General features: G+C 50.6%; 5 protein-coding genes across 6 annotated transcripts; 2 read left to right on the forward strand and 3 right to left on the reverse strand.

Moving 5' to 3' along the window:
- The first annotated feature begins 1661 nt into the window (after window positions 1–1661).
- Window positions 1662–33986, forward strand: ACSS2 (acyl-CoA synthetase short chain family member 2). Its single transcript, XM_080354812.1, has 18 exons — window positions 1662–1802; window positions 2039–2234; window positions 19284–19375; window positions 20032–20135; window positions 20416–20488; window positions 21260–21335; window positions 22795–22909; window positions 26253–26390; window positions 26698–26868; window positions 27676–27809; window positions 28238–28370; window positions 28850–28906; window positions 29209–29289; window positions 29716–29824; window positions 29969–30037; window positions 31167–31343; window positions 32076–32150; window positions 32358–33986. Exons 1-18 carry the CDS (start codon window positions 1679–1681, stop codon window positions 32483–32485), a joined length of 2052 nt encoding a protein of 683 aa, XP_080210938.1. The 5' UTR covers window positions 1662–1678; the 3' UTR covers window positions 32486–33986.
- A 326-nt stretch (window positions 33987–34312) lies between these two features.
- GSS (glutathione synthetase) lies at window positions 34313–45504 on the reverse strand. Of its 2 annotated transcripts, XR_013922924.1 has the most exons (14): window positions 45474–45504; window positions 45046–45176; window positions 43576–43721; window positions 42076–42151; window positions 41390–41529; window positions 41116–41232; window positions 40585–40665; window positions 39299–39376; window positions 37729–37795; window positions 36973–37167; window positions 36696–36777; window positions 36190–36379; window positions 35295–35508; window positions 34313–35194 (listed from the first exon to the last, which is right to left on the reverse strand). XR_013922924.1 is itself a non-coding variant. In XM_080354898.1 (13 exons), the coding sequence occupies exons 2-13, from the start codon at window positions 45172–45174 to the stop codon at window positions 35385–35387; spliced, it is 1425 nt and encodes a 474-aa protein (XP_080211024.1). In that variant the 5' UTR covers window positions 45175–45176; window positions 45474–45504; the 3' UTR covers window positions 34313–35384. The 2 variants fall into 2 exon arrangements, 1 of the variants encoding a protein (XP_080211024.1); XM_080354898.1 differs by having other exon boundaries at window positions 34313–35508.
- Window positions 45505–52746: 7242 nt separating this feature from the next.
- MYH7B (myosin heavy chain 7B) lies at window positions 52747–81382 on the forward strand (the record flags this gene model as incomplete). Its single annotated transcript, XM_080354716.1, has 42 exons — window positions 52747–52845; window positions 53613–53768; window positions 54632–54735; window positions 56462–56605; window positions 56699–56855; window positions 56958–56985; window positions 58084–58180; window positions 59038–59061; window positions 61027–61119; window positions 61896–61959; window positions 62081–62179; window positions 63235–63338; window positions 63849–63987; window positions 64540–64658; window positions 65457–65606; window positions 65925–66095; window positions 66824–67003; window positions 67091–67223; window positions 67672–67748; window positions 69071–69158; window positions 69613–69730; window positions 70340–70463; window positions 70945–71081; window positions 71516–71771; window positions 72331–72573; window positions 72963–73139; window positions 73462–73607; window positions 74200–74290; window positions 74884–75273; window positions 75968–76094; window positions 76562–76680; window positions 77108–77304; window positions 77708–78057; window positions 78607–78731; window positions 78995–79110; window positions 79214–79406; window positions 79489–79692; window positions 79800–79925; window positions 80054–80224; window positions 80407–80511; window positions 80866–80961; window positions 81110–81382. The coding sequence occupies exons 2-42, from the start codon at window positions 53672–53674 to the stop codon at window positions 81380–81382; spliced, it is 5952 nt and encodes a 1983-aa protein (XP_080210842.1). The 5' UTR covers window positions 52747–52845; window positions 53613–53671.
- A 618-nt stretch (window positions 81383–82000) lies between these two features.
- On the reverse strand, window positions 82001–113293 carry TRPC4AP (transient receptor potential cation channel subfamily C member 4 associated protein). Its single transcript, XM_080354660.1, has 19 exons — window positions 112936–113293; window positions 103750–103878; window positions 103386–103502; window positions 102105–102162; window positions 100955–101010; window positions 99076–99204; window positions 98107–98308; window positions 95969–96157; window positions 94150–94292; window positions 93675–93806; window positions 92934–92992; window positions 90413–90514; window positions 89146–89229; window positions 88712–88802; window positions 88000–88140; window positions 86399–86507; window positions 86125–86237; window positions 85689–85895; window positions 82001–84429 (listed from the first exon to the last, which is right to left on the reverse strand). Exons 1-19 carry the CDS (start codon window positions 113065–113067, stop codon window positions 84292–84294), a joined length of 2331 nt encoding a protein of 776 aa, XP_080210786.1. The 5' UTR covers window positions 113068–113293; the 3' UTR covers window positions 82001–84291.
- A 341-nt stretch (window positions 113294–113634) lies between these two features.
- LOC308046858 (ER degradation-enhancing alpha-mannosidase-like protein 2) lies at window positions 113635–121518 on the reverse strand. Its single transcript, XM_080354928.1, has 11 exons — window positions 121391–121518; window positions 120722–120832; window positions 120560–120599; window positions 120039–120144; window positions 118580–118705; window positions 117660–117871; window positions 116329–116470; window positions 115894–116018; window positions 115086–115230; window positions 114804–114925; window positions 113635–114341 (listed from the first exon to the last, which is right to left on the reverse strand). The coding sequence occupies exons 1-11, from the start codon at window positions 121501–121503 to the stop codon at window positions 113850–113852; spliced, it is 1734 nt and encodes a 577-aa protein (XP_080211054.1). The 5' UTR covers window positions 121504–121518; the 3' UTR covers window positions 113635–113849.
- Between the last annotated feature and the right edge of the window lie 18070 nt (window positions 121519–139588).

The raw sequence follows: 139588 nt of genomic DNA on the forward strand, positions 1-139588 counted from the left end.
TTGAGCACTCCTTGGCGCCAGCCCAAACCACCACAAAAACTGCCTATGGCTCCACAGCAAGTTGGCTCCCTGGGCACAGCAGAGTTTTGCTCAAAGGGGTGATATTCTCCATTGAAAAGGAGATGTTCAAGGTTTCAGCAGCCTGCCTAGGCAATGCCATCAGGGCAGCCCGGCTCGAGGCAGGAAACGTTAGGGGGTGAGCTGAGAATGGTTCTGCTGCAGGAGGCACCGCCGTAGGCAGATCCTGCCTCTAAGGCCAGACTCCCAGAATCATGTTGGTCCCTTGGGAGACCCCAGGTCCAACCTCCTGCTCCAACAGGGCTGGTTGCTCAGAGGCTTGTCTGGCTGAGTTTTGATTATCTCCAACGGTTGAGGTGCTGCTGTCACTTTGGGCTCCTGTTCCAGCATTTGTCTGTTGTGTTGTTGAAAAAAATGTTTCTCACTAACTAGACAAGATCTATAACATTTTTTGCAGAGGGAGTGGTGCTTGGGGAACTGACACAGCTCACTATACTCGCCCAGCCAGTCAGTGGTGGGGAAGTGGAGTGTTGTGAATCAAAATGAAGGTTGTTTTCTGCGTGGCCATGACCTCTGAGCCTGTTTGGAAGCTGGGGAAGGAGGATTTGATCAATGGTGCCCTGGCCTTGGCGGGGCAGCACGGACTGTCCCCGAGGGGACACACAGCAGTAATGGGAGGGTATGGCTGATTTGGGCGAAATGGCTGAAAGGGGGACACCAAAAATCTTCTACAAACCACTAGGCCTAATGTAACAAGAGTAGCCACAGTGTAACAGGAATTTACTAGAGAAACAATAGCTCTATAGAGACTGGACATGGGGCAAAGTGGGATGTCCTTGGTCTGCAAGCTGGACATGTGGATTGTTCCACTAAATGAAGAAAGAGCTACATGACTTTTGCTATATAGTAGCACAAAACAACAACACACATTGCTCAAGAGATCGGGGCAAGGAGCCAACGCTGTGGGGGCAGCAGGCTGTGAGGATATTGGGGGCACTAGAGACCCCAGTGAAGACCCTTGAATACCAAAGATGAACTTGTAGCAAAGGGCGTGATTGTGTAAATAATTATGTTTAATGCATGAGCTAAATGATACAAACAAATGAATGTGTAATAGGTGTTTGTGACAAACACCAAGAGGCGCGAGTCCTGTGCTCTCAATTAGGGGAACGATCCTTCAAACATCTGGCACGCTGCAGTAGAAGTGCTGCTTTTTAACACTTGCAAAACAGTGTGAAGGAGCCTTTTTGCCGACTTTTTGGTATCACCGCTGCCATAGGTGGCATGGCTGAAGGGAGGACACGGCTGACAGGAGGACACAGCACTGATAGAGGGAACAGGGCTGACAAGGTGACATGGCTGACGGGGTGGGGACACCAGTAATGGGGAGCACGCGGCTGACGGGGGACACAACTGGTGGGGAACATGTCGTGTGAGCGGGACATGGCTGACACGGTGACATGGCCGACAGCGACACGCCACCCACCGCCGGGTGCTGCCGACCCCGGCCTGCCGGGCGGGCTCTGCCAGAGCGGGGCGGCGCTTCCCCCGTCGCCAGGAGGGCGGACCCGCCGCCTGCGCCATCCCCGCCCCCGGCTCCGCGCCGCTTTGAAGCGGGCTCGGCGGCCGCCCGCCCGCCCAGAACCGCCGGCGCCCCGCCATGGTGCTGCCCGAGGAGCAGGCCCGGCTGTACCGGCCGCGGCCCGAGCTGCTGCCGGCGGCGCACGTCCCCTCGCTGCCCCACTACGAGCGGCTCTACCAGCGCTCCGTGGAGGAGCCGCACGGTGAGCGCCGGCGGCAGGAGCCGCGGGCCTGCCCGCTCCCCCCGGGGAAGGGCCGCGGCGGGGCGGGGAGGGCCGGGGAGCGGCTCCCGCAAGGCTCCGGGGGCTGGAGGGGGCGTTGGGGCCGCAGTGAACCCCTCAAAGTGGGGTGCAGGAGCCGCCCCTCCCGTTCCTGAGAGCGGCGTCTCCCCCCGCCGTGCCGGCTGCTGGGTCACGGGCTCCGCGCGTTGCCTTTGCAGAATTTTGGGGTGACATCGCTAAGGAGTTTTACTGGAAGAGTCAGCACACGGGACCCTTTCTGAAGTACAACTTCGATGTGACGAAGGGGAAGATCTTCGTGGAGTGGATGAAAGGGGCGACCACCAACATCTGCTACAACCTCCTGGACAGAAATGTCAATGAGAAGAAGCTCGGGGACAAAATTGCTTTTTACTGGTAAATTTCTGTTTGTTGTCGCGTAGAAGGTGTGTAAATATTATGATGAAATATACAAGCTGTGTTGATTTCTACTGAGGTGAATTAAAACGTGGCAACGCCTGAGAGGCTTTAATTTTTACATAGGTACAGCAGGTGTTTGCTTTCTGGACACTCGAGCTGTGCAGTGGAGCTTCTCTGCCTGCCTGGGATGCATTGGAGTGCATTGCCCAGCGCGGTACTTGTGACTTCCAGCCCTGCCCTTTGTGGTTTTGTACCTGCCAAAAGCTGTCAGATGGTATTGAGGCAGGTGCCGTAGTTCCCCTGTGAGGCAGGTAGATGTGGGTAGAGATATGGGATGAGGAACAGCCAAAAGGAAATTAAATTTACATCTGCTGTTTTCATGTTTTGTGGGTTTGGCGAGTTTCCACTCCTGTGGCGGAAAGGTTCTTCTAAAACCTGAGCTTATATATTGATTCCTTGCACTTGAGTGTGTATAATGCTGTGAGGTTCTCAGAAAGTCTGGCTTTGCTATGTTACCTTTGGGAAGAAAAGTTAGCTTCCATCCCTAATCTGCAGTGTGTTCGTTTTGAGTGTGGTGTTTATTTACTGAGTAGTTACTAGTTTGAAAAGCCATGTGAAACTTGAAATTTTGATGTTGATGCAAAACAGGTTTCCCCAGTGACCGCTGAGATCCAGAACTAATGTTCCATTGCAGAACGAGCTCAGCTGGTGCTGCAGCTGTGTCCCCAAACTGAGAACAGCACCTTGCCCACTTGTGCACACGTTTCTGTTGTGTCGGTATGACTGCATGTGGCAGCAGAGAAGCAAAATGAAATATGCAGCATGTAAGGATGCAGTGACTTGCTGGGTTTTGGTGAATCCCTTCAACAGAGCAGCTGGAGTCTTGCTGCCATTGCAGTAAACACACCAGATGCTCTAACAATTAATGACTGTGCTGCTCTAAGTGATTTTGTGCAGCCAAAGAGTCATAACTTGTGGCAGGCATAAAGGTGACTAGAAGCTACCCTGCTAGAGAAAGGAATTAGTTTACACTGGTGTAGTTCTGGCTGTGACTGCAAAATTGTGTTTACACTAGGGTTTCTATCCATACATGTAACGACTCAGTAAGAGAACTACATTCATTGCCTAGCAAATAAACATTGATAAGATGCAGATGAAATGGTGGAAAGTATTTACTTCCTTGCTAGTTAAATGCATTCTCTAGCTCACCCAGAGGTTAAATGATTGCATCTTCTGAATGAAATCTCCTTTGTAAACTCATTCAGGTAGAGGGGTGCTGGCAAACAAAGCCATTTGGCAGGCCAGGGCTGGCAGCTGTGCTGGTCGTTATGGAGGGAGTGGGTGCATCGTTCTTCTCGCACGTAAATCTTTGGGTGACAGCCAGGCAGCAGCCAACAGCTCTAATTTGGTCTTGGTGAAGGTTTTTCTTGTTAGCTATTCTGGCAGCTTTTGTAGGGATATTTGTGATGCTGAGCAAAGCTTGCAGCCAGTATTAAAATGGTGAGTGTCTGTCAGTCGTGGTGTTCACAGTGCTAAAAAATACAGTTTCTCTTCCTGCTTACAGGCAGTTTTCCCTGACTGTTTTGAGATAAACTCTCCAATGTGGTTCTGTCACAAGTGACCTGGCACTGGGGTGTCTGGAGCCACCAGCTGGGGATGTCGGAGGGATGGAACAGACACTGAATGCGATGTGTGCGGTGCTGACCTGTGAGCTTGTGGCACTGAGGTCTGGAGCAAGCAGAGCGAAGGGTTGCGAGTTGTAAACGTGTTCTTCAAGGAACATGTATGTACTTCTCAGGACACATGCTTTTCTTCCATAACCAAATGTAATTGCTGTCATCTTGTCCTTTTGCATTTTGTGTTTAACACTCTATTGAATGAGCCCACTTTGCTAAAATACTTGAGACTTGTCACACTGTATGAAAGGTCAAAAAAGAAATGAGAGCCTCTGGGAGCCAAAGGGGATTCCTGGGAAAAACTTGGATTTAAAAACAAAAAATACCTTGGCCACTAGCTTGCTTCTAAGAAAGTCTATAGCCTGTTAGATGGAAATAGGTGTTGAGATTATACCAAGGTATCAGTGACTGCCCGGTTATATGAGAGCTTTGAAAAGATGCAAGATCATGGTCTTTGCTTTCAGAGAGGAGAAATTTGTGAAAAAGTGAATAATGTTTCAAGGCATTGTTGAGTGTCCCTAAGAGATACGTCCTGAGGAACCTCAGAGCTGCCGTGCGCTGCCAGCTGTGGCCGTCTCGAGTTCTGCATGGGCTGGAAGGTGTGAGCAGTGTTCATCATCCCCATCTGTTCTGGCCAAGAAGCTGCTGTGGAGGTTCCTGCACCACCACCATCCTGAGGCTGCCCAATTGGCTCTGCTCGTAGCCTCTGATCCCAAACCACATGCAGCACAAAGGGCAGTACATGGGATTGCTTCATGCTGCAGAACTCGTACTTTACTGTCATGGTATCGTCCTCTTGGTGCTGTCAGGACTGTGTAGTTCAAAAGGACCATCCCGAGTCCATAGGAGACACTTGAATTTTTCCTGTTAGCTGTTTCATTATGTTTTCTCTTGCTGCTTGTGAATGTTACAAGTATTTCTCTTTCTGCTGCTTTTGATTCCTCTTTTCTCTGTTTGCTATTGCTGATGTGGCCTAAAAGAGGAACAGGAAGCTCCAGGAAATGCTTCTGATAAAAGTGCTGCTCTCAAAAGCGAAATCTCTTTCACAATCATGTGGAAAGGCTGAAGTCAACGCTGTGGTTGCCGTGCAGGTAGATACCTGCAGTGGCTTTTGCAGGCCTTGCAGGTGAAATGCACTGGGCAAACTAGCTGGGATGCTGAAGGCGCTTGCAGGGACTTAAAGCATCACTGAGGACCTCACCGGTGATGGAGGGAGTTAATTAGAGTGAGAGCACAGTGTGCCTTCTCTGTGCTGTAGCCAATACCCGTGTCGCATGGACAAACCCTTAGTTCTGTGCTGAAGTGCCGGTTAATCATCTCATATAAACATCAGCCTGGGCAGCTTGTGGAGGTAAAAATATGACCAGGTGGGGATTCAGAGAACAACACTGGTTACAAAACTCTTTTAATTAGGCTCTGGGATGTGAAGGTGCATGGATGAGCCTGTTCCCCATGTAACCTGTGTGTAGCTGAAGCACTACGTTCTTGCCTTTGTTTCTCAAACCAGTCACCCCAGTTGCGGTACTGGTGGTGCCTGTTGGGACGGGGATGGCAGGTGGAGCTTTGCATGCTGGTTTGAGCTTCCTGTAGCCTGGCTGTGTGGGCTTGGCAGAGTGTTACTGGGTTTTCCCATCTTTTGGATGTTGTACTCTGCGTTCTTAGGTTTGCATATGAAAAAAAGAGGGCTAGAAAGGGGAAACAAAGATAGTAAAAGCTGCCAGAGCTTACTGGAGCTTTGTTTAAACAAAAGAATAACTCTGTATGGTTCCCATTGTGGGTCTAGAACAAACAAAACATGCAAAGAAAAAGTGAAGATGTTTGTTTTTTTTTTTTTTTTTTTTAAAAAAAAGGTGTAATAAAAGATTTAGGAGCTTGTAGCTGTGAGATTTCTTCCAATAAATCTTTCTGTAAGGAAAACACAAAACCCAACAACAACTATAGGGCTTATTAAAACAAACAAAAACCGATGCAACAAACCCAAACAACCAATAGACAGCACACCACACAAACCCAGAGTCCAGAGCACTCTTAGACCTTTTAATTGGGGAACTGGCAACAGTTTTTGGACATCAGGTTTCCGGAGAGGATGCTGAGTGTCAAATGCTGTTTGGGTCATAATGTGCTGCTGGGGCCCCATGGGACAAGGCCACCCTGCTGGTTCCTGGATCCCTGGGGCTGCACCTTCATCTGGTGGCCATACCTCCCCATGGAGTTCTTCATGCTGGGATCTGCCATCCCGGAGTCTAAAACTGAAGTTGGATGAAGCTGTGTTTCAGTTGCATTTCTGCCGGAAGGGTCGAGGTGTCTTCTGTTTGCAGCAATAATATTACATTAAACTGTGAAGAACCGAGTGCTTGGGCTCCATAATCAGACTCTTTAGAAACCTTTGCAGATATCAGGCTTCCATTACTGTTGTGCACAGATGCTGTGACTGAGGATGCTGGCTGTTAACATCCAGACTTTCAGAAGTGCCTAATTGTGGGCAGCTTCTACGCGATGCACTCAGCCTCAGGGCTTCCTATGCCAAAGTGACTCCTCCTTTCTTTAGTAACTTCCTGGATGACTTGTCATACCGACAGTGATGTGGCCTCTTTCAACGCTGTTCTGGTAGTGGAAGCACATCCCTAAGTCACACAGTTTGTTTAAAGAACAAAAATTCACTGCTGGGAAGGTGGTTTTTACTGATTCCCATTTGCAGACATGTGCCTGTGGGCTGCTGAGAGCAAAGAGATGTTGCAGGTGCTACCAAAGGGTCCTACCCAAAGCTGCTGCTCAGCCATTACTACCAGGAGGGATTCCTGCCATGGGGAGCCTGAGTAAGCTCTAGGGCAGTGAGAAGCATCACGGAAAAGTTCCATGTGTTTGTTTTATGCTTGGTGGCACTACCCAGGCTCAGCACAGCTCCTTTCCCTGATGAGGACTGTCCATAGGAAATGGGGTGACCCCACTCAACCCAAGAATCAGAGAGGCTTTCTGGGGTGCATCCTCAATAATCTATGTCATCTCCCCATCAACTGTGCTAAGAGTGGAGTGATAGATTGGTGGTCCTGGCAGATATTAATTATTCTGGAAGCATTGCTGGACAGTACAATGCTCTGCTTCTGGAAATCAGTCAGATTAGGTGCACCTAAAGTAGGTAATAAAATACAGTGAATGTACTTGTGTTTTATTAAGCTACAGATATTGTACCCTCCTTCAAGGGCAGCTAAATGTGTAAGAGCAGCAAAATACCTTCTTCAGGCAGATGCTGTCCCATGGTCTTCCCGTGTGTGGAGTGTGCTGTGAGCCAGGGGACTGAGCGCCAACTTACTCAGGCAGCTGGCAGGCACCAACTCACTTGATAATCATTTTTCCCTTCTGAGGGCTGACTGGGAAGCAGAGCCCCTGACTCAGCCCTGTCAGGTACGCACACTGGTTTGCAGGGAAGTGCTGGGGAGGATGGTTGGTTTGATGTTTTGGCGGTGTAAAGCCCTGTTCTGGCTCTGCAGAGCCTTTTCTGCCATGGGATGCAGGGCAGGAGCGGAGAGCAGGCAAGTGCTCTCAGCCTTGTGCTGTTCTGCTCTGCAGTGCAATGAAGGAAGGGGACAAGTATTAAAGGTTGGTGACCACTTGATTACACAGTGCCTGTGGTCTCGTCTGGTTTTGCCTATTCAGATGCACCCCTGGACTTTGTCCCTCTGCAGGAGAGCGTTCAGCATTACTGAAGATTTTCTCTGGAAGTAGTTTTTACTGAGCTCAAATAACCCATAGTCCTGCTCCTGTAGGCTGAATAGGACTTCTGTACTCTGTTAAGTCAAGTCTGTAAAGAAAGCAAGCACTTGGGCAGCACTGGGGTGGTTGTCCCATGGCTGGGCAGTAAGGAGAGGGGTTGTGTAAACTCTCCGTCTTCGGAACATGCACTGGCAGCAGCTTCGAGCAGCTTTCATTTGGATTGTGTCAGAACTGTTGCTCCCAGCCTTTTGCTCTGAAACCCTTAGTAGCTGCTACTGGTAGGGGTACAGTACCATCTATATAAATGCAAGGGAATATCCAGGAAGTATTTGACCAGATAAACAAGTTGGATGTCAAGAAGCACCCAGGATTAGTTGGCATGTGCCCAGAGGACTGCGGGAACTTGGATGTGGAATTGCAGAGCTGCTGGCCAGGGTGTGCAGTGTGTTATTGCGAAGGGCTGCTGTGCCAAGGACGGGGAGGTTGCCAGCCCCTCTCCCGCTAGAGAGGACAACAGAGGGGTCCTGGGAACCAGTAAATCTGACTTGTATCCCTAGTGGGACAGTGAAATCGAGTCACTGTGCACAGACCCGTCAGCTGGGAAAGGTGATGGAGCCACTGTGAGGTGCTGGCAAACCTACCAGAGTGCAAGGCGAGTGGCACTGGGTGCACGGGTATGGCTGTTTCCAGATCGCCTTCGTGAAGTTTCCCACAAAAGGTTGTTCAAGAACATGATTTAACTGTGAATGAAAGAAAGGTCCTTCTGTGGAGCTGGTTTAACCTTACCCTTTGCTTCCTCGCTTTTAATGGTCACTTTTCAGGACCAGCAGCAGGCCCCCCAAGGATCAGTGTCGCAGCTGAACTGCTGATGGTGGACAGGCTCACATGCCCTCCATAAACAGCATCTCCTGGAGACAAAACACCAGACTTTGGATCTGACCCAGCGTGGTATTTTGTTTTAGTCCAAGAGGTTCTTGGCTGAGCTGCTGTGAACATCCCAGTGCAATACTGCTGTGTAAATGAGACCTGTGGTGGTGCTTGTGTTCTTCTTTAGTATCTTTTCCTTGTGCTGCTCGTTGCTCTGACAGAGGGTCTGTTGATTCAGCACAAAATATTTAATAATTCTTCATTAATTTCTTCTTAGACCCCTGTCTTAAAATGTTGGCTTATACCCTGTCCAGAACCGCCTTTCTGCACGGTTCTGGGTGTGTGGTTGCACAATAAATACCTCGGGAGTGGCGAGGGCTGTGCGTGCCAAGACAATAGCTCCTGGATTTTCCCATCTGTGAAACTTATATCTTGTAATGCTGGCAGATGTTGCAGGAACCTTGTTATAAGAGTAGTTTACTTACTGTTAGGAGGGGCAGCGCAATTATACAGTGATGGTGCGTGGTGATTATTGGCAGGAGAATTGAAACCTGGGGCGGATGAATAGAGTTCATGGCCAGAGAGGGTGGTGAACTCCCGTACAGACTCAGATCATGGAAGATCCAGCCTTCAGTTTGCTCATTGGACTAGAAAACCTGATTATTTCATTTTAGCAGTGTGAATGGCTTGTGCCTTCTCCCTGGCACCCTGGTGTGAATGGAGCAGAAGTGGACAAGGACTTGGGCTCGATATGCATGAGACTTGCTCCAAGTAGGGGCGTTTACAGGGGACAAAGTCATCACGCTTTGCCAAAAGAGGTGCAGCTGGGTGCTTGTTCCAAACCCGGCATCTTTCCTGTGGGTAGATGCATTTGTGCTGCTGACCTTTCTGTGCCCAGTGCTGTCAGGCTGTCGTACTGATGGACAATGCTTTGGCAAGACCTCCTGGCTCCCACCAGCGCCGTGAGCCTGTCTCTCCAATGCCCAGCCCCGCATCCGGAGCAGGGTTTCAGTTCTCTCTTTGCATTTCTGCACTTGTTGTAAATGTCGAAATGTTGTGTGATATGAAACCACGAGCACTGGCCAGTTCCCCGTAAATTCAAAGCCTATCGTTTTTGCAGATGTCACCTCCGTTTTTTGGCGGAATCCCTCAAGGAAGTCGGTGGCCTTCCTGGTTACTTTTTAACACCTGGGTTTCTACTAGTGAAGCATGTTCTGCATTTCTGTTGCCACTGGCCATCTTCTACAAGATGTTCCTTGTATAGAACGATACGATAGTCCAGCAGGTGACACTGGCCATCACCTATAGAGGTTTCTGAGACATGAAGTTGAAGTGTCCACCAGAAGTTTAATTTCTTATCATGGCCTTGATGAATGTTGCTTGAACCTCCATTGAAATCAGCTTGCCTGGCTTTCAGTGTCTGGAAAGGTCTTGAAAATTTGGCAGTGAGCTCCATCCAGAGATGCAGCATTTCCCAAACTGGGGTGTTTTCCAGCTGCAGGCAGCTTGTTGAATATTTGACTTCTAGGAGCTTCATCCAGGATATGTTTCATGGCCCAACTGCAAATTGTTTAAACAAGGAATTAGCTCTTTTCCCATTGATGTGGTAAAACTAGTCCACGCTCCTCTGAAAATATTACTTAGGGTAAACATCTCAAATGCTTCCTCTTGCGTCAAGCTCTCGCATTCTTCTGCAGCATTCTGTGCATTTGGCTCGCAGGGTTAGACGTGCTGGCCAAAATTGATGACCTCCTGAATGACTCTTGCATATGAGCTCCGTTGCAACACAATGTAATCGTTTTGTTAAAAAAAAACACTTTAATTTTTTTTTAATTTAAATATCCTAACCTTTCCTCTAAATAAAATAGGTAAAAAGCCATCATTTTTCCTCATTGGCTTTTCTGCTGTTTTGTAAAATACTTAAGAAAGTAAGAACATAATTAGCTAGTGCGTATCCTCTTGATTTGGTGGTTACTCAATATCAGGCAAGTAGGAAGAATGCGAAGCCCCAGAGGAGCAGAATTCCCCTCGCTGCCGAGCAAACACCCGTCAGCGCCGGGTGGGTATTTACGTGTGCTCTGTATTACTTGTACGCTGCCTTATTTTGTCATATGTCACAAAATCAGAGTAGATTTCCCTCAAAGAGGGGCTTGCTGACTGCTGTCTATCTTGTCTTCTCTAAAACTGTTACCCGTGAGTGTTCTGGCTCTCGGATGTGAGCTCAGGCTGTACAGATCCATCACGGTGACTTTATTCCCTTGCTGGTGTTGGCTGATGAACCAGCCGCAGTGTAACCTGGGGGGTGTCAGTTCCTTTAGAGATGTCAGAGCATCCCACAGTCCAAAGAAAGTGGATTTTAGGGTGTAGATTGGCAGGTGAGTGAGAAAATGAGTGGGAATTCTGCAGAGCCAAGAAATAAATGTTCTGGTTTGTTTTTTTGGAGCAGTGTCCACCTCCAGCTGGGCTCCGTGCTGTAGAGATTGCTCAGAGTATGGTGAACAGTGGCTGGACTGCACAAGATAAATATTCTTTCATTAGTTGCCTCTGGTACTTGTTTAGGTTCTGAAAGGCTGCAAATAGCAAGAGTAGCTGAGAATGTATTGAGTGAGCAGGAAGGGCTGAAAGATTGATGTGGTTTTTCCTATGGGACGTGAGCAGCCATGCAGGGTGTCGGGTGTTTTCTTTGTAGGCTGTGTTTCCATTTGGCTATTTTTAAAGGTGATCAGAAGACTGATTCCCTGATCACAGAGCAGATGGTGGCCCAGTGTCCCTTGAGAAATACGCTCCATTTTAGCTGTTTTGTAAAATAAAGGCACAGTAATGCCTGTGTTTGGGTTGGTTGGGCATCGGGGCTCCGCTTTGGCACGGCACAGTGCTGTTTCCCAGCCTGCTGGGGGTTTCTTTACAGCAATAGGAACCCATTCATCCCAGGTACATGATCAACTTTTAATTGAGATGGTTTGGCTCAGAGATGGAGTCGGCAGTGGAGCTTTGTTAGGCCCAACCTACATATATGGAGGACACTAGAGGGGAAAGTCATAGGGTGGTTTTAATACAGGTCTCAGAGTTAACTGTATGGGTTTAGAAAGTGATGCTGTTAAATTGATAAGTCTTTTCACTGGGATTCTGCCGTCAGGTTTGCTCAACACTGTGCTCTCAGTGCTGCCAAATACTTCTGCACCTTTTCAGCAGCCCCTCCCAGGCTGCGCTCCATCATTACACAACTTCTTCTTTCTTGATCCTTGTCATGATGCAACAGGATTTGAGCAGGACTGCAGAGACCGTAGCTTTCTGGTAAACCTTTTACTCATAAAACCTCTCAGCCTTCCCAGAACTCCTTTGAGTACTTGCTGCAATGCATTACTGTGGTGCGAGATCGGTGATGTTACGCACAGGCAGGGCTGGGCAGTCTGTCCTGTTATTATGTAATGTTCTCATGAAGGTTTTTTGCAAACCCAGTTCAACCTTCCCAGCTCCTTCCTGGAGCTGATGGTGCAGACCCTGCTGGAGACTGAGGGACCTGGGGGGTTCAGCTGGAGAACAGGAGCTGAGAGGAGACCTTCTGATCTCTGAACTGCCTGAAAGGAGCTTGGAGCCAGGGGGGTCGGGCTCTGCTCCCCAGGAACAAGCGCCAGGAGCAGAGGAAACGGCCTCAAGTTGCGCCAGGGGAGGTTGAGGTTGGATGTGGGAACAATTTCTTCCCCAAAGGGCTGTGGGGCATTGGAACAGGCTGCCCAGGGCAGTGCTGGAGTCACCAGCCCTGGAGGGGTTGAAAAGGTGTTTAGATGAGGTTCTTAGGGATGTGGTTTAGTGCTGGAGTTAGGTTAATTGTTGGACTTGATGACCTCGAGGGTCTCTTCGAACTGAAGTGATTCTATGACCCTTGTGCTTTGGGTGCTCTGCTTGAAAGTGTCTCCATATTGAACAATCCATGCAAATACAAGCACTTTTTTTCTGATGAAATGGTGACTTCTTCTGATTATCTTGCACAGCTGGTGTCTCTGAACTTCACATTTCAATGTAATCTGTTCTCTCAAGGACGTATTTTAGAGGGCTCTCTCCACTCAGATGTTGTTCCTGTGTCAGATGTGATACGTGAGGCTGGGGATGGAGTGAGAAACGGCATTTTTTGCGGTTTTGACAGCAGCCGTTCCCAAACTATGACGCTGTCTCCAGGCGGACCCTTCTTCAGGCTGCAGATTTGCTGGCTCTCCCGAGAGCAGCCGAGGCCAGATGGCAACGGGAGGCCCGGGAGCAGCTGACGGCCGCGGGAGCCGATCACGCAGCCCCCGGGTGCCAGCGCAGGTGTCGGAGGGGCTGGGGCTCTCGCTGTCCACGCGACACACACGTGAGCCCGTTCCCCGGGTGGCCGAGCTCCGCCTGGCATTTCAGCTGCTCTAATTCTGGACGCGGGGCAGATCGGGGGCCCGTGAGCCCGTCTGGCTGCCCCCAGTGACCTTGCACGTGCGGAGGAAAGGTCCTTCCTTCACCTCGTGCTGTGCTCTGGGAGAGCAGGAGCTGCAGAACCTGCTGCTCCCATCCCGTGCTCCTCATGCAGAAGTTTGGACCTGTGCTTAAGATTTTGGGCTCTGAGCGTGTTTTAGGTCAGATGGCGCCAAAGATGTTTCGGGGCAGACATTCCCACAGTCCCCATGTGTGCTTTGCTGGCTCGCTCTGATTCCCTGCTGCAAATTATTCCTGTGATGTTGCATCACATGAGAATGGGCCCTTTCCCTCTTCCAACACCTTTTTCAAACTGCGTTTTCTTGAGGCTGTTTTCCAGTAGCTACATTGCAGAGCCTTTTTCCTGCATTAAGCAAAACGGCTCTGTGGGCTTCCGTCACCTCTGCTGCTCAGGGAATGAAACCCGCTGGCTTTGGGATGCTTTGCTTTGCTCTGAAAACTTGCCTTCCAGGTGCCCCACAGCCCAGCTGTGCTTGGTAACTTTGGGTTAATGCTTTTATTTGAGGGTGACGTGTTACAGGAGCTTAGAGGAGAAACTTAAATGATCTTCAGCCCTGTTAGTCCTCAGTGGGAGCATGTACAGGGGTCAGATGGGCTTTGTGCCTTAGTTTGCTTTGGCCTGTGATTTTTCTGTTCCCAACTCTCTGCGGGTCTGCAAATGGTCTGGCAAGTCTTGAAAACTTGTAACCCTCCACTTGTTTGGCTTCATTTAATCATTTTCTGCTGTAAACCAGCTTCTCTTAGTGGTGTTATAACCCTTGTAAACTGTAATTATCATTGGCAATTACCTTGGAAGCCATAATTCCCATTGATGCAACCTGTGCTTCCTGCTGCTCCCTGCAAATGCTGCAGCAGTGTTGCACAGGGGAGCTGTATTAATCCATTACTCAGACAGGATATGCAAATTATTTTTATTTAGAAATCTGGTAAAAGAGAGAGACCAAACAGCATTGCTGATTTGGTTTTGGGTCAGCTTTTCTTTGTCCATTTGGGTGCCCTGTAGCAGGTTAAGAAGGTACCTCCCCTCCCTACTGCTTGTTATCTCACAGCTGAGATGGGCTCTGCTCACTTGGATGGGCAAGGTAAGGTGCTCTTGGTTACGTGATGAGTGGTTGAAGCCGTCCCCTGCTTTGAAGAGTCCTGTAGTCAGCCCTGATGCTTGGCAGAGCGCGGAAACTTCTTAACCTGCTTTGGCACAAACACCCAGACGTATATCTGCCTGCAAGTCCCCTCGCCTGCGCTGCTGCTCCGCACCCCGACCGCTGCGCAGCATCAATGCTTGAGTCAATGTGGCTCTAAAGAAATGTTCACCTGCTCATCTTTTGCTAGACCGTGCGATCACTCTCACACGGAAGCTTAACCTTGATTTAGCTACATGGGCACCGGGTGAAGTGTGTCTATGGCTCTGCGTCTGCCAGGTCTGACTCCCAGCTGAGCAGGCAGTCGGTCCATGAGTCTCCTGTAAGTGTGGTCGTGCCACAAGTGTTCAGGTTCCCACCAAGTTTTCTCCCTGCCTTGCCCAGGGTGAATTCTCCACGCGATCGTTTCTTGCTGAGGTGCTGGTGGGGCCACTGAAGGTTTGTGCTGTGTGGGTTGTGTGCATCACGGTGCCTCTTCAGAAGCAGAGAGAGCCCTTTATTTTAACTGCTGGCAGAATGGAGCAGTTTGAGAAGTGCTCTGTAGAGCCTCTGCTCCCTCTAAGATGTTGACAGGGACCTATTTTGTGTAGTCCTTGGCACCACCATCCTGCCCACCACTGTGGTGATGTCCCTGATGCCCTTGGGCTATGTAGTCCTTGCAAGGAATGGATGCAGGCAGCTACGAAGCTGTCTGCTCTGCATGAAACCTGACTTGTTCATCAAGGCACCGATGTGGAGGAGAAAGCCTGCCTCAAGAAGTCCCCAGTTGTGCATCTGTGTGTTTAGTTTAAAGGCCATGCATTTACTTAGTCAATGGGTGGTTTAGCTGAGACCATCTGGCCAAAAAATGCCTTTCTTCAGCTGGGCGAGCACACAACACGCAGTATGTAAAACATGAGCTTCCCAAGTGCTAAAAAACTCATATGCGTTCCTGCTGTGACCCAGATGATACTTTAAAATTTTGCATTACTACTTGCTAAATGCAGGACACAGTTTGAGGGAGATGAGGAGAACATCAGACTCAAACTGTGTTTCACCATCTATTTCATCTAATGATGTATCTGGAAAGTTTGGGGAGCTGAAAATTGGTTTTTCCTTTCAGAAGAAAGCTTGCTGTTAAATCAAAGATAGCATGCTAGCAAACACAGCAGTGCCGCTGCCAACTATTTTCATCCCCAGTTCTTAAAAAGAGATCTATTTGGAGGATGTCGAATTCTGCAGGGCTTGAGCTGCACGCTGTAGATATGGAGGTGAGTGCTGCAATCATGTTTTCAGAAACGTTGTTTTTATTTCCTTTACAATTTAAATTGAATTTCAATTTAATTGAGTCTGTGCAAGAGGCTCAGGACTGACAGCTCTTACTTATATCCCATGCCGATGGGAAGATGCTGCTCGCAGAACTTTGCTGCCAGGAGTTTACAGGCTGGCTTTTGACGCACAGAGTACTTGGTAGCGTGCGAGTGGGCATTCCTGTAAATGCCCCGTCTAAAAGACATAATTCTCTGGGCTTTTGTGCCAGAGAAGAAGACAAAGCAACCTCTGAGAGCTGCTGCAACCTGCTGAGTGTAGCTGTGGGCACTCCAAACTATTTTCAGACACTGGGAGACATAAAGTGCTCATCTGCTCTTGCAAGATTGCTCGGGGGCCTTTGCTGGAAATGTGGTGAAAGGAGGAGCCCTGTCCTGTAGAAATGTGGATGTGACTCATTTCACATTAAGCACAAGATCATCTTAAAATCCAGAGCCTGAGGTTTGCCCTGCTGATGCTAGTGGAGCTCTTTCACAGTCACGCAAATTAATGGAAAGGACTATGAAAACCTTTGCAAAACTTTGACTTTCTCTTGGACTTTGCCTTTCTCCTGCAGTGCCCCGCGTGCACTGGCTTTGAGGACAAGCCTGGCTGCATTCCCTGGTCTGAATTTCCTTCCCGAAGCCCAGTGAGGAGGAGGACCTGCTGTATTTGAGATGCGCCTCTTGTGTGCAGGGCGAGCAGGGACATCTGAATGGTTCCTCACATCTGGGTGGCTCCAGGCAGGTCCATGTCCCTCAGGGGCACCGTGTGTGGTGGCTCTGCAGGGCTGCGCACCCCAGGACCCGCAGTTTGCTGTGTCCTGGCTGCCGTCTCAGCAAGTGTTTGCTGCTCAGTGCTGCCTTTTAGGAGGGCTCTGTCTCCATCCCACCAGCAGCCCATCTTGTGGCAGCAGCGACCACCCCTGAAGCAAACTGGCACCTGCAGAGACCAGTTTGAAGAGCGGGGCACGGCCGGGCTCCGCTGGAATCTAAGAAGATGCATTAGAAATGCGGCCAGTGAGGCAGGGAGCTGACATGTCGTGGATTGTGGGGTTTTTGTTGGTGATTTAGCACACAGAGCCTTCCTTTCCCTTCTTAGGCGGCTATTGCACCACCAAGTTGATGGACAAACCTGGTTGCTCTGGCACAGGAGATCTACATGGTCTCTGCTGCTGTGTCCTTGGCTAAATCTGCCTCCAGCCAGAACAGCGTTTCACCTACAGCACCCAGCAGAGCCTCCAAATAGCACCCACGGGCTGCCTGCCTGCCTACCTGCCTTACATGGGAAGCCTTCCAGATGGGACAGCCTGTGCTAGGCTTCCCTCCTAACATGTTTATTTCTTGCTAAAGGTTGTAATTAGATCCTACGTGGCAGCAGAGCAAAGGGATGTCCCTCTCCCCGCCCTGTTCTGCAGGTTGACGCTGGGCTGGGGGCTGGGTTGTCCAGGATCTGCCCACAGTACCCTGCAGACCCCAGTGCAGAGATCTTCAGGTGAGGGATTAGTGATCTGGGATGCTCCAGCTTGCATTTTGGAAGCATTATAATTGTCTTTAAGAGATATTTCATAGCAAGGGCCATAGCTGAGGGGCAGAGCTGCACACACACTGATACTGGACATCTGGACCCAAAGAGATTTGCACAGTGCTGGCCTGGATGTTGCTGCATCTGTGGTGTAGATGTACCAAGGAAAACCTCTGCATGGCAAGGGAAGGCACTTAGCCTGCAGCCAAATGCAACAGAAGCTGATGCTCTTCCTTCCAGATCAGTTACAGCTGCTCAGTTCAGCACTGAAATCAACTCTTGGATCTTTGACCCTCAAATAATAAAATAAAAAAGAAAACTCTCTGATTGCCTGGTTTCTCTTTACTAGCTGAGAGCCCTGCTGTAAGGGACCTTGTCTAATGATTTCACATGCATTTAGCTCAAAGTGATGCTCTTGGTCACGATGGGGAGAGAAAGCTGCTCAGATGCCAGGGCTGAGCATCGTGTCCTGGGCACTGGTTCTCATTCCCACGCTTTTCTTTTTGTATTCTTGTTTCTTTCCTCTTTGAACTTAAAAGGGACCAAGCTTGCATAAAGGGTCAAGCAGGGAACCCCTTGCGGGAGCCACTAATGGGAAGACATGCTGCCCCGTGCACATCAGTGCAAGTATTGGTAGATACAATTGCTGCAGAGTCCTATGGAAGCCAGGAATATAACTAAAATAATAGAATCACAGAATGGTTTGGGTTGGAGGGACCTTCCCAGCTCCCCAGTGCCCCCCCTGCCATGAGCAGGGACATCTGCACCAGCTCAGGGTGCTCAGAGCCCCGTCCAGCCTGGCCTGGGATGTCTCCAGGGATGGTTCATCCACCACCTCTCTGGCCAACCTGGGCCAGGCTCTCACCACCCTCAGTGTAAACAATTTCCTCCTCATGTCCAGCCTGAATCTCCGCTCCTTTAGTTTAAAACCATCACCCCTTGCCCTATTGCAACAGACCCTGCTAAAAAGTCTGCTGTTAAAAAGCTCTTGAATGGGATGGTCCAAGTGTCACCACCAGTTCTGAAACCCCTGTACTACACGGGGCAGGAGGTATGGAGCTTCCATCAGTGGGCTTCTCCCAACTCTGTGTTCCCACCAGGACTGTGTCTGCTGTTGGAGCACATGGCCACTGACACAGAGTGGTACAGGTTTACGTGAGAAATGATGGTGTTTCTTCATTTCTGCAGTGCGGGAGCCCTCCTTCTATTTGCATTGCTGGGGGAAGGGGGAGCAGTGGCTAGTTTTAGCTAGAATTCAGTACATATTTTTTGTATGCTTTGGACTGTTTGAGATGTTAAAGAAGTGAGGTTGCTGTTCCCAACTTAGACAGCGCCTGGCTGCAGTCCTAAGGGAGGTCATGGCGTGGAGGTGCTTCCTGGCTTCTCCCCAACATCAGAGGTTTTCATTTGGCTGCATATCCTCAAGGGGACACTTTTCCAGGGGGACTGTCAGCTGAGAGTGACAGCTCTGTTCTTTGATGGATCACTAATCTTTCGGTGCTGACTGCCTTGGGGAGAGTCCTGGGAAAGTGTCTCCCTCCCGGGTGTGGGAAACTGCTGCAATGTGGAGTGTGAAGTCATTTCAGATTGTTCAATAACCTCCCGATCTGCTGGGAGTGCCACCTCATTTGCATGGCTGAGGCGTTGTGTCACGTTAAAACGGGCTGGTTTTTACTTTGGTAGCAAACCATTTCCATAGGGATGCAACATTCCCGTTCCATCTCTGGATGCATCTCTTGGCTCTTCTTCCCATTCCTGTGTCTAATGGCAAAGTCCCACTGAACCACCACCGGGGCAGCAGGAGTCCAGAGCTGTTTCACAGAGGATCATGGAGAGAATAATGCAGAGCAGGCATGGCAGTGGACAAATACATATGAGTATATTTATCTATGACCTTGGAAAATAAGACAGCCCTTGGCATCCCATCGCGGTCCATCAGTCAGTAGGTATTTAAAGGCTGAGTGTTGCTGCACGCCAACACTGGCCAATGTTTCATGCAGATGTATCTTCAGACATACGTGTGTGTGAGCAAGGGTGCTGCACCATAAATCCAAGGTTTCTCTTGGGCATATGCACTCTTAGCTTTGGTTCTTTTAGACCTTTTTTGCCTCTCTTTACTCCAAAAGTACCGTGTATTTCCACTGCATGCATTCGATCGCTGTCAGATGTAGTGATCTGCACAGGGATGGGGACTTTGGGCTAAATTGTTATACTATTGGAGAACTTGAGTCCAGGATTGGATTTCTGGGGTTTGGTCATTCTGTGCTCGGAAGGGCAGGTGAGGACACACGTGTTCAGAGCAGTAAGTATCTGGATTTGTAGTGTCACTCTTACCTTGTACTGCTTGTACATTAACAAATATCACCTTGTTTTTGCAGGGAGGGCAATGAACCTGGGGACTCTGCGAAAATCACATACAGCGAGTTGCTGCACAAAGTCTGTCAGTTTGCCAATGTCCTCCGCAGCCAAGGTACGTGGCTGAAGCAATAGGACCACTGGATGCTGGGAAGGTGGTACATTAGGATTTTGGAGATTGGGTTCATTTTTTGCATGGTTGCCAGTCTGTTGAGAAATTCTGTGCAAAATGCTTCACTTGTCTGGCTGCTTCCACAGTTGTAAAGTGGGGTGGATGCAGTTTTGCTCTGCAATGCACTTTTTGGGGCTTAGGAACGTGGTTTAGTGATTTAGATTATAGTTGGACTCGATGGATCTTAGAGGGTCTCTTCCAACCAAAATGATTCTATGACTCTGTGATGTGGAGATTCATCTCTGGCTCTGTCTGTGAAAGTGAATCAGTGTTGGTCTTGTCAGCTGGACAAGAAGGAAATCTGTGCTCTAAACTTTCTGCTTTGGGGTTTTCCAGCGAGCAGTGGGTGCTGGTTACCTTTCTGCTTCCTTTGAGGGCTGTGTTTGCTGAGAACGTGGAGTGTTCATTGCACTTGTCTTACAAGAGCCACAGGGCTTCAAATGCAAAACCCAAGGCTGGTTCAGCTTTTAACTCCAGCCGAAGCTTTCTTACGTGCATATAAGTGTTGATTGAAAATCATTGGTTTCTTTCTATATCCTGTTCTTTTAACATATGATGTGTTCATTTGGACGAATGACACGTTCATTTTCCCTCCACAGGCGTGAAGAAAGGAGACCGAATTTCCATCTACATGCCAATGATCCTGGAGCTGGTTGTAGCCATGCTGGCCTGCGCCAGGATCGGAGCCGTGCACTCCATTGTGGTAGGGACACGCTCTCCGTGTTGCTCTCGGAGCTGAGCTGTAGGGGCAGGGCAGCTCTTGTTTTAGGGAGATTGGGGGAAGAAGGAGCTGGAAAAGATGGGAAATTAAGGTGCTGTTTCCCAGCCCTTTTCTGCATTAACTGTAGAACAAGCTCCTTTAGCTTTCCCCATCAGTGCCTGGCGGTATCGTTTACCATGGGTGAACTGCACAGCTGCTGTTGGGTTTTTTGGGTTGGTTTTTTTGCGTGTCCTTGCTAACGTGGTTGTGTGATCTCTGTCAGTTTGCAGGTTTCTCAGCAGATTCTCTCTGCGAGCGGATTCTCGACTGCGGTTGTTCTCTGCTCATCACGGCGGGTAAAACCCACTTCTGTGCCTCTGAGCCATTACTATTGCTTGTCTGAAAAGTCTTTCTTTTAAAAGGCAAACGCTCTTGGAAGAGGAAGGGGCAGTGGATGAGCTGAGCTGCCGCAAGGCTGATGCTCTGCTTGTAGCTATGCTTGAGTCCTGTTTTCCACTTTGAACATACAGTGAAGCGTCTGAGCAGCCCTCCCGCTTTGTCCTGTTGAGCATGATGTCACCAGCTGCTAATGACATGCTTCCAAATGCTTCTCATCCGTGTTCCTCATCAAAATCAGCCAGATGTTTGCAAGATGTATCATTTATGAGGCAGTTGTAATACGAGAATTCCCTCTTCCCAATTTCAAGGAATTTTCTGTTGCAACTGTTGCCTGGTAAAGCAAGGGATCTAGGGAGGGGGATTGTTTGCATGTAAGCCCGCTGCATTTCCCCAACTGTTTTTTTCAATAGTGCAAAAGATAGTGGGTTCATTAATAGGTCCACAGTATGGAAAGGACCCACTAAACTTTGCAGCCTGTGTTCTGGCCACGTTGGATTATTCTCCAGAGAATATTCCCAGGTGACTTGTCAGTTAAAGTTGGAACCTCTCCCAGGGAAGGAGTTTCACCATTTCTCTTGGCATCTGTTTCTCTAGGCTAAAAGGGCATATTAGGAAACTTTTCCCAGCAGCTTCCTGTCTGCCTTCCCCCCCTGCACTCCCCAAGCTCTGCCCTGCCCTCCTGAAACTGCTTGTTGATTCCCTCTGATGTTTTCTTGGCCATTTTGCAGATGCCTTTTTTCGAGGGGACAAGCTGGTGAACTTGAAGCAGATTGCAGATGAAGCTCTCCAGAAATGTAAAGACAAGTAAGTATGGATTCCCTTGTAAGAAGGGCTTTGCTGGAATCCGCTCCTGCACAAATGGAAGTGTTTGTAGGTGAGCAGACTCTGCAGCGGGTCAGACACAAGCTGCGTACAGAATCACAGGCTGGTTGGGGTTGGAAGGGGCCTCTGGAGATCACTCCAGATGTGGCCTCACCAGGGAAGAGCAGAGGTCAGGAGCCTTTCAGAAGTAACACACGCTTGGACTCCCTTGTCTTAAAGTATTTTAACTTTCCTCTTGTCTGTTCTGACCTGAAGACCCACATATGGGGGGGCAGGATTTGCTGGAGACAGACTGATCCACCACCGTTATGGCCCATGGCAGATCTCCCAGCTCTGCAGCAGCAGCTCGTGGAGTGGGAGGGAATAATGCACCATGGTACCAGTTGTGACCAGTTGGACACAGTGCCGTGGGGCGTGTTGAGACTTAAATCTTCCTCCAAAGCCCCTAATTCAACAGTAATGAAATAAACCAGAAGTGATTCAAGTTTGGGAAATGGCTGTGTAAATAGGGACAGGCGCTCCAGCTGACAAGCACCAACACGTGTGCAGGATCAGGGCCTGACTGTGCACAAATATACGGTGAAGCTGCTTTATGTTTTTAAGTATCTGCACTGAGATGCTGTGAACCACAGACAGTTTACAGAAAGGGAAATAATCATATGAAATGACTTTGCCAAGCTTACAGACACAATGTGGTCTTGTTAGATCAAACATGAAAATTCAGGGCAGATGCTCTGTATGTTAGAAATTCAAACTCTTGAAAAGCGTTTTAAACTCTAAAACCTTCCAATCCCTAACATTCTGTGATTCTGTGTGAACACATGAGTTCATGTGCCTGTAAAAGCAGGTACCTGAAAGGACAGAAGCGATCCTGGAGTTGGGAATTAACTGATGGAGACAGTGTGTTGGTATCCTGACAGGGCTGAAGGGAGATAAGATCGTTGTGTTATAGGTTGGCGGTGCTGGCCCTCATAAGGGGACAAACGCCCGCTCTTTTCCTTGATATGTAATTTGGCTTTGGAAGCCTTTCTTCTTGAGTCAGGCAGCTGGTCACACATAGGGATGGGAGCAGCCACCTCATATCTCCTGAGTGCTGTAGGAGCTTGTTTGTGGTCCCAGGTGGTAAAATTTGGGATTTGGATGGAACCTCCCCAGCAGTGACCTGTGAGAGATGCTCGGGGGATTCCCGCTTCCCTCGTAGGAACCACACCGGATCAATCCCCAGTGAGCCGTGACCTTTCCTGTTCTCCCAGCGATGTTCCTGTGGCCGGTGTCCCTGGCAATTCATGGTGTGCTTGGGGTTTGCCCGGCAGTGTGTGCTTCAGCTCAACAAAAGCAGCCCAGGCATCTACTCGGGCTCCAGTGCTACCCGTAAAGCCCACGATGGGCAGGCTCTACCTCTGCCCGAACAGCTGGATCTGACAGCTCCCGCCTTTTACAGGGGCTCCCCTTTGAAAAAGTGCATTGTGGTGAAGCACCTGGGGAGGGAAGAACTTGCGGTGGACGGGACATGCAGCAAGTCTCCCCCTCTCAAAAGGCTGTGCCAGGATGTACAGGTATGTTCCTGGAGGGTGTGAGAGGGAAGGGTTTATTGCCCAGCAAATCAATCAGTGCAGAACCACTGCAGTGATTTGTGTGGATGCTGCCGGTCACTGAGTCCTACTCCTGTTTCCTCCCCTCCTTGCTGTTGTTGTGTTACAAGTGGTGTGAAAAAGGGTTCCTTTGCCTTACCAAGGTCCTCTCCCCGCTGCTTTCTCCACCACCATCGCTCGCTGCCAGGCTGCAGCACCCCTGAGTGCAGCGGGCACGCCTGCCAAAGCCATGAGGACAAGGTGCCCCTTTTCCTCCACCCAGTGAAGAACTTGACCTTCCTAATCCTGTATTTATCTCCCCATTCGTGCGAGGAGCAATGCCTTCCTGCACTGTGGCTGTGACAGTGGCAGCAGGAGAGGAAAGCCAGGATATTTGCGCTCGTGGCGTGGGTTCAACACAGCCCTCCAGCATGACAACAGCCAGACGCTGAGAATCGTGCAGTCTCTGTCGCAGTCGCGGTGTGAGCTGTCGGAGCTGGGGCTTTCCAAGGCAACTGAAACCAGATGAAAGGACGTGGTGGGATGGGGATGGAAGGAGGGGAAGGTGTCGCGGAGCCCTGGCTGCCTGCTGAGCTCCTGAGGCTGCTGTGCAGCCCTTGCCCGCATCCTGCTGCCTACATCTGCTGGAGAGGCAGGGTGCTTTTGCTGCCAGACTGCTCTGTGCCTTGCAGTAGTGTCTTCTGTCCCTGTGTGTTTGGTGATTACTTGCACTGGGTTATCCCCAGGCTGGTGCTTGCTCAGAAATGGGTTGTATTTGGGGAGTGCATCCGACTGAGGGACGGTCTGTGCGCATCCCTGGACAAGAAGTGCAACAGATTCTATATCTTTGAGTTAATTTTGCTCGCTTGGCTGTGTTAATTTTACCGGGGAGTTTCTTGGTGTTGACCAGTCTGGCCATGTCACGTTGGCCTCCTTGGCCCCTTCTCTGGCGAAGGCAGGGTAGCTGCAAAGGGTGGGAGAACTGGAGCAGAGCAGAACTGTGTGAGGTTTCCCTGGTCGGGAGGTGACAGAGAAGCCTGTCCCTGAGCTGGTTGCTGGTGGTGAGGTTCTTGTGCAGAAGAGGAGGAGGCTGGAGGGGGCTCTCTTACCCTTTGGCTCTTGCTGCTCTACTTGTTCGGATGCTTTATTAAAGATTACTTTCCCTTGCGGGTGCATTTTACCACTTGTGTAGCACTGTTGGGCTGTCTGTGGGCTGTGTGCCAGCTCTGTGTTTCTGTACCCAGCTGACTGCATGTGGGGGTGGCCTCTGTGACCTGCTGTGGTGGCAGCGGGTACCCAGGGAAGGCGATGGAGATGAGCAGCTGTTTGCTCAGAGAGCATCTCCTGGCCTGGCCCCACATCCCAGTGCTCTCCACCTGCCCGGATGGTTTCCCAACATCCAGGCCTGTGGGCTTCCAGCTCCTTGCCTGCAAAGCCCGGTGTGGATCCTCTGCTTCTCAACTTTCATATCCTCTTTGTGGATTTTTAACAGGAAAAAAAGACTGAGAGCTCACAGAGACTCCATCCCAAGGTATTTACACACAGCACTGCCTTCCATCTCCCGGCACCTCCCCGCCGCTTCCCCCTCCAGCTCTCCACCTCCCTAACCACCCCGGCTGCACGGCCACACGTGCCTTCCTAACCAGGGTACCAGCAGTTGCATGTTAGCCATAGATCCCACTCGGCGCTTGGCCAGAGCTGCCCACAGTTTCGGGTTGAATGCAGTGCCACCAGCTTTGCTGCTGGGAACAAATCCACATCCGTAAAAGCCCCTGGAGTGCAGCACGTCAGCGCACTGATGGGGAGAAATGTGGAGCCTCTGGGACGCGCTGCCAGCATTCGGATGATGGTTCATCTCTCTTCCTTTTAAAAGCAGCTCTTGCGACGCACGTCCCGTTGCGGTGGGGCTGGCAGGGATCGCCTGCAGCTTCCCGGCTGCGGCAGCGTGGCCACGGGCAGCAAACCTTGAGCTCCAGACACAACACAGGGACTCTGCCCATCCAAGGAGCTGCAGCCTCAGGACCCCATGGGCCGGCGGTCCTGGGTCTGGGGGCTGTGTGCTGTGTCGTGGGTCTGAGCAGTGGAGTTTGGGTGGTAAAACGGAGGGATTCTTGAAGGAGAGATGCAAGAAAAGTGTCTGTTGGATGGGCTGGTGTGAGCCTGCCTTGGGCTTGGTTGATGTGGTGCCTTGCGGGGAGGTTGCTGGTGGGACAAGCTTGTGGAAACTCCTTCCCCAGGTAAAGCCAGGTGCCCTGGGCATCCGTGAGAGCTTTCCAAGCGGGCTCAGGTATGCTGGGCTGCGAAGCAGCTGGTGTCCCCTGTACCGCATGTGCAGGAGCTGCGTGTTGGGCCATGGGATCCCGGTGCCTCCCAGTGGCACATTGAACACCTCCAGGGCCACAGAGAGTTATGATGTAGCCCCGTGGCTGCTCTCTGTGCCTCCAGACACCCGCACTGAGGGAGCAGTGGGGACTCTGTGCCTGCCCAGCGGGCCCTGGCTCTGCAAGGAGGAGATGCTCCTTAGCAAGGCTCAGCTCAGTGTTCCTGGCCTTGCAGAGACGTCTGTGCTTCCCGGGGCTGGGGAGCTTTGTCTGCTCAGCTGCTCCAGATCTTTGAGGAAAGGCAAAAAGGTCAGATGGAGTTGGGTCTTGCGCTGAACTGAGCCGCCCCAGAGGGGCAGCGAGCCAGCACAGTGCTGGGGTGACCTCTGCCCGTCAGCCTTGGTGGCTCCGTTACAGCTCTGGCATCCTCCAACAGCTCCTTCAGGCAGATGGTGCTGGGTGGCACCACACTGGAGCAGGTCCTTCTCATCAGGGTAATTAGCTTGAAAGAAGGAAAACAGATTTTTTGGGTCTGTGGGGCCAAGCAGTGTGAGCCTGACACACTCCTTGTCCCAGCAAGGAGTGCAGGACCAGTGGGTGTGTGGATGTGCGGGGGCAGATTCGCTACTTTGCCTTTTCGGGGCAGCCCGAGGGGCAGGAGGAGCCTGTTTGCTGTGGGAGCTCAGGGCAGCTGCTGCCGCAGCCCCTGTCCTGCGGGCTGCTGAGAGCGATCTGTCGGCGTTGCCAGTGGTTTGGACAGTCTGCTTCAGGTTTTGCAGCCAGACCAAGCTTAAAGGTTTTCCTCATGGCTTTGGGCTGAGAAAAGGAGCTTCTGGAGTGGCCGCTGCAGCTCTGGTGCATGGTTTGCAGCAAACAGCTCCGGGGCAGAAGCTGTGCTGTGAACACCTGCCTGGATGGCCCGTGAAGGGGGTGAAGTTGGGGCTGCAGCCCCTCATACCCCATCTCTGCTTTTGGGGGGCATGTTTCTAATCTTCTGCATTTCTCAGGTCCCCTGGAATCCCGCCATGGACACGTGGTGGCACGAGCTGATGGGCAGTGCCAGCACCGAGTGCGAGCCCGAGTGGTGCGACTCGGAGGACGAACTCTTCATCCTCTACACAAGCGGCTCGACTGGGAAGCCCAAGGTGTGATCCCCACCTCAGCGCCCATGGGGTGAACTGCGGGGACACCTCGGTTGGGGGAACCAGTGAGGGTCGTGTTGGGAGGCCCCAGTAAGAAGAGAAGCCATGGAGGTCGTGGGCGAGGGGCTGTGCTACTCATTCCTCTCAGCTGCTGTTTGAGCTCAGTGGACCGGTGATGCTCAGGATCATAGAATAGTTTGGGTTGGAAGAGGCCTTTGAATGTCATCTGGTTGGGTTGGTCAGCTTGGCTGGGGAGGATGAGGGCCCTGGTGCGAGTTTGTCCTGATGGCTGTGTGTCTTTTCCTTATAGGGTGTGCTGCATACGGTGGGTGGATACATGCTTTATGCTGCCACCTCATTTAAATACGTGTTTGATTACCAACCTGAGGATGTCTACTGGTGCACAGCCGACATCGGATGGATAACGGGCCATTCCTACCTCGCTTATGGACCCTTGGCAAACGGAGCAACTAGTGTGTTAGTAAGTGCTGGATGACAGCTGGGTGCTTTTCATCCAAGAGGGCAGAGCTTGTGGTGTTGAGCTGCATCCCTGCATTGCTCTGTGCCGAGTGTGCTGCTTCCTTGCATGCGGTGCCCTGGGCTCTGCGAGGAGGGGTGGCCGTCCCCAGGGAGGGTGTGGTGACCGCTGGGTGACAGACAGGCTCCTGGTGTGGCTTTTGGGTGCTTAATTTTTCAAACACTCCCCTGTTTCCTTCCCTGAGAACTTAGTGCAGCAGGGGAGCCAGGGCTGCTGTGGGGTAATACCAAAACTGGACCAGGAGAAGGGAGTGATGTTGTCACTGTAGGTGCTGATTTGACAACCTGCATTTAACTCCCGTGCCTGTATCTCCCTTGGTGCTGTTTGGCTGTGACTTGTCCACAGACCAGGGAGCCACAGGTGTGTGCCCGAGGCTCCCTGGGGAGATGCAGTCAGGAAAATCAGTCCCATTGGAAGGGTCCTTTTTTGGGATTCTTGGTACTTTTGGTTGTGGTTCTGTCCCTGTGTTTGGACCTCTCACCCTGAAGCATGTGGGCTGGTGTCACTGGTAGCCACCCAAGTGTCTGTGCTGCTAGGGTGTTTTGGAGGACATTTGCTAGGGCAGCTGGGGTGGGGTGATGCCAGATCCATCCCTAGGAAGCAGCGAGAGGGGATCCTGCACTGGGGATGCCCCTGGCGTTCCTGTGAGGACACGCTGGGGTCCCTGTTGCTCTCAGCTCCTGCTCAGGAAGGTGTTGCAGGTTGGTGGCACTAAGGAACAGCTGTGTCACTGCCTTGTCTCCCGCTCAGTTTGAAGGTGTCCCCACCTACCCAGATGTCGGTCGAATGTGGAGCGTTGTTGACAAGTACAAAGTGACCAAGTTCTACACAGCACCCACAGCCATCCGGCTGCTGATGAAGCATGGGGAGGAGCCCGTCAAAAAGTGAGTGCGCCTGGTGGGACCAGGGGCCCCAACTTCTTCTCTGAGCAGCAGTTTATTTTCTGAGCAAACTAGGATCTTCTGCCTTCTACACAGCAACCTGCAGGCCATGTTGCTGCACTCCCAGTGCTAACTTCATTATGGGACTTCTGAGCACGTCCTCCTCTTGCACCATAAGCTGAAGCTAAGCTCAGAGATTGCAGGTTCTCCCTGCTCCTGACCTCGCAGAGGTGTGCTGGGCACAGAGCCCCATGGAAAGAAGGAGCAGAGCAAAGTGGGAGGCACTAAAACTGCAGAGATCTCCTTTGTTCCCGTGTGAACCATGCCTGGTAGCCCCAGGGACACTTTGGGTAGCCCACAGGTTCCTGCAGGCTCACTGCGGTGGCTCTCGGTGGCCCGCTGAGCCCCTGCCAGCCCCCTCCTCTCCACAGGCACAGCAGGAAGACTCTGAAGGTGCTGGGGAGTGTCGGGGAGCCCATCAACCCTGAAGCCTGGCTGTGGTACTACCGCGTGGTGGGAGAAGAGCGGTGTCCCATTGTGGACACGTTCTGGCAGACAGAGACTGTGAGTCCTTGCCTGCGTGTCCCTGGGACCTCTCTTTCGCTTGTGCTCCCTGCAGGGAACGGTTCTGCACAAAGTTTTGTGCTACAGTAAAGCTTTGCGTGTTTGCCGTAGTGTTTCTTGGGCTCTATGTGCACTAGTTGTCTTGCTTGCCCAGGAGATTCTGGTATGGTCTGCAAGTGTTGGATCTCCTTCTCCTCTTTCTTTCCTGGACCTCAAACAGGCTCCAAGGAGAGACCTTCCTCTCTGAAGGGTCCCTGCCGGGACCTCGCTTTCCTCCCCATCTCTGTCTCCCCAAGCAGCTCCAAAGCTTCATGCCCGAACACGGGCTCCCTGTCCCCTGCTGTATCCTTCCCAAGGCTCTGTCTCCACAACTGCGCCGAGCAGCCTGTGTCTGATGGGAATATGATGTGACCAGATGCAAACAGCCATGGGACGGGCTGGCATGGCCCAAACTCACTCATTTTTGCCTCTGTTTGCAGGGTGGCCACATGCTGACACCCCTCCCTGCCGCCACCCCCATGAAGCCGGGCTCTGCCGTGAGTACTGATGTTCCCCCACCTCAGGGGCCATGGCAAGGCCCTGCAGCAGCAGCTGGCACTGCCCAGACCCTGATCTGGGGGTTACCAGCCTGCTAGCATGGTTGCGGGACAGTGGTACACATGGGGAGGTGGCCACCACCCCAAATCCCAGGCCTGGCCGTGTGCAGGTGTGCTCACAGGCCCCACGTGCCGCAGCCTCTCCAAAGCTGCCCTTGCTCTGCCCCTCGCTGCTTCTGCTTCATGGGGTTTGGATGCTTGGGCTCACCCCTGTGTCTCCTGCTCTCTGGTCCCCATGGCAGACCTTCCCCTTCTTCGGTGTGGTCCCTGCCATCTTGAACGAGTCGGGAGAAGAGCTGGAAGGAGAAGCAGAAGGCTACCTGGTAAGGCAGGGCTGATTTCCCCACCCTTGTGTGTTCCCTGGGAGCTCCAGGACCTTCCTGGTCACATCTGTGTGTCTCCACTTACGCTGTGTCCACACAAGGGACCCCCTTGGGTGGTAGGAACTCCCTTCACTGCTGTAACTCTCTATGAGCTTTACACTGTAAATAAACTGTTCAAATGCACTTGCACACATGAGCAAGGCAGGAGGATGGGAACAAACTTCCAGCCAAGCCCCTTCCTCCATGCCAAACCTGGCGAGTGTATCAGCACCAGGCAGCAAATGTCTGAATATCGTCACTTGCAGCCGTCTCTCTGTCATCTCTGTCACCACGTGCAGGGACTGTGAGCATCTCTATTGCCGTGGTACAGAGACTGGGTTATTGCTTTTCATCTCGCTAATTCGGGTCTGCATTTTCCACCATCAGGTGTTTAAGCAGCCCTGGCCAGGAATAATGCGCACACTGTATGGAAACCACCAGCAATTTGAAACCACGTATTTTAAGAAGTTCCCTGGGTACTACGTGACAGGCGATGGTAAGGTTGTCCGGGCAGTGCGTGGCTATAGTAGTCTGGGGACAGCAATTCAAATCTTGGCCGTGTCCTGGCCTCCGAGTCCCTTATCGGTTGCTCTGAGGGCTGGCACTGCTTCCTCACGCTGTCATTTCTGGCTATTTTTAGGTTGCAGGAGAGATAAAGATGGTTATTACTGGATCACAGGGCGAATTGATGACATGTTGAATGTTTCTGGTAAGAACAAGTTTTGTTTTCAGTGGGGACCAATGTGCTTTCTGACACTAGTTAAGATGCTTTATGGGGGACACTTCTGCATCCATTTCTGACACTAGTTAAAAGAGCCACTTTGCTTTGTGGGGGGTGTGTCTGCATCCGTGACTCTGCCCAGCAACCTCCGCTCAAAGTGGATCTCATTGCTGGGTCAGGTTTGCTTCTGAGAGAGACAAGTCTGTGACTTGGTGACTTTCTGTGTCATTTCCTCTGGGGACAGTGCATTGGAGGGAAGAAGCTTTCTGTAACCTCATAGAGGAGGTTCTACCCAGCTGAGGTGCCTCTGTGCTGAAGGATTTAGGGCCACAGGGGCTCAGAGAGGTTGGGCAGGACCGTGTGGTCCTCGGTGCAGAGCTGACCCTGGGGCTGGCTCAGGCTGCTGGGAGCCGTGTCTACAGAGGTGGAGTTTCTCCCACCTCTCTTGCCTGAGTCTTTGAGATTCAGTGGCTTCTCAGCCATTGTTTTTCACATCCTGCATTTAATAGCTTGCTCCCTCCTTTGCTGGAGGCTGTAGCCTACAGGTACTTACTGCTGGCTGCAAGATGCTGCTGCGCTTGCCCCTGGATCAAACCAGATCCTTCCATCTGACCAGCAGTGCCTGATCCTCCACCAAACGGGCATTCTGGGGGTTGACCACCTTCCCATGGGTTCCTGTGAGAGCAGTCGCAGGGTGCAGTGTCAGAGCAGCGATGCACAGGAGCGAGTTGTGCCCCTGCCCACAGAGGTGGAGCATCATTTCATCTCCCTGGGCGATGAGCTGCGGCAGCGCTGGGTCAGGGCACCGCACATCCAGCCCCTTCCTCCCCTGCACCTCCCAGCTGACCGTGTGGGCAGCTCTCCCAGTACCAAACCCTTCTCAGCCTGGGCTTCGGTTAATCCTGTGGCTGTGAACTGTTAAAGAAGCCTAAAGGTGGGAGGGTGAACAGCCAGGGGAGCGATACCTGGCAGCCTTTGAGCAGCCCAACCCCTGCCCTGCTGAAACCTCTTTCCAGCTCTTACTTTTTCTCAAGCAAACAAAATTGGTGCTCTCAAACCTGCAGGTTAGAGCCTTTTACACTTGCGGGTTTGCAAAGCATTGCCTCCTCGCTTCCAGGCCACTTGCTGAGCACCGCAGAGGTGGAGTCGGCCTTGGTTGAGCACGCTGCTGTCTCAGAAGCCGCAGTCGTCAGCCACCCGCACCCCCTGAAAGGAGAGTGCCTCTACTGCTTTGTCACCCTCAGAGATGGCCACGAGTTCACCCAGAACCTGGCGGACGAGCTGAAAAAGCAAGGTAGCAACAGCCAAACAGTTGGGAGGTCGCATGGCAGGGAGAGGGCGGACGGTGCGGGCAGGTGATGGAGGGGTTAAGGGCTGGGTGCTCGGTGTAGTCTGGGGAATGCAGCAGGGACAACTGCGACAAGGTGCCCCCTCTGATTAGAGAGCACGGCTGGCAAAGACTAAAATTAGTTTTCCTGGCCTTCAACTGCTCATGTGATGCCATCTCTGCCCCTCGGGAGCTGGCAGCCCCGTGAAGGGCTGGGGAGCCGGCAGCTCTCGGTGCAGCGGTGCTGTCCTGCGTGGGCACAGCTCTCCCGGCAGAGTTTGACCTGCTGCCGGGATCCTGCGGCTGCGCTGGGCGTTTGTGCCCTGCTCTCCAGGGAGCTCTTTCACTACCACAACAGCAGCATTTAGTACATGAAACAGACCCCTTCTCTGTAGGAACCCAACAGTGATTCAGACCTTGCTGTGTCAAAATGGTCGTAGTGATTGGTGTAGCCATTTTAGAGGTCTCTTGAAGATGGACAGAATGAAAAAATGAGAACTTCTGCCTTTGGGAAGATGTGCTCGTAGCCCTGTTGGCACTGCAGGACTTGCTGCCCCCTCCCGCAGCCTGGGGCCTCGGACATGGTGTTGCCAAGTTCCTAGCGGTCTTAGCTTGGTCATCCCGCCTGACAAGGATGTGTGTGGTATCTCCTGGGACCTACTATGAAAATATATATATATATTTTTCTTTTTCTTTCAGTCAGAGAAAAAATCGGGCCGATAGCAACGCCTGATTACATTCAGTATGCGCCGAGCCTGCCCAAAACCCGCTCAGGTAAGGGGCCCAGGGACAGTGCTGGGGGGGACTCAGTGTTCCTGCCAGTGGAAGGACAACAGCCATAAATCGCTTGTCCAGGGCCACTCCCGTTCAGGGGGGCAGCCTTGGGGAAGCAGGATGCCGCAGGTCTGGGCACTGCCCACTCCTGCTGAGGATGCTGAGGAGACCCTGACTCCTGCTCTCTTTTCGTGGCTTTCATTACAGGAAAGATTACCAGACGGATATTAAGGAAGATCGCCAAAAACGACCAAGATCTGGGGGACATCTCCACCTTAGCAAACCCGGGCATCATAAAACATCTTTTCAAGAGCAGATGTGACACTAAACAGTAGCAGCGTGACCTGTCCCTGCTGAGCAGAATTGTGGCAGCAGCAGCGTCCTGATGAGCAGGTCCCTTGAATAACCGCTGCCTGCCCTGGGAAGGAAACCTTCACCTGCTAATTGAATGTATGGACGGTACAGACGAGGGAAGAGCTGGATCTGGAGAAGCCACGTCCAACAAGCACGTCTATGCCCTGGAGGAGCATGTGCATCGTGTTCCAGACGGGTATCGTATATCTGCGGTTCAGCCTTACGCACAGAGGGCTCGTCCTCCTCCCTTTTCAGCACCTCGTTCTTGATTTTTAATATTTTTTTGGGGGGGAAGAGGGTGTTAATTAACTTGATGTAGTGTATGTGGCACCTTGCACACAGTGGGAAGGAACTTGGGGGCTTGGAGGGGAAGTGGTGCCTGAGTTACTCAATGCAGGCAGGCAGGGGAGGTTCATCTCCCGCTGCCCACACGCCAGCTAAGCTTCCTTTTCTACTGGGAGTGCCACAAGCTGGAAGAGAACATAAAAACACTCTCACAGCGTAACCGTATAGCCCAGTTTTAGCCTTGCATCCACTGCCCAAGCCCTTTGCTAGCAGAGGTCTCATTCTGGAAGGGAGCGAGGCAGGCTCAAGGGAGCTGCGTATTTTAAACAGGTTTTTAGAGCAGTTTGATACCAAGATCTGCTCCTTCCTAACTGCGTGGTGCCAGCCAGTGCGTTTTTCCCAATCCAGGGACCTTCACTGGCGCTGAGCAGGACAGGAAGCTGGGTACGGTCCAGGAGGAGCAGGCTGGGTCTGATGCTGTCCATGGAGCACCATGTCCCCCTGCTCTGGCTGGGGCTGTGCGCTGGATGCTCCTGTCACTGCCGGGTGCAGGAGCAGGTGCTGCTGGTACCTAAGGATGGAGGGAGGGAAACTAAGCCCAGCCAAGGCACCTTTCCCCTCGGGGGCAAACCAGGCACTGGGTTACAGTGCACCATGGCCACTGCTACAGCAAAGCAAGGCAAGCAGGGCGTTAGTCCTAGGTCATGTTTTCCCATCAGGAAAAAAAACCTGAAAAATCTAGTTTTTTGTTTAAATTTGATACAGCTTTATGATCATGAGAGGGAAAAAAAAAACAGAGCCTTGAGCCCAGGAGCCTGCACATCACACGGGTACTGCCAGAGCCGTTCTTCAAATTACTTACATTTAACCCCAGCCCTGGGTTGTGCTGGGACTGATACCTCTTCGTAATGTCTGTACGAAAATTGCATGTGAACTGTTTGATTTTTGCACTTAAACCAAAGGAGGAGTGGGCTTTACAACTTGCCGCAACGGCTGTTTTGGTGCGTACCAACGTACGGGCTTTACCTGCAAACTGAGCTGAGTTTGGTTGGGCTGGGAAGGGAGGAGGCAGCTGCTCAGGGCAGGGGCTGCAGGCGCTGGGGGGGCTCTCACTTCTTACCTCTGTGCGTGCCAGTGTCCCACCCGCTCCCCAGGCTCTGTACCACTGGATCGTGCCACATCCTTGACAAGGATTCCTACATCATCTCTCCTCCCCTGTTACTCTGTTTGCTATGTAATTTTGGCTGGAAACAGCCAGAATTTTATGCAAAATGGAATAAAAATCAAGGAAACCTAAAGGAAACAGGCTTAGAGCATGTGCATAGGCTGGGGGATTGGGGGGTGGTGCTCAGATGTTGTTGTTGGATGTGCTGTAATTGGGGGAGGCTTTTGGGGATGGGGAGGGTAGGTGACTGCCAGTGCAACACTTTCCTGGTCTGGGATTTACAGGCAGTGACCTGGGCTGTGCTGGGGCCAAGGCAGAAGCTCAAAAAACCGGCACAAGAACAGCGTTCAGATTGCACATACATTTTAATGTCTGGCTGGGGGTAATCAACACCCCCTGCCAGCAAAACAAGGCCCCAGGAATCACAGAATCAGCCAGACTTACAGAATTGAACTCTTTCCAAGGTGAAAGATTGAAGATTGCAGCGCTGCCACACAGCAACAGCAGCAATGTGCCCAGCAAGGTGCAGGTCTGTCACTCAGCCCCTTCGCGCTTGAGAAGTACCGGACTTAACGCTGCTCCTTGCTGGTGTCACTGAGAGGGTAGAGCTGAGGCTGCCCAGGTGCTTTGCCGAGGTGCATCATTTATGTTTCCTCTTGGACTGCTTGGCAGAGGAGGAAGAGGGGCTGGAAGAAGAGGCAAGAGCCTGTGGGATGGACTGGCTGCACTCCTGTCCTGCACTGCTGCGCTGGTCCCACCGAGTCACGAAAGCCAGAGGGTGACTCATCTCACCAGTGCTGGTCCCAGTATGAAGCAGCTGGGGCTGTGTCCATCCAGGCTCTCCCGCAATTCCATTGCTTCCCTGCTGCGAAGCTCCCAGTCCCATGTCCCAGCAGGACTGTTACCAAAACTGGGGCTCCCTGACACTGCTCCTGGGCTGTATGTGCTGCAGCTGAGCAGGCGGAACACACTCCTTGTGTGTGACCTGCAATGGGACACCCCTGGCACAAGCTCTTGAGCATTCAGGGTCGGTCGATGCCGTGGCTATGACACAGGGCTGCAATTCAGCATCGTGCTGGGGTCCGCCACCGTCATCGAGGGATTCTGGTGCCAGCCCATGGGGATCTGTTGGTCCGCAGGCTGGACCCCAGGGGAGCACCCAGACCAATGCAGTCCTGGGACGTTGCAGCTGGGACACGCAGAGGGCACAGAGCAGACAGAGCAAGAAGGTCCTTTCTTCCTGCAGGGGGAATTGCAGAGGAGAAGCTGGGGCTGGCAGGCAGGACATTTGAGCAGCTGCATCCACACAGTCCATCCTCACAGTCCGCAGCACGTCAGACCTTGGTAAGTGCACCCTAAGGAGAACGTCCCTGCGACAGATCAGCTCTTCAGGCAGCAGAGCGAGGCAGGTGGGATGGGGCATCGCCTCCTCACACCAGGTACGGGGTGTCCAGCACTGCCACCCCCGCCGCTACCCCCCCGTCCGCGTGCTCGATCGCCTTCGTCCGCAGGAGGTGGCCGGCGGCCTTGTTCATCACCATCTCCTTGCCCTGTCTGCAAAGAAAAGGACAACTGAGCACCTGCAGCCCAGAAAGCTTACGGCATTTCTACCATCTTGAACAATCTGACTCGTGTTCTTGGCCATGGTGCAGGAAACCAGTATGTGAGAGCCCCAAGGTTAATAGAGAGTTCTTGGGTCTCTGCAGACAACAGAGTTGCACATGTTCTGTGCCCACCAGGGCCCTTTCTCAGTGTCAGGCTGTGAATGCTGCCAGGAGTGCACTTGTTTCTAAAATTGTGTGAAAAGTCCTTTAATTTATAAGCTATGGGAACATTTCTATGGCCCCAAGAGTGTTTTAAACAAAAGCAGCAGCTATTTAGGGTTGAACACAACCACATTAAGCCTTCAGATATTTCCGAGATCACGAGGGCTTCAGGAAAGCATGCAGCTCTGTCTAGATCCCGAGAAGTGCCTCCAGAAAGGAGGGATGAGACACACCAGTTCCCGATAGATGTTACACCAGTACCAGCTCTGTGGTTTTTCAGCAGGTACCGAGCAGTTCAGCATGTGAACACAGTGCTCAGAGCTGCTGACAGGGGCAGAGACTCAATGGTCCTGTCCCCTGCACCTCCACGTCCCCAGAGACACCTGCTCGGACAGCACAGAGGAGAAAATGCTCCCAACCCAAGTGCCAGCTGGAGCAAACTGCCCCATTAACACAGCATGTTCCTCACCTGACATAGACACCAAAAATACCGAGCTCTGAGATGCACTCGGACACTTGCAGGGGACTGTGAGCCCTCAGCAAGTAATTCATCACTGGCTGTGGTTTGATCTTATCCATCAAGATGTAGGAGGTTCTCTCAGGGCTGTCTCTGATCTTCTCCAGAACCTGCCTGAGCTCTTCACCATAGAGGTTGTTCCCTGGCAGAACACAAAACAAAACAAAACCAAACAGCAGGTCAAACACTTCCCAGGACAGCAGAAGTCACTGGCCCCAAGAGACCCAGCCTGTGCCTCCCACGTGCTGCCTGCGCTCCCAGCTCTGGGCCTCAGGAGCTCCTCCAGAAGCAGCAGTTTTATTGCCATGACTAGTCACCATGGCTACAAGCAGCCACCAGCCACCCCACCCCATCTTTTACCCCTTAGCACAGGTGCAGGAAGCATCACAGAGCTACTGCCCCTCCTGGATACAGCACAAACCACAGTGAAAACCCACACAGGCCCGCTGAGCTCATACCTCCACCTTCTCGCTGCGGCTTCAGCACAAACCGGTCAGGGTCAGCAATAGCTGCAGCAGCCATCTTGTCACCCTCTTCACCCTGGCAGGAAAGGATGGCAAGAGCAAAGCATCAGAGAGGAGCAGGAGCTCCTCAATGGACCCCTCTGAGCAGGATCAACAGGGTTCCCCTGAGGCCACAACAAAGTCTTCTCATTTTCTTAACCAAAGAGGAACATCACGCAGGCCAAGCACACGCCTGCGTGTTCATTCCTGCTCCAGCTCTGCTCACGCTCACCATGTCCAGGGAGTAGAGTCCAGCAAACGTTGCTCTTATCCGTGCGACAGCCTCTGCGTGGCCGGGCAGCAATTTCTCCAGCGTCCCTGGCCGGCTCAGCTCCTGCTGCACCTTCTTGGTGCCTGCGAGCTGGGTAGCAATGTCAGGGCACTTCACTGCCCTCGATCTCTCCAGCAACAACCGTGCCTCCCAGTTCTGAGACACAAAGAGAGCAGCCATCCGGTCAGAAAAACAAAACCCAAACCACAACCAGCCCAATGTTTTTCTCTAGTCTTTCCTGTTCAGTTATTGACATCCAATTTGCCTTCTCCCTCCCTGCCTGGCAGGGATGGCAGGTGGGAACAGCACTCCATGGCCTGATCCCCTCCCCAGCTTGTCCAGTGCTGCCACCTTCCGACAACACCATTATTATTGTTACCTGCAGCTCAGTAGTCCTAGCAGAGGATAGAAATTTATCTGTAGGATCAAGTCTAAACCCTTTAAGCAGGTGCTAATCCCTCTGTTAACCTATATTGTACAGAAGCATTTCAGTGCTGTAGTAAAGAGGTCACCACAAGTAGTTACTGGAGAAGAAAGCCACTCATTTTCTTATTGTGTGAGTGCCAGGGACACCCCCAGCACTGCAGAGCCACTGCTGCCCAGTGCCATCAGCGCACAGGACTAACCCATCCAGGACAGGACCGATACCCCTGAGGTCATGGGCCTTTCAAACCCACAGCACGGGCAGCTTCTTGGAGCAGAGCGGTCAGCACTGACCTGCTGGTCATAGTTCTGCGGCACGTAGCCCTCTCTGTAGTACACCACTGCGACCTCCTGGCCGTCCCTGCAACACAGACCAGAAGCGTTCAGAGAACCAGGTCAGCCCCCGAGCTCCCCAGCACCAAGGGGGCTGCAATGGCACTGCACCGTGTTAGAGCATTTGCCCCGTCTCCTCGGGCTCCTGAGCCGTTCTGCTCCTGGCTGGTTCTGCTGGAGGAAGCCAAGGACCGGGAGCCCTGGCTCCTCTGCACCGGGCCCCAGTGGGTTTGATGTGCCCCGGGACACAGGGAGCTGACACCCAGCCTCTGCCCCGACAAACCCAAGGCTCAATAATTCAGGCACCCAGCCCAGCAGGAAGGTAAGAACCTTTGGTTTGTTTTTTTCAGAATCACAGAACAGTTTGGGTTGAAGGGACCTTCAAAGTTCATCCAGTGTCCCCCCTGCCATGAGCAGGGACATCTTCACCAGCTCAGGGTGCTCAGAGCCCCGTCCAGCCTGGCCTGGGATGTCTCCAGGGATGGTTCATCCACCACCTCTCTGGCCAACCTGGGCCAGGCTCTCACCACCCTCAGGGCACCAATTCCTTCCTCACGTCCAGCCTGAATCTCCCTCCTTTAGTTTAAAACCATCAGTCCTTGTCCTGTCACAACAGGCCCTGCTCAAAAGTCTGTCCCCATCTTTCTCACCTGCCCCTTTTAAGTACAGACAGACCGCAATAATGTTTCCTCAGAGCTTCTCTTCTCCAGCTGAACACCCCAGCTCTCTCAGCCTGTCCCCCAGCAGAGCTGCTCCAGCCCTCTCATCCTTTTTTGTGGCCCTCTCTGGTAGCTTTTGCCACGAGGAGCCAGGCCTGGGAGATTCCTGAAGCTGGGAGGAAGCAGGGTGGCAATTCCAGGCAGGACAGCACCTCAACAACCTGCCCAAGCACCAAACCATCCTGGCAGGGCAGGGCTGCCAGCACAGCCACAGCAGCACACTGCCAGGCTTCGGCCACACGAACTGCCATGGTCAGGAAAAACAGCACAGAAACTGTCTGCAGCCAGGCAATCTAATTGTAAAAGTGTTCGTCAGTGAGGGGAGAGGAAGCTCTGGAGGAAGTACAGTGGACACACTTTAACTGTCTGGCAATGACAAATATATTTGTTAATTAAACACAGCAGAGGCACCAAAGGTCAAACCATGGAAAAATTAGCCTAACTACAGAAAAAAAAAAACATTGGCATGAAACTATATCATCCTTTAGGCTTGTACAGCTCCAAGCACATCGCCCTGGAAATAGGACAAACAGTTGAGACCAACTGCCAGCACCTGGATCTGTGACCTGCACATCCCGACCTCCACAGGGTGCAGGCGAGATGCTGAGTGTGTTCAAAACCAACAACACCGTGAAAGCAAAATCATTTCACTTCTAAGTGGAAGCAGCATCCTGGAGCATGGAAGAGAACTGCTTTCTCAGAAAGTCACTATTTACACTCAAAACATACCACCAGCTTTGGTTGAAAATTCCCATTTACAGCCCTGTGTGCCCAACACACAGCCAGGAACGCGCACCTTGGCTCATACTCACATATACAGCCTCCTGGCATCATCCAGAGACCCCTTTTCAAACACATCTCTGAATCGCTTCCTGATGACCCGAATATTCCTGTTAAGAGAGGAGTGGGAGAGTCACCAGGCTGGGCACAGTTACCTGAGGTGGAACACAAGTGGAGCTGGTGGCTGCAGCAAGGAGGATCTGTAGGCTCCTGCTCAAATAACCTCAAGCTTTGTGCTACAGAGCCAGAAGAATCCTACAGGCCAAAACAGTCCCTGTTTTTAGCACCCATCTTATGTTTCCAGCCTGAACATTGCAGGAAGCAGAACACGTGCATAAAAACCATGGATTTCTCTATACTCACCTTTGACCTCCTAAAGTATTTCTAAGAGAAGTCAGTATTTTGGTCTTCTATCCCTACGCAACAGATTTACTCAATGTTGCCTTCAAAGGCAAGAGCTGCAGTCAGACAAGTAAGTGATTTCCTGCATGTTTTCTCTCCCTCTCTATAAATGTGCTTTATAGTCATTCCTCCACAGAGCGGCAGTGTGGACTTGGGGACCTGGAGACGCTGCGATACAGCTCCCAGCACTCCAGCGCAGGCCTGGGGCCAGACCTCAGCAAAACACCTCCTTCTCTGAGTCCTTTGCTCCACTGCCACGTTGCTTTGCCCAGATCGTTCACAATTTGCACCTTTGTTAATTAAGCATTTATGAGACAACCTGTGCACAGTTGCAAGACACAGAGCAAGCGGGACACTTATTAACTCTGCTCTGCTCATTATCGTCTTGTCTAAGAGACTTGGCCCACAGCAAAGTTACCAACGGTGTGGCTCTGAGGACCACACAGGCTCAAAAATCAGTAAGGAATCAGCCCTGGAGCCCAGAGGCTTTGATGGCTGCTGGTAATTCCAGTGCGAGGTTTTGGGAGGTAGGTATGAGGACAAAGGTGGGCGCTGAGTCCAGGCAGGAGGCACTGAAGGAACGCTGGAGACAGCTGCGCAACAGACCACAGAGATAAGTCCAAGCTGCCCTGTTACATACCCAGACATGCCCTCTCACAGTCCAAGAAACTATGAAGTGTTTTGACTTTATCCCTGAGTAGGTGGAAAAGTAAAAAGCAAACAGATTCTGCATACCCCCGCCTTTCCATGGCCTGCTCCTACGCTCCCCCCACCATGCTGTTCCCGCTGGAGAGCCTGGAGATGCTCCACGAGCTGCTTCAAGGGAAGCACCACAACCCAGCAGAAGTTCGTTCTGCCTCCCTTTTCTAAAACTGCGTCTCCTTCCTCCCCCATCCCAGGAAAATTCAGCCTTTACCTGTTCCAAAGCTCATTTTCTACACATCGCTGATCAAAAATGTTCCTTTGGACTTCCTCCACTAGAAACATCACCACAGCACTGCAAGAGATACCAGGGACATCATTAAACCTGGAAACACTCCACGTGCACCCACAATCACCAACTTTTGATCTCTGTTGTAATTCAGGTTTCTGCACTGATCCTGCTTGTTTTCTCCAGCATTTCTAAGTGGCAGCATGCAAACCAAAGTACCAATCCTGAGTCATCACCAAACCATTGCAGGGCACCAGCACCATGGGGAAAGGCAGGAGGAAAAGCGAGCTCTGTGCAGGGTTGAAGCACACAACTCTTCCATGCCCCCCTCTGCACACAGCAGCCTTGTGCACCGAGACAAGCCCTTTGCTCTTCCCAGGGTGCCACAGGCTTTTCCAGAACAGCCCATTTAGCACACAGGCATGTTTCAGAAAGCACAAATTCAAAACCAAACACTTGCAGCCCTAAGGGAGACCAGATAAATCAGCCTTTGGCACCTCCATTCTCTCTCCCTACCTTGGTGACCCGTAGAGCTCCCAGGCTTTCGCAATACCCATGGCAAGCCCTTTCGCTGGGTTGTTGGGCAGCAGGCGTGATGCCTCCTCAGACTTGCCCAGCACTTTCAACACCTGCCTGGGGAACAAAAGAGAAAAAAAAAAGCTGTAAATGGCACGACAACCCCTGACCAGACTGAGGGAGGAGCTTGGAGAGCACACAATGCCAAGCGCAGCAGGCCAGGCGGTGCAGCTGCTGCAGTGCCTGGCAGCACAGGTTGGAGATGCTCCCTTACCCGTGGACCGCCACAGTGCGGGAGGTGAGGCCGGCAAAGCTGGCAGCAATGGTGTTTATTTCTATCTGCTTCAGAGCCGGTGTCCCATCCACCCCACGGTCAAACATGTAATCAGAGCGGTTTATGCCTAGAAACACAGACTGAAAGAGAAGGGAGATGAAGCAGATTCTCCTGTTGCCTTTAACTGCAAACCATTCGATGACCTCACTTCAAAATCCTCCTGAGGCAGATCCAATTGCTTTATTTTTGATAAAAATCTCTGCAAGATGTGCCTGTGGGTGCTTTGGCCGCTGCTCAGGGCCCACAGCCCTTCTCAGTGCTCCAGAGGAGTTAGCAACACTCAGGAGAGTAAAGGAGCTTCTGCAGAGACAGTCTGTCCAGCACAGGTCCCAACACAGCACGTCTTTGCACTCCCCCAAGGGTCCAAGAGGACAAAGACAAACCAGACTAAATCCTCCCAGTGAAGGCTTGAATTTCCAGCAGCACAAACCAAAGGGCGTGGCTGCCAAACAGGGCAAGGTCCGGAGCTCACGGGCTGTAACCGAGACATCGTACCGCAGGCAGTGACCGACCTGACTAGGGGACAGTTCAAAGCCCACAGCAGCAAACAAGCTTGCAGAGACCAGGCAATCCCACCACAACACAAAGGGCCACGGCTGCTGGCCACGGGGGTCCTGCCGAGGTACCTGCGCCAAGCCCTCCTCCAAAACTTGCACGTAGATTCTGAAGAGTTGAGCTGTGAAGTCATCTACCTTGATGGTGCTAGAGAGAAAGACAGACCAGATCAGTTCCCCTTACGCTGTCACAGAGGAACAAGAAAATTAATGCCCCTCCAGAAAAAAAACCTTGTGGGGGACATTCTAACAACACATAACAGGGCTGTGGCTGGAGCAAGTCCCAAAGCAGTGTTAAGCATCTCACCATGAATGCACTCGTCATCAGGGGCCGCAGGGCACAACCATAACACAAAGCCAGCCTGCTCAGCACAGCCGCTCTAGAAAAAGCACCGCTGTGCAGAAGGGACTTTCCTTTGCAGGGCAGAGAGACAGGACAAGCAAAAGCAAAGAAATGCAACAGAACTCTGCAAATACAGGAAAGAAATCAGAAGTGTTTCTGTGCCTGCACACACAGAAGCTTCACCAAATTCCCCCTGTCCTGTCAGGCTCCAAATCCTGTACACCATGGTGCCAAGTGCTTCGGTGCCTCTGCTAGAGTGGGCCAGGCTTTTCTTAGGGTCCTGAACTCCTGAGCCGATCGTGAGCAGCACCTCCAAGGAGCTGCCCTGAAACACTGCGCAAGAGGCAGCACAGGGCAGACACTTGAGAGCACACAAGCACCAGGCGCTGCGTTCCTTAACCACAGGTACAAACGTGTCCCCACAAGCTCTGGGTGGAGCCAGCTCTGGAACAGGCACAAACTTTGAGAGCCCTGAGGGGTCAAGCTTTAGCAAAACAAGAATGAGGCTGGAAAACAGTCTCCTTTGCTTTGTCCTGGTGCCAGCGAGCCATCAGCACCTGCACAGGCAGCACAAAACAGGCAGCAGAGATGGGTTTTGTGGAAGTATCAGCCCTATGGATTATGGGGCCCACAGGGATGGTCACGGTAGCACAGGGCAACAGCCACAGACAAATCCAGCAGAGCTCATAAGCCAGAACTGACGAGTCCTCCAGCTCCCAGAGGTTGCCCATCACCTTCCTGACATGGATGGGAAAGGAGGGGACATGGGGTGACTGAGCAGAGGTTGGGGTGGGAGAAAGAACAAACACCTTCTCTTCAGAACAGGCATCAGAGCTGGTGGTTACCAGAGAGCCACAGGCAGATGCAAAATGAGACCAAAACAGACTACTACATCTAGGACTCAAGGAAGCCTTCATCAATTTGAATTTAAGGCCCAGGGTCTAACAAACTCACAAGTAAGAATTCACAAACTTGAAATACTGGCAAAACCGAAGATCACTGGAGGGTATCGAGGGTATCAACCAGATGCCTGAGGAGACCTCAAAGCACAGAGGCTTGATGGAAATCAGTCTCAGGAGATATAATGCAGCAAAGGAGACACTTCCTGCAGAGGACAGGAGTGCATGCCTCAGCTTGAAGGACATTAATGGTTGGAAGGTAGGAATGCCTGCAGGGCAATAAATAGCATTTAAAATATTTAATTAAAATGCAACATGAAACAAAGTTACCTGGCCAGAGTGTGCTCCAGGAATTCTTTGTTTTGGCTAATAGCATCCACCAGCAGGTTAAAGTCTTGCTGAACAGCGTACGCTTGTTCAAACAGGGCACATGGTACTGCAGACGGGAGCAGCGTGAAGGGAGCGTAATTCACCACCTGCAAACAAGAATGCGGCAACAGAGAAGTCAGGTCTCGACACAAGGGTCCACAGGGCTGGAAACCCACCCTGGACTATGCAGTTTAAGCGGGGCTAGAGATGTGCTTCCTCCGCTTGGCTGAAGGTTCAAGCCATTCCCAGGCCCCCCCGTGCACCCTGGACAGACACACAGCCACATCCCCCCCCCCCAACTCCTGACTTCTGAGGGTTTTACTTTGCAAGCTGTCTGGTGGGCACTGTGGAGGCAGGAACAGCTGCTCCAGCGCTCCAGCTGAGCTGAGCGCTTCCCTCTGAAGGATGCTCTGTTTCCACCTTAAATGGAGAGCACTGTCTCCAAAATGCCTCAGTTTCAGAGAAAAGGTGAATTTGCCACTTCTAGGTTTTGGCCATAAGAATCACTTCCTTTGATCCCTGCTTAATGAGCCCCAGACACAGGCACAGGGCTTCCAACCCCTGACATTCTGGGATTCACCAGAGGTAATTCCACACACTGGCCACCCCGTCCCCATCACCTTGCCTCAGCTATGAAGCAAAAGCTGACTTGTAGCTGCGAGCACACCAAAAACAGGCCCCTCCAAGAGTTCAAAGGACCATACAGGTGGTGAGAGGCTGACAGAGGGATGAACTCCCAGCACCACACACACACAAGGCTCCTGGTGGCTTCCCAAACTTTTCCAGATCTATCACAGGGCTGGATCTTGGGAGATGCATTCATCAGCAGGACAGGGTGTGAGTTCGCAGAATCACAGAATGTCAGGGATTGGAAGGGCCCTGGAAAGCTCATCCAGTGCAATCCCCCCATGGAGCAGGAACACCCAGATGAGGTTACACAGGAAGGTGTCCAGGCGGGTTGGAATGTCTGCACAGAAGGAGACTCCACAACCCCCTGGGTAGCCTGGGCCAGGCTCTGCCACCCTCACCGGGAACAAGTTTCTTCTCATATTTAAATGGAACCTCCTGTGTTCCAGTTTATACCCATTGCCCCTTGTCCTATCATCGGTTGTCACCGAGAAGAGCCTGGCTCCATCCTCCTGACACGCACCCTTTACATATTTACAAATATTAACGAGGTCACCTCTCAGTCTCCTCTTCTTCAAGCTAAAGACCCCCCCGCTCCCTCAGCCTTTCCTCACATGGGAGATGCCCATAAGGCAGAGTTACGGTCCCCCACGTCCACTGTTCTCCAGCCACGGCGCTGGGCACACTGAGGAGGGCTCAGCACAACTCGGGCTGGCAGGCAGCTCCTCCCCGCTCCCCTCCGGCCGTGCTGACTCACACCGGGCCAGGACCGAACGCGCCCGCTGACCCCGCTCCGGCACTTACATCCGAGGCGTTGGGCAGCCCCTCGGTCCGCATCAGCACCCCTGCCAGCAGCGCCGCGTCCACGGCCACCAGCGCTGCCTCCCGGACGGCCGCCGTGTCGCACAGAACGTCCTCCCACAGGGCGGCCATGGCTGAGGGGAGAGAGCACCGGTCACTCACCCGGAGCCCTTCTCCGCGGGCGGCCTGGCCTTGCCCGCTCGGCGGGGCAGCCCGGGCCCGCACAGAGCTGCGCACCCCCCGCCGAGCCCGCGGCCTGGCCCGGCCGAGCACCAGCCGACCGCCGCAGGGCAGCACGGGCAGGCCCCTCACGGAGCTGCCGGGCCGGGCCGCGACAGCCAGCACCGTCCGGCCCGGCGGGACTGCCCCGGCCCCCCGCTGCCCCGGACGGACACCAGCCCCGCAGCCCCTACCTGCTCCGTAGCGCCTACCTGCTCCGCGCCGCTCCGCTTGGCCCCGCCCTCCACCAGCCCATTGGACAGGCCTCCAATCCGGGCCCCGCCCTAAACACGGATTGGCAGCGCAGCCGCCCTATCAGCGCGGAGATCGCCAGCGGCGGGGAGGAGCTGGGAGCGCGCGTGCGGCCTCTCGCGGCGGTGCGTCACGAGGAGGTGTGACGTCCTGCCGTGACGTCAGGCGGGAGGGAGGAGCGCTGGCGGGAGCTCCGGGAACCCCGTGGTTGCTCGGGGCGCGGGCGCTGGGGGGTCAGACGGGTGGAAACCAGCAGGGGCCGTGCTGCCCAGCGCCGACCTGGGGAGGGAACGGCTCAGAGCCTCTTACGTCATTCTCAGCCATAACCATGTCACCCCCCAAGAAGGGACACAACAGCCGCAGGACCGTACAGGCTGCAGGAGAGCCTCGGTGGGGGAGCCAAAGGTGTCCCATGGGGTGCAGCAGGGCTGCGGGACCCTGGTCAAGGCTCAGGCTTCCCCCTGCATTGGTGGTGTAGGTGCTACATCCCATGGGGACGTGGGCAGCTGGGGAACCGGCGCTGGTTTGGTTGCTCCTGCTGGAAAGCAAGGGCTGCGTTGTGTCACCGTGGTCGCAAGGATGGAGTGGGCACAGGGCTTCAACTTTGCCCATGCCTGCGGCCTGAGGAAGTTTGGGGCTCGCTAGAGACGTTCTGCGCAATGGATCCACCACCAACACTTGGTGAGATCATGTCCTCTCTGGATATCAATGATTTTATGGGTTTATTGGGGTAGAGCCCCAATAAATAGAGACAAACTCAAATCCACCAGTTCACCGCTGAGGTCTTGTGACGGCAAACACTTTCAGTTTTACAAAACACAGCAGCTTTCTCCTAATTCTCTTTCCCTAGAGCAACTCCGCAATGTTCAGCTGGACGTGGGCATTCACAGAGAAGCTGCTTGCTGTGATCTCCCCTCCATGGGACAAGGGCTGTTCACCCACATGCTGGTCAAGGGATGGAAGTGGGGAACAAAGTCTCAGAGTTTAGTCACAACACGGAAGGACAGAGTTTACTCAAACAGAAGCATTTCCCCTCTCAGTCCTTGGTCCCGGCAGGGTCCTGATTCCCCTCTCCATTTGTTCTGAGAGGTTCAGGAAGTGCATAAAAAGCTTGAATTTCTAAGCAAAACATTGCAAAAAATGGTCCCATTTCATTGCAAGTAAGCTGGAAAAAGTATTGCCCTGTCCTTGCGAGCTCCCAGAACAAATGCACCCTGCTCTGACTGGGAAAACTTTTTATAGAGAGCTCTGGCTTGCCTTTTCTTTCTCTTTTCCAAATTCAGTCAGGAGAATGAGATCTTTTCAAAGGAATCCAGTAGCCCGGGAAGGATTTGAACATGCAAATAGCCCATAATCTCTGCTACAGCCTGAGAGAACCGCAATGCGGCTCAGAGAAGGTTAAATGATAAAAAAATATGGCAGACATGGTAAGTATTTGGCATGTTCCATGCAACAAAAGATGAACAACAGCAACTGGGACATTATCTTTATTTGCTAAAAATAGAGTCCCCCAAAGTTTAAAGAAAAGTACTTTATACTTGTAAACCTCTCCTCTGGCTGTTAAAGAGCCTTTGTGGCTTTGGGATGTCGCGTCCCCTTTCAAAGGCTGCGCGGGGCTCAGACAATTGAAACTCAATACAACATCAGCCACAACGGGGCGGAATAAATACTTCTAACATGACCCTGCTCCTCTCATTCGTGAGGGACAGACGTGTGAATGGGGGCGGTGTGGCAGATCTGTCCCCATGCAGCCACGTCCCACACCCAGGATGTCCCCGGCACAGGTACCCCGGCCACACCGGGCACACCGGGCAGAGGCTCCGAGGGCACCGGCAGAGCCACCACAAACCAGGCAGATCATCAGCCCACGATGGTGCTGAGTTATGCAGGGGCATTTGATACACAGCAGCTGACGGGCCGGTTGCAGAGCTGGGCTGCCCGTCTGCACCTTCAAAGCATCGCTCATCTATTGGATGTGGGTGCACGAGGCAAAAATCATCCCCCAAATCTCCAATACAACCAAGTCTGAGGTTTTGGCCAACACTGTTGTGTCTCACAATATTTCTGCATTAATGCAGAAAATTGTTTTTGCAATAGCGTGGTACTGAAGCCATTAACTTGACTGTGCGAGCAGAGGGGATGATGTGATGTTCGGCACCAGCCAAATGCAGAGAGAACAATGGGGTTATTTTTGTGGAAAGCGAGTCCAGAGGGCTCCCCGGGGAGCCAAACGTCCCCCTGGCCCATCATGCACAAGAAAAACAAGACGGAGCTCTTGCACCCTGGTTTCCCTGTCATATAAATACCAGCTTCAGCCAGGGCGTGAAAGAAATCTATTGTCTCTAAGGCTGCATTTTGATGCGGAATACTCTGGTAGGGCCAGCAATCTTAAACCCCCCACACGTGTGCCTATTGTTTGAAGTGCAGAACAATTGAAGGGTGCTCTCATGGGCTAAAGATAGAAAGGCAGCTGGTGCTGTCCTTTTCCCTGTAACTGAGAATAAAACAATACCCAAGTATTGTCTGCATTGCTGGGGCGACGACATTGGACTCTCTGCCAAGAGAGCATCTACAAGATCAATGAAACCCAGGTTATTTATAAATGGGTAGTGTCATTTCTTCCCCAAAGTAAATTCACTTCCTTTACTTTTCCACCAGGCCTTTCTGTGCCGTGAAGTGGCCGTGGAGTGAGGTATAAATAGCAGCGAGCCAGGCTGTGGGGCCAGCTGCTGCAAAATGAAGCTGCCGTGCTGAACCTGCCTTTGGCTGCACCTTTGCTGCCCCGAGCTGTGCCCAAGTTCCTGCAGCACCGGGCTGGGACCAGCCGTGGATGCTGATGCTCTTCTGCGCAGCAGCCACCACGCTGGCTGGTCCCAGAGTCCCTCCAGCACCAGGATGTGCTTCCTGGGGGAGATTTTAAGGAGGTTTATTCCCCTCATATGTGTGCGTGTGTCCAGCTCAGCTGCAGCACCGAGGTGCTCAAGGTAACCCTTGAGCCCAAACGCCACAAGGCAGGATCTTGCCTGGAAACGGGGGACATCTTGTAAGGGAAAGCTACTGTTTGCAAGGTGGCATCCCACCAGGGCATATCCAGGCTAGAGACTGGAAACCTGGAATCAGATACTCACTGCAGTTTGGAGAAAGAAAAGCCCATCTTGTCTGATGGGCCACAGTGAGGTGAGAAGGTCTCCTGTCGTGATGTGGGGACATGCAGGAATAGTGCTCCCTTCTAGGTGACAGCCAGTCTTGAGGAAGGTCCAAGCCTACCAGATCCCATGAAAAACTCCCATGTCTGCTGACACTCCATCCTGAACAATTGTTCCTTGTCGTGAGATAGACTGAGCTCGATCTACTGCGAGGCTTGATGGCCAAGTGCTCTTCCCTTTGGGGAAGCAGTGCTGTGGTGGTGGCCGCTGTCTCTCTCGCTCTGGTGGGTTAAGGATGTGGAGATTTAGGGGTTTGCTTTGGAGGGAGCCTTGCATGGCTGGGTTGAGCCAGAGGGACACTGTTGGGCTGGCGGCGCTGGCCTGTCACCTCTGCCCCTCTCACTGTGAGCAGACATTCTCACTGGATGGAAATATGCCTGAAATAGCCCCTCTGCAGATTGTCTTTATCTAATCAGCCACCTTCTCACTCCCCTCCAGTGCATTTCAGGGAGCTGATAGGGGTGATATGTTAAGTGTGGAAACCTCTAGCGAACTGCCTGACACGTAGAGTAATTCTCCTTCCTGCCACTTATCAGAGCCTGCTAATGGGAAACATTCCTCCTAGGGGTCAGGGAGCAGCTGGGGGATTTGTCTGGAGAGGATGGCTGAGGCCCTGGCACCCTCCTGGCTCTGCAGGGCTGGGTAGGAGATGATCTGACCACAAAATGCTCACGGAAGGGGCAGCTCCACAGGCTGGTGCTGGTGGTGTCCTGTCCCACGGGGAGAGGCTTGTGCAGCCCTTGGGGACACGGCTGAGGAGCTCCATCCTCTGCCATCATCTCATGGGAGGCCAACATCAAGCACAGAGCTATGGGGGATTAACGTGGGTGCCTCAATGGTCAATGGAGATGCTCCCGCTGCTGAGGATGGTCGTGCAGGGCTGGTGGGACACTCAGATGGGCTATTTGGGCAACAGCAACCTCAGGCAAACTGCTCTCTGCTTCAGCTGAATCCGTGGGCTCCTTGTTGTGCATGGGGTTTTTTATGCGAGGTCCACAGGAGCCCTCTGCAGCCACTGCCCCTCTGAAGATGCCCTGTCACACCTGTCCGAGCAGGGCACAGCTCAGGCCTTGACAGCAATATGAGGATGAGCTTCCTACCACCCTGAAAACCACATCACAAACGACAGAGATGAAAACGTCCAAACTCAGCGGAACTGCAGTTCAAGCAGCTGCTGTAGCGACCATTCCATATTTCCCCTTCTACAGATCTGCTTGGCCTTTGATGGATCCTGCTGGAACCTCTTCAAAGAGGGAGAGAAACTAGGGCGAACAGAAGGAACTGCAGAAGGAATCTCCGAAAATAAAATCGCTTTAAAGATAAGGCAGGGGAGGGGGTGAGCAGAGCGTGGGGAGGGCACGTGCCCTGAGAAGAATGTGTGAGGCTGGGCCAGCTGGTAGGTCTGGGCCAAGAGCTCATCCCACTGCTGGGATGCTCATGGCAAAGGTACTTGGCACCAGACCCACCAAAGGCCTTGGGTCCCTCCAGGGTGTGGGTGGAAACCTGACTCCAAGCTCAGGGCAGAGAGGCAGAAGACCACCAGGGTAACCTCAGAGGGACCTGTGGTCCACCAGCACCTGTGGCTCTTCAGGACACTGAAACTCTGCCATCTCGGCAAGGTTGAGCACCTCTGTCACACCGTGGTCAGGAGGGGTCTCAGCACTGGTGTCTCCCTGAGGGTCTCACCAGGGCAGTTGCAGTAGACACATATGCAGAGTCCAGCTCTGCACCAGCTGCTGCCAAATCCTGACGAGTACCTGAGCTTCTGACCGGTGACCTGGTGAGAGAGTACCCACGTGGGACATGGAGGTGGGGGCTTGCACTGTTTTATCCTGACGTGCTCAAAGTCACCCTGTTCATGCTATGGAGTCCCCTTTATGGGAGCATTTTAATTCACAGGGGGGACTGGCACCACACAAAGCCCTTGCATTGCACCGTGCAGTCCATGAAGGCAACATCGACCCATCCCTGAGCTGAGCCGTCCCCTCTGGGGACAGGTCTGGAGTCTCCTCCATGCCGTGAGTCTCCCAGAGTTCACTCCAGAGCACGGTGGGAAGGCAGAGGGACCCCCTGTCAGGGGGATGTGGGGGAGATGGCACTGGGAACCCAGGTTCACGAGTGCAGTAGCAAACCCTGCCTGTGTGCTGGGTGGAAGGACTGACTACCACTAGCGAGCAGAAACCCCCTCCAGCACCTGGCTTAGGTTCAGGTCCTGTGGCTGCAAAAATCTGCAACCTGGGCTGTGTGCCCAGGCTGAAGCCACATTCCCAAAGCAGCTCCCAGTGATGCTATTCTGGCCGTGGTGGAGGCCATGCCACATACAGACTGGGCACAACACTGTGCAGCTAATCCTTAATCATCCCGTGCCTCAGTTTCCCCTTCTCTTGGGAGGATTCAACAACCCCAAGTCTCTTTGGAGTGTGAGGGGTAGTGAATGGGGAATGGCAAAACCCTGCAGCCATGGACCTTGGTTCTCCAGCATCATCTCAGTGGAGTCGTTTCTAATTTCTGTGTCCCTAGGACATGACCACACAACCGGGGAGCCAAGAAGCACCGAGAGACCTCCGTTGGGTGACGATGGGGAATGCAGCTATTCGTACTGCTGGGGGAGGCCAGATGCTACCTGTCCCTGAACATGCATGTGGGTCCCACATCAGCCAGCCCTGGTGAGGCTGATTTCCAGCTCTGGAGGTGGCTGCAGCTCGTTTCACATGAGCCTGCATTGAATCCAAGCAGCCCACAAGTGTCCCTGCTCCCATGGGGCACACGGAGTGGCTTTGTGTCAGGGAAGGAGCAGAGCAGTGCTGCAGAGAGGACTGTCCATGTTCCCTGGGGGCTGAACGGCTGTAGCCCATCCCATCAGGGCATGAACATCCCGGCTGCAATCCTGGGCTGCTCTGCAGGGCCCTTTCCCCGAGGGATGGTACGTGATGGTCCTTCCCTGGCCTGCTGTGGGCAGGAGGTGATGGGGTGCAAAAAACTATCCAGCCTTGCTTTGTTTTTTCAATGCGCCAAAGCAAAGGCAAAGAAAGGAGATGGGAGGCAGCAACATGGCCAGCACAGGGGCAGAAACCTCACTTCAGATATCAGCAAGTAAAATGGCTTTTCCTTGAGCTGGGCACAGAAATCCACACGGCACAGGTATGGGTCTGGCTGTGTCCCCCAGGTCCTGTTCCCATGTCATGCAGCCCGTGGTCATGCTGCCGGGACAGTGGGGTGCTCTGGGCTGCGATCACATTGTACATGGTGCCTTTGGGTGCTGCCCTGGTGAAATGGTGTGGAGGACACACAGAAGCTTCTCTGTAGAGAGATCTCTCATCTGTTCTAGACATGAACCAAGCTCCCAAGTCAAGGAGAATGAGCTCTGGGAGCAGGACCTGGGGTTTTACTGCTGGGCAGAGCTCACCAAGGGCAGAGTCCACCCACATCAGCCAGACAGAGCAGGGAGCTCAAGCCCACCTGCTGCTACAGCTCTGGGGAGCATCAGACCCCTCTGACAAAACCAGAAAATAAAATCCTGGTGTTTGTGAGGTTTGATGTCAAATAGGCAGTGGCCAGTGTGCCTCGGGAAAGAAGCCAAGCCCTTTGAGAAGAAAGAGGAGAGTAGCAGAGGCCAAGCCCCAAGCTCCTTCCCTGGTCTCCGCTCTCAGGCAGTGTGGCTGGGGACAGGCTGAGCTGGAGCAGGGCGAGGGGTTGGGATGCTCCGGCTGGCAAAGCCGGTGGCTGCACACACCCCAGCAGCAGCGGCTCTCCTGGCGGGGTGCAGGGAAGGAGCAGGAGGACGGATTGCTCAGGTGCAGAAGGAAATGCCCAAGTTCTTGTTCTTCTGCTGCTGGCCGGGCAGGCTGAGAGAGCTGGGAGAGCTGCGCTGCCTGCCCTGCTTCTCACTCTGCCTTTGTACTCGCCTGACAATACAGGAATAAAAATAACCAGGCTGCATTTGCAGAGAGATAAAAGCGAAGTTTGCCTTTTGTGTCTCTCCAGGCAGTGGGACAGCAGAACCAATGGAGCTGTGTGGACATGACACATGGGAATTTCTGACATATCTTTTCCCACTCTGACCTTGACAGACACAATAAAAAGGGGCTTTGCTGCGTGCACACAGCCACTCAGTCCTATCGCCAAGGTTAGTAAGAAAGAGCATGTCTGTGTGCACGCTTGTCCTCTGCTACTAACTCGCTTCACCTCGGCAGGGTGGACGTTCCCGGAGGACAGGGACTGACTGGTGGCACAGGGGAGGGTGGGACAGACCTGGATTGAGAGCATTTTTGCTGCGGTCTGTGCGCTTTGCCAGGTTGCTGGTTACCAGCGGTGGCTGTGTTCGCTATAGCTGCGGCGTTTCCGAGCTCGCTGTGGGATACAACTTTCGATGGATATTAGAAAGCACTGTCATAAATGTGCTTTTCCAAGCAGCTGTTGCAGCAGTCTTCTAGAAGGGATCTTCCCAGGGATAAAACCTCCAGTCTTGCTTTTTATCTTCCTGCAATATTACTCTGCAACATAAACCCAGGTTTTTTGTGGAGGTTTTGTGCAGGGATCAGGGCTCCAAAAGATCTATAGGGCTGGGATAGTTTTTAGCTGAGTTTATCAAGAGAAGGGGTGTCATTGATGATCTGTGATGATGCCTAAAATCCAAATGTGGATTTGGACACCAAAGTGATGCTGGCTCATCCAGCTGGCACTTGCAGTGCGGGGCTGATAGCAGCAGAAGGACAAGTGTTTAGTAATTGTCATGTTATTATGGTTATTATTAGCTGGTATTGTTGTCGCTGTCTTCTCTCACTCTCTAAATGTAAAAGCCTGTTTGGTGGCCCTGTTTCTCTTGGTTAGCAGCCCAGCAGCGAGTGCTTTCCCCATGCACTGACTCCTTGTCCCTTCCTTCCTTCCTTCCAGCTTTCAGGTGTCTTTCAGTTTTCCTTTGCTGTTGCCAAGTCTTTGTCTAGCTGGGCAAGATGTCTATGCTGGACATGAGCGAGTTTGGGGAGGCTGCTGAATACCTCCGGAAAAGCTACACGGAGCAGCTGAAGCTTCAGACAATCCCGTTCGATGGTAAGAGCCCAGGGCAGCTCTCGGCACAGCCCCAGGGCAGCTTTGGCCATGGCTCTCTTTGCGGAGCATCCCCGTCCCTTTCCCAGTGCTGGTACCTGTGGTACTGCAGGTGCTGCAGAATTGTCCCCCTCACCTTGGAGGACAGGAAGATGTCAGAAGTTGGAAAAGTAGATTTTTGACTGTCTCTTTGTCTGCTGAGATGTGAGTGGAAGCGGCTGCTCCTCTCCTCCGACCCTCAGGGACGGAAGGGCTGAGGGACCGGTGGCAAAGCCTTCTCCAGTTCTGTCTCATTCTGGAGGTGTCTGCTCTGTGCCAGCCACCCTGCTGTACCGCGCTCACCATGCTTGGGGCTTCAGGGCCCAACTTGCTCCTCTTGGCTTGACAAACAAGGACAGTTTTGCTTTCTCTCACCATTCTCTTTTCACGGTGATCTGAGTGCAAGCACACATGAAACAGCAGACTTCTATCAGATTAAAGTTGACCTTGGCAAATTAAACAGCTGCCAAACATGAAAAAGGCAAAGAAATCCCAGCTCCTGTGACTGGAGTGTAGGAATCATTGTCATTCCACGTTATTGGACTGCATTTATGCGTCTTTCAGCTGAAAATTTCAAATGATTTCCTACATTTCATATTCCTTTCTTCTTTCTCCTTTCCTTTCCTTTCCTTTCCTTTCCTTTCCTTTCCTTTCCTTTCCTTTCCTTTCCTTTCCTTTCCTTTCCTTTCCTTTCCTTTCCTTTCCTTCCCTTCCCTTCCCTTCCCTTCCCTTCCCTTCCCTTCCCTTCCCTTCCCTTCCCTTCCCTTCCCTTCCCTTCCCTTCCCTTCCCTTCCCTTCCCTTCCCTTCCTTTTTTCTCCTCCTTTAGGAAAGAAGCGAGCTTGGATCCCGGATGAGAAAGAAGCTTATATCGAAGTGGAAATCAAAGAAAGCTCTGGTGGCAAAGTCACTGTGGAAACCAAAAATAAGGAGGTAAGCAAAATACCTTTCATTTTCCAAGCGCTGGCAAGTGTGTGCGGGTGGGGGATACGCGTGATAAGATCATGTTTGAAACTATCCAAGCTCTTGCTGATAACCCTTCCATGCTGAGCGATCAGCCGTGCCCCGAGGGGACACACACCGCAGGGTGTCAGGACACGTAGGCCAGTTACTTGTCAAGAGTGGCAACGGTTCAGCATCCCCCCATCGAGGGTTTGCTTGCAAGCACAGTTTGCTGTGGGAGACAGACGGAAGGGGACAGGGGGACAGTTGGGCTGGAAGATCTGCCCAAAGGCAGCACCGGCTCCAGCACAGCCCCGTGCAATGCTGAACCGCTGCCCGGCTCATCTCAAAGGTCAAAACAAGAGGTAAGGGGCCAGTTGGCCAATTCTTGCTCATTTTAGCTGAGAAGCGCAGCAGAATAAGCGCTGGACAAAGGGGTAGGAGCAGCTATGTCTGGTGGTGAGGCGCCGGCTCTCCAGCAGCAGGAGGGAGGCAAAGCAACGATCAGCTGATATTTGTGAGGATAATATCCAGTAGAAATAGCCGCAAATTAGCTTAATTAATATTAATTAATTAATTAATATTAATTTCTCAGGGACAGGCGTTGAGTGGCCACGCAACATCATTACGCTAGTGTAAAACTGGGAAAAAGACCAGGGACCTGACCAGGCAGTAGATGGTAGACTTTGTTATTGCTGTTTCTTGGATAGTCGTCACAGCACTGAGAAGTGCTCATGTCTGCTGCATTTAAAAGAAATATTCATAATCGTCTTTGAAAAGTGTCAAAGTTTCGAAACTATTTTTGTCTGAAATTGGAAAAAAAAAACCAGAAAAAATATTTTTGCTGCCCCAAAAGAAAGGGTGTTGGAGAGGGGGTGTCAATTTGGAAAGTTTATTCTGGTGTTTAAAATGCTGTGGTTGGAGATTTTCAGCTTGTGCAGACAAGGCATTTTCCAAACCTTTTTTTGCTGTTTCCTCTTTAAACTGGTTTTTGTAGCAATTTGGCATGGATTTACAAAATTTTAAACCATATCTCTTTTCCCTGGATCAGTATTTCCAGCAGGAACAGTTTCAAGAGGCATAAACCCACCCTTCTCCTCTATCTACCCTCTTGCTTTCAACACCTCACACTCTGGGACCACTCACTTCACATTCACCTGTGAAAAAAACCTCTTAGAAAGGTTTCATTTAATCTTTACTAACAAGACCCTTTGATAAATCAAACTTCTTCCATTCAGGCCAGATATGTAATGCAATAGCTCCCCAGTGCTTGGTTTCTTGGGATTAAGTAAATCCAGTTCTAAGTGCTGGGGTACAGGCTTCAGCTGTTTGCCTGAATAACCGAGGGTGTCTCCGAGCTGAAGTCTGTGCTGCTGTGGGGTTTTAGGATGCGAAGAAGAGCACAAGACAGGGGTGTTAAGCATGTTGTGGGGTGACATCTTGGTGTCCCCCAGCTTGGACCCCCTTTGCTGGGCTCGGCCACTGCCCGTGTCCCTGGGGAGGGGACAGGCTTGGGCTTGCTTTTCCCAGGTGGGTTTTGTGGCTGGGGTGCTGGTGGGGCTCCCCTGGCCCCATCACCCCAAAATAGAAGGCAGCCCTGTCAAGAGGACAACAGGCACTGTCCCCAGCATGGGGCTGCAACTATGTCCACCCACCCCAGTTTTGGGGGAGAGGGTGTTTGGTGGGGCTGGGGTCCATCTGATGTGTCCTCTGGCAGACGCGGGTGGTGAAGGAAGATGAGGTGCAGCAAATGAACCCCCCGAAGTTCGACATGATTGAGGACATGGCCATGCTGACACACCTCAACGAGGCTTCCGTGCTCTATAACCTGAAGCGCCGCTACTCCCACTGGATGATCTACGTAAGCCGATGGCACCAGGGGTCACCCCCTGGGTGGGGAGGTGAGGGGACATCAGGGCTCCTCCATCCCTCATCCACCCCCTCTCCCCCCCAGACCTACTCAGGGCTCTTCTGCGTCACCATCAACCCCTACAAGTGGCTGCCCGTCTACACCGCGCCCGTGGTGGCCGCCTACAAGGGCAAGCGGCGCTCAGAGGCACCCCCGCACATCTACTCCATCGCCGACAACGCTTACAATGACATGCTGCGCAGTAAGCCCTCGCCCCGGGGACCCCCATCTTGGGGGGTTTGGGCTCCTGGGACAGGGGGTGAGGTGGGTGGCACCAGCCTAACGCCTGCTCTTTCTCTTCCAGACCGCGAAAACCAGTCCATGCTCATCACGTAAGTGCCTTCCATGCCCTTGCCCTGCCCAGCAGTCAATGTCCCCTCATGCTGCCCTCCTGGGCAGCCCTGGGCCAGCACCCTGAGCCCCAGGAGGCCCCCCTGGCCATGTCCCCCCTGCCCCAGCAGCTGTCACCCCTGTCCCTTCCCGCCCAGCCTGCCGCCGCACCAGGTGACAAAGCCCCCGGTGGGCTCCCCCACACCCCGACAGCTGCAGGAGCTGCCGTGGGGCACCCCGGCCACCAGCGTCCGAGGAGGAGTGAGGGGGAAGGAGAGATGGAGGCCAAGGCCAGAGGGAGATGGTGGTGGTGGCCTGAGGGGCGTTGCAGGGGAGGGGGGTGACATGGGAGGGTGTAGGCCAGGTTGATTTCAAGTGACATATAGATAAGGGCTATATAAAGGACTCTAAAGGACCCTACGCCGCTGCCAGGAGCCACGGACATTTTTAGCCTCCGCCATATCCTAATTAGGAAAGGCAGGGGCTGCTGAGAGATGCTTGGCGCGTGTCCGAGCCCTGCTCCCCGGCCCACCCCGGCTCTTTGTGATCTGGGATTACAATGGCAGATCAGCTAACTCCAGGGATGAGCTCAGTGGGGGCCGCCGACCGCCCACACTCTGCGCCGGGCACGCCGGTCCCCGCGCCCGCCCGGGCAGGACTCGCCCCGGCTCGGTGCTGCTGCCAGCTCCAAGCACCCCAACAACTGAGTGAGCTGGAACTGCCCGGCCGCAGCACGAGAGGCCAGTTCCCGCTGAGCATGAACAGCTGAAGCCCCGGGGCCAGGGCCGTACGGCCTTGGTGGGCGCCAGCACCTCCTGCCATGTCTGTGTTGGGCAGCTGAGCCCCCACGGCACCTGCAAGGAGGCAGAGCCTGAGCTTGTGATGATGGAGCTGCGTTTTGCTCCAAAGAGAAGCCCCAAAGATGAGCACGTACACCCTGAGGCTGGAGGGGATTGATAGTGCCGGCATCCCCGTCCCTCCGATACTTCGCTTCTCCCTCCAGCACGATGAGCGGGGTGGCAGGTTGGCAGGGTGTCTGGTTGAAGTTGTGCCTGTTCTTTGCCTCATGTCCTTGATCTGTGTATTTCTGTTACTCTAAGCGGAGAATCTGGTGCTGGTAAGACTGTAAACACCAAGCGGGTCATTCAGTACTTTGCCATTGTCGCAGCCTTGGGCGACACACCGGGCAAGAAATTAGTAAGACCCTCTTTTGAAACAAGTTCTTGCTGTTTTCTTCCTTTCTTTATTATTTTTTTTCCCCTTTTTTCCCCTCCTCCCCCTTTCTTCTTGTTACTTATTTTTTTCTTCCCTCAACTTTTTGCATTGGAAGCGTGTTTTGGTCTCACCCACCCAGGGCTTGGCTTTTCCCCGACTTTTGAACAAGCAAGGCTTGAAATTATTCTGCTCAAGGGGAAATGAGATTTTTTTAATGTGGCTGCTCAATCTGCGCAGCCTGCAAGAGGTGCTTTAGTTGCCCTCTATCTTCTCCCTCCTTCACCACCCCACAGATCATCTTCTTAAGAAGCATTAAAAGAATGGAATAAACCTGCCATTTCCCACCTTGTCTCTTTTAAGCCTTGCTTTTCACCCTTTTCTCCTTTTTTTCCCCTCTTGTTCATTTTGACCCTTTTCTACCTTGTGCTTTTCTTGCTCTTGTTTTGATTCTTGCATTTCTTTGGTGCTGGTTATTTTTGAGCTGCCCTTGCAATTGCTTATTTCTTCTTGACATGTTGAGGCTCCAGCCTGCTTTTCCCTTGTAGAAGCAAACTGGCTGCTTTAGGTACCAGATAAGCAATACTTCAGCATTATTTTCTTTACTCTTCTTTGGGTTTGGATTTAACTGTTCTTGCTTTTTGACGCATTTCTCTATTTTCTTGAGCTAATCTATTTAACAACTTTTTGGCATCTCTTATAAAGTTTAATCCTCCCATTTTTTTCTTGGACGTTTTTTGGCACTAAATGGTCATGCCCTGCTTTTCTGACCATGATTCTTGTGGTTCTTGCCTGCCTGCCTTTTCTGAATTTCTAAAGACAATTTTCTTTCCTTTCTCTAGGCAGCTCTTGCCACTAAAACTGGGGTAAGTGTTGTAGATTCCTGGTCTTTAGCACTGAGATCAGGGTTCTGCTGCAGCACAGAGCTGTGACGGGGTGATGGGGAATGTGCTGTGGGGCATCTCCCTTGGCTCTGGGAGCTGCATTCAGTTCCCTGCTTGGATTTGTATCTCCTGGCTTCCTATAGTTTGAAGATTTGGTGTTTCATCTCTTAGTGACTTTCTACCTTTCTGACTCCAGCCTCTCCTTCAAGGGATCATTACTCTTCAAATTCTCACAGAATGTTTGGGGTTGGAAGGGACCTCTGGAGATCATCTAGTTCAACCCAACCACCTAGTCCAACCCAGTCCAACCCATTTCAAACCAGTGCAGTGTTTGCCTGGGGGTGGCGTGGGCTCCTCCAAAGGGATAGTGAAGCCCCTTTGACCTGGTAAATTCCTCCAAGGCTCGAGGCCCAGGTGAGGGTGGTGGTGCTGGGGGGCAGGGGAAGAGCCTCTTTGCCCCGGGCAGTGCTTTGCTCTGGCTGCAGACCGGGACCATGATGGTGCCTGGACACGCCACCTTCTGCAAAGATCTGAGCTGGCTCGACCCACCACACTGCAGGCAGCTGATGTCCTGCTCTGGGGCACATTTCGGAGGTGCTTGCTTAGCTCCAAGGAAACAACTGAGTGCTTTCTAAATCCAGCAAAGGTTCAGTCCCTGGCACTTCCAGCACCCCAAGGGCTCAGCCTTTTCAGCAGCTCATCATGCGTCCTGGGCCCTCGCTTCCTCTGCATGCCGAGGGACAGCCTGTAGCTGATGCACACTCTTGGGCGGGGGGCACTCATTAATGTGAGTCTTGGACCTCTTGGGCAAACTTACTAAAGCTGAGATAGCTGGGGGGCTGACTTTGTGGGTCCCAGGGCAGCCCATGGGACAGCCCCTGTTCAATCTCACAGGCCAGGCAATTTTACTTCAGGCTGAATTGAAAGTTAACAGATCAAAGGATATCCGAGTGACAGAACCCAGGCTGTTAGTAAAGCCGTGATTCGCCGCTGCTCCCTGTCTCTTTTGCTCTTCAAGTGCCTGGAGCTGCAGAGGTGGGGAGCAGTCGTCCAAAAGACAGCGTGGCTTTTGGTGGGCAGAGCCCAGAGCTGGTGTTTCCCACCTAAGGAAAGCCCTATGGACTGTAATGTGTCAGAGCATGGGCAAAAGCTCTCATGAAATATCCTGCAGGTGTCCGTGCCACCAAACTCTGCAGCTGTTGTCAAATCCCACTGTCCTCCATGTAGCTTGGCACGAGTCTCTTGCTTCTCCCTGTGAATTCTTGGTGTCCTTTGTGTGCATTAGGTAGAGGCTGCCTCTTTCTCTTCAAACTGCACGTATGAGACACAAATGGAAAAACAAGTTTGGGGGAAGATTAATTTTGGGCCTTGCTGAGGGGAGCTCCAGTGAGTTCAGCAGATTATGCCAGCTGGGACCTGTAATGTGTTCCCATCACATTGTGGCCCTGCTGTACACGTTGGTGTAAGAGTCATAGATAAGCCTGTTCTCTGGACCTCTTCTTCTGCAACGTGCTGTGATTTGAACCGTCCAAGGCTTTGGTTTGGTGAAAGAGGAGGCTCCTGGCAGAGTCAAAGAGCCTGAAAATTTTCAGACTGTTGTGGTAACAGTCTGTGCTTGGTCTTGGTTTGTGTATTGTAGCAGCCTAAGAAAGGGGCTAAGGACTGCTGTGTGCAGGGGGGACAGCAGCCTGCATCTTCAGAGGGGCCAGTTTAGGCAAGGAGAAGCCCAGAGGGCATTGGTGCAAAATCCAGCTCTGCTGACCCCTAAGTCAAACTGCATCCTCTCATGAGACAAGGAGATGTCTCAGGAGCAAGGCTCTTAAAGACCGCCCAGGAGCGTGGCAGGAAGATGGTGCAAGGAGCCCCAGTCTCTGTTTCTCTATGTTTTGGTAACAGATCCCCTCTGGCTGGGTGACAGCAGACACATCTTCTGGTTTTGTTTTCCAGGGCACCCTCGAAGATCAAATCATCGAGGCTAACCCAGCTATGGAAGCTTTCGGCAATGCCAAAACCATAAGAAATGACAACTCCTCACGTTTTGTAAGTGCCTTAGCAAGACAGAGAGATGATGTGCCACGTTTATGTAAGATGAACGCATTGCTTGTGGTATTGCGGTTTTGTATGGTGTGAACCAAAGGCATGTAGCAGGATCTAGCTCTGCATCATGGTGAGACCGGACTGCTGAGGCCAGGCTTCTCCCTGCTACATCAGTGCAGTAAATGGGGTGCTGGCCCGAACAAACAGCTCTGCTGTCACAGCCTGTGGCTGGAGAGAAGTCCCTTAGAGCACCAAAGTGGAGAGGACCAGTAATCACAGCCTGGAGTGCTGGAGCTGGGACAGATAAGTGTGCCCCTTCCAGGGGGAAGCGTCTTTTCTTGCTAAGCCCAGCTGTGCTGTGGGATGCAGAGCTGATCGGCCACAGGTGGCTTTGATGCCTGTTCTTGTGCTTTGGAAGGAATGAGATGCTCCTGGGTGAGATTCCTCAGCACACAGCAGAGCAGGAGGCTGTGGGCAGGCTGCCCTGCAGAAGTGCTGAGCTTTAAGAACAGGCCTGAGGACAGGGGTTTATCTGCTGTGAGTGAAATTGCCACCTACCTAGTGTGTAAAGCCTTATGCCATCTGACCCTCTGCATATTACAAACCAGAGAACTTCACTCACCTCCCTCTCACAGACCCCAGTAGCTTGCCTGGCATCAGCAGAAGCCTAAGAAGTGGGAAATTACCAGTGTCTTGTAGTTATATGAGGTTTCTAGGAGCTGTTCGGAAGTGTACCTGTGCTGTCAAGCCCAGCACTTACCTCCTGTGCATGTTTTCAGGGCAAGTTCATCCGGATCCACTTTGGCCCCTCGGGGAAGCTGGCTTCTGCAGACATCGACATCTGTGAGTAAACGTGCGCCAGCTGCAGCGGGGAGGGATTTCATCTCACTGTTTGTGCCCATGCTGGGTCAGCTCCAGGAAAGAACAAGCCCTTTTCTCACTCCTCTGCCCTGTTTGCTTCTAGATCTTCTGGAAAAATCAAGAGTGATTTTCCAGCAACCCAAAGAGCGAAGCTATCATATCTACTACCAGATCCTCTCTGGGAAGAAACCAGAGCTGCAAGGTAAGGCAGCCAAAGCTGCAGCATAACCTTTATAACATGGTCATCTCAAAATAGCCACAAAGAGCTCTATTGTCAGCCACAGGGTCCCCAGGGAATGAGCAAAACCAGCTCACCATGTAGGTACTGCCCTTGAATGCTCTGCTAGCTGTGCAAGATCATAGGATTGGTGGATAATTCGGAGTGGAAGGGATTTCAAGAGGTCATCCAGTCTAGCCTCCTTTATCCTCACTGACTGAGAAGCCAGACTAAAGCCCTTTCTGCAATTGTCTATGAGCAGAGAAATGGTCACTCAGGGTCCACATGCATGGTAGAAGTACACTTGGCAAAGCTGCCTTGCATAGCATGCTCATTGTGTGGTGAGTACAGCGCTGACCTCAGTGTTTGCAGCCTGGGTATTTACTCATTTTGGGGTAAGGGGAAGCGTTTTGCAGCCCACTCTGGGCTTCTTCAGCCGTTCTAATGACATGACTTGTTTCAGATGAGCTTGAAAACAGCTGCTCAGCTCACTTGCAGCAGCCCTGGTGTAGACATATCCTAGATGTGTTCCCCAGGACAGTCCCACCTGACTTGAATTTGGCCCAGGGCAGTCCCGTGCTCTGAGCAGCCCTTCCCCTCAGGTGCCAGGGCACATGGAGTGCACAGGAAAAGTTTCCAGGCTGCAGAAGGATGGCTGGCACCATCCCCTGGGGTGGTCAGCCTCGGCTGCCGGCTCTCGAGCTTGTTGCTGGCTTGGGAACAATACCTTATTAGGCAGGTCTGGAGAGCTGTGCAGAGCAGTAATCTTATCTGGTGGTCACAAGGACATGGATGGCCACTTCTAAATCAGTCTGCAGCCTAGCTGTATCCCAAGATAGCAAGCAGGAGGCACATCAGAGAAGAGATGGACCCATGTGTGGACTTGCCTGGGCGTGAAGAGACTGTTCCTCCCACCGGCTGGTGCCCTCTAGTTGAGGCTGGTGAAGCCTTACCTCTTCATCTGTGCCCAAGGTTGTCCCTCTGCCCCAGCCTTGTCTCTGTCAGGCTGGCCTCACCCTCTGCATGTCTTCCCCCAACAGATATGCTGCTGCTCTCTCTCAACCCATATGACTACCACTTCTGCTCCCAGGGTGTGACAACTGTGGACAACCTGGATGATGGTGAGGAACTCATGGCAACAGATGTAAGTGTCCTTCCTTCACACTACACTGCCTGGGGGAGGGCACAACCGCCTTCTGGGCAGACATGGGGACATATCTTGGCTTTTCTGTGTCCACCTCTAAACTAGCTGTAAGATGCTCTATTGGCAGTTGCTCTACACATGCTGTGAGCCTGCAAGAAGGAGCAGAGTGACTCTGATCTCCAACAACAGCCTCCTTCAGGCAGAGAGAAGGAAGAGTAATTCCCTGCATTAGGAAGGGCCTGTAGCATGTGAGCACTTCTCATGGCTCACATGAGATGAGACCTCAGCTTGGAAAAGCTCCTGCTTGTGGATGCTAAGCTAGTCCTTTTGCTTTCAGATAGATCTTGTGGGAGCTGGACTCGCATTCAAAATCCCACGGACAGGTTTCTTTGTCTAGATGTCCATCCAGAGCCCCAAGATAGAGAGAGTGCCTTAGGAGATGGTGGGAGAACCAACCCTCAACTCAGAGTGCTGACTTTGTTCTACCTATACTACTTTGTCTCTCCTCAGCACGCCATGGACATCTTGGGCTTCAGCAACGATGAGAAATACGGCTCCTATAAAATAGTGGGCGCTATCATGCACTTCGGCAATATGAAATTCAAGCAAAAGCAACGGGAAGAGCAGGCAGAGGCTGACGGCACTGAAAGTGAGTTTGGCTCTGTGCTGCCAGGCAGATTCCTCCAAAGGCAGGTTGTGATAACTTCCCTGGGTGGATCAGGACTGCAAGGACCTGCTCATGAAGGAAGAGTTCCCCTTGCCTGAGGAATCTCAGCACAGGGTTCAGCTGATAATGAAAGAAGATTTTGATGTAGCAGATCTTTCCCTACAAAGGTGATTTTCTGGCTACAATCTGCTATTAGAAGTCTATGAAAGATAAGCAAGAAAATCACCTCTCTTCTGGTCAGTTCAAATTCAGTCTGTGGGAATCCAGATTTTCACTGGAAAATGCATAGAGATCCCCAGATCAAGAATACTCAAAAACTTGATAGGTATCTTCTCCAAACGGTGACTTCTCAGGCAGGAGAAAGTGTAAAATATCCAAGATGGGAAATCACATTAGACACTGGACAGACTCTGGAGCAGGTGGGAAAACTAGTGTAGTTAGCATTGGTCAGTGGAGGAGCTGGTAATTTTATTTTCTATTTTTCGTTCCTGGGGCTTTCTTGCTGACTCCCCATGCCTCTGCACTGTTTTACAGGTGCTGACAAAGCTGCCTACCTCATGGGAATCAGCTCAGCTGACCTCATCAAGGGGTTGCTCCATCCTCGTGTGAAAGTGGGCAATGAGTACGTGACCAAAGGTCAGAACGTGGAGCAGGTGAGTGGGACACGGGCTCCCTGCTCACATGGTGTGCGACTCCTCTGCAGGCAGGTCTGCTGTGTGATGTTCTCTGCACAGAGCAACTGATGCTTCAGTCCACTCTCTTGGTTTAGGAGAAGATCACAGAGAAGCATGAGGAGATATATCTGCAGTTACTTGCCCATAGCAGCTGGGAAAGATGGTGGCAGAGCTGACAGATAACTTTGGATATTCAATTCCGTATCTTTGAAATGTGGGTTAGGTAGCAGCCAGAAGTGGTCCTGTTTCTATGGATCTGTTTCAGAGACAGTCACACTCCCATGAAGAGTTCAGCTCTGGAAAGTAGAAAACTCACCTAAGAACTCATCTAAAACTCACCTAAACTGATCTTGTGAGAGACTCAAATGCACCAAAAATTTAGCTTGTCAGATTCTAGCCACATCACAGTTAGGAACTCAAAGCTGGTCTGAACAGTGCAAGCCAGTACTCAAGTAAAATTCAAGAAGACCTCAGGAGCTAATGTCTTACCCAAAGTGAGCTGTAGGCTCCTGCTATGCACAAGGCTTCTGAAAATATCGCTTTAGACTGAAACTGTATCCTAAAACCTTAGAGGCTGAGACCAGACCAGGGATATAAAAACACACTTGAGAGCATGTGAAGACTAATCCTGGAGCATATACTGTAACCATGAACTCCCTAAATCTGTCTGTCTGTCCTTTGTGTGCCAAGAGGAGCTCTGTTCTTCAGCTTCCAGCTCCAGCAAAAGCAGGGAGAAGTATAAGTGCTCATGACCCTCTCTCTGCTTTGCTTTGGTAGGTTGTCTATGCTGTAGGAGCCCTGGCTAAAGCCACCTACGATCGCATGTTCAAGTGGCTGGTGACTCGGATCAACAAGACTCTAGACACCAAGCTGGCCAGACAGTTCTTCATCGGAGTACTGGACATCGCAGGCTTCGAGATCTTTGATGTGAGTTCTGTGTGCCCTCTGCAATGGTTTGGGGGAATGTTGTAGCTAAACAGCTCAGTGTCTTCTCTGTCTTCTCCAAGAAACTGCTGGCCTTGATTGAAAAAGAGCTCTTGTCTGAATTAATTTATGAAGAGCAAACAGGCAGCTCGCAAGGGCTGTTCTAACATTGCTGTGGACACACTTTCCAGTGATTCCTGGCTACCTGTTCTGGTAGCAATCCAGATGAACCTGGCAAAGATCACCCAGACAAAGCAGAAGAGTGAATCCCTTTGTGTCTGGAGTTGCTCCTTCTGACGCAGGTTTGTTTTGTTCTTGCAGTTCAACAGCTTTGAGCAGCTGTGCATCAACTTCACCAACGAGAAACTGCAACAGTTCTTCAACCACCATATGTTTGTCCTGGAACAAGAAGAATACAAGAAGGAAGGCATCGAATGGGTCTTCATTGACTTTGGCCTGGACCTGCAGGCTTGCATCGACCTAATTGAGAAGGTAACGCATGAGTCAGGGCACAGGAATGGTACTTCTGGTAGGCAGCTTGTTTGCAAAGACTGGAACAGTGAGGGTGCTGTGCTACCAGAAATGAAACGATTCCCTCCCCAGTCAGTGGCAAGTGCCCAGCTTTGTTTTCCCTTCACTTCCAGCTCAGACTCTCCAGCCCACTGAGTCCTTTTTGACACAAATTATGACTTTATGAAACCACAAAATTCTGTTCCTACCTACCAGTGAGCCACAAAACCCACTGCAGCCTTTTCCTCCAGAGAATGGTGATCTCTGCCCCTTTTTTCCAATCCATTTGCTTGTCCCTCAGGGCATCTTAGTCAAGTACTCACCGATTCAGAACAGCTTGTATAAAAGATTTAAAAGATTTCCACCATGGCATGGAGGAAACTCACCTTTTTTTTGTTGTGTTTTGGAAAGGAGCAAACTTGTCAGGATACTGGAGAGGATCCTCCCCTTCCCAACAATCTGTTGGACCTGGGCAAGCCCCCATGTCTTGCAAGCCTGGCTGATCCCAGTCCGACTGGCTGGAGCTCAGACACAGCCTGGAACACACCAGTGATAGCTTGTTCCATGGCCAGTGTCTGGTACCATTTGTCTGAATGAAGACAAGGTCTCCCAATTTGAGCCTTGCCTCACCTTGCTCGGTGACACAGGGTAATGGGATAGGATGTGGCAACACTGAGCTCAGACATCTTTATAGCACCTTCTCCCTGCAGCCGCTGGGAATCCTGTCCATCCTCGAAGAGGAGTGCATGTTCCCGAAAGCCTCCGACATGTCGTTCAAAGCCAAGCTCTACGACAACCACATTGGGAAATCGCCCAACTTCCAGAAGCCCCGTCCGGATAAAAAGCGGAAATATGAGGCCCATTTTGAGCTGGTGCACTATGCGGGTGTGGTACGTCCCTTGTCAGCTCTTCCTCAGCACTCGCACCGTCCCTCTTGCAGAACTGTCCTTACCTTTGCCTCTCTCCTCTGGTGACAGGTGCCCTACAACATCATTGGGTGGTTGGACAAGAACAAGGACCCCCTGAATGAGACAGTGGTGTCTGTCTTCCAAAAATCCCAAAACAAGCTCCTGGCCTCCCTCTATGAGAACTATGTGAGTTCTACTTCAGGTGAGGAACAAACTCACCCCTTTTTTGACCTCAGTCTCTCCCTCCCTTTACAGCAAAGCCTCCTCACCCCCATGCCCAACTGTTGGTGCAGCATTCCTGCACCTAGCAGCCCAGGCAAAAGGAAGACCCACACTGACCCCTAAAATCCTGTCTGACCTGGGTAGGACTGAGCTTGTGCAGTGCTGTACAGATGTCCTGGTGGTCCTGTGACTTGGGATATGTGAAGGGGTCTCCTGTTACTAAGAGCTGAGGGACAACACCCAGCGCTGGGTGCCACAGCAGATGTTTTTGGTGGTCTGCGGCTTTGCTCTGCAGCAGGGTGCTGCCACCTCTGCTTTATACAGAGCAGGGGCTGTGGGCAACTCAGAGGTGTTTGGGGGTGACCCTGAGCCCTCCAAGCCAAGCAGATGCTTCACTGACGTAATTAATCAATATTTCAACCCAACAGAGGAACCTCACAAGCCAGGGACCAAGGAGAAACGTAAAAAGGCAGCTTCTTTCCAAACAGTGTCGCAACTGCACAAGGTAAGAGCCAGCCCCTCGCTCAAGGCCATGGGGGAAGCATGCTCAGAGTGTCCCAGTGCCAGTCCCGCTTGCCTGCCAAGACACTGGGGTATCTGTCAGCGTCCCAGCCCTGTCCCTGTGCTGCTAGGGAAGGACAGGAGGCTCCAGGCTGGGAGAGCGATGGGTCCCTTTGAGCTGGGGCTTGTGCTGCTTCTACCCTCGTGACGCTTGTGCTGCTCAGCGGCTCCTTCACCTTTGAGAGAGCGGCAGTTAAGACTTGTAGTGATGTTTAGATAATGTATTACATGAACATCACTTTAAGTCTGTGCTACTTCTCTCCTCATTCTTGTCGGCGGGAAGGACAGCCTTTGGGCAGAAGAAAATGGAGGAGAATCTTGCGGGTCTCTGAGCAGGCAGCTCTTTGCTGGCCTGTCCAGGGAGGTGACCTGAGCTATTTAGCAGCTCAGCATAACACACTCCCCCATTCCCATGCTCATGACAGGAGTTATTTGTCCACCCCAGAGCTTAATAAGCAACTGGAAAACAGCAGAGAGGGGTGTGTGAGCCCAAAGCTGTGTGCCTTGTGGTGACAGGGTGCTCAACGAGGGCAGCGCTTGTGTTGGAAACCCCATTCAGGGTGATGTGGGACTTTCTTCCTCCTGGACAAGTCACAGGCCTTGAAGAAAGTCTGCAGTGAGAATTTGCCCCATGATGTCATGGAACTTGTCCAGGACAGGCTGAGCCTGTATGAGCAGGGCAAGGCAGACTGAAATATAGAGGGTGCAGATGCCTTTCCCATAAGCAAAAGCAGGACCGTGTTTTGGCTTAGGCCATGTCTAAGCTTGAGCCCTGCCTTGGAGAGAGAAGGTGGCCCAGGCTGGATCAGCAGGGCCATCTGTCATTGCCGAAGGGCATGGACAGCACTGTGGAGGTGCAGGGAAAAACTGACAAGATGAGAACTGCAGCCAGTGCAGATGCCAGCACTGGATTTGCAGGTGCAGCAAAACTTTGCCTACAAATACTTGGGAAGCATCTGGCTTCTCTCCGGCATAGCAAAACCTGCAGGTGCCAGTTTGGCATGTCTGCCAGCCCAGTCCCCTCTGCCACCGCTCCCACCCTGGCAGAAGGCACTTGGTCCTGCGGTGGGGCTGGGGATGTCCCGTTGGCAGGACAGCACACAGAGCAGCCACGCAGGAGGAGATTACTCCTCCCTCATGAACAGTGGTAAGGGGCTCTCAGTGTCTGCTCCCTTCCTGCCCGTGGGGAAAAGGGACTGGAGAGATTGGTTGTAGGGGAGCAGAGAGCTGTCACTTCATGCCTCAACCCCCACATCTGCCCCACAGGAGAATCTCAACAAGCTGATGACCAACCTGCGCTCCACTCAGCCCCACTTTGTCCGCTGCATCATCCCCAATGAGACAAAGACCCCAGGTATGTATGGACTGAGACAGCACCCTGGCAGTCCCTTTGGGTGACATCCACATGTGGGAGATGGCAGGGACTCTCGCACCCTCTTTCTGCCCAGCCCTTTTCTTTCAGCATTTCTGTGGTCACTGAGGCCATCTCAGTGTGGAAATGCCTGTAACCCATGCCAATCTCCTCTACTGGGGAGAATGAGTTTTGCCAGGCTCCCAGTTTGGCTGTGTATTGATGGTTGGGCTGCCTTGCACTCGTGTGTAACAGCAGGCAAGGATGAGTCTTTCAGGCTGATTCCCGCTGTCTGAAGCCCAGGCTGCAGCATTGCTGCTCAGCGTAGGCCTGCAGGACAGGTTAACACCTGTGTTCAAAATCATGGGCTGTTTCCAGAGTTCAGGTCCATGCTACAGCTCCATTTCCCCTGTGCGCTTGGACTGAATGCATGTTCCATCCTTCTTCTCACCTGCAGGAGCCATAGATTCCTTCCTGGTGCTGCACCAGCTGCGATGTAACGGTGTCCTTGAAGGCATCCGCATCTGCCGTAAGGGATTCCCCAACAGGATCCTCTACGCAGACTTCAAGCAGCGGTAACTCCCTCTTCTTCCTCACCCAGCAACCCACGTGTGTTCTGTGGGGAGGCAGACTTGCCCTGGCTCTGACCCACTCCCCAGCTTGTGCAGAACTGGGCTAAACCACCACAACATTCCCAGTGCACATGCAGTTTGGGAAAGCTCTGCTGCTGGCTCTGTGGTGATAGACATGGATAGTCTGGTGCCAGACACGATGAGACAGCAGGGCTGGTGATGTCTGAGGTGCTGAATGCAGAGCTGGTGCAGGCGGATGGTGGCAAGGCTCAGGTCCTCTAATCCTGGCTCAGGTTTCTCTATGCCCTTGGGATCATTCATGTTCTCCGGGCTGGCCCCATCCACCCTGCTTAGCCTGGGCCTGACCAGGTGTGGTGAGGCCAGTGGCCTCCACCTGCAGAGTCTTCCTTCTGTTCAGGGACTAAGATCTGGTGGGGTTCCCTGGTGTCTGCCCTGCAGGAGAGCCCATATTGCACTTTGGAGCTCCAGCCTGTGCTGCAGCGACATTTGCCCAGGGGAAACTGGCATAGCTGGGGTACAGGTGTGATGATGAAGCCACCAACTCTGTGCTGGGGTTCTCTTGCATATCCCCCCTCTGCTTTGTCCCTGCAGCTACCGTATCCTGAATCCAGCAGCCATTCCAGATGACAAGTTTGTGGACAGCAGAAAGGCCACAGAGAAGCTGCTGAGCTCCCTGGAGCTGGACCACTCACAGTACAAGTTTGGTCATACCAAGGTGAGACCAGTCAGCTGGTCCTTGGGAGGGAGACGTTGCCCCTCCTGTCTCTCTGCAATCCCAGTTGCTCCTCTTGCCCAACTTGCTCTCTGCCTGGCCACAGCCCTGCAGAAGCCCTGCATGGGACTGAGGAGGGCAGAGGAAGAAGCAGGTTCAGAAGAAACAGGTCTGAGCAGAAAATCACTGCTGCCTGACCTCCTACCACCCAACACAGCACCTGGTCCCTGCTGGTGGATATGAAGGGATGTGTACAGGGCAAGGAGACTTGGTGCCCAGCTGTGCGTGTGTCTTGTGTGGGTTCACCTCCAAGAGTGGGGGTGCGTGCCTGTGCAGGGCATCTAAACCACTAGCACAAAGCCCTCGCTGCTCTGTCCGTCCCTGCTCTGGGCCATGTGTAGCCCAGGTCCATGACAGGTTGTGTTACCGCTTAGCTCTCTGTCCTCTCTGCAGTTGACTCCGTTCTCACCGCCTTGCCCCACAGGTGTTTTTTAAGGCTGGTTTGCTGGGTTTGCTGGAAGAGATGCGAGATGAGCGTCTAGCCAAGATCTTGACCATGCTGCAGGCCAGAATTCGTGGGCACCTCATGCGCATTGAGTACCAGAAGATCATCAGCAGGAGGTAGAGTTGTGGGGGGAGGCAGACCTTTGTGAGCATGTCTTCTCGTTCCTTCTGTACATTCTGGGGGGTTTGAGCTCTGGGGTTTGGCTATGGCTGGCGGTGTGTGGGTAATGCCCAGTTCTGGGTGAAGGCAGATCTGCAAGAAGTCTGACATGTGCCTGGCAGGGAGGGTCAGTGTATCTAGGTGGGGGGATCCTTTGGTTTCCACTGAAAGATTCAGAGGGCTGCAGAGTGAGGAGACCTGATGGCCAGGCCACACCACTCATCCCACCAGGGCCACTACGGTGTGCAGACAAAGTGCCATTTGTCCAACATACTGCTACTTGTGGAGAACAGAGCCATGTCCAGGCCTGCAAAAGCCAGGTCTGTGCTGTAGTGAGGATGTGACATGTGGAATCTACACCTATGATGATGCTGTGCTTGTACCCCTCCAGGGAAGCCCTCTATACCATCCAGTGGAACATCCGGGCCTTCAATGCTGTCAAGAACTGGTCCTGGATGAAGCTGTTCTTCAAGATCAAGCCTTTACTCAAGTCTGCTCAGACTGAGAAGGAAATGTCCAACCTGAAGGAGGAGTTCCAGAAGCTGAAGGAGGCTCTGGAGAAGTCCGAGGCTAAGAGGAAGGAGCTGGAAGAGAAGCAGGTCTCCATGATCCAGGAGAAGAATGACCTGGCTCTCCAGCTACAGGCAGTGAGTGCCTCACCCTCTCTCTGCAAGTGTAAACATGGTGCAGGGTCCATGGGTAGAAGAAGGAGCAGAGCATGCTAGATCCCTCCTTCTGTTCTGAGACCCCCTCGTTGCCACAGTCTGTTTGAAATGTGATGTTAAACTTGGTGCACACCTGAAGCAGCACCACAGACTTACCATCTCAGGGCTGCTGCAAATATTCATGTTCCCCTGGCTCTGGAAAGGGTGATCTCATCACAAGGAGGTGGGTGAGATGGCAATGTTTGCTCACCAAACCATGGCTAATCAGTGCCAGAAAGTGTCAATCCAGTGTTTCTTTCTTCTGGAAAGATTTAATTGCTATTAGGTCTTTGGCCCTGGTTAGTGCTAGTGGTTGTCCCATGGACCTTCAAAATAGGCAGTGACTGGAGCTGTCTTCTTTTTCATACACCTGAACAACTTGGGCTTGCTCTGTCCCTCCCACAATGAGAGCTTTATCTCTAGGCCAGGTTAGCATGGTAAGAGCCTGCCAGTATGCTCTTGGGGCAGTAGGTGAGCACTGTCCCTGCTGTGCCTGTCCCAGGAACAAGATAACCTGGCAGATGCAGAGGAACGCTGTGACCTGCTGATCAAGTCCAAGATCCAACTGGAGGCCAAGGTGAAGGAGCTGACAGAGCGTCTGGAGGATGAGGAGGAGATGAACTCAGACCTCACCGCCAAGAAGCGCAAGCTGGAGGATGAGTGTGCAGAGCTGAAGAAGGACATTGATGATCTAGAGATCACACTGGCCAAGGTGGAGAAGGAGAAGCACGCCACAGAGAACAAGGTAATGGACCCTCCCTGCAGAGTGCAGCATCATTGCCCAGAGGCCTTGGTGCTTTTGGGGGCACCAAAGAGAAATGTCAGGGACAAGGCTGCTGGTGTGTGGGAGCTGGGGCAGGGCAGTGCGAAAAGGTGTGGGAGAGGTCAAAACCTTCTGGGCTCCTGCCTCATTGCACAGGAGTGCTATGGGCAACCGGTTCTGTGCAATGGCAAGCGATTTGGGACACTGGCAAACCTGTGGAACTAGCCTGGCCAAGAGGAGAGGGGCTGGCTGCTGCTGTGATGCCAAGCTACTGTGGCCCATGGACTCCTGCCTTTCATGAGTCAGGCTGATGCTTTTGCTTTGCTTCCCCTGTTTCTGAGAAGACGCAATTTTTGACCCCACTGATGTAGGTTAAAAACCTGATTGAAGAGATGGCTGCTTTGGATGAGATCATTGCCAAGCTGACAAAAGAGAAGAAAGCACTGCAAGAGGCCCACCAGCAGGCCCTGGATGACCTGCAGGCTGAGGAAGACAAGGTCAACACGCTGACCAAAGCCAAGGTCAAACTGGAGCAGCAAGTGGATGATGTGAGTCCTGGGATGGTGACAGAGGAATGAGAGAGGTTTGAGTCACACCTCCAGGAGAGCACAAAGGCTTTCCCTTAGCGGGATCTGGAGAGTGGAATTGTTATCTGGTCCCCATTTAATACGGCCAGTTGACTAATAAGCCCACGGGCAAACTGCCCCTACCAAAGAGGTGGTGCAGAGAACCCCATGGAGAGCAGTCCTGGCCTGAGGGAATGGTACTGGATCTTGGGGCTGGGTGAAACTCCCACAGCAATGGACATGGGGAAGGTTGGGGCTACAGAAGGTTCTTTCCCTCCCTAACCTGTCTCACTTCATTCACCAGCTGGAAAGTTCTCTTGAACAAGAAAAGAAAGTCCGCATGGACCTGGAAAGAGCAAAGAGGAAGCTTGAAGGAGACCTGAAGCTGACACAGGAGTCTGTGATGGATCTGGAGAATGACAAACAACAGCTGGAGGAAAAACTCAAGAAGTGAGTGTGTGATATGTGCCTGGGCTGTGTGCTCGCTCTGCCAGGACAGTACCCACCCCTACACCAAGGTGACATGTGGCCTCTGTTGGGATGTGGCTTTGAGCCCTGCTGGTGTGGTCAGTCCAGACAAAATGAGGGCTGAGTTTCCCTGGGCACTGTATGGAGATGCTGAGGAGTTTGTCAGCTGCACAGACTAATAGATTAGGGCATGATAGACTTTCTTCTGCACATGGGGTTGGAGAGGAGAGACTTGCCTGACAGGATCCTAATGCAGAGCTGGCACGACAGCTGTAAGTAGAGACTTCAGCACTCATGTCCCATTCTTGTTGGGGAACTGGAGAACAACACCTGAGGACCTCATGGGAAGCCTCAGAGCCAGGTTCTCTGCCAGTTTGGTCACTCCAGCCCTCTCTCAGAGCCGTCAATATGCTGCTTCTTACCCTTGCAGCCCCTGTCCTCTGTGGGTGGGTTTTTTGTCCTCTAGACCTGGGTATTACAGTGCAGGGAACGATCTTCCTCTGGCTTTAGGTGCCAGGGGCACTTGGCAGGACAGTGTTTGTCTGACCACAGGCTCTGTGCTCTTTCTGTGCAGGAAAGATTTTGAAATGAGTCAACTGAATTCAAGGATTGAAGATGGGCAAGTGACTGAGGCCCAGCTGCAGAAGAAGATCAAGGAGCTCCAGGTATGGCAGGAAGAAGGAGTCCTAAATTTCCATCAGATGTAATGTGCCGAGGGGTCTGCATAGGCCAGTCCATCTCTAAGCACAGGGGCATCTTTTTGGCAGAAGTGTGATGAAAAAACCTGGCATTGTTAGCAGGAGCAAAGCCCTCTGTTAAAACATGGTAGACTGAAAATTAAAGAATGAATTATTGAGGTGAACACTAGTACCAGCATGGGGAACAGCTTCTAGGATGTAGTTCTCTGGCCAGACTAAAACCACAAATCCCGTGCCCAAACTCTGAGCATCTAAATCTAGTATGTTGGGCTGCTTCCTATCAGACAGAGACGCCAAGATTCAGGCTTGTTTGTATGGACATTCCCACTGAAAAGCAACTGATAATAATCAACCTGGATCCTGACGGCAGGGCACGGAGCAGAGCAGGAGCTCTGCAAAACAGGCTACCAAGGAAAGCCTGTCCCAGAGAATCCCAAAACAGCTCAAGCAATTCCTCCAGGCTTAATGCTCCCCGGTATCAGAGGAGACGCTTTGCTCCATTTTGGGGACAAAAGCTGCTGGAGCTTCACCAGGTTACCGCCTCATTCTGTCTCTGCCAGGCCCGCATCGAGGAGCTGGAGGAGGAGCTGGAGGCCGAGCGCGCTGCCAGAGCCAAGGTGGAGAAGCAGCGGGCGGAGGTGTCGCGGGAGCTGGAGGAGCTGAGCGAGCGGCTGGAGGAGGCTGGTGGGGCGACGGCCACGCAGCTGGAGATGAACAAGAAGCGGGAAGCGGAGTTCCTGAAGCTGCGGCGGGACCTGGAGGAGGCGACTCTGCAGCACGAGTCCACGGCGGCCGCCCTGCGCAAGAAGCACGCGGACAGCGTGGCGGAGCTCAGCGAGCAGATCGACAACCTGCAGCGCGTCAAGCAGAAGCTGGAGAAGGAGAAGAGTGAGATGAAGATGGAGGTGGACGACCTGTCGTCCAACATTGAATACCTCACCAAGAACAAGGTGCGCGCTGGCTCTGTATGGGGCAGGTTCATCTCTTTGGTGAACATCAGTGCAACTGGTCATGGCGTGTTCAGCGCAGCCATGTATGTGGGATGTTATCCTGGGTAGCTCTTTGCCATGGCCAAGTCCCTCTTTTTCACCAGGTATAGCTTGTCCTTGTGTTACTACAGCAATGCTTACAGGGTGCTTTGCTTGTCCTAGTCAAGTCTGGATGATCTGGCTGGACAGGATGAGAGGAAATGGCCTCAAGTTGCATCAAGTGAGGTTTAGACTGGAGATTAGGAAAAAATTATCCACGGAAAGGGCTGTCGGGCATTGGAACAGGCTGCCCAGGGCAGTGGTGGAGTCACCATCCCTGGAGGGGTTTAAAAGACATGGAGATGAGGTTCTTAGGGATGTGGTTTAGTGCTAGAGTTGGGTTAATAGTTGGACTTGATGATTCTGAGGATCTCTTCCAGCCAAAATGAGTCTATGATTCTATGACATCTCCTGGGAGACTGACTGCTGAGAGCTCCTGTGAGCTCAGCAGAGACACAAGAGCTCTAGCAGGCTCCTGCTCTCCACCTTGAGCGCACATGGGATGAGCCGAGCAGGGCAGCGAGGTCCCAGGGTGGTGCAGCAGCTGAGCCGTCCTGGGAGAGCGGTGCTTTAGGGGAGAGCCGGGTCTGACGTGGGCTTTGCCTGTGGTGTGCAGGCCACTGCTGAGAAGCTGTGCCGCACCTATGAGGACCAGCTGAGCGAGGCCAAGTCCAAAGTGGACGAGCTGCAGCGACAACTGACCGACGTGAGCACGCAGAGGGGCCGGCTGCAGACCGAGAACGGTAGGTGGGCGCAGCAGCCATGGGACGTGTGGCTTTTCTGTGGTTCATCTTCCACTGGGCCATTTGAGCCGAGGAGCCGTGGTTCAGCTGGACAGAACGTTCTGCTCCTCCTATGGACAAAAAAAATAGCAGGAGCTGCATCTGGAGTGTAGCAGAGCTGGATGTCTGTGTTGGACCTTCACTCAGGACTTGCAGACATGCCATATAGCTTGGCAAGGCAGAGGAGCTCTGTGGTGACACTGGTTATGCTTGGGGACATGCTGTGACTTTGGGTATCAAGAGGGGTTTTCTGGCTGGTGTACTTTGCCTTTAGCTGCCTGTACCTGTGCCCACGGGCCCCAGCCTGCCTGGGTGGGGATACAGCTGGGACTGCTGGAGGTCTTCATGCAGCTCTGGGAGAGGGCAGGCTAATGCAAATTGCAGCCCTTTGGCCCCAAAATAGCTGGTTTGCCTTTGTTTAAACCCAGGGGAGCTGAGTCGGCTGCTGGAGGAAAAAGAGTCCTTTATCAACCAGCTGAGCCGTGGCAAGACCTCATTCACACAGAACATCGAGGAACTCAAGAGGCAGCTGGAAGAAGAGACCAAGGTGAGACCAAGCAGTGGAACAGGCTGCCCAGGGCAGTGGTGGAGTCACCATCCCTGGAGGGGTTTAAAGAACATGGAGACGAGGTTCTTAGGGACATGGGTTAGTGCCAGGGTTGCGTTAGGTTTAGATTCTCTGATCTTAAGGGTCTCTTCCAACCAAGATGATTCTATGAGGCTGCTGGGGTGTGGCTGATCTGAAGGGCTCAGGGAGACACAGATCTCAGGGGATGTGACACGTGTCACACTGTGACAGTGACGTGGCTGCTTGGACTGGGGAGGTGGGACGGAGCTGCACACAGGAGCCCCAGTGGCAGCTCTTAGCTTGGAAAAAACATAAGTTCCCTCCTGCTGCCCTCAGTCCATGTGCCATGGCCAGTGTCCCAGAGCCTGGGGCCAGTGGCTCCTCTCATGAGCTCTTGGTTCCTCAGAGCAAGAACGCCCTGGCCCATGCCCTGCAAGCCTCCCGCCACGACTGCGACCTGCTGCGCGAGCAGTACGAGGAGGAGGTGGAGGCCAAGAGCGAGCTCCAGAGGAACTTGTCCAAGGCCAATGCAGAAGTAGCCCAGTGGAGAACCAAGTATGAGACCGATGCCATTCAGAGGACGGAGGAGCTGGAGGAAGCCAAGTGAGTCTCAAACAGGAGTCAGCTCCTCGCAGGTGGCAGGTTTCTGCTCAAGAATGGGGCTTTCACTGGCCCAGGCTGCCCAGGGGGGTTGTGGAGTCTCCTTCTGTGCAGACATTCCAACCCGCCTGGACACCTTCCTGTGTAACCTCATCTGGGTGTTCCTGCTCCATGGGGGGATTGCACTGGATGAGCTTTCCAGGTCCCTTCCAATCCCTGACATTCTGTGATTGTGTGATTGATTCTGTGTGATTGATTCTGTGCGATTCTCAGACCCCAGGGTGAGACTGCACCCTCCTTCCTGAACTTGAGGCTGTTTTGGGCAGGCTGTGGGCTCCTCTCCCTAGAGCAGTGGGGTGGGATGACACGTGGGATGAGAGCACTCATCTCTTGCTGTCCTCGGCAGGAAGAAACTGGCCATCCGGCTGCAGGAGGCGGAGGAGGCAGTGGAGGCTGCCCATGCCAAGTGCTCCTCGCTGGAAAAGACCAAGCACCGGCTGCAGACAGAGATCGAGGACCTCTCGGTGGACCTGGAACGTGCCAACTCAGCCTGCGCTGCCTTGGACAAGAAGCAGCGCAATTTCGACAGGATCCTAGCAGAGTGGAAGCAGAAGTATGAGGAGACCCAGGCAGAGCTGGAGGCATCGCAGAAGGAGTCACGCAGCTTGAGCACGGAGCTCTTCAAACTCAAGAACGCCTATGAGGAGTCCCTGGACAACCTGGAGACCCTCAAGAGGGAGAACAAGAACCTGCAGGGTAGATCTGGGCTCAGGCTCTCCCACACACTGTTGGCTCCCCAGGGCAGCCCATGACTCCCCTGTTCTCAGCTATGAGGTGGGATGGGGTGCAGGCCTGTAGGCAGGGAGCAGATACCACCTTTCTGCTCATCCAAGCCTGGCCCAGTTTCTCCTGGGAGGGATGCCGCAGTCCAGCTGGGAAGCCAACGCGTGTCCTGCCCTCTTGACGGGCAGTGTTACCTGGCTCTTGTTTCCACATGGTGCATGTTTTGCTGCCATGAGTGCCATGGCTGGGGCATGTTGCTGGCTTGGGGGTGTTGCTCTTGGACAAGCAGGTCTCCACGGGTCCTTACACCTCTCCCATGCCCCCTCCTTCAACCAGGGCACGGGAGAACCCACCAGGGCCCAAGCAATGAGAGTGGTGCCTGTTCACCAAGCCCAACCTCAGCTGCTTTCCAAGGGGCTGTGGGGACATGGGCCAAGCTTGGGCATAGGGATGGGGAGGTCATCTGCACGGGGCTGGCTAGGCAAAGGCTGTCCTGACCAAATGCCCTTGTGTCCCTGCCAGAGGAAATTGCTGATCTGACTGACCAGATCAGTATGAGTGGAAAAACCATCCATGAGCTGGAGAAGCTGAAGAAAGCCCTGGAGAGTGAGAAGAGTGATATCCAGGCAGCTCTGGAGGAGGCTGAGGTGAGGCTGTGTTTCCCAGTGATACCTGCTGCCCTCAGGAGCCCCTGTCCCACCAGCAGCACCGGTCAGGAGCAGTGACACACCGTGCTGGCAGGGTGACAGTCCCGAGCTGGGCTGCAACCCGTGGGCCATGCTCATAGTGGGTGAGAAGCCCCAGCGGGGCTCTGGGGTGGCTCCACCTGCTCATAGCGCAAGGCTGGGGGCAAGGCCAGGCTGGGGTGGGTGTCTGGGGTCCACCTTCCCATGGCTGCTGCTCTCTCTAGGGAGCGCTGGAGCACGAGGAGAGCAAGACGCTGCGCATCCAGCTGGAGCTGAACCAGATCAAGGCTGACGTGGACAGGAAGCTGGCGGAGAAGGACGAGGAGTTTGAGAACCTGAGGTGTGTGCTGGGGGGGGACAGAGCTGGCACCATGGCCCCGACAGCACTGCTATGGACTGGCTGTCCCTGGGTGGTTGGGGCTGATGCATCGTCCCTCCCGCAGGCGCAACCACCAGCGCGCCATGGACTCCATGCAAGCAACGCTGGATGCAGAGGCCCGGGCCAAGAATGAGGCCGTCCGGCTGAGGAAGAAGATGGAGGGAGACCTGAATGAGATGGAGATCCAGCTCAGCCACGCCAACCGCCAGGCCGCTGAGTTCCAGAAACTGGGCCGCCAGCTCCAGGCCCAGATCAAGGTTGGGCAGCCGGGGGGTGGCACTGTCCCTGCTGCCCGCCCCAGCTCCCTGCTGTCCCCGCTGACCCCGCGCTGCCCAGCAGGACCTGCAAATCGAGTTGGATGACACGCAACGCCACAACGATGACCTGAAGGAGCAGGCGGCCGCCCTGGAGCGCCGCAACAACCTGCTGCTGGCGGAGGTGGAGGAGCTGCGGGCAGCGCTGGAGCAGGCGGAGAGGAGCAGGAAGCTGGCGGAGCAGGAGCTGCTGGAGGCCACCGAGAGGGTCAACCTGCTCCACTCCCAGGTGAGGAACCAGCAGCTCCCAGGTCTCCGCTGGCGCTGTGGCGCCAGGAGCCTGTCTGGCCACGGAGAGCGGCCGGTCCCTTTGACACTGCCCTGCTCTGCCTGCAGAACACGGGCCTGATCAACCAAAAGAAGAAACTGGAGACCGACATCTCGCAGCTCAGCAGTGAGGTGGAGGACGCAGTGCAGGAGTGCCGCAATGCTGAGGAGAAGGCGAAGAAGGCTATCACGGATGTAAGAGCGTGATGGGGATGGTGCAAGTTTGGCAAGGGGTTGGTGGACGGGAGGAGAGGGGAGGGTCTTGGATCTTCTGGCAGGGCTGCCAGCCTTGCGGTGATGCCTCTGTGCTCTTGGCCTTGCAGGCTGCCATGATGGCCGAGGAGCTGAAGAAGGAGCAGGACACGAGCGCGCACCTGGAGCGGATGAAGAAGAACATGGAGCAGACCATCAAGGACCTGCAGATGCGCCTAGATGAAGCGGAGCAGATTGCTCTCAAGGGGGGCAAGAAGCAGATCCAGAAGCTGGAGGCCAGGGTGAGAAGGCAGGGGCAGACCCCTGCTTGTGCCCCAGCCCTCTGGGGCCAGGTTGGGCCACAGTGGGGCCCTGGGCAGTGAGGGACAGTCCCCAAGGACCTGCACACCTGGGCCAGCTCCCAGCCTTTGCTTGGGGTGGTTTAGCCTTGGTTGTGGCTGCTCTGAGCCTCTGTCCCCCACAGGTGCGGGAGCTGGAGGGAGAGCTGGATGCGGAGCAGAAGAAGACGGCTGAAGCCCAGAAGGGCATTCGCAAGTATGAGCGGAGGATCAAGGAGCTGAGCTACCAGGTACAGTGGTGCTGGGCACAGGTCCAACACAGCAGGACTTGACCCAAATCTCTTTGTGCTCAGATCCTTGTGTTATCGACACCCCACTCCAGCCCCCTGGCTGCTTCTGGGCTCCGTGCTGGGACTGACGGAGTGGGACAAGCTTCTTTCTGTCCCAGCATCCCCCCCACTCTGTGGCTGTGTCCTGCGCCTTTGCTGGCACCTCCTCAGCAAGGGACTGTGGGACCAGGGGACGTGTGGCTGCTCTCTGCATGAAGGGCCCTGGCACCAGTGGGACTCCGGGATAAAGGGATTGGGGCAGCTGGAGCTGGGGGGTTTGCTGGGGTCCTGCTAACAGGGCTGGGGCGCTTGCAGGCTGAGGAGGACAGGAAGAACCTGACACGGATGCAGGACCTGATCGACAAGCTGCAGAGCAAGGTCAAGAGCTACAAGCGGCAGTTCGAGGAGGCGGTAAGTGCCCGTCCCCACTGTGCTCTCCGGGGCAGGGGACAGCGCTGGCCTTCCCCAGGGCTGCCGCGGGTGGCTGCGAGGGACAGAGGTTGTGAGGTGGATGCGGAGATGTCCTGGCTGTCCCCTCACCCTGGCCATGGCTCTCCAGGAGCAGCAGGCCAACTCCAACCTGGTGAAGTACCGCAAGGTGCAGCACGAGCTGGACGATGCCGAGGAACGCGCCGACATCGCCGAGACGCAGGTCAACAAGCTGCGCGCCCGCACCAGGGAGGTCATCGTCTCCAAGGTAAGGCCACCGCCGTGGGGAGAGGACAGCTGGGCAGCGGCTCCTGCCAGCCCTGGAGCCGCTGGCCACATTCTGCCCAGCGCTGCTGTCCCCTCCTGCCAAGACATGAGGGGTGGCAGAGCTCCTGACCTCTAGAACCAGGATCTCACCAAAGCCGTTTTGTTTTTTGCCAGCACGAGTAGCAGGAGCCCGGCTGCCAGCCCTGCCCTGGCCCAGCCCTAGTGTGGTGGCACATGGCTGCAACAGTCACTGCCAGCTTTGCACTGTGTGAATAAACGTAGATCTGCAAGGACTCGCTCCGGTGTGTCTGTCACGGGGTACATCACTCACCGCCTCCCCTCACCCCGCTCTGGTGCACCCGATTGCTCCAGGCTTTAGGCAGGATTTGGGCAAAGGGCCCTTTCCTCATCCCTTTCCCCCCAAGCACTTCTCTCTCCTCTGAGCTGCGGCAGGGCAGGCGGGGATCAGAGCTCCCTGAGTGCTCCTAGGGAGAACACCACAGCCCCCAGCTGTGGTCCTGCAGGGCAGAGGGAGGGTTGCTGCAGCTTTGGAAAACAGACTGCAAAGAAAGACATCTCCACTAATTTCTTTAAAATAGATTTCTTTAATAGTTTCCATTTAATATGTTTATTTGCAGTTAGTAAATTGGCATTAACCTGGGCAGCACAAACCTCAGCAGTCCACGGGGACAGTGCAGACTTCCAGAAGTATTTGTTAGTGACAAGGGTCCCACCTCCCCTCCCAGCCCCCTGCACCTTCCCCTGAAGCCAGCGCTACGCAGGACACATCCTCCCCGTGCTCTCCAAAATAAGACAGAACAAGGACGAAGGACAGAGCTGGTCCCTCTCAAGATTGAGGCATCTGGTGTGTGACCCCCTGCAGACAAAGCCTTTCCCCCGGAGCCCAGCGCGCTCCCTCCTTGGAGCAGCTGCCGTGGGTTTGGTCCCTGTGCCACCCACCCCAGTGAGGACTCAGCGCTGTGCTGCCCGCAGGGAGCGGGGACAGAAGGCAGGTTGGCATGAGAGCAGCTGGACCCAGGGCCAAGGGAGTTTGGCCCCTAATTGTATGTTACATAAATACAGAGATGGAAATGAGACTCTGCAGGTTTATAGCAGCAATCGTTGGATGCACCAATTAACTAGACTATGGAAAAGGCATCCCTTAACTTAAAAGCCTTTTAATTTGAAGCATTTATTTTTAAGTGTACATCTATTACAGTTGAGAAGAAGCAAAGATACACCAAAAACACAAATACCCAAGAACAAAAAAAGTACAGATGAGAAAGAAATCAGCTCAGCGGAGGGAAGGGGCAGGGGGGGCGACCTGATGAAGAACATAGAGTTGCAGCTGCTGTGGTGAGGAGCTCCCTGACACACAGTGCGACCAGGGTGCCGTCCCTGGAGCAGGACAGAGGCTGCCAGGGGATTCAGCCCCCCAAGGAGGGAATAAGCACCCCCAGGGGCTTCTGCAAGGCTCCAGGTTTCTGCACAAGCTCAGCAGCTCCAACCACCCCACAAGCACAAGCGAAGTACAGACTGCAAGTCCAGAGCAGGACACCCGAGTGTGGGAGAGGCGAGAGGAGAAGGGTGACGTTCCGAGAGCACGACCTGCGCCCGCGGCTGGAAGCCTCATCCAGGCCCTGGCACAGGGATCCTCAGAGGGGGTTTCATTCTGCTGGCAAAGATGAGAGACAGAACTCGACAGCTCTGGGCCATCCTCAGCACCGGACCCTCTCCAGAGTCTGGACAGAGCTGAAGTCAAGTCATCTCATCAAATAAGTTAAGAAAATCTTTTAAAAATTCAGATGCATGTCTCAAAGACAACTGTGTTCTTTTAGCTGGAGCTGCAAGACATGGTTTTTTACTCAAATGCAGTGGCTCAGAACTTCAGACTATTTCATTCCTGGGAATCTGACTGTCTTAGAGCAACAGAATGAACGGAGCAGACAGGACACGTGCAGGTTTGGCAATCAGGACGGCCAAAACCTGGCTCCCTTTTCCCAACACATCCTACAAAGTTACTTTTAACCAGGAGTGTTTATTCCCAGCATTTAACACATTCTGATTAAAACAGGCCCAGGAAAAACCTGACATCTCCAGTAAATATTGCACTTCAAGATTAATGTGTGTGTTGATATTAAGGACTGAAAGCAGAGACTGACATAAGACTTCCAGGCAAAGCAGGTTAGCAGCAAGAGCAATGGTCCTGACAAGGATTTTAAAACCAAATTAGTTACCCAAGAAGGGACAAGCCGCAAGTTTAAAAAATTAGTACATTTTAATGCTAGGGCTCCGTGAAAAAGCCGCCCCCCGTTGCAATTCCACCACTGCTGAAACGTCTCTGTTCTCTGCAGCGTTGTAAAACGCCTTCAGGTGGGAAGGATCTGCAGGAGAAACAGGAGGAGCAGAGGGTCTCTCCTAACGCACAGACAAATTGAGTAGCAAATGATCCAAAAGTAGATGGTAAAGAGGTGACTGGAGCTGGGGCTCTCAGGAATTAAAAGCACACACGCACACACTCACTCTAACCAACCCTGACCCCCGATTCCAAGCCCTGATGGAGGAGCGAGGGGAGCCCTGGCGGCGGCTCTGCCCACGGCTGCTGGGGGGCCCAGGCAGGCTGGCTCCCCAAACCTCACAGCTGGAGGGCAACTCCTGTGCTTTTTGACTTGCTAATTCTGGTAGCCATGAGAGACAGTGGCAACTGAATTGGCACACAGAGTGTCCTCATCTGTCACCAAAAAAAAATACATCTCTGACCAGCCACACTGGACTGGGACAGAGGAAAAATAATAATCAAGAGGCTTTTTTTGCAGGTGAATATTTTTATCCCAGAAGAACTGGAAGATACATCCCTGAATGTGTTGCCCAGAGAGCTTTCAAAGTCTCATCCATCAGAGATGGGAGATGGGGGCCGGGGTTTTGACAATGCTCCACGGTTCCAAGCCACACACGCACACACACACACTACACAGCGTATCCCTGAAAATCCACGGGCTGCGAGGTACCCTCCAAGCGCTGTCCATCAGAAGCCAGAGTGAAGAATTACTCCTCAGAAAAGTCTCTGTCAATGTCCATATACGCCTCGTCAATGTAGCTAACTATGGCACAGGGGGACGTCCGGTCGGGACTGAGCAGTATAGATACAGTCTCTTTCCAGTAGGTAAAACTAATACATGAGCTCTGTGGGAAGAGATGAAGAGGGTGGTTAACGTGGGCCACAGGCACCAACATGCAGCAGAAGACACATCCCAAAGCACTGAGCAGAGAGAATGGAAAAGTGACAGCACCCAGCAAGGCTGTGTGGGCGGGCAGGACTGCGCTGAGCCGTCCACACATGAGCCCCAACCTCTCCTTTGCTGTCACAAACTGACACCACGGTGCTGCAGATCGAGTCCATGCTGGCAGCCGCCCCCAGGGCTGACGCAGAAATAACACACCCTCTCTGCTCCCGTCCCTCCTGCATCATTCCCTTAAGGCCAAGAGGCCCCTCCAGCAGCCCTACACAACATGTATCACAGAATCACAGCCCGGCTGGGGCTGGATGGACCTCTGGAGATCCCCCAGTGCACCCCCCCTGCTCACGCAGGGTCACAGAGCAGATCACACAGGTAGGTCCAGGCGGTTTGAATGTCTCAGAGCAGGAGACTCCACACCCGCTCTGGGCAGCCTGGGCCAGGCTCTGGCACCTCCAGAAACAAGTTTCTGCTCATGTTCAGATGGAACCTCCTGTGTTCCAGTCTGTGCCCGTTGCCCCTCACCCTGGCGTTAGGCACCACTGAACAGAGTCTGGTCCATCCTCTGACACCCACCCTGGAGATATTTATAAACATAAATAAGGTCCCCTCTTTGTTTCTCTTCTCCAGGCTGAACAGCCCCAGCTTTCTCAGTCTTTCCTCATAAGAAAGATGCTCCAGACCTCTCATCATCTTTGTAGCTCTCTGCTGAACTCCCTCCAGTAATTCCTTGTCCTCCTTCAAGTGGGGAGCCCAGAACTGGACACAGTACTCCAGTACTACCAGTACCACCCAAAGCCTTTACACACCAGACAACTATTTCCACCCCACCAGTGGCCCAAGACACAAGTAGCACAGCAGCGTGTGTGCCCAGGGACAGGCTGGTTAAGATGCTACAACTCATCTGGGAGCTGCATTTTGTCCTCCCTCCGCATCCCCGTGCTGCCCACCTCTCCAGCCCTGCTGCTCAGACTCGCTCAGCACCGCCAGGTCTCACTTCTTGTGGATCCTGTCTGCACGGAAACCCAGCACCTACGCTTGTGGTAGCCTGACTGTGTAGTAAGGTGTGAGAAACACCACAGAAAGTTACACTGCAGGGAGAACTTGTTCCCTTCTACCCTTCACAGCCTCTCACTCCCCACTTTCACCAGGTGACTAGTAAACGGTGCTATGAGTGATTCTTGCTATGGGAAGAGGTTCACGTACATTTTCTAAGCAGGTGCTGTCTTTATCCTTGTTGAGGTAATGCTGTTGCCAGAATCGCAGGAGACTGTGGAAGTTGTTGAGGATGAAGCCTGGGTATTTTTCTGTGTATTCCATCTGTTGCAAAGTGCGCAGATAAAAAGGTAGCTTTTCTTTCCTTCGAGCCAGCATTAGGATAACTAAACTTGTGTTCAAACAACTGACATTTTCCTAAAAGTAAAAATGACACAGTAGGTCAAACGAAGAAAAAGCAAAGCTGAGACATCACTCGTGCACATGGCCTTACAAAACATGCTCACGATAAGCACGCCGAGGTGCTCTTCAATGTATTAAGAAAGAAGGGACATGGGTCTTCTCAAGAGAGGCGGGTTCCCCCCTGCTCCCAGCCCATTGCTGTGCAGCATCAGCAAGTTATCTCAAAGTTACGTCAGCTCTTTACCTGCGTAAGCGTCTGTACGTGAATAATATTAATGAGACGGAAAAGGAAGGACATCCTCATGGACATCTGGGACATATACGATAACAGGCGGCACTCCGACAGGACTTCTGCGACTGCAGCAAAAGGAAAAAGACAATCATCAGGTGCATAACGTTGACACACTGGTCCAAGTAATCTGGCAACAAGGTGGCGTTTTTCAAAATTTTCAAGGCTCAGACTTAAAACAAGCATTATAATTACCAAACACATGCGCCCACCATTTCTTGTTCTTTACCTTTAGCATCAGACTGATTCTCAAATCGGTCCAGGGACAGCGTAATGCAGCGAACAAGCATGTTTGAGTCAACCAACGAACTGTTGATCTGATTCAAAAATATCTGAAACTAAAGAGAAATACTTCTTAACGTTGCATTCAAAAACAAGTGAAAAAATCCATCCTGTGTGAACACGCATAGATGAGGTCTGGCAGAACAGCATTTCACACCCTTTTCAGAATCTGCATGGCCAAGAGATGTACTAAACCAATGACTGTTGGCACAAAGGGAACAGGGCAGTGAGCCCAAGCAGGAATTGCTACGCACAGGGTTTGGCGAGTAGGGCAACAGTAAGTGTTCTCCAGATCTTCCAACACTGAAAGAGTTCAGTTCCTGAAGGTTATTGGAGAAATTGCCTTGAATTCTGAGCAGAAGCACCTAAACCATGTGCTTCAGCAACATAAAGAACCACAGACAAGGACAACTTCCCCTTCCCTTCATAATACTGTCAAAATACCCAGATCTTTACCTTTTTGTTACATCTAATGAGAATAAGAGGTGATCCACACTCCCGGGCCTGCCACAGCCAGTCCATGCCAACACTGGCACTACGGGCTGACCAAAGGTCCCTATAGCAAGTACTTAAAAACCAAAGTGGTGCCAAGGTTCTGGTAACACAAAAACCTATTTTGAAGCTGTGTCCCTTCAATGAGACCAAGTTTTCATACACTATTTGTTATGAAAGAGGGAGACGAGACAACGTGGCTGCTGGCCTCTGTAGTCCCTCCAGCTACACTTATTTTGAACAGCAGACAGCGCTTGGGATTCATACAGAATGGGAATTTTAAAAAGTACTAGATCAATAAAGAGGAAGCACACGAAGTATAAAGACACATCCTCTAGAATCTGAGTTTATTTTCCAGAAAACAACCTGAAATTGAACATATCTTTCTTACAAATAGATCTCCGCTTCTGTTCTCCAAGGTCTGACAGACCTAACAGCAACCAGAGAAAGATTCCAGTAACATAAGCAAGAGCACGACGGCATTCAAAACCCACCCAACAGCTGATGTTATATGCACAAAGCGCACAAGAGCATGAAATCACTTCGCATAGAGCTGCCCGTTCTCGATCTACATATGCAACTAAGTTTTATAGGTAATTACATCAGCCATGACTTCTTAAAATGTTCAAATAACATCAAAGATAGGCCTTTTTGTGGTATCAAATATTAAAGCCATCTCCATGACAAACTGCCCCCTCCTGAACTCCAGTAAAAGATGTTTTGGAGCCTAGCTCTATGTCCACAACTATCAGCTGAACCCAAAACCCAGCGACTTCACATGAAATATTCTACCCTTCTGAGCCCTGACCTCAGAGCTGCCTCATCACATCACGGGGCAACGTTTTCTTCATAGATCAGCACTTGTTGACACAAACATCTGGGAGCACATCTGGAAACACGAGTGTACACAGCACACATGCTCGGGAAGAGACTTCGGCAGCTCACTCCTGCACCAAGCTCAATGGTCACACCAAAATCAGCAAGCGAACCTGAGTTTCTTAGTGCTACCTTTGGTTCCAAGAGTGTGTAATCTGACCCACTCTTACAAATATTTACCTTCTCATCTGTGTTGATGTACTTGTTGAACCTCTTGAATGCATCAATATTGAATTTCATCAGTTCTCCCAGAAGGTCAAAGTAACTCTGAAGCACATCTCGTGATTTGCACTCACTATCAACAATGCAGTAGAGAATATGCTGGCATGGAAAGAAAACACGTTATTGTCACAGTTTAGCCCCAGGTGGGGCAGCAGCACAGTATAGACTGAGTATAGCATAGGGTGTGCTCTTCTCTTTAGTGACCGAAGACAGAACCCCCGAGAATGGCAGAAAATGTGCCAGGGAGGGTCAGCTGGACATGAGGAAAAGGTTCTTCACGCAGAGGTGCTGGACACTGAACAGGCTCCTCAGGGAGGTGTCATGGCCTCAACCTGACAGTGTTCAAGAAGAGACTGGACACCGTCCTCAGACACACGGGGTGAGCTGTGGGGTGTCACTGCAGGGACAGGAGCTGGACTCGATGATCCTGTGGGTCCCTTCCAGCTCAGGACACTCTATGGTTCTGCTACATGAGCCCCCCAGGGATGCAGGCTACACAACCGGCCACCCCACAAATGGCTGCCACAAGGAGAACTGAGATACTTTCATGAATTGCTCTATTCCCGGTGAATACTTAACACTACATTTTTATCCTCGTTTGAATTACAGATAAATCCTTCTCAATTGCTATGGAGATGTTACAGAGGAAGCTTGACGTATACTTCATTACCTCCAGGAGTCCTCTCTTTAGCAGGAACATCTGGTCTGCATAGGAGGTGGTGCCTCGCAGAAAACTTTCAACTGCCCTTGCTTGCCAAAACCTGGGAAATAGAATAAATGAAGTTCTAATTTTGGAGCAAAGGGAGTATTTTACCACAACTACAATATAAATCAAATTTCCTAATCAGTTTCACTCCAGTCTGAAGCTGGATTCAGACCTGTTGATCCTGCAGAAAATCACAGACCGTGGTGGGTACAAGGTCCAGCGCCAGCTTTGGCATCATCCCTCACCTGGGCCAAGTGCAAACAAAACCAGATCTTTTCACAGTTTATGATTTAACAGCTTCTGATTTTCAAGCATCTTCAGCTGTTGTGAGCTGTGTGACAACAAACTGGCTTCCCTGTCAACTCAAACCAGCATGTTAAAGCACAAAGCGAACCCACCTGAAGGAGGATTCAGCTGGCTCCTTCTTCATGACCTGGAGCAGCCTGGTCAGCAAACCTCTTTTCCCATCACAGACAAGACTCCTAGAGCATGTGAAGATATTACAGCATGAGTGGAAGGGCTGGCAAGCACAGACCTTGTAGAACACTAAATCCAGTCTCTTCTCCAGAGCTTTTAATAATCACAATCCCAGTATTAGATACACAGTACAAATATTCATTAACTTTCATTACTAGTTCTACCAGTGGAAGAATTCTCCTTGGGTGAAAGTCTGCAATACCTGCAACACGACTTCCAAATAAATCCTAAACAAAAATTAATCACTTTCTCCCAAAATTTTCATGATTTCAGGATGAGAGAGATGAGAAGCTCTGCAGGTTGGAAAAAGCTGTTTACACGCTTGATCCGCTTCCTTTCAGCGTGCTCATGGTGAATTTTTCCCCCTGAACACCTACTTCTTTTCAAACAAAGGCAGAAAGGTACTCCTGCTTAGAAAGAAAGGATCCCAGTAATACAGACATCATTTCTTCCCAGTTAAGCACAGTATTATGATAATAATTATAATCTAGAAATCCTCTTAGAGAACTCCCTTTTGAAGCGAGGTAAATCTGCTCTGTGCAGACCAGGTTCCTGATGATACTCTGGGAGTATCCTGACAAACAATTCCACAATGTTTTACCTTGTGAGGTTTGTCCATCACAATCATGTATTGAAGAGCTTATTAAATCCAAATAGGCAGTCTAACAGATACTCATAACAGTAGTGATTCTGTAAGTGGTTTAATATGTCAATCTAATTTAGCTTATTCTAGTTATTATCTGCTCTTAAAATAAAGACTGAGCAGACTCACATCTGTTTATACAGACTGGAAATGGACATTATGTTTGCACAGACTGCTCCTGAATCTCTGAGGTTTATTAGTAGCAGCAGCTCACACATTACAGGGATCCCAGTTTATTTTCCAGGTCTGTAGTGAGAAAGGCCAAACTAAGAGCCAGGCCCAGCAGATCATAAGGAAGCCTGGGCCATGAACTCAAACCTCCCATTTTAGGTGACTTTTGTTCTTAAGGCCTCTTATTCTGAGCACAAGCACACTTGAAGATTTGCTAATGCCCACGAATATCACACAAACCTAGACGCTCCCTGCTGAAACACGTCACTGAAATTAAAGCAAGTGTGGTGGACAGAAGGACCTCAAATGAAACAGGTGACAAACCTGCCTGCAAAACACCAGGAGCTGCGAGCTAAACCCCCGTCCCTACTCACCTGTCTGTGTTGACAACTGCATCGACTTCAGGGATGTTGGCTTTATGGGAGATCGCGCTCAGCTCGTTAAGCTCTTGGCTGTTTAAAAGGAGATACTTGTTCCTAAAGCAAGACAGTTGGGGAGTAGGGGAGAAAAACACGATTGGTTTATGATGCGGACAAAGATGAAGAGCAAAGCCATCCACCCATGAGCACTGTTCACACAGTTCTTCTCTGCCTTACAGTGACCACGCTCTTTATCAGGAAAAAATCTCAGTTAGAAAGCACAAATTACAAAAGAAAAAAGTACTCAGTCATCCTGGTATTTTATTACTCTGAGGAAACTTTATTCTGGAAATTTTTAAAAAGTTCACGAAATGCAGGAAACAAACCAGGGATGGATATAAACCCACGGAATTTGTGTGAAATGCTTTATCAAATACTGAACTTTTCCTAACAAAAATCAATTCATTTATCTGTAAAGTAAATTAAAGGCAGAACAAGTCTGATGAAGTAGAAATGTAACCCAGAGGTTCCCTTTCACAGATCCCCTGTCACTGGCAGCAAGTGGCCTCAGAGCCCTCCTGCTCCAAAGTACTCAGAATCAGACAGCAAAGGTGTATTTATCTACAGCTGTCTGAAGGGAGGCTGGAGCATGGACCGTGTTGGTCTCTTCTATCAAGTAACAAGCGCCAGGAGCAGAGGAAACAGCCTCAACTTGCGCCAGGGGAGGTTGAGGTTGGATTTAGGAACAATTTCTTCCCCCAAGGGCTGTGGGGCATTGGAACAGGCTGCCCAGGGCAGTGCTGGAGTCACCATCCCTGGAGGGTTGGACAGAGGGACATGAGGTTCTCAGGACATGGGGCAGGGACAGGGGTGGGTTAGCCGTTGGACTTGATGATCTTGAGGGTCTTTTTCAAGCAAAATGATTCTATGATTCTATTTTAAGGAAACCTAAGAGAGCCCAGGATGCAGCGGTGAGTGTTGGGGTGTACAAAGAGAAGCTTTTCATCAAAACATAGTAACTACACAGAAGTTGAATTATTCTAAATGCAATGCGGGTGCCTTATTGCTTCAACCACTGTCTGCCAGATCAGTGCCCAGTGAGGCTGTCACGTGAAGCTGCTTTTGACCTGGATCAACACCATCTTTCTCTAATGAACACGCAGCCTCTCTCTCCATGCAAAACAACAGTTCCACAAATTTGACTGACACAGTTTTACTGAAGTTTACATTAGTACACAAGTAGTTCTCATCGTGCCCTCAGCTAACTCAGCTTATCTGTGATTTCATAGAAAGTCCATGTAATTATTTGTTTAAAAGCCCAAAGCAGATTACGCACATTCCGCTTGCTCAAATCCTCCAGCAGAAATCTGTTTTCTGTTTAAACAAGCCTGACATCTTTGTAGCAGCCACTTAAGTAGGAACATTGTCTAAAGAGACTTTATTGGAAAACCTGGAGTGATTCCTGGGCAAACAGTGTCTTGCATGGAGGGTTTACAACAGGTCAGCCTTCCCCTTATGTTTACAGTATGTCCAGCAGCTCCCTGCTCTTAAAGCCAACACTCCCCAATCCAAAAGGCTGATACTTCAGGGTGTATATCTCACAGTACTAGATAAAACCTACACAAAAATACCACCCTGGCAAGATGTGCAATATGCCTCAGATGCAGACGTTCGTAAGGAACAGCACAACATCGTACAGGCCTGAACCAGAGCAACAGGACTCTGACAGCAGGCACGACAGGATTCTGCAAGTCAGAGCAGAGCAACATCCATCCCAGCACTAAGGAATTAAAAAACCCCCAAACAAACAAAAAACCCCAACAAAACACAAAAAAACCCAAACAAAATCCCAAACAAACTACCACCACCAAGCAAACTGCATCATCCTTCAACTACTCCGGCAGACTCAACCTTGTAAGAATGACTTTTGAAGGCAAATTAAGCTTTCTTCCTAACTCCCGCCTAGCTCCCTGCTGGCTAGCTGACACATAATTGTTCCCCTAACATTGTCCCCTCCAGTTTAATCAGGTCTTCTCCATTGCTGGTATTTAGCAAGCAATCATATCTTCCCGGCCTTTTCACAAAGGCAAAACAGCACTGATTAACCATCAGAGGCATGCTGTCTTCCACCAGCCTTTGTTTCACGCTTGTTGCTCTCCAAATTAAACCTGAACATGTCCCCACATGCTCTCGTGAGCACACGCTGCCAACTCTCAAGAAAAGACAGATAAACTGCATCACGAACGCTGCCTCCCTATTTCTTCAGCCAGAAAGCGTTAACTCATCACATAAATGTTGCTGTTTGTTTCAACATGAAGCAAAATGGGCTAATTTTAATAACCAAGATACTAAGCCATGCCCACTCTCAGCCTTTTCACAGCAGGAGCTGGAAGGCATGTGGACACCTGAATCGAGTTTAAGGACCATATGACGCTGTGTTGCATGGAGTCTGCATTGTGCTTAGGGCAGACGCTCCAAGTGCAACCAGGCGAACAAAACCACCAAGCCACAACCTACCACAGCTTTTCATACTCACTCGTGGTGATCGCTAAAGCTCTGAAGAAGCCTCAAGAACTGGATCTTTAAAGTAATGTCCTAAAAAGAGAGAAAAAGGTCAAAAAAATTTGCTTTAGTGCGTTTGGATGTCTTTTGTTACCAGGTTGATGAGACACAGCGGAATTGAAAACCTATCCAAATCAAACCCATTTGCACAGCACAGCAAGTGAATGGAGGAGGCTGGACTTTGCAGAGTTCTCAAACTAGAAGTGGAGGCTGCCTCCAAGCCTATGCATTAACAGTTAATAACTTCTTCTCATTGCAAAGGCAAAAAAGCTCATCACTGTATTGAATTTAGAACATCTAGAGTTGGAAAAAACAGAACAAAAACACACACACAAAACCCAAAGCCACCGCAAACCCCCCAAGAACCCCAAGCCCTCAAAAAACCTGACTGCAAGCCGTTTTTGGTTCTGTGCTTCTCCTTGTTACAGACCCACTAGCTATAATTTCCTGAAGTTTTGGTCATCTTCTGCCTCTGGCCTTCGAGGATCACTGAATGTACCCCGTCCCAGTTCCTGAACTAGGAGAAAGGCTAAAATCGCCATCTGCTAAGTCACTAGCATGAGCCCAACACAAAGACTTCAATGAAAACAATAATTCGCAAAAAATGAATGTTACCACACCTGAATTCATTTCTTATACAAGTACCCAGTTACTCAATACAGCTCCTCAGAATTATACAGTAAGATAAACATTCAGAATTAAAAAAGTTACTCACTGGGCTGCAATCACAATTTTGGTTGTGTCCATGCAGAACAAGGGCTGATGCTGAATGCTTTCTCCAGATCAGTTTGTCAAACAAGTTATTGAGGCCAGGGATCAGTTTGAACTCTGCTATCATTTTATGAACCTGGAAAAATAAAAGGCTCCTGCTGCATCCAGGTACATCCACACATGTCCTCACCAGAGAGACAGGACCCAGGATGCATCCTCCTGCACCAGAGCAGCAGCTCTGCAGGGACCAACCAGCCCCGCTCAGCACAACTTCTACCAAACCCTGAGCAGTGGCTCACCCCGGTTTTCCACGGTAAAACACCGCCTGCTTGTTTGGGCATCGCTGCAAGGATGGGATTTGCCCGGCTTTGTGCTTGGAGCTTTGCCCTTCACATTTTTGTGCGCAAGAGCTAATCAACAAGCGTTTAGGTCTAAAGATGCATCCACTTGTGCATGTGTGACCGTTGCCAAGGGCTCACCTGATTCCTTTGTCTCCCCATGAGCAGCACGCAGAGAACATACAACACCTCCAGCTTATACATAATCTCGTGCATGATCTTCATGGACTGGGGGAGCTGTGTTCGCGTTGAGGTGTTGGCCAACCCACTTTCATCCGAAGACTCTGAACAAGGTGGCAAAGATGTGAGTGAGACTGAGGTGGCTTCAACAGGAAAGGATTTGCTACATTTAGTTAGTTTTACACCAAAACACCGCGGATGTAAGACCAGTGCGTCTGCTTGAATCTTCTTCTCAATTAAAACCAGTGACATGCAACAAATTACCAATTTAAATTAAATGCTACGGAAGAGGAAAAAAGTATAGCTGGAACTTTTAAAAAGTTAATTTTATCTTCTAAATTTTTTTTCATAATAAGGTAAATGGCGTCATCTACCTGAAATAAGTAGGATCAGCTATATAAATTAATAGACTAAGGCACCAGAAGGGACATGGCAGAAAAGGTAACCACAGTAGAGGTGAAATTATCAGAAGCGTTTACTATTAAACTACTTCAATTTCATACCTCAGTACCAGTATATTTAGGCTATGGTTAAATAATTTTCATAGCCCTATCTAGAATGATATTGCTAAGGGCAAAAATAGGATAGAACATGCCTTGAATGCAAGTGGAAAAAACATGACAGAAAGTACGAGTGACACAGAGAAAGTAAGCAAGGACATAGCCAAACTCGCAGGCTGCAGGTCAAAGGAGCTGGGTCTATGCACAATACAAAACTAAGCGACGAACTGCCCGGCCCCAGCTTAACGTGAATGCTTTTTGAACCCCTGCGAAGAAACAGGAACCAGGCAAACACACAAAAGAAGGAAACCATCAAAGGCTGAAAAGCAGCGACACCGCCTCTGAGTCAGAGGCCAAAATACGAGGCCGTATTCTGGGAAATAGGTCTGGGTTTGCTTGGTAACCAGTGGTGTGGGTGGAGAGCTGGGGCTGGGCACGCTCCACCTCGGCAAAATTGCCTTGTGAGTTCTGTTCCATAATACCAAGCACTCTCCACCAAGTTCTTGTGTGTAAAGGTCTGGGTGAGATGCTGTGGAAGCATTAATGTATTTCATTTTTTCCATGTTTTCAGAAGTTTTAATGGTTAATCGCTACAAAACTAATGAAGCTGGATAAGGAAGTTTTCCATAGTGTAGAAGTAAAGATTTAGGTATCAAAATTCTCGGATAATTCTGTTCCAATACCAAGTACACTTTGAGTTCTACAAGACATACATTGCATTTTTTGTAACATCGAAAGGTGAAGAAACAAAGCAGGTGCTTGCTTCAAAGCACTTTCATTAAGGCTGTATTAACACTTCTGTACACTCATCAGGAACAATGATTTTTTTCCACATCAACTTATTTAAATTTGCTGGAACTACCATTCCTGTTCAAAGGAGGGAACGCGTGCTTGGTGTGAACTATTTGGACCTAAAGCCATCAGCTTCAGTTTTAGAGCAAGATGCTGGTAAAGTCACTTAACTCAGTTGTGTGTATTTTTGTCACTCCGGGGCAGATTAGTGCTGAGGATGCACAGTGCGACTGTTGTTACCTTGGTGAGCAAAGGGTGCGGTTTGCCTTGGGACGTTTACTTTGGCTAATTTTAGTTGATGGGGAAAAAAAAAATCAGTGGTACATGAGAACAACACGGGAGTCAGACCTGGATGCTGACGTGTTGGCCTTTTGTGCAAGAAATGGGGAATCAACACCAGTTAAAAGGCAAAACAACACACGGCGAACACTGAGGAAGGTCAAGATGTGCACCAGCTAGCGGGGGCTGGAGGAATGCAAACCAGACACCTGTACTGCTTTGTTCCGCCTCTTCGTTCGCCACTCTCATCAGCGCATCCAGGACCAGCGCGTTGTCCAGCCAGGTGTACCACTCCTCCAGCTCCTGGAGGAAGCTGGAAGTACCTGTTGTTTCAGACACCTTCCGGGTGGCCAGTTTGCACAGTCGCTCAATGAAGCCTGGAATATTCAGAAGCGTAGCTAAAAAAAGAAAAACAATTTAATTACAATTTAAGATCGCCAACACAGGCATCGAATCCTCTATACCACAAGGTAACTAAGGATCTACTTTAGTAATGGAGTACACAAAAACAAATTCCATCCAGTTAAAAAGATCCGAGGATGGAAGACCATTGGTTGGTACAACCTCCTACCAAGGACTGGAAGAGCGCACATACCCCAGGAATAATTCAATCAGTGTTCAATAGGTTTGTGTTGGACTTACACCACAAAAAAACTAGTTCTACCTTACTCCAACTCTTTGTTTCTGACCAATTCCATTTTCCTGCCACTACTGCTTTCCAGTTCAGAGTAAGTCAATATCAAGGAACTGATCTGGCTGAAAATTAAGCGGGCAAAAATAAAGCAGCAACACTTGGAAGGGAGCAGCTCCACCTCCCCGTTCCTCTCTGCAATGCCACCTCCTTCACTGCACCTCCTGCAACGCTCGTGGCAGAGCAAACTGAACAAGCTCACTTCAGTAGCTGTTGGCTTTTTAAGTACTAGTTACCTGAATTGGTTCATTATGGAGCAAAACAGATGGGGAACACGTGACGGCAGCCCCAAGTTAGAAGGTTTTAATTGTTCAAGGACAGAAGTTGCTGGTCTGCAAAATGCTTGGGGAGGTGCTAGGAGCTGCATTTTATCATAGAAGTTTCACAGATTAACTTAATTATAGGACCTATTTATTACAGATAAATGGCTAAGTCTTCACCACGCACTTGCAGATAAAGTAGAAATGGAAAAAGAATTTGGCCGTGAACAATACGCGACAGAGTTGTGAGATTCTGTCCGTCTCTGAAATAAGCTCCATGAGGAAGCTTCTACAACGGAATCTGCTTTCCAGTCTTAGACACAGTCTGTTCTGCAAACAAAACATGATTACTTGAACATTTGCTTGGCTAAGATCAGTTCTGTGGGATCCAAGCTTATTAAGTTCAACTAATTCAAATTAAACTTTGTACTCACACCTACAAATACCTGTCCATTGCTCTCTACAAGCAAGCTCTGGCAATCAGAGGATAGAAGACAATACAGCTCCCTTTACAGTTTCCAAACTTCTGCCTGCTGGATTACGCTATCCATCTCTCACTGGATGCTGTAGAGGTGGTTACAAATGGAGCTTTATTGTTCATGGCTAAGATAAAATGTTAGAAGATGGGAGAACCAGCTCCAAAACCCTTTTTTGCACTTCCCAACATTGTATGGTATGGGCTTAAGAAAACATCTACTTCAGAAGTCCAAAAGCTTTTCAGCTTAGTAAGAGCTGAAAACAGCAGATCTTACTTTTGAGGGTACTTTAATTTAAATCTCTTAAATTCACGCTCACCCTTCTAGGCAAGACTTCTGCATTTGAGAAGAACTCAGCAAAATAAGGAAACCTGCACTGTGCTCGAAGTTAAAACTGAGATTAGACCCAAGATTGCCAAGGCTGGGGTGGTAAGTGTGGGTGGCCTCATCAATATTAAACACACTTTCATGTTGATAAAGACAGATAATGTCAGAGAAAATCAGAGAAAGAACTGCTCTGACAGCAACCATGTCACCTGCAGTTTTAGTTCAGGAATTCATGTTTTAAAGAGGTCACAGAATTACTGGGAGTTGCTAAAGGGAAGGCCATGGAAATGACTGAAGGATAAAAAACCAAACCAAATTATTTTAAACCACTCAGTTCATCCGAGAGAGCTGAAAGGACAGCAATTAACTCACCTAATTAACACCAAATGAAAACGAAAGCTACAAGTGTCATTAACAGAAAAAACTGTCTCCAGGAAACTACTGGAGTGAAGTGAACACAGAAAAACGCTTTAGAAGAGACAGAATGCTTACAGTACCCTCCAGAAACACCTGCTGCGGATGTGACATTGAGAAGAGGGAAACCCTACGCACTGCTGAGATCCTTCCGCATTTGCTCTCATTGTAACAATTACCTTGATTAATTTCAGCTCGAGAAGGACCCAGGTTTTTTTTCTGCTGGGCATTTTTGGCAAGAAGCGTGTGCTTGTCATCGCTTCCCAGGTCCACTTCAGAAATGGTAACAGCCAGGATCCTGCAGAAGGTCGCAAGCTGCTGCTGATCAAAACTGGACACAAGGCTCGCAAGATTGGGAATATCATCCAGCTGGATCATTTCCTGGAGGAGGCAACATCGAGTCAATCACATATGATGTTCAATAAGAGAACACAGACACAGCCTGAAGGCTTTGGCTACAGCTCTTCCCTGGTGAGATCTGGGTGTTATTTCAATGTTAGTAGAAGAGAATCAAGCAGGCAGTGAAAAGCTGATTTACAAGTGGTGTCACTTATATTTATCAACTGCAGAAGAGCAGATTAAGTATTTAAGGCAAATTTTGGGGGCTTTGAAAAACAAAACAAAATACAACAACAAAAACTAACTTGACAGATAAATTGCATGTAGGTATTAGAAAGCTTCGGTTCAGTTTTCCATTTCTCTCTGTATTCTCACAGATAAGAGATGAAGAAAAAGCCCCATGTGTCAGTCTTTTTCATCAGAAGATACTAAAAAACCAACACAAACACAAAACCAAAACCATTTCTGTTCAGATAAATTAAGCTGGTTCCCTATCTCAGGAAGTACATCATCCTCAAAAAAAACCCCCAGTAACAGAATCCTGACCCTCTCCACAAAATGCACATAGGCATATTTTATTTAGGGTTTCCCCAGGGTTATTTTACTTGCATCACATCAGGGTGCTAAGCTGTAATGATGCTGGCAAGCAAGTTAAAAAACTGAGTTTGTGCAGAAGACATAAGTGCCCTGTTTCCCCAGCCCACAACTTCTCACAGGTGACAAACCCCCAGGTAAGAGAGAAGCACGGGAAGCCTTCCAGATGGCAGGAGAAAAACTGTACAAATAAAATTAAGAAACAAGTAACGAACCTTTTTAACTCCCAGGATATCTTCAATGAGTGTTGCAGTTTGCAGGAATGTCTTTTTGTTTGTCATCAGGGTAAACAGGAACAATACAAAGTCATTTCTTTCTGCCAATCGCCGTGTGACTCCTTCCGTCTAGAAAGCAGATGCAGAGTCAACCTTGACAATTCCCACATCACATGCACACGCAGGCCAGTCTTAGGGATAACACGTTATCAAATTAACTATTCCTGAAACCAGGAAACACTCTGTTTATGGTGACCAAAACTAGTTCCAGTACTTGTTTGAAGTTCGCATGATGCGTGCAAAAACTACAGGCTCCAGGATGAGACACTTCATCTCAAGGCGGTTGTTTACTTGCCTCAATCAAAAGTAAACACCACACGTCTGGAAATACCTCGGAGATGCTTGTCTCTGCTTTCCATGCAAACTGGAACCAGCTCCAGTTCACGCTATGTAGAGTAGCCCCTGGTTTCCTCCCTAAGCTCTTAGCACTGCTCACAGCTGGGCAGAGTCTGAGCAACCAGAATCGAGCATTGGCTTTAATGAACTTGGTGACAAACACAAATGTTATGCTAAAGCGTGAACTCGTGCTCATCAAGGCCAGCTTTCATGCTCTGATCTCTGCTGAGAGCACAGCCAGCCTGTTCTGGAACTAAATGTAACTTAAAACTACACCCTTACCACTTCATAGAATCATAGAAGCATTTTGGTTGGAAGAGACCCTCAGGATCATCGAGTCCAACCATAACCGAACCCAACTCTGGCACTACCCCATGTCCCTGAGAACCTCGTCTAAACGCCTTTTCAACCCCTCCAGGATGGTGACTCGAGCACTGCCCTGGGCAGCCTGTTCCAGTGTCCCACAGCCCTTTTCAGGAAGATTTTTTCCCCAATATCCAATCTAAACCTCCCCTGGTGCAACTTGTGGCCGTTTCCTCTTGTCCTAAAGCTGTCTGTTCGATGCGGCTGACACATTACCAGTGCCCACACAACCAGACCAGCTCAGATACCTCCTGAATATTTACACACAAAAACACTTAATATTGCACACACGTTTCTGTGATCCTGAACACTTCTCATTGAAGAGAGCCCCATCATACTGAAGTGCATTAAAACAGCAGCTAGTCTATAAATTGCAAACTTGTTTCTTATCATGTTACAGTATTTACAGTTAGCAAAAGTTGCATTACCTGTAGCTAAAAAAGAAATAATCACGTAAGGGAAAAGTGTTCTCTTCCCCCTCCCCTGTGTACAGATACTAAGTAGTGAGAACACAATCTATGAAGACTCAAACTCTCAAGATCAGGTTGATGCACCAAGCCAGTAAGCGCCTTTTTAAAATTTTGTGCTAAACAATGCTCCTAGATTAGAATATGGTAAAATATGTGATTAAGTAAACAATCCTCTGGATGTTCCCTGCATGTATAATGCAAGGCATGCGCTTTTAGCCTCACAATTTTAACAGCCAGTTACTTCAATAGGCCTTTAAGCCACTGTCTTCCTTAGACCTGATCTGCCAGCAACTGCACCAATATTTCAGGCCATGAAGGAGCTGCAGGATTAAACTTCAAACACTTTGCCAGCACTGTTACTGAACAAAATCAGCTGTAGCTCTGGCGAGCAGGCATCCATTTCCAGTTTCAATTTAAAGTCTGCATACAACAAAGGCTGACACGGCTTTTCTATGGAAACACAAATACAGAAATATCCAAACGAGGATTTTGAGTAACGCACCAAAATGTAGGGCAATCCTACATTTAACTGAAGGATTTTGAATTGTAAGTTTCAGGGTAAGTTTCAATTATGCTTAAAAGAGTCTGTTTGTTGTCGTAAGTAAAACATGACCAGCAGAAGAACACTGTTCCACAGCAGTTGTACTTACACATATACACGTGTTGTACAGTATGCTTAAACAGTCCTTGATGAGGTCATCGCTTACTGCAAAAGAGAAAACATATATTCACTAGCTACACATTGCCAAGGAACACTAATGACCACAGTAGTGACATGAAGAGCTAGAAACAGTGAGAATTTCAAGCTACTTGCTAGCTCAGATCTGATGTGCAAATGCCTCGGAGGACAGAAAGCAGAGGGAGAAACACTCTGTACCTGACCTGCTCACAGGCTTTCTCCCAAAATCACTGTCAGCACCGCCTGGGACCACAGAGATGCACTTGTGGTCTAGTGCACTGCTTAGTCACACACAGAAGCAAATGACAGGGGTGCAGGCAGTATTTTAGGAAAAATATCCAAAGTCAACTCAAAATTTGTCTATATAAGAAACTCCTGAGAGACATACTCACTCCAATTATTAAGCATGGGGGGGGAAAAAAAGGACAGTTCATGCAGTTTTCTCCATGCACCATCAGAAATTCATAGAAAAGCCTTCAATGTGATTTCCTCCAGCATTTGAATATTTAAGTTCTCAACACAAACACGCAGCAGCTGCCTCCAGCCCCAGTTGCCATTTGGGGCTCCCTGGCTGCCAGGGAGTGCAGCAGCGCATTGCCCTTCCTCAGAGGCTTCGGAGAACCAGCAGAGTCAGAAAGAAGAACAATTAAAACACTAAACTAAAGCTGCTCCAGCAGGAAAGTTGCACTGAAGCTGCTGCACCCCATTGGCAAGTCCTCCTTGGAGCAACTTGGAAATTCAAAGCCACTGTGCCTACATCAGGTATGCTTTTCGCTATCTCTCAATCTCTCTAATTCCGGTTCCATAAACAGTTTGTGGCTTATTATCAATAATTGTTAAGTGCAGCTACAACCACAGCAACAATAAATGTTTCCAGTGATTGCAGATTTACTGCATTGAGAGAAATAATGTTACGCTGAGGGCACGAATCCCCCCAAGCTGAGCTTCACAACAGGTGACTATCCTAAACCCCACCGCAAATCAGCGCTGCAGAGAACACCAATGATTCACTGAGGAACAGGAAAGTGCTGGTATGGAAAGGGAGTGACAGAAAAACAGAATCATTTCTGTCTGGATAAGGACACAAAGCAAGAATGAAAACAAAATATTTATTAACTTACTTTTCTGTTTCTTTTTCTGTGTAATAAGAGTTGGTCTCATGAGAATTTCGACTAAAAGCTGTAACAAGAAGGTAAAGAATTGAGGGAATAATCACTGGGATACGAGTAACAAATTAATTTGTCAGTGACAAAACCAAACTCAGGCCTGTGTTTGCTGAAGCCACAGGTGAGTAATGGAAACTCTGCAATCAAAACCCCAACAGCATCCAAATTACATTGATGAAAAAGACTTGTATTTACCCTGAAAAAATAATAACAATTGTATAAAACAATCTCCCACTGGCAAGTTTTAAAGAATTTGAGTCTGCAAATAATGTAATTTCGTGCACACTCAACACACACATTTATTTTAATATGAAATGTAAATACAGTTTCTGTGCATTCTTATGTTAAAAGCTCTTCTAGGGGAAGGACAGCTACTACCCTTTAAAAACACGGGAAATTTAGAACATTTTTATACACAGATCTAAACTGCTTGGACAGCTGACGACTTTGTCCTCAGTTGACAGGATATTGGCAACTAAACTGGTGCTAATTTCAAGGCAACATAACCTAAATACAAGTTTTATTTCAGTAAAACGTAACAAGAGAGAAGCAGCAAAGACCAAATAAAGAAAAATAGGAAGAAAGTGTCAACTAGTTTGCTGGAAAAATACAAATCACACATTTCTAACGAAAGCTACAATCCCAGAGTCCATCGCCATCAGATTGAGCGAACCTGGGTATTTGCGTAACCTAGAATTAAAACAAATAAACAGAAAGACAAATTGCCAGTGAGTCTATAGAAACCTTGCGATTCTGTTTAAAAACCTTTCCACGGATGAATTAGTCGGCATCCCGTGCCAGCAATAAACACAGACACCCTGCTTGAGTGCCCCAGTGGGCTTAAAGAACCACCACACAACCCTCAGTGGTTGCTGGAACCGTCAGCACTGCTGGATTTCATCTCACAACTAGAAAACATTTGCAACTGTTTTCATTGAGAACCTAGAGAACTCAGCTTTTTAAAGTTAAAACCAGACTACCTGAAGAAACAGCCAGGTCTCCTATATCATACAAGAAAAAGCACCTCACTTTTGATGATGTAATACCTCAGAAAATACACCCTTTTCACATTTTGATTAACAGAAACAGGCACAAATCTAATGCTGAGCATCACATGGGTGAAGTAATTCCGTAGCTTGCATTCACAAGCTTCAAAGCCTCAAAGACCTCACAGACTTCTCAGTGGTGTGACTATCACGCAGAAATCTTTGGATATTGTTGAAAAAACGCACTTACATCGACTCCTCCAAATAAGTCAAATGTGTATGTGTTTGGGAAAGTTGACTCTTGAGCAGCTTTTCTATCTTCTGTAACAAATGCCATGGCTTCCATTGAAAGAAGTGGAGAGATTTCCTGCATGCAGTCAAAGCCAAAAAAAGAGAGTTAAAAGAGAAAACTGCTCAGCAGTATAAACACAACCAGCTATCTGGGTGATCTACTGACTAATAAATAACATTCCCAGCTCTTATCTATCAGTCAATTCACAGATGATACCATGCCAACAGTTCCAAAAATGAGTTAGAATATGATCACGGTAGACTTTACAGAAAGCAACAACAAAATAACCCGTAGCTTTCAGGAAGAAGAATACAGACAGTACCTTTAAGATGCTTTGGCACTGGGAGAAGTCGCTGTTGGGGTGGCTGTGTTCGTACAGCTTTTGCAGCAGTAAGGGAATCCCATTCCATTTTGCTTGTTTATCTCTTTCTTTTAACAAGGCCTCTGTGATCTGCAACGAAGAATATAATTCCCATGTGTCCAATGCTTCACAAGCAGGAAAACACCCTTATCACCTCTCCAAATTATCAGAATATCATAGAAAAATAGATTCTTGGAGAGAGTATAATTACAAAACCCAGCACCTCCTTCGATGAGGCAATTTATCCAGGACTGGTAGCTGTAGAATTTTACAGATGGTCAAAGTATTTTAAGCTTACAAGGCTTAAAGCAGCTGTTATCATTTAGAGTACTGTACTTCACTCCATATTTTTATATTCATCCAATATTTTAAAATGGGAACACGTTAGTCTCTAAATAATTCCATTGGTAGAACTCTACTGACAGGTCACTGAAGGAGGAAATGGGTGCTCGACACTGCCAAAATCTGCACTAGACTAAGGCAGACACAACACTAACGATGGAAAGGCTTAATCACTCCTTCACATTCAGCCAGTAATGAGTATTTCCTCAGTCAAGTCCCTGAAGTCATTAGTTATCATCGCAATGACCCAAACCACCAAGATTTACAAGCCGATTCCAGAAGAACTTAAAGATCCAGTGAAAATTTCCTCTGTAGTCTTGGGCTGCTCATAAATGGAGAACAACTAAACCAGCAGGAGATCGACAGTGGCAATCACCTGCCAGTCAATTCTGACCAAAATTCAACCCCCTTCCTTAAGAACCAACCCTGAAATAGGGACTTACTCTTGTACAGAAAGGTGAGGCAGACAACAATAATTACAGTCAGAAGGATTTCTGGCTGGTTTTACAAACTATTTATGTGCCCTCCAAATAAAATCAGGAAAAAACCCAATCCTCAGGCCAGCAAAACTGCATCTCACTGTGACCTTTGTGGATTTTCTCTTACTCTCAGGTCTAAACCTCTAAGCCGCTCTCATTCTGCATAGATCACTTCCCAGACCTTGCTGGGGTTAACCTGCTTTGTTTCCTTCCAGCCTCCATTGTCAATAGTTAACAGCCAGGGAATTTTGCATCTTATTGTTTCAGCCAACACATCCTTCTCAAATATACCGCAGTGTACAATTCCAAAGAGCCATTCAATTCCCAATTACAGGCAAATTACCCTAATTTCTGACTGAGAATTTAACCCTTTTCTCTGCCTGTTGGACGGCAAACGGGAAGACCAGAAAACTGATACAAGCACATGAAAACTCAAACTGGTGGTGGAATCAGCTGCTATGGGTCCTTCTTTGAAGCTTCTCAGATACTCAGGGCTCCTCTCATAACACAATACCCAAATTTGTACATAACATTTCAAGGTTCTTGAAGTATCAGGTTTTTCTTTCTACAAGGACTGACTGAAGCAGCATGAGCAAATGTGGCACATAAAACTCCCAAGTTTTACACTTTTCTGTGTTTTCTGACTTCCAAATAAGAGTCAGCGACCATCACTGCTGGAGAACGACACTGAGTTCCTTCCGCAGAGCCCATTCTCACAACAAAGAGCAAGTCGAAATTAGAAGGTCAAACTGGCTTCTCATCATCTGCACTGTGAGTAATGGGTCAGCCCCTCTGAAGTCCCAAATTTCCATTTCTCCTTGTAATAGTCAGCACAGAGAGAACAAGAGGAGCTCCACCACTGCTCCATTTCAGGTGTGGGAGGGACACACAGCCCCATGAGAGGTGGGAGGAACAGAGGTAATTGCTGAGTAAAGTGCAAGAACACAGAGCAAAACACCAGGAAACAATCCAAGTCTCTGGCTCCAGCTGATGTGCAAGATACCACAGGCAATGATGACATGCATAGGCTGCAACCTCAGGTTCCAGTAGCACAGCGCAGAATTCAGCATCCAAGTGAGCTCAGAAAAGGCCAAAAGCCCTTGAGGTTAAAACCTTGTCCTGGGTTCAATCCCACAGTTGTTAATCACACGTACGTTTCTTGGTTTGGGGCAGGATCCACCTCCATTCCCAGTTCTGCACTAGTAGGTCTTACTCTCCCTGTCCCAGCCTCCAGCAGATGGTCACTTGTGCTCATCTGCAGAAAACTTTCAAAACTGAAATTCTAAAAGAATGAGGCAAATGTTTCCTTGCTCTCATCTTCTTTTAATTGCTTTCCATAAAAAAAAAAAAGGTTTATTTCTCTTGATTTAATGCATGTCTTGGGTTTCATTGTAAGCTCTAGCTGGTGGTCCCTCTTCTGTAGCTATGAGGCTGCCCTGGCTCTGAGCATTGCCATTGTGGTGGGGCAGTACTTGCCAGTGCAAAGATTTTTGGATTCTGTGGATGGATTCAAATTCAATTAAATTGTATGAAGCTGTCTGTCTTTACAACCATTTTGGTGAAAAACTGCAACCCATCATGTATGTAATAGCAGTTGGTCAATGGTTTTCATTTATAAGAAAAGTCGCTTTCCTTTGTGCTCTTTTTGGGCAGACGTTATTAACAGCCATCGAAATTAGTGCTGGGTCTTTGGGGGCCGCTTTCCATCTCCAGCATTTTTTTTGTCTCATCCAAGCAGGATAAGCTCAATATCCAACACTGACTTCTCAGAAATGTTCTTCATTCACTGAATCGCTCTGGACAAAATCTCTCACATCTTGCATACAAAGCTTGAGAAGTTAAACACTATCCAGCAAGAAGTGGAGGTTGCAGAAGTCCAGCTGGAAATGCTATAAATTAGAAGAAAGGGCCTACATGGCTGCAGGAGTTATGAACCATCACATCTTACTGGCATTAGAAGACAGACTAAGTACCAATTAGTGGGAAAACAAAAGAACCCATGGCAAGACTTCCCTACCACCCAGGTTCAGCACACCAAACTGGTACAAACACCACGACGCCACAGAGTCATTTCTCAGAAGTTTGCTGTAATGCATCCAAGTTTTGAATCACAAACCAAGAGAGCCGGGGCCGGCACGTTGTGGCTCTCCAGGAGCGGTACGAACCAGCTCCAGCCCGGGCACAGAGCTCCCAAAACGCACCACAGTCCAAATCCATCTGTACGACATCAGTTTTATACCGTCAGTTTACCAAATGTTCAACCGCTCAGTGATCAGATACTGGCCCAGTACCAGCCATCTCCCCTCCTCCAGCTGTGCGTCTCCCCTCCTCCAGCTGTGCCATTGAAGGGCAATCAAAGACTTTCAAGAGGATTTAAATACAGAGTTAAAAATGCGTCATCAAGCCCATCCAAGGCTGCAAAGCAGAGCAGACTGAGTGGTTTTCTCTTTAAAGTCTCCCAAAGGCCAGGATTTCCTGGGAGATCACTTACAAGACTGATAACTACCATAGGAGTACTTTCCTACTACAGAGTTTAAATAACTTTTGTGCATAAATTTTCTTGAAAGTATACAAAGGGCTGAACAAAGACACTACACCCAAATCTAAATATTTCTTTTAAATTTCTTTCTACTCCTCTTGAGTTAAAAATCCCTTTAAAACGCTTCAGCATCCATTAACATAATGGTCAATAAAAAATTATGAATAATACCTAAATCTTCACCAAGTTACCTTGTTATGTGTTAATATTTACCTAAATACATCCCTTGATGAGCGCTGTTCCCCTTTTCCTTCTCCCCCTCCACTTTGCTGTAAGATTTGCTACCGAGGAAGGAATTGTTGGCCCTGAGGGTGGTGAGAGCCTGGCCCAGGTTGGCCAGAGAGGTGGTGGATGAACCATCCCTGGAGACATCCCAGGCCAGGCTGGACGGGCTCTGAGCACCCTGAGCTGGTGCAGATGTCCCTGCTCATGGCAGGGGGGGCACTAGGGAGCTGGGAAGTTCCCTTCAACCCAAACTGTTCTGTGGTTCTATACTTTGTGCCCCTGCACACGGTCAAAAACGCATTACAAACCTTGCTCACTCATTACTGGCCTCAGATCTCTCGTAGTTACAATTGCTTCAAAATCCCTTCCAGTGAGGATTTCCTTTTCCACTTGTGTTTCTGCATTGAGACAATTTTCACTGCCCTACAAAATAAACCTCTGACTTTCCCAACCTTGTCTCCACCGCTTTTCTAAGCTGTGGTTGGTGACACATCTCCATGTCTTCCCGTAGTTGCTGACAAACTGAAGGCCCAAGAACAAGACAGTAGTAAAATACAATGAGCTACCCCTCCCCTTTGCTCTCCAGAGTAGGGGTTACACTTTTCTAATAAGATTGGGCCTTTATTTCACATTTTACCCTTCAAACATTTTGCTGTTTCGCTCAACACTCACCACAGGGGGGTGTTTTAAAAGCGCTTTCTGTGTTCTTTCAAAAAGCAAAACCAGTGACTCAGGTGCCCAAGCATCCTTCACAGCACTAAAGAATTCATGCTGCGATGGACTTTACAGCTATGACGCACCAGCTGTAATTCTTCTTGATTCAATTTTTTGTTGCAATCATGCATGAAGCAAAGATTGGAAGCCCTTTGAAAATAAGCAGAATTGCCATTCCCAGCATTTTCCATTACCGCTTTTGATGTATATATTCAAATGTTCTGAAAGTTTAAGAGGAAAAAGAGGCACAAGATTATGGAATTAAACGAGCAGATGCAAGCACATTGTCTCTATATATTTTTCGCAAAAATCAAAGCCTTTCCATGTCCTTTCCTTCAAACCTTTCATGCCGTACCTTCGGAAAACAGGAAACTAATATTTGTGCAATTAAATATTTCTTTTTCCCCTGAACAGTAATAACTTAAGAAGTCATCTCTGATAGACTGCCAAGAGAGTGATTATTCAGTATTTTGGGGAGTGCCACGTCATGCCAGCTCTTCACCATATTTTCCTTTTCGGTGGCTAATGAACACACACCAGCCTGGCTAAGCTGCCTCTGTCCTCACCCAACTTTTCACAAGCAAGCCCACAAGCGAGGTGAACGACCCCCGCTGCCCCCAGCTTTGCACTTGAGCACAACGGCACGCTGCACAAACACAACTTGTGGCCTGTACAGTGATTCTGGAAAGCGTTTCAAGGAAGACGTTGTGAACTTGGCCAGTCCCCAGCTGGGTCTTTCATGTGTAGCTCTGATCAAGAACACGTCAGAGCACCCGTTTCCAGCCTCTGGCCACACTTCAGTTCTTTGTAGTGCAGATCAAGTTCCCCATAACTCGTGTTTCTCCGTAACTAGTCTTTTCTCCTCAAAAGCATGAGCCCAGGGACAGGGGTCCTAGGACAAAAACTTCTAGCCAGGTCTAACCATCCCCACAAGTCCCAAACTACCGCTCTACTCACCCCCACTGCAAGTCTACCAAGACAAAGAATAGGTCTCGCAAATCTCAAAACCCCACAGCATTTCCAAGAGCAGAACAACCCCAACACACATCTTAAACACCAGCAGCTCTTTAAAGCCACTACAGAATCTACCAGATAGTAATAATAGTTATTACCGATCTTAGCCTCAGAAAAAAATAACTAATACGTAAATTTACATTAACTTCTCAGCCATTACTTCTTCCTTGGAGCTGCCTAGGATTTTTCTTTTATTCATTTTGAAAGAAAGCAAAATCTGTAGGGATATCTAGGAAAAAGCAGATGGGCCAGGAATATCAGATCTACAGCAGTTCTCTTTCTACTCCAGTCATGCAAAATAACACTTAAGTCTAACACCATCACTTTCGAGCATTTCTAGTGTATAACGGAGCTCTGGCCCCTGTTACATAAAAAACATGTCCAGGCTTTCCAGCAGTCGCTCGCTGTCCTCTGTTGAAGAGGTATAAGCCTGCTAAGACCCATACAATTAGAGCTACTAAAGTGGATTATATTCATGTGATTATTTTTTTTTGGTGGTGTTGTTGTAAGGAGGAAACAAAACTGATTAGAAAACAAAATATTTTCTCAGAGTTAGGAAACTACTACAAATTCCTGATAATCTGTAATGGTAGGAGCTAGAAATGTGGACGTCTGAAGCAGATAACGTTAAGGGAAGCGTCTATTCCTAGGGATAGCAGATCAGGAAATACAGCTGGAAAAATGGACTGTCTTTCTGCCGTTCTGATTGTTTCAGCTAAGCCTTGGCAATCCTGTGACAGTGTCACAGTGCTGACGATCTGCTCCCAGGACGGTACCAGAAGCACACTCGTTCGCCAATAAATCACTGCTTAGTCCATTATTATACTGTTCTGTCCACAAGGATTCACACATCTGCACCTAAATATCTTTGGTTTCATGTTATGCACATGCTTTTCACAGTTGGTTAGCAGCAGATGAAGTGCATGCCCTCTTGCTAAAGGGATTTGAGCTTAATCAGCTGAGCCAAAATGTTCCTTTGCCTTCAAGGAACCACAGCACAAACCCCGACAACTTTTCTTTCCAGTGCCCATGTGCACAGTCAGTTTGCAAGCAATATTCTTCCTCATTAGAAAAATGTGTGTCACTTCTGGAAAGCTGGTCTGCTGCTAGTTCACCAACATCTGAAAAGCCCCTTTCACTCACTCCGTACTCAGTATTAGGGCAAACCCAGATGAAGGTTACGCCATCTGATGTCAACGGTTGATGCATTCGGGGCAGCCGCCAGTGCAACCAATACAGCTAAAATGGATATATCAACAGATAATGGCAACATCTACGGAAATGTTTGATCCTCTTAGTATTGATAATAAACTAAAAAGACCACCTAGCAAGAAAGCTATGGCTCCTGGTTGGCAAGAACAGCAAGAACACACAAGGATCCAGATTTCAGAGTCGTAGTTGACCTAAAAACTGTCAGATATTCAGGTGGCTGTTGCTGTCAAAAATACTTTCATGTTCTTGTAAGATCGGACTGATGAACTTTCAGACGCAGGCCTGTCAACAATGATCCTTATCAATTCAAAGGTAAGCCTCTGCTTTCCTCATACAAAAATGGACCTTGAGATCACCTAAAAATAGCATGCAAAGCTTTATTTAAGAATAAATGCCACTGCTGCCCACTGCCTGCCGGAGATAGATGCTGAAATACAGTGACAACACTGTGGGAGAACACTACTGAGATGGCAGACACCACAGCAAGGAACGCCGCTTCCCGATCTCTCCGAATTAAGATCCTGAAAAGCACAGTCCATGCAGTGTATGACCCAAAACTTCATTGAAAAGAATGGGAAGAAACAGCTCGAAGGACGCTTTCCCAACTTGTTCTTCTAGACCTCAACACAGCAGCTTGGAAATCTGATCTGTTCTCAGGAGTTGAGAAACCTAAGCAAGAGCTACCACACTGCCACTGAGAATCAACTGCACCAACGCTGTAAACGTTAAAAAGCAGAACTTAAAAACGCACCCAAAACTCCTTTAAAAGCTACATCAAAGTGGTTTATATTTAGATCGCCTACAAATGAAAACTGCTTCGAGGTAAAGTAGAGAGACATGTAATTTACAAAGTTCAGAATCATTCAGGGAGTTGATTTTTCCCCCTCCCTAGTCTAAATGATTTAAAAATGTATTCCTACAGCATTTATGAAGCACTGGAAGCTCAAGGCGTCCAAGCTTTAAGTCTTTCAGGGCAAAACAAACAAAACCCCGGCAACAACAACCACCTCAGACTTGGGCATTATGAGAAGGAGGACACAACTAGCAGAAGTTTCCTCAGTTACCTTAAAAGCCTGGTCATCTGCTTCAACAGTTATTTCCAGCAATTCACAAAAGGCCCAAATTAAAACGCAGCACCACTGCATTTTGCAAGCAACCCAAAACCCGAATCACTTCAGTGCACAACGTTGTTACAGGTTTACGTGACTTAAATCGCCATCGTGGTTGGGGAGCGAGCAAACAAGGGTGTACAGGTAAGTCAGTGAGGTACATGCGGTATGAAACACACTCCAAAACCAACTTCCTTCAAAAGTGACAATTTCACATTTAAATTCATATAAATTATTTGCTTTTTCTTAAGTATTAACCAAACTAGTATCTGAGCAAACAGTCCAATAAGGACAAAACAGCGTTAAACAACACCTCCTGCTCTTTTACCTATCTCAGCTACCAAATGGGGCATGGACACCCATGATGAACAATTCTTCTCTTAGTAATTGCTCAAAATCCTTGTTATTCAAGGAAAATACTGCCATTTGCACTAGTAAAAACCACCCAGAGAAATCCCACTTTTTAATTTCATTTCAACACTTTTTAAGACACTTTAGCTCAATAAATCACCACTTGATCACAAGTTCTTTATCCCATCCACCCGTTTCCAAGTCTTTACACTATTTCACACCTTATCTGTAGAATAAATTCCAATTATTATTCTTCTTGACAAAAATAAACTAATAGTCCATTATCAATGATCAGCTGCTTTAAAAAGCCAACATAAGCACATGACAGACACAAGCCGAGGTTTACCAGTTCATTTCATTTCTCAGTATTTCCCAGTATCATCAACTAGGAAAGATGACAAATTTGAAACAGACCTGGAACAGTTTCATGGAAAAGCACCGGCACAAAACCTACTCAATTTCAGAGCGAAAAGGCCTCCTGAGCTATCACAAGGTTGCATTTGCCCATCAAATATGCTTAAATTTCGATGCTGCATTGTTACGGTTCCAGGCAGAGCTTCCTTTCTTTGCAGGAGAAAGCCACGACACCTATTAGCAACCAAAGCAAGAGGAGGGCGGCTCTTTTCCAGCACTGCAAACGCCTGTCCTGCCCCACAGCCTTCCCACGGGGAGGATGGCGAAGGGAAAAAAGGCACACGAAGCACAGACGCGTCCTCCCTTCCCGCACCGCCCGGGCTGCGGGGCCAAAGCGGGGCTGGCAGAGGATGGGGAGCCCCCGAGCCCCCAAACCGGAGCGAGGAGGCTCTGGCGGCCCCGTCCCCCGCGCAGAGCTGGCCGCAGGAGCTCCAGGAGCTCCAGGAGCGGCCGGACACCCCGAGCTGGTGCTCGGCCCCACCGGGGGAGCCGCCAACCCCCGCTCTCAACTCCTGCCGGAGCGGGGCCTGGCGGGCCGGCCTTGCAGGCCCTGCCCGAGCCCCGGGGCAGGAGGGGCGGCGGTTCGGGCCCACCGCCGGCTCCCCAGCTCGCGGCCCCACGGGAGCCCCCAGCAACGCGCCCCCCATTCCCAGCGAGGCCCCGCCGCGCTCCGGCCGCCCCCCCGCGCCTCAGGTACCGCCAGAGCGGCCTCCCCCCCGCCACAGGGCCGCGCCGCCGGGGCCCGTACCTGCGCCCCCCGCGTCAGCCCGCAGCCGCTGAGCTGCCCGTGCCGGAGCTGCGCCAGGATGTTGGTGGGCACCGTGCGGGCTCCTCGCCGGCCGCCCCCGCCGGGCCCGGCTCCCCCCGCCGCCGCCGCCATGGCCGCCGCTGCGCTCGGCGGAGACAAACAGGAAGCGCCCCCTTCCCCCGCCGCTTTGTACGGAGCGGCGCGAGGGCCGCCCCGCAGCGCCCTCGCCCGGGCTCCGCGCGCACCGCGCCGTTACCGGCCCCGCGGGGGCCGCTGGGAAATGTAGTCCGGACGGGGGGGGAGGGGGACGACGGCCGCGCATGTGCAGAGGTGACCCGGGCCGTGCCGGGTATCGGCATCACTGATGGGTGGGTTTGGCTGGGAAAACACTTGGGAGGTTCTTGCTATGCAACCGAGCACAGACATTACTAGATAGGCAGCGTAATATTAGCAGCAGCATTGTGAATGCTGTTACCCTTCCCTAGATCGAGCTAGCTAGAGATATGTTGTTCCTGGAAAGCTTTCCTTCCTGCGAGGGAAGGTAACAATCACAGCATCTCAGAATGTCAGGGATGCGAAGGGACCTCGAAGGGTGTGGACTGTGTCCAAGCCTGTAAAACTTCAAAATAAAGTCATAACAAAATAACCATGGTACCTCTAACCAGTAGGATTTTTCTTTCTAGACACCTGTTTGCTATTGAGAGAACCAATCGCTTTTAGAGTCACAACCTTACAGCATTAACAGCTGATACCTGAGTCACATTTTATGAACCAGCAGTAGCAGAATTTAATGGGAAGCTGTTTCAGTTCGTAATACAGTTCCCACTGTGAGGTACAACTTCTTCCATTATGAAACTATAAAAATATATTCCCAGAGTCTGAATCAATAATTTAAACCGATAACGAAAACAGAATCAGGTGTTATCTAGGAAGACCTGTCCCAGTACTGCAAGTTTAGAGTTAAAAGATTGGCTGGGGCAACTCAGGAGGGAGTGTGAGCTTTTCTTAGAGCTTCTCTTCTCTCCACCTTTCTCCGAAGAAGCATCTCGAGGGGCTTTTGTACTTTCCTCTTCACCATGGTCGGAAGCTCTTTTTAAAGTGAATTTCTTGGTTTTCTTCAGTGAGTAGAATTCCTGCATCAAGTCTTCGACCTCCCACTGCTCTTCCTTCCGCTTCCTACAGCAATGCAGCGCAGCAGGGTCTATAGGATGAGCTTCGGTGTTAAAGACGTATCCTCCAGCATTCAAGACGCATTCCCCATACGGTGTAATCACCACATCAAAGACTGATCCATCATTGTGAATGAAGTTGTCTGGGTCAAACAGCAGATACAAGTATTTTACTGTTTCAGCCAAAAAGAAGGATTCCATGCGATTATCCAGCCTGTGATCTCTCAAGTCTTTGATCTACAAGAGAAGAAATACAGTGGGTTACGGATACATCAAATTCAGTACGTTAGGAACTTAGGGGGAAAAGTAAAACCAGCTTGCAGTTGATTTCAGTTAAACAGTGGAAAAGGAGAATCACACAAGCGGCAGAGAACCGGCACCTGAGCCTTTCTACCAAGTAGCTGCCAAGATACAGAAGGCAGGAAAAGCTTTTGATGCTGCCCCATGTTTTGGGCTCTGGTGCAACAGCCAATGCTGGAACTTGTCCCACTGCCCAGGCTGTGAGGGAAGTTACCACCAGAAATGTGACCAGAAGTTACAAGATCAGCTTCACAGAGAAACAGCAGGGGCTTGTTTGAAACAAAAGTCATGTTTCAACCACAGTGATCACTTGACTCAATGGCAAAAGATCAGTCAAGGGAACACTTTCTAAAACCTGACTTTTAGAAGCCATTTAGTAACTATTGATTTAGCACTTACAGTTGCAAATCCACAGTCCACCTTGCTGATTTTCTCTATTGACTCCACTGCGTCTCTGCCCAGTTCTAAGAGCGTGGGATCTCTTGTGGCACGGTACAGATACATTGCACTCTCGATGAGCTCTGCAGAAAAACCCCAAACATTTGTGTGCATAAAAGTTACCAAACCATGTACACAGGGAACGGAAGAATGTATTTTGGAGGGCAAGCATTGCCAACATCTGATCTTCCCACCAGAGCAAAAGCAGGAGTCTGTGTTTCTTTCTATTTCATTTCTGCTCACCCGGCCTGAGCGGATATCCTTCTCTCTTGTCCACCGTATAGCCCTGGGGAATGTTGTAGAACTCAGGCAGCCCACCAAACTGCTTCCAGACAGTGTAATAGTTGAGGAAAGTTCGCATGGCATTATCTACATCCCCAATTAGGCTCTGAGAGAGAGGAAACAATTAGCAAAGCAACATCTGGGTGAAGAAGAAACAATACAACTACTGCAGTTAAACTCCCATAGTCAAAACAAGACAGAAATGGGTTGTTCAGCAGGTCTGAACAGTGTAAGTAATATTTAGACACGATGCCTTAAAAACAGGTAGGACTAAGGAGAGAGGTGCTGCTTTTCCACTGGATCACATTCCGCACACCTAAATAATACAAAATCTCTTTGATTTTTAGTTAACAGAAGTTTGGGTTTCTTCAGTCAACATTTCTTTTAGTCAATCACAGCATCCAGTCTCTTTCAGTGCAGGTAACAAAGTCTCAGACCAAATGTATGGCAAACCCCTCAACGGGAAAGGATTCACACAAATAAAGCATTTATAAGGCGGTGGAAAAAGAGGTACAATTTTCTTTTACCTTAGGTTCTCATCTGGATTATGAGACCACTTTGCTACAATAAACTGCCCTCCCAACATGCTCACTAGGAGACTTTTTTTTTAAATAGACCATAGGAAAAGTCAACATCTGCTCTTCTACAGGCTCAGACTACTGTAGATTCCACCAGAGATCAAAACAACCTTTTCAACCAGCAGAGATGAGCGTTATACCCGAGACAGACAAACAAAATCACTGTATGCTACTGGTGTGCCAGCTCTTACCTGTAGGCCTGGCCAGTAAGCCTCCAGGGACTGAAAAACAGGCATGGACACTGTTCCTTTGTACATCTGAACCCAGAGGTACCAGTCATCAAACTTTGTGTAATTTTTGATAGCTTTGTCGTATTCTATAAAGAAACATAGATGGGTAGGTAATTCAACAACAAAAATACATATATATATATATATATATATTTTTTTTTAAGACTGAAAGAAGCCTCCCTTTTCACGAGAGCCATGCCAAATAAATTACTTCTCAGGATGCTCACTTTGGTAACTTTGTTATCACAGATTGTTCAAAGGTCTTACAACAAAGGCTTCGGGAACAGTCTTGAAGTTCCCCTATTAGATTCTTCATCTTCTTCCACGGTCCCACATGCAAAGTTTTCAGAGCTAAGGAGGAATTCCTGGGAACCTTCACACAGAAAAACTGCTCACCGAGGAACATGGCCATCAGCTCCTTGTCCTGCAGGAGAATGGCTCCTTTCACAAGGTACTCGAAGTAGGAGTCCACCCCGGCCCCAATGCCAGCGTCTTGGGCCACCCACTTGGCAGTGACCACATCGATGTGGTTACCAACCTGGTAGAGGCGAGGGAGGAGGAAAGAGGGAGTTAAAGTGGATATAAAGCTTAAGTACTAAAGACTAATTTAAAAAATCCCCACAAAAGCACCACACAAGAAAGCATTGATCTTTTTCAGACTGTTCATTTCACAGATTCATATTGTCCATTCCAATAAGCATTTTCACCTTTACAAGACACATTCATCAGCAGAGAAGCACAAACTATAGAAAATATAACTTTGGAAATTTATACTTCTAATATAAATGCTGCACTGTCCAAAAAAAAAAATATAAATACCGTTACGCTACCGTAAAAAAACCCAACAGTTTCAACATGATGTGTCTGGTCCTAATTCGCATCTAACAAAGGAGAAGAGAAAGGTGAAGAGGTGCAGATACAGAGATAGAGGCCGGGGATGTCAACAGCATGAGAGCTGCTGTGCTAGTATTTAAACACATCCTTCAAACTTGGGACTCTTTAGCCTAGAAACAGACCCAGCTGATGGAGGACAAGATACACAATTATGACTTGCTTAGAAAAGATGAAAAAAAATACAATATTAAATTTCTTTCTTGAACAAGGATTAGGGATATAAACCAAGAATAAACAGATCTTAAAGCAAACACCAGGTAACATTTCTTTGTACAGCTTATGAATAAATCTGTTCTACTTCACATATGCAACACTAGGAGTTCACACAGGTTCGAAAAGCAGCTGTGGAAATTAAGTGAAGACTGACCAGGAGATAGTGAACACAGACATAACACTTCCAGCTCTGGATACTCCTAAAACATCAAAGCTGTCAGGCCTGGTAATATCTTGTTGCACTTGAAATGCGCATATTCTCTTCCATGCTCTTACTCTGTTGTGGAAGCTCTCAAGGCATTAGACAGACCTGTTATTTAATCTGTTGCAGCCGCTGTTACCAAAACTGCACTGCCCAGTAGAAGGCATTTGTCTCCCAACCACATCTGTTATGGAACACAACAATGGCGTGATGGTGGGTGGCACCACTAACGCAGAGATGTGGATGCTGCAGGTGTCCAGGAACAATGTCCAACACGCGACTTCATCCCAGTTATTAGCACTGTGGTTAATTCTCTTGTTCTATCTCCTGTCTGTCTGTGCTTTTTTATCCTTAGAATTGCATCCACAAAACCATACAAAGAGCAGCCCAGTAAATTCAAAGTCCAGCCCTCACTCACCAGCCCAATATCTGAGCGATTTTTCCACAGTGCCTTTAAAGCCTTCCTGGCAACATCCTCGAACACGGGGTCACCAGTAAGGTGGCTTAAAGTGGCAAATTCCACTATAAATGTACCAATTCCAGCAGTACAGGTAACTGGGGTCTCCCCGGGGTTTACTCCATGCAGCAGGTTCACTGTTCCATATGGCATCCCAGTTGGGGTCTGAAAAGCTGAAACAAATGGTTTTGGTTCACATGAAAGTGTTCACTGTCACATCTGACAGTGTTAAGCAGACATGTCACATTCCTCTGCACAACAGCAAGAAACAAGACTAAAGCAATGGCAGTAACTGCAAAGAACAAAATGGGGAGCAGCATGTGTTCCTGAGACGGGTAGAGAGGACACCCCAAGCTACTGCAGATCTTTCCCACCTTGCCCAGAGCAGCAGACTGTGTCCTTACTTTTTTTTCCAGCACAAGCAGGGTCATCTAAATCAAACTGCACACACTCATCAGCAAAGTTCCAACACCAACCTTGGGATTGCTCGGTGGCAGCCCAGGGTGCATCCCGCACATAGGGACAGTGCCAAGCTGTCAGCACACAGCCCAGCAGCAGCCCGCTCTGCAGTAGATAAGGCTGCAAATTCTTGTCTTTACAAGCTGCGGCTTCACAGCCTTTATTTATTATTTTTATTAAATGCATTTCCCCTCAACAAGCAACAAACGAAGTGATGTGTTAAATGCATACAACACTTGGCACACATATATCCAACTGGTATAATTAACTGCACAATGTTTTCCCCACAAGCTAAACTTGCTTTGAGCTCAAAGAACTTGAGACTGTTTACGACTTTACACACCCAGCGGTGCCACCTCCATCAAACACACCAGTGACCTCCAGAACTACAGCCCAGCCACACAAACCAGACGAGCTCTCACCAGGCAGGAGTTTGCGAGCTGCTTCCTCCGCCATCCTGAGGAGAGGCCCAGAGCACGGCCAGCCCGCTTCCACCTCCACACCAGCCTTCTTGGAGAGCAGGTGAGCGGAGAGGAGACCTCCCACCACTGCAAGGTAGACAGCAAGAATACCATTAAAGAACATGAGGGAGGAACAAAACCTGATACCAGTGGCATTTATCATGATGCAGAGAGAGTTTTTATGGGGAAGAAAAGTGAGATGGCTCATCCTTAAGAGCTGAATTCAATATGCTACAAAAGAAGAGTGATTTGTTTCCTCCTGTCTGTTTGCAATGGGCAGCAGATATATATCTTTCATTATTTTAGAATCATCAGATCCTACTTGCCCTACTATACCGGCACTGCCTTGCAGAGAATCAGAGAGCTACCAGTATAACAAACAGGAACCTCTATAAGAGGAATCACAGACAACCAGGTTGGAAGGGACAACAAGGATCATCTGGGCATAAGCCCAGTCCAGACAAGCTGACCCAGCACCCTGTCCAGCTGAATCTTAAAAGTGTCCAATGTCAGAGAATCCACCACTTCCCTGGGAAGATTATTCCAATGGCTGATTGTTCTCATCAGGAAAAATCTCCCTCTTGTCTCCCATCAGAATCTCCCCAGGGGTAACTTGTATCTACTGCCCCACATATTTTCCATGGGATTCCTTGTAAAAAGGAAGTCTCCATCTTCTCTGTTGCTACCCTTTAAATAGTAGAATTGTTTCACCTCTTCCAGACAGCTTAATTCTATGTTTGCATAAAGTAATACAGTGTCCATTCTTAAATTCCTTGGAGAAAAATGTCCAGGCCAGAGTGAAGCACTTGAGTGTGACTGACAGAGGCAGGGAGTTCTCAGCCCTTTTCGCGGGCTTGGCTACTGTCACATAACAAGGACAAACACAGAAATGACACTTCTGCAAAAATTGCATCAGCAATATTTGATAGGAGAAACAAAAAAAAAAAGCATAACTAACAGTTTTGTCCCCTGCCAGTGCCTTTTAGTTGGATGGCACTAAAGCAGTTAGGTGTTCACCCAGGTAAAAGACTCCAAAAGCCTTTGTGATTTTTAATAAAAAAGACAAGTTCAACATTACAACGCTAAAGGAAGAACTTAATAATCTCTATTCCAAAACAGTTTGTAAAAAAAGGTATACTGTTTCAGCAGAAAAGATGTTTATCCCAAAGCTGAAAACCTGGCACCAAAATGCTGAAGCTGCCACGTTGATGTCCGTTTGTGTTGAGGCAGGAAGCAGAAAGGTGATGTGCAAAGATGAAAAGGAAGTACACTTGTGATTTTTCTGTGTGTTTATGTGTCCTGTTACAGTGGATTACAAATTCACTCTGACCACTGCCTCGCGTCGTGTCTGTGTACAGTTAAGAGACTGGTAAAAGAAGGAAAAATCCAGCACAAACACCAGGGAAAAAACCCACCTCACCTCGAATGTTAGTTTCAAAGACAGATGCATTGACATCAATATCAAAATCCACCCCTTCCTGCAGCACATTAACAACTCGCTGGAACTCGGAAACATTTCCCAAGATCTGCAGAGGGAGCAGGACAAAAGTGAACCAGGCTTAGACTTCATGGGAAAACAAAGGTGTTGTTCAATGTTCAGGGTTAATTCTAGTTTTGTTTTATTATTTTGTGATACCATTAATTACAAACAATAGTAAAAGAGTGACTGACCGTTTCATCTGTTTTCAGAACATTTTTTTCCACCCACTTTAGGTTTTTATTTCAGAATTAGGCGGTGCCAGGGCCGGGGAGCTCTGGTCAAATGCTGCCCCGGGCGGGAGTAAAGTGAAATGCAAAAACTCCTTGGTCAATCAATAACAGACTTTCTGTCACTACTGAGTAAAAAGCAGGTGTGAAGGAGGCTGACAGCAGCTTTGAGCGGGCTGAAGGCCACGTTGCAGCCATGGGCACTCCCAGGGCCAGGGCATAGCCTGTACTCACCAGCAGTGTGTCCAGGGCGTCAATCAGTGTAAGGGAGAAGCTGTGTGGGGAGAGAAGTGCGGTGAGGCCCGGTGGAGGTGGGAGGCTCCCAGCAGCAGAGGCACCTCGGGCCAGGCCCCGTGGGGTGAGGGGGCAATTGCCCATCCAATGGATGGACCCTACCTGCCCCAGGTGTCCTGCCCGTCACACGTCAGTGGCCGCAGCTCATCGTAGGGGAATGCGCTCTCCAGGTAGTGCTCATAGGCATGGTAGAACATGGCACGTACCCGCTCCCTGAATCATGGAATCGATTTGGTTGGAAGAGACCCTCAAGATCATCATATCCAATGATTAACATAACACTGGCACTAACCCATGTCCCTGAGAACCTCATCTAAATGCCTTTTAAACCCCTCCAGGGATGGTGACTCCAGCACTGCCCTGGGCAGCCTGTTCCAATGCCCCACAGCCCTTTGGGGAAGAAATTGTTCCCCAGATCCAACCTCAACCTCCCCTGGCGCAACTTGAGGCCGTTTCCTCTGCTCCTGGCGCTTGTTCCTGGGGAGCAGAGCCCGACCCCCCTGGCTCCAAGCTCCTTTCAGGCAGTTCAGAGATCAGAAGGTCTCCCCTCAGCTCCTGTTCTCCAGCTGAACCCCCAGGTCCCTCAGCCGCTCCATCACACTTGTGCTCCAGCCCCTCACCAGCTCCGTTCCCTTCTCTCCACTCGCTCCAGCACCTCAAGGGCTTTCTTGGAGTGAGGGGCCCAGAACTGACCCCAGGATTCGAGGTGCGGCCTCAGCAGTGACCAGCACAAGGGGAGACACAAGCACACCCGCTCAGCCCCGCTCTCACCGGTAGGAAGCGACGTCCGGCCCCCATGCAGCCGCGCCGGTGCCCGCCGGCGGGTCCGGGAGCCGCAGCGCCCACAGGCAGAGCAGAGACCCCAGAGAGCGCAGGGCCGACATGGCCGCGCCCGCCGCCCTCAGCCGCACCCGCCCCGCCCCCGCCGCCAGCCAATAGGAGCGGCCGCGGTGCGCAGCGCATGCGCAGACTGCCGGAGCCGCCGGTCCGCTCCCGGGAATCCCGGGGCAGGAATGAGCTGCGTGGGTGGGAGGGGGGTGATCGTGGGGTGATCGTGGGGCGATCGTGGGGCTGGTGGCACTGGGGGTGACCTGAAAATAAATGTAACAGGCACTGTGACTTCTTTATAGTCATGAGATGCTCCCAACAATGGTGCTGGCCGACTGGGGAGGTACATACGCGACGAGGAGCTGGTTCCTGGTCGGTTCCTGTGCAATTCTACAGCTACTCAAAAGGAGGTTGGAGCATGGAGGGTATTGGGCTCTGCTCCCGAGTAACAAGTGATAGGACAAGAGGAAACGGCCTCAAGTTGCGCCAGGGGAGGTTGAAGTTGGATCTTGAGAACAGTTTCTTCCCCAAAGGGCTGTGGGGCATTGGAACAGGCTGCCCAGCCCAGCTCAGCCGCCCTCGGGGTGGGCAGGGGCTGCGTTCACCCCCTCCCACCGCACAAATGACACAGGCAGAGGCGCTGCAAAGCCAACACCCAACTGGTTTAATGAATGAAGCAAGAAAACTGCATCTGAGAGGGAGGGCTGGAGAGGGTGGGTGGGTGCAGGTCTCTGCCTCCACATATCCTGTGGGTGTGGGTGCCATGGGGATGGTGCTGGAGCGGTGGGTTACGAGTGGCCATACTGGTGGCTTTTTCCATGTCCATCTGCCTCTGTACAAAACCCAGCAGCTGCCCAGTGACATTGACAGAGTATCCAGGTCCTTCTGGGACAAATTCTTCAGGCGCCGCTGCTGGGGTGTGATGGGCACCGAGTTCTCCTGCTCCTGAACGCCGTGGGCGCAGCCGTGAGGCCCCAGGGTCCGAGGGATGGCGGGGAGTCGGTGAGAGACGCGGCAGCCATGGGGCCTGGGTAGCTGGTGCCACAGTCCCTGCGCTGGAATTGTCCCCGTGGGCACAGGCACAGCCAGCTCGACTGCTGGGGTGTGGGTCCCTGGTGTTCAGTCCTGTGTCCCCCAGTGTGTGTCCTCAGCCCGGGTGGGGACGCTGCTCCTGTGGACGCCGGTCCCAGCGGGTGGTGGGGATGCCGGTGCTGTGGCTGTCAGCAGTAGGATGGGGTAGAGGTGGCGGTCGCCATGCTGAGGGTACCAGGCTGGGGAGTCCTGGTTATGGAGTGGTGGTTCCCCTGGGTGACCACGAGGTGCCGAGCAGGGCAGTGGCCTCTTCTCCAGGGTTGGGGCCAGCAGGGTCGCCAGGTGGACGTGGCGAAGAGGCGCTTGGCGGTCCCAGGGCCAGCGCAGTCACGGTGGCCAGTGGGGGCTCCTGGTCACCATCATCATCATCTTTGCTTCCGCGGGATGGTGTGGAGCGGAGCGGTCTCATGGCCCTTTGGAGCTCTCACTGGCGCGGGGCGCTTGGTCTTCTTTGCGCCCGCGGCTCCTGGTCCCGGCAGCCCCCGGCGGGTGACAGTGCCCGGTGGCAGGGGCAGGCGGGTGAGCTGCACCCGGAGCTGCCTGCGCTGCAGCTCCTTCATGAGCTGGTCCATGGAGGGCGGGTGAGACTGGGCTGCAGGCGGGGGGCTGGCCAGGGGGCTGAGCAGAGGCGACTCCAGAGAGTCCGTCATAGGGTCCCTCCAGGGACTGGCCAGGGGACTGTCCTCTGGAGGTTCCTCAGAACTCTCTGGAGAGCTCTGCTCAGGGCTCTGCAGCCAGGGGGGCAGGTCTTTGTCCCCAGTATCCTGTGTCCCCTGGGGAGCCGTTGATGGGGAGCCCATCACCCCCCAGAAGGGGTCATTGTCCCCCATCATGGCCTTTGCCAGTCGCTCCTCCTGGCTGTCACCCTCTGGCCCGTGCTCCCAGAAGTCCGCAGTGACAGGGGTGCTGCTGGCCTGGCTGTCAGGGCCATCGGGGAAGGTGGTGTCCCCGTAGAGCAGCATCTCCCCTGTCACTGGGTCCTCCATGCAGGCGCCCTCTGCCCTGTGTTCCAAGAGGTGGGGAAGCTTGTTGAGGGAGGGGGTCAAGTGGGGGATGTCAGGGATATCAGGGATAATGTCCTCAAACCCCCCGCCACCACTGGCTCCTTGGGACAGCTGCCCTCTGCCACGTACTTGGGGAGGTCTGGGAGCTCCTCGATGACCTCAGTGGTCATGTGGGGACCATGGGTGTAGACGCCGGCATCCCCGCTGTCCCCGAGCTGTGCCAGTGCCTCTTGGTTCTGGGAGCAAGTGCTGTCATCCACTTGCTCCCAGAACCCATCGAGCTCCCTGAGGCTGTTGGGGAAACAAAGGACATCAGGGATGGTGCCGTTGCTGCCCCCAGCCCCACGGCCACCACTCTGTCCTTGGAGCAGCCGCCACCTGCCACGTACTCGGAGAGGTCCGGCGGCTGGCTCAGGGTAGTGGGAGAGCTGGGGACATGGCTGGTGACATTGCCATCCTCCAGCGCCGCCGCCGCCACTCGCTCTCCGAGGCTGGTGTTCTCTGCCCTGTGCTCGGAGAGATCAGGGAGCTTGTTGAGGCAGGTGGTGGGTTTGGGGTGTCAGGGACATGGGGGCTGGTGTCCTCACTGTCCCCCAACCCCAGTGCCACCACTGGCTGCTTTGGGCAGCCACTCTGTGCCACGTACCCAGAGAGGTCAGGGAGCTCATGGAGGAAGCTGGCCAGGTCAGGGCTGTCTGCGACATCGGGGACAGCGTCTCCGCCCATGGTGTCTTCGAGCCAGGTAGCCAGGATGTCAGCCACAGTGTCTGGGTCCGGCTCATCAGCAACCCCTGTGCAGGCAGGTGGGTCCTGCTGGGGGAGATCTGCCGGGCTCCCCAGGGCTGCCTTGGTGGTCAGTGCTGCTGATAAAGCAAACAAACCCACCCAAGGCGGGTGATGCCAGCTGCCTTCAGCCTGGCCACCCTCCCGCGAGCTCTGCCAGCCCCAGCACTCACCTGTGGGCTCCCCAGTGGATGTGTCCGCTGGTTCAGCCTGGACGGGCCGGTGGGGGGTGGCAGCAGGGACGCTGAGCTCCGCGGCCCCCCTGTCCCTGCAGGAGGCCTCCGCAGGCTCCGTGGTGGTGCCAGGCGGAGTGTGGGGCACAGGGCGGCTCCGCACCCGCTGAGCCGCGGGGCCACGGGCTGCCGGGGGGCCGGGGCGGGCAGCGCCGGGCAGGTGATAAGAGCCCGCGGGGTTCAGGGGCTGCCCCTGGACCACAGCCCATGGCGCCAGCCCCAAGGGCTGTTGAGGCACCAGTGTGGTGCTGGTCACCACCTGCTGTCCCCAGGGGTGGGATGGGGCAAATGCAGCAAGGCCAGGGGGCAGCTGGACCACTTGGGGCAGCTGGACCTGCTGCACCCCCTGGCAAAGCTGCACCCCTGGGGACAGCTGCACCACTTGGGGGACCTGCTGCAGCTGCATCCCTGGTGGGAGCTGCAGCAGCTGCCCTGGGGTCCCTGGCACCCCCTGCCAGACACTCCCCTGTCCCAGATGGTAGGTGACAGGGTAGTGCTGGGCAGGCTGGGGGGGCACCAGCAGCCCTTGGCCAGCAGGCAGCAGGTGGGCAGGCATAGGTGCTGCCATGGCCGGGATGGTGTTTCTCCTGGCTTGTGCCTGCCACGCCATCAGCAGCTGGCGAGGGATCCTCTCTGTTGGGAGAGGCACAGAGGGGAGATGGGGTGAGAACCTGGGGGGCAGAGGTGGTCGGGGTGACCTGGAGGGCAGGAGCAGCAGGAGGAACGGGAGCTGCTGCTGTCCCGGCCATGTCTGTTGGTCAGTGTGGGGTTGGTTGGGGACAAACAGCCTCCATCCCCATGGCCATGATTCCACCAGCATCAGCCTCAGTGTTGTGAGGGGTTGAGTTTTCACAGCACATCCTCCCATCTCAGTGATTTCCCTTCCTGCTGGTGATTGCCTGCCCTGGCCTGCCCTAAATGATCATTTCCCATCCCAACAGTATCTCCCATCACACCCTGTGGAGCCCATCCCTGGTGCTAATCTGTGGTAGGGAAGCTCTGAAACCTCTATCAGAATGAGTCCCGGTCCATCACCTGGCTCAGCTGCAGCAAACAAACTGAATGAGGGTAGTTGCAGGCGAGGAATAATGAGGAGAAGGGTGGTCGCGGACAAGGACGGGGACAGACGAGGAGGTGGACGGACGAGGATCAGGGTGGAGAAGGAGGAGGACGGATGAGGATCCAGGTGGATGAGAAGGAGGACGGACGTGGATCAGGACCAACAAGGATCAGGACGGACGAGGGTCAGGGTAGACGAGGATCGGGAGGAATCAGAGCGAATTTGGGTTCAAATGCTCTGCTCACAGTGAGAATCACTGGAGAGCGCAGAAGTCTGACCGGACAGACAGGCTGTCAGTGGCCAGATGGGCTTGGGGACAGCGTGGGGCCGTCATGGCAATGCGCAGTGACATCACAGAAGCCTTGGGAGCCAGAATTTTCCAGAAGGTTTTCCATAGCTGTGTAGATGTGACTTGAATGGGAGCCTTGCTTCCTCCTGTTCATCCACACCGGCATGGAACAGATTACTTTGTTTTCTTGTTTTTCCCTTTTTGTCCTTTCCATTCAACTAATACACTTGACTCCTCCAGAACCTGGACATTTGTCCCTTTGTTTCTAAGCTCATGGCATGGGGCTGGACTAGATGAGCTTTGCAGGTCCCTTCCAACCCAAACCATTCTGTGATTCTGTGACAGAATAAAAATAGTGGAGATGCGCAGGTACTCGGGCCGTGCAGGGTCGGGATGAGCAGCAGGTGGGAGCAGCGTTTGCTTGTCTGGGGCTGTGACTGATGCAGCTGGACAGAGCTTGTCTGGAGCACAGATAAAGCTGGATTCATCGGGTGCCTTTCTCCTTACTATCATATCTGCTTTTTTTCTCTCTCTTTTTTAAATTTGTTTTGACCCTGACACCAGAAGATACGATTGAGAAAGCCAGTAACTGTGAAATAAAAAGAAAAAAAATCTGTAAATTTTATGAGCATCCTCTTCTCATCCTTATTACATGTGGGAAATACCGAGAGATCGGTGTGGGAATATATAATATTTTCTCTTTGAGCTGAGTTTGCTGACTGGAGAGCTGGGGTTGTGGGCGAGCTCATAATGGGCAGCAGCAACAAGGAGGGAAAATGCAAATAGCGAGTGACAGGACCAGAGGAATTGGCCTCAATTGCACCAGGGGAGGTTGAGGTTGGATCTTGGGAACAATTTCTTCCTCAAAGGGCTGTGGGGCATTGGAACAGGCTGCCCAGGGCAGTGCTGGAGTCACCAGCCCTGGAGGGGTTGAACAGACACAGAGATGAGGTTCTCAGGACATGGGTTAGTGCCAGGGTTGGGTTATGGTTGGACTTGATGGATCTTGAGGGTTGACCTTGGTGTCCTCCAACCAAAATGACTCTATGAAATCCTTACCTTTCTCCCCCAGCCATGCCCATAGGTGAGGAGGAGCGAGGTGGGACCCTGGCAGGAGCAAGGAGCGATGAGCCAGACGTTTGCCTGGCAAAGGTGCGACCTGTAGAGATCAAAACTCAGCCACTCTGCTCACAGGAGAGGAACGGGCACAAATAACCCAACACTCCATCACCTCGTGCTGGCATTTAGCATCAGGCAGGGATGAGCGTTGATGTTCTTTAATAAATTAAACCCGCTGTACCCCGAGGCTCCCCAGGGCTGTCCCACTAGGTGTCAGTGCACACTCGCGAACCGGCACGGCTGCCCACAGCTCTACTTGGTGGCAGCAGCAAAAAGCCACTGAGTAATTCCAACATATTGTTCATTTGCTGCAGCTGTAATTTGGGTTTCTGGGGCCATTTATCATAAAGCTGTCTGCTTTCTTATTCCATGGCTCAAGGCTGCTGGAGTATATCTCACTGAGTTCCTGGGAGAATCAAAGTATTGGAGTTGATTTCACTAAAAGCTGTCACAGTACATTACTGGAGCGCGTTTTATTAAAGTTCATTTTCCAGACTTAAATTTAACAGTGTTTTAGACCACTGCCATTTACCATATACTGGGACAGTAATTTCTCTATCAAAATCAGTTATTGAATTCTGAAAGTTGACTGAAGTATTTTTGAAACAGATGTGGTATATGAGACGAAAGAAAACGAGGAGAAGACGGAGGCAGAGCCGTACGATGTCTCACCACCGGCATCGGAGGGAGAGGTGGGAGGGGGCCGACTCCACAAAGGCAGCATCACAGGCACTAATTGCACTAATTGCAGCGTGGTAGTCAGATGCTTCACGCCACTAAGCATTGGTAAAATATTTTCATGGAAAAAACGCAGCTAACTATAACAGAGCTGAGGTGACCGTCACAGAAGAGTTTCTGTCCCTCGAGCTGCGATCCTGGCGAGTAGCAAAGACCCAAACAAGCCATGAGCAGCGCATGGTGTAAATGGGACAGAATCGCTTCTCCGGGGAGTGCTGGGCAACAGAGCAGAGGCTGGGAGGGCCGGCTGGATCAAAACTGTGCTGGTTGTGAAAAGTCCACTTTTTGTGCGGTGCCTACAGTTCCTGAGAGCATCGCAGGCAGCCGAGCACCCTGCGGCAGATTTGGGAGCCAGACGGGGCTGTTTGCTCCCAGGTGTTTGCTGCTTCGCCTCCTGCCGTAGCTGAAGGTCCCTTGCAAGCCCCGCTGGAGGAATGTTGACTTTGTTGTTGCCAACACAAGCCCCAGCACAGCGGGGTTGAGAAAACCAGCCATGGAGAGTGGTGGGAGCAGCCCACACCCCAGCATGTAGGATAAAGATCGGCTTCTCAGCGGTGGTGTGGCCATTGCCTGTGTGTTTGTTAATACAAATACCCCTGGTGGGATGGGAGTTATTGGGGGGAAAGGGTGGTTTTCAGCGTGGCTGCGGCATATACCAGAAGAATATTTAGTGTGGTGTGCACATAATATCATACAAGTTATGCCGGCTTTGTCGCAATAAGTCAAAGAAGATGTGCAGAGTGGTGCTGCCAAATGGACAGAGCACGTTACTAAAATATTTAGGCTGCATCACAGTTAAGTGCTTCTTCAGATGCTCCAGCTCGTCAGTCTCTATGAAAAGGCCACTGGCAAAATAATATGAAGTTTCATTTGGCTGTGGGGGAGGCTGTAATTATAGGGGCGTTAAACACTTTGGTTTATGACATCTTCAGGTTGAGCGCTTGTTTACTACTTGCTATTACCGTAAGTGGTGCTGTTGCCCTGCTTTCAATTTTGATGCCCATTAAGATGGGAACTGTATGTAAATCAGCATCACCCATTAATATTTATAATTCATGGTGGAATGTAGGAGTTTGTCTGTTATGAGAAGAAATGTAAACGGGAGTTTTATGAATGCTGAAAACTGTTGCTAAGGTGGTTCTCTTGAAATAATTTTCCTTTGCAGCCGAACATCAATTCTTAATTTTAGTAGCATGCATAGCAGGATGGAAACGATGATTGATTTTTCTCCAAGTGCTGTGGGCTGCTACAGTCGAGATTTCACTATAAAAGACTAGACATTTCCAATTGTTTTTTATAAGTTCAGAATTGATTATATTTGTGTAGCACCTGACTAACATAATAAAAAAGAAAAGAAATACAGCCAAATAGGAGACATGGAAAACACACCTGAGAGAGCTGATGTGGCACCACTCCACTGTGCAGCCTCTCTGGCTTCCAATTATCCTCATTAAACCTCTTCTTGACTTTTCTTTCACTAAGTAACGTGACTGACTAATGTAGTTGTTGCAGAAACTAGAGAATGAATGCGGCGAGGGCTCCAGCTCCAAATGGGTCTCTTCCAAACAGGGTCGTGCAGAAACTCTTCACAGAGAATCGTGGCTTTATATAGAATTTGAATATTTTATGCAAGTCTGGCTTACTGTTGGGATTTTGACAAGTGAGAAAGCAAAAATAAAACCGAGTTAGTATCAATGTGTCTTGGTTTTTAGTATGGGGATTTATGGCACCCAAGTTACATGGCATTGATAGAAGTCCAAAGCTGCTGAACTCGTGTGAATGAGGTTTCATTTTCTCTAACCGAGCCAGGATTTTCCCATACGGATTGTGGCTTTGATATTATTTTTTGCTGGGAAGATTTAGAGGTGTTTGTATGTTGGTGCCTGTAGAATACAGACGGACAGACACAGGACAGGCATTTCCCTTTTATATATATTAATTGTGTCCCCAACGGAGAAGGAACAGGTAGACAGCCTTCGGGAGACACGTGGGTCTGTCTGCTGTCCGTCCCTTACACCATATGAGTCAGAGATGTCTGCACAGGGACCACCTTCTGCATCTGCAAAAATAGGAAGAAAAAGGAGACTAGAATGGTTATTCAGCCTCGTGCATGGTGGGAAAGGGAACAGGAAATCCAGTTTGGTTTCCAGCTCCAGTGCAGCCAGGATTTTGACTTAGAAGCACAAAACACTTGTATGTCTGGGAAGCTCTCCACCTTTCACATTCGCGTGGCAAACGTGGTAAGAAGGGCTGAGTTTACAGATGGAGAGAAGCAATGAGAAAATCCTCCTGTGGCTCTTTGGGACACAGAGAGGTGGCGGAGACATTTTATGACTGTGTAAAACAAATTCACTGAAACCTGTCACCGAACCAGGATCTCCAGCTGTTGGGGAAAGGCCAGAACAGAGGTTTGTTTCTCAAAGCAGGAGACAAGGGCAGTGTGCGGGAGCGTGAAACCAGCGCTGGGAACCGCTGCTGAACGGGGTGCGGGACCACGGGGAGGTGGTTTGGAGCTGCTAGGGGCATTTCCCTTGTTTTTCAGGAAAAGGGGATTTTATCCAGAGGTTTTGGGGGAGCATATGGGAGGGAGTGGGACACCACCAGCAGCCAAACCGGGGTGGTCTGGGCTTGGGATGGGGCTTGCACAGGAGCTCAAGAAGCAGAAGCTGCAGCCTGCTCTTGGCTGACACCTCAGATATAGAACATATATTAAGGCCAGTCATGTATGTCATACATATTGTATATGTTAAGGCCAGTCAGGTGACAAGCCTGATGGTTGCCTTCTGTCCCTAGACTTATGTTTTGATCAGCATAAATAGAAAGCTCCTCCCTGGGACAATAATAAGCTACTCTGCTTGGGGTAATAATCTGACAAAGCCTCAGAGACCTGTAAAAACTCCTTTGATATTTAACGATTGCCAATTTTGTGACATAGAATTTACGGTGAAAACAGCACAATTGGCCTCCAGAATAGGGCAACCTCCCCTCCCGGCCTCTTTTCCTGGTGATCCACCATAATGGAGTTTTCCTCGTCTCATCCATGTTTGATGAGAAGGATTCGAGCAGCAAGCTGATTGTGTTACAAGCTCTCTCCTTCCTGCTGGGTAGAGGCCTCTGAAGAAGAGGTGAGTTCATTAGCAAAGCTGGAAGGAAATCTTTGCATGCTGACAGGCTCGGCTGGACCCTCCTGGAGAGGAGAAACTCCCTCTATGGGGGGGGAGGAAGCCCCTCTAGCACAGCATCCCCCATCCCCGCACCCTGCAGCATCTGGGTGCTGCTTCCACATCCATGGGCTTTCACCTGAAGGGCCCCGGCTATGCAGCTCCCAGCAGGACTGTAGGGACATTTTGATGTCCCCTTATGCCACCTGGTGCAGCTGTGGTCAAGAACAGCTTTCCATGGGGAGAACCAGCCCAGAACCGGCCACTTCTGCAGCAGCCTGGACAGAGAGATCAGACAGAAAGCGACATGCTTGGTGGAGATATTTGTGTTGAAATCTCTCAGGCAAACATTTGGTGGTTTGTAGAGAACTGAAAGAAAGAAAACTTTGTTTTAAAAACAAAACTTTCCGTTTTCAGTTGTTAGTTTGGGATTATTGATAAAAATCAACCATGTTTTCACTGGCAGTGACTTTTCAGAGCAGGGTTTGGTGGCTAACCACCCGCTCCCTCCGTGGTCAACCAGAACTGTTTTGAAGGTGGTTTTGCACCCCTGAGTCCCTGCTCTGTGTCCCTAGAGAGTTCCTGCCCCTCTGGACGATGCTGTGAGATACAGCCCTGCCACCACAACAGCATCCCAGCCACGCATCCCTGCCTGGCACGGGAAGGGATGCTGCTCTGGACCTCTGCAGTGATGGGGTTGTCCATCCCACACCCCTCCGCATTCCCAAAGCTTCACATCTTCTTTCATTCCTCATCTTCTCATCTATTCTACTGCTCTTTTCAGTCAAGAGAAGGCATGGAGCTTATCACTGGGGTCCCTATGGCAGCACTCAGGTAAACACGTTGCTGTCCAAACTGGGGTTAGACAGCTGCCCCAGTGCTCCCTGCACCCCCCAGCTCTCCCAGGGGAGCTCCAGGGACCATGGTGGGGCTAATGCTTTTGCCAGGCCCTTGTGATGCTCTGGTCTCCTCCCAGAGAAAAGCCTGTTCTGCTGCTGGCTGTAGGCAGACAAATGACCACAGAGAAGTCAAGCAGCTGACCAAGCTGCCAACATATAAATGATTTTTAACGAAATCTCTGTGCCTTTTTTGTTAACAGTTACTATGAGGGGTCAAATAGCGTCTGTGTGACAAGAGGGCTGTTTTCATAGCAGTTCTGTGCTGCTGTCTGAATCCTCAAACGACAAGGGCTGGAGGGCTCCCACTTCTCATCTTTGAAGATGGCATTTATTTCTCCTCAGATAATGTTTTCTGGAGCCTGCTAGAGAGCCTCAAAGACAAGTGCTGGCTCTGCTTTTATGTCAGACAAAGTGCATGTATGGAGGCATTCTTCACCGCTCCAGCTGTGAAGCTCCTTGGATGCAATGAGGTGACACGGTGACAATGGACACTAAAAGGACGGGCTTCTAGATGGGAAGACAACAGGCAGGTGGTGCGAAACTCCCTGCAGTGACCTTCCAGCTCCATCAAAACAGAAGCAGGTTCCCATTGATGTCAGCACCGCAGGAGATCTGAGCTCCTGAGAGGTGCCTGTGCAGTCTGGGAGTGATGGAGCAGAGGACAAACCCACCGCCTGCCTCTGAGCTTCTTGTTCTTGGTGAACCCAACCGTTTTGCTTACTGGTGTAGAAAGAAGAAACCAGCAGTGGTACAAAGGGACACTCCAGCCACTCGTCCGTCACAGCAGGTTTATCTACAGCTCAGGGAGGGAAGAGGATCCCATGACTGGGAGGTGCACAGGACCTTCCTATGGACCCTTCCTACGGTGTCTTGAGCGTGCAGTGCATTTATAACTGATTGATTGTTGCCTTCATGAGTCCCCATTTCAGCCTATGTCACATCTGCTTTTCAGCATCCAACGTGTTGGTGCTGTATCTTGTGCATCTCAAGTTTTCAGTTGTTGTTCAAGTTTTTCAGTTGTTGTTTTCAAATGGTTTTCAATTTCTCAAAAATTGGGTGAGTACCAACGAGCAAATAACAACAACAAGGTACCACCCTACCACAAAAGTACACTGCAGTTTTGGCATCAGGTTTGATGGGATTCTGCCAATATGTAGTGAACCAAGTAAAATGTAGTTAAAATTCAGATGACTAAGCTTATCTAGATTTTAATCTAACAAGTCTTTGTGGGTAATAACTTGTACCAACACACACTTTCTGAATTTGTGTACATGTATACAAGTGAAAGAGCTGTTTTCATAGCTGGAAGGGGAAAATATGACCTTTCTGAAATTCTGAAACTTCCTCCTGCTCTCTGAAAATAGAAAAAAATCCAATGAAAAACACGACGAGAGATTTCTTTTGCAGATTAGGGAGGGGTCTTTTAATCTACAGTCAAGTGAAGCTCAAAGTGTCTTCTGCAAGAGTCCTCGGGAGTCCCTTCAGCAGATGATAAACGACCCCTGTATTGTGTTTGAGGACTCGGCAATTAGGATATGGGCTGCGAAATTATGAGCTCTTAAAACTTGTGAGCTCCACCTGTTTGCCTCCTTGTTTCAGAGACTTAAAGGGTCAAAGACCTTTTCAAACTTCCTCTTGCTACCCTCAGGGTTAGAAACATAACATTTTCTTGCTGATTGCTGAGATTTTAAACTGAATTGCATGGCTCCAGGTTGAGGTCTTAGGAAACAAAGCAAATCTCCTGGGAGCCGCTGGTGTTTGGCCAAAGCAGTGAAAATTCAGGGTCTGTCCCATCCTTCTCCAGGCGCTGCCGTGTGCGGCGCTTGGCTGTTCTCAAGCTCTTGGGTGAGTTGGGTGGTGATCGGGCTGATCCCTGAGCATCATTGTCATGAGTGCTCGTCCTGCCTGCACTGCCTGCATACCTGTTGGGAGGATATATTATAGAATCGTAGAATCATTTTGGTTGGGAGAGAGCCTTAGATCATAGAGTCCAACCATAACCTAAATCTAGCACTAAACCATGTCCCTAAAAGCCTCATCTATACATCTGTTCAACTCCTCCAGGGATGGTGACTCCACCACTGCCCTGGGCAGCCTGTTCCAGTGCTTCACAACACTGAAATGTTTCCTCCTGTTCAATAGGAACCTCCCCTGGTGCAATTTGAGGTGATTTCTGGAGCAGCGTATGGAGCAGCCTTGCAGGGAGCACCAGCCGAGCGGTGCAGCAGCCCAGCCCGGGGTCTTGCTGGAGTTGTGACTTTCTGGGTGCTGCTGGTGTCACCCAAACCTCCCAGCTTGCCCAGGAGCTGGGGTGCCATGGAGGTGAACGGGCCAGCTCATCTCATAACTGCTGTGCGAAGCAAAGCATCGCAGCGATAGAGATCAGAGGCGCTTGTGCTCCATGCCGTGTGCTGCAGGAGGCGGGTGAGGAGCGGTTACTCCGCTCTGCAGTGCTGGTTGTGATTACCAACCTGTTCCCGCTATGGCCTGCGATGGAAACGTGACTTTCTGATGTTTCTCATGAGAAGCAAGACTCGCTCCTTCCAGCCCTCAGCACAACCGGTAGCCAGGCCAGCTCTCGCCTTCACACCCATTCTACCTCCTTCCAGACCCATCCGGGAGCAGATTCTTCTTGTATGGTCCTTCCCCATGTCCCCTGGGAGACCTACTCACATCCAGCCCTCGCTGTGGTGAAGGTCTCCCAGTCTCCCCACTCCCTACTCTCCATTTGAATAACTAAAGAGGGGTAAATGCTCATTTATTGGAGCAGCCAGCTCAAACCTGGTTGTCAATCTCCTTACTGAGAGCCCCTAAGTACTGGTAATTTTGTTTCATCTCTGATTTTTAACAGGTGTTCTTCCCAGACCTGAGAAACCATTTTCAACCCAAATTTCAGAAAACCCAGCACGTTGCAGGGATTAATTCCAGTTCTGACAAACTCACGCTTTCCAAAGTAGAGCAATATTGCCAAATACTCCAAAACAGGGTAATTTGGAAATTCCCATCTGTCTCCACCTGGCCTGGACTTATTAAAATAGAAAGTCCTGATGTCGCATGTTTCCCCCATTCAGGACAGAAGTGTTTTGGGGCCATTGACCCCTGTAGCACCTGGAGGCACAGCTGGAAGGGCCATCAGGAGCCCCTCGCTGTTTTTATGAGCAGAAGGCGAGCTGGGTTGCTTGGACATGCCCAAGCGTCTGCCTTGTTCTGCGGCTGTGCAGAAACAGGGGATGTGGCAGGACGTCCTGTGGTCCGTGCCAGGCAGAGGGCAGGGCGAGGGTTCCCTTGGCCATGGACACTGCCAGCCCACGAACAAGCCTTGTGCATTCCCTGTGCCCCTCAGGAGCCACACGGTGTGGTGGGATGGCTGTTGGGAAGCAGAGATATTCCTTCTGCTACATCAGTACCAAAGGGTGGGATTTCTTATGGTTTTCCATGGGTTTCTACTGGTAGCCACTAGCAGGTCACTCTGCTGTCACTGAGAGAGGTGTTGGATATGCAGAAGAAATGTTTTGGAGCACTTTCCTCTGCCTTGCAATGCCAGGGACAGCTCACTGGCACCTGCCTGTGGTTTTTAGCAGCCTCCCCTTCCTCACCTCAGGGGCAAGGAGAGATGCGCAACCAGTGTAGGACATGGGGACGCTGTACCCGCACGTCTCCTGGCCAAGGCTGGCTGGAATGATGGTGCAGACCCTTTGGGAAGAGCCGTTCTCCATAAGGACCATGCAGTGTCTCTGCCTAAGTGACCTGGGGACCGGTGACCAACCTGCCAGTGCCCAAGTGGGAGCCCTCATTGCTCACCAAGGAGAAGTGGCAGAGGGTGGCTTTTTCTCAAAAGCCCCATGAATACTTTTCCTCTTCCAGTCTTTGCCTTGAGTCTTGCTGGATGTGTGTCGAGCAACCAGCACGGCAAGAACTTTTACTGTACTGCCATGGCCTGGCTCTGGGAAATGCAGTTGTACATCAAAGCCAGCGAATATGCAATAAATAATGGGTTTTTAAAAAAGCTACTGAGGAAACAAAGCTTCCAGATCTTGTAAAACCCCTCTTGTCTGGGCTGGCAGCAGCAAATGAGCTTTGGATCCTTTGACTACCATTTTTAAGGCACAGAAGAAAATGATGTGTTTCAAAATCATCATGAAAGTGGCCCTTTCTTTAGTAAGGTTTAGCAAGGCTCTGGAGCCTGGGAAGCGATGCCCATTTTGCTATGGAGATGTTTTGCTTTTACCGTGCACACGTGCCCCAATTTGTCTGTATTACAAACCTTTGGAGAAATGTCATTTAGTGTATGCTCAGCAGGGGAGTCAGTGATAGTTTTGCATGTCACATCTACACTGGCCATGGCTGGGACGTGGCTTCTCCTGGGAGCTCCATGGCCCCTTCCCAAGTACCGAGCAGGTGAACTGGGCTGCAGCAGGGAATCAGGGATGGGAAGGGATCTACGGCAAAGATCCCAGAGCTTATGAGGAGCTGGGGCTGGAGCTGGGCAGCTGGGAAATTGCTGGGTGAAGGAGGCTGTGGTTGGGGTGGGAGCAGTGCTGGTGTGGTTTGGTGAGACCCGCAGCTTCCTTGGTCTGTGGAGTTTCCTGCCCTGCTAATAAATCACACAGACGTGATTACAATGGCAAAGGAAACAATTACTTCATTGCATTTTCTTCTTAAGAAACTCATCCCCTCGCGCCCCGGTGCCCGTGAGCAGAGCAGTGAGGAGTTTGCAGGTCCCGAGCGTGGGAGTGAGTTCAGCCCCGGAGCACGGGGTGCCTGCGAGCGTGAGAGCTACAGGGGCCAGGGCTCGGGTCCTGCAGTTCAACGAGGTCATTCCAAAGTCAATGTAGGTCAAAAACCTGTGAGCCACATCCTGCCAGGTGTGCAGGCAGCTCCATGGGGCTAATCCCAGATCACCCTCAGCTCAGCCGCTGCCTGTGAAGACCTGCAGAGCACCCAAAGGCAGCAGGTCTTGGCCATGAAGACCAGCACTAAACCCTTACTGGAACAGCAGTTTCAGAGAGCTGATATAAGCCTGGCCACTGTACAAGCAATAGCTTTATTTAGGACATATCTATCTCAGCCTGCCGTTAGAAGTTAAGATTGTTCCTTACTGATGGGAAAAAAAACCCCAACACAGCTTTGAAAACAAAATATCCTGGTGATGGGCTTTGTTTTGCATTTCTTTGTGACAAAAGTGATTAAACTGCTAAATCACAGCTGCTTTTCTCATAAAAAAGACAAAGCATCTTTAGATCCCTACATCATTTCAAGAGTTGCAGAAAGCTCTAGGTAAATGGGAGTGATTTGATCTATCTTGGTTTTATCGCTGATCTCCTACACCCACAGGCTCCTAAGCAGGGTGTATTTGCTGTCTCATGGCCTAATAGCTTCCTGTCTTACTCATAACTTAAACATTGAGAGAGAGATAAGGGATTGGGTTTGGTTTGTTTCCTTTAAGAAGAAATGAACATTAATAAATATCTCATTACCAGAAAGTGTCATAGTGAAAGTACAGAGCTTTCACCTGTTCCATAGTTGGTTCTTTAATTTTCTCCGTGGTTAAAGGGCAACATGAAAACCCTGAAAAACGATCTCAGTTACACTCAGCTGAGTTTTCAATAACTGCTGGATCAGATAGGGCTGAGCACCTATCGCGGGAGATGATCAGATAGAGCCAGCAAACTTCTGCTGCCTTTGCTCAGCACAAATTGTCCCCTGCTAATGTCCACTAAAATGGCAAAAATTTGCTGTTGCAACAGGTGGCATCTGCGGTATTTCAGCACCAAGAGGGTCTATCCAGAATGAAGCTGGAGGAGGCAGAAAGAGCAGGGACCACCAAGCTTGGGGTGAGAGGGAGCAGTGCAGAGGATGGGAGGGAAATGGTGAGTCAGGACTGTCCATGGGCAGGGGATGTACAAGACCCCCAGAAAGGCAACTGTCCTCTGTCCTTGCTTCAGCCACACCTGAGTTGTGGATCCCTCTCCATCTGTTCTCTGGGGTGGAGAACGGGAGTCATTGTCAAAATCACCCCACAGAGCCTCAAAAGATGACGTAAACCAAACAGGCAACATGGGCGGTCCTGGATAAACCCCAACAAATCCACTGCTGATCGGAAAACACCAGCGACAGAGGAATGCCAGAGCATGGGCATCCGTGCTTGGTTCCCCATCGGGGAAGGGTGATATCAAATCCAACAGGCATCTCCACACTGAGCGCTGGTGCTGGGAGTGATTGGATGTCTGGGTTTGGATGGCAGATGCTTTTGGGCAAACTGTGTTCTCCAACACCACGAGAACAGGAAAAATGAATAAGCAGCGTGCTGCCCATGTTTGAAAGGTCCAGGCGGGAGGTGAGAGATAGATCAGCTTCCTTTTGAAAATATACATAACACACAGCCAGGAGTGGGGAGTGGAGAGGAAACCTTGAAAAATGGGTGAGAAAACAAGAAAGGGTCAGAAAGCAGAGAAAGGTCCACCTCCTGAAATTGCCAGAAATAAAAGACCTCATGACTTTTAGGCCAATCTCCTGACTCCAGGTTTCAGAACATGGGGGGTTGTTAATACTGTGGATTATTTGTTACAAATGATTTACAAGGCCCTTCAGAGGGAAATAAATTTCACAGGACAGTGCCTCCAGGGAAAATAATACGTATTTGGATGGGTGATTCATCATTCTGCATTAAGCCCGTAAGCTCAGCTGACATCGTAGTATACCTGATAATCTCTTATCTAAATAATTTCCCCTTGAAATCCTCCATCTGTGCAGCTTTGTGCTGTTGATGTGAGGATAAACTGTGGAGCCAGAACTTCTGCTGAGGCAACTGGTCTTGTAATGGCATGGATGAGGTGGAGAGCTGCTGAGTCCTCCCTAGTACACCCCACACCGTATTAGGTTATGTGGAAGGCACTAGTGGTGCCAAATAGCCCCAGAGAGGTGGTGGAAGATGGGGGTAGAGGCCTTCTACACATTTTTTGGAAGTCTGGATTCCTTTAAAGCTTCTGGGGATGACCCACCTGCTCAGCTCTTGGCTCATGATCAGTACCAGAGGAAGGCTAAAGAGCATTCTGCAGAGCCTTCATCTGGCTTGGACAACAGGGATGTTTCCCCACACTTCGAGAGACAGTTATTGTCTTCATCCTGAGACATTTCATCAGATTTCTCCAAATTTTCTGTTTGCCACTGTCAGTCTGGTTCATCTTTGTTAGCCGTCCTGGGATGAGGTCAGCCCCAAATTCTGGTCTTCCAAACCACCACTGGTGATGCTGAAAACACCAAACAAACACAGTCCCAGTAGTTGCCACCACGGTCCCTTTTTTTGCCTTCTTGCCAGTATCCTATTTTTGTCTTTCTGCTGTTGTAGACATGGGTTTCTCCATCATGGGGCTCCGGGGGCTGTTTTTCTGTGGGGTACACTGGCCATGTGTAGGTCATCATTACTGCGTTCTGTGTGTTGGGGCAGGACAGCTCCAGCTATGATGGGAGTAGAGCTTGGAAAGACTGTCATGAGTTTGGACATGGGCCCTTTGGGGGTCCTACAGCTTTACAGCTCTACTGGAAACCAGAGACCCACATGGGGGGATGTTGAGGATGCATTTTTTCCTCCGGCCAACCTGCTGCTGTGGTCTGTACACAGCCTACTGGGACCTGGCTTGGCGGGGTGATGTGATGCTTGTGCTACTGAATTCAAGAAATTAGTCACTAATTATAGCAACTGCCCACAGTGTCCCCAGTAATGTAGTATCTGAGAAGGTCATGAAGCCCATGCATCACCTATG

The sequence above is a fragment of the Nesoenas mayeri genome, assembly GCF_963082525.1.
Source record: "Nesoenas mayeri genome assembly, chromosome: 16".
NCBI classification, from domain to species: Eukaryota; Metazoa; Chordata; class Aves; order Columbiformes; family Columbidae; genus Nesoenas; species Nesoenas mayeri.

Bases quoted from the DNA above. Each gene is read 5' to 3' on its own strand.
- TRPC4AP (XM_080354660.1), bottom strand. From the start codon at position 113,067: ATGGCGGCGGCGGCGGGGGGAGCCGGGCCCGGCGGGGGCGGCCGGCGA. The intron at 99,205-100,954 runs GTAAGTACAACT...TCTGCTTTCTAG, and splicing joins TGTACAACACGTGTATATGT to ACGGAAGGAGTCACACGGCG. The intron at 89,230-90,412 runs GTGAGTAGGGAC...CACATGCTCTAG, and splicing joins GCAGTTGTCAACACAGACAG to GAGTCTTGTCTGTGATGGGA.
- ACSS2 (XM_080354812.1), top strand. From the start codon at position 1,679: ATGGTGCTGCCCGAGGAGCAGGCCCGGCTGTACCGGCCGCGGCCCGAG. The intron at 19,376-20,031 runs GTACGTGGCTGA...TTCCCTCCACAG, and splicing joins CAATGTCCTCCGCAGCCAAG to GCGTGAAGAAAGGAGACCGA. The intron at 26,869-27,675 runs GTAAGTGCTGGA...TCTCCCGCTCAG, and splicing joins ACGGAGCAACTAGTGTGTTA to TTTGAAGGTGTCCCCACCTA.
- LOC308046858 (XM_080354928.1), bottom strand. From the start codon at position 121,503: ATGTCGGCCCTGCGCTCTCTGGGGTCTCTGCTCTGCCTGTGGGCGCTG. The intron at 116,471-117,659 runs GTGAGTGAGGGC...CGCCTCTACCAG, and splicing joins ATCGCTCAGATATTGGGCTG to GTTGGTAACCACATCGATGT. The intron at 114,926-115,085 runs GTGAGCAGAAAT...GTTTTTCTGCAG, and splicing joins AGGATATCCGCTCAGGCCGG to AGCTCATCGAGAGTGCAATG.
- GSS (XM_080354898.1), bottom strand. From the start codon at position 45,174: ATGGCCGCCCTGTGGGAGGACGTTCTGTGCGACACGGCGGCCGTCCGG. The intron at 41,233-41,389 runs GTAAGGGAGCAT...TTTGTTCCCCAG, and splicing joins CGCACTGTGGCGGTCCACGG to GCAGGTGTTGAAAGTGCTGG. The intron at 35,509-36,189 runs GTGAGGAACATG...TTTTCTTTGCAG, and splicing joins ATTTTTGGTGTCTATGTCAG to ACAGGGCAAGGAGATGGTGA.